This window comes from Passer montanus, unplaced genomic scaffold (assembly GCF_014805655.1).
Source record: "Passer montanus isolate IOZ18808 unplaced genomic scaffold, ASM1480565v1 scaffold14, whole genome shotgun sequence".
Taxonomy (NCBI): domain Eukaryota; kingdom Metazoa; phylum Chordata; class Aves; order Passeriformes; family Passeridae; genus Passer; species Passer montanus.
Window position 1 is genome coordinate 1,400,519 of NW_024360941.1, and position 120,911 is coordinate 1,521,429.

Consider the following 120,911-nt stretch of genomic DNA (forward strand, 5'->3'; position numbering starts at 1 on the left):
GTTGCACCCATACCCCAGGCCCGCTGCTGTCACTTCTCTGCATGGCGTGCCTGTGAAGGAAGGCATAATGGGCAACACTGAAATTTTGCCACAAGGAAAGTTCCATTATGACATGGGAAAAAAAGTCATTCCCATGGGGGTGGCAGAGGACTGGAAACAGAACATGTGATCACTCAATCCACATTGACCCTCAAGTGGACAAGGTCCAGGATCTCAATATCTACCATGGACTTAGCCCTGTGTGGAAAATGTTTTGACTAGGCAACCTCCACATATTATTTTCAGCCAAGATTTTATCTTTTTGGATGATTCTTCTGCAGTCATTAGTACTTGTTCTTCATACCAAAGTTCATTCTGGCTCTCTGGATGATAGAAGTAATGTTTTCACCACAAGATGATTAAGAAGTGTCCTTATGTTTCTCTCTGAAAATTGCCTTTATTTTCAGGCTTCTTATATTGGTGGCTACACCTGGGAAGTCACTCAGATTCCCAGAGTAGCTGGGTTCTTTTCTACTTTCCCAGGTGTGGGTTGAAGCCTCAGGCTGGAATACAAACTCTAGAGCATAAGGAATTAACAATGGTCATTAAAAGAGGTGATTTTGAACTAACGGATGTGTTCTTTACTAATGTCAATCTCCCATTTACTTCAAATTACAGTAGTAAAGATCCAAACAGTAAATATTACTTTAAGGTACTGAAGCAATAGCTGCATTTCTGGCTTCCTTGCTGGGAGTTAGTGGCTTAGGTAATTGGGTTCATTGCTATTTGGAGCATAATCAGCAAGCATTAATTCTCCATACAGCCAGCATATAAAATTTGCAAGAGCTGCATACCGTGCATGCTCAATCAGTGTAAATCATTTAGCAGCCCGCATAATGGATGTCTGGCTTTTGGACCAAAAAATCCACTTGGTAATACAGGCAAATGAGTCATGAACAAGTCTTCCAGTTATATATAAAATTACTATATCCACAAGAGACTCTGAAAGCTGAAGAGATTTTAGCTTTCCAGACAGTAAAGAGAAAGATGAAATGCTGTTACAGTGTTTTCATTTATTCTGAGTATTTTTATTCAGTACCAAGGTGGCATTTTTTTCATTTAGTAATTATTACTGGCATAGCCCAGCTTGAATTTCTTGAGAGACTGGAAAATATTCTTCTGTTCAATGAGGGTTCATGGTAGTGATGAACAGATGTAAGCAGATCTGTCTTGAAAGTAAGTTTGCAGCAGTGTTCAATAGCTGCAGACTCTTCCCTGCCTGAATCAGAAGCTGGTGCATCTCCTCTGTGCTTGAGGAGCTGTGTGCAGCTGCTGTGGGAGTCAGAGCCTCGCTAATAATTCAGCAGAGATTTCCTGAGATTAAACTATGAGTTAGAGTATGGCCCTCATTTACACCACTGACATCAGAGCAGGAGTGCATGGGCTGAGTATCAGCAGCTGCAAGGGAGGCAGATGATGAGCTTCCTCCTTGCCAGTGGATGTCATATCCCTAAACCTTTTCACTCAATGTCTTTGCCAGTCAGCAAACACTGAGCAGTGAAGCATATATTTGAACTCACTTTCTCTCCTTCCTTGAGTAATAGGAGCGGAAACATTGCCCCCTTCCATTGTATACCCTTCCTCTTGTTTTCAAAGTCACAACATTAAGGAATCAGCAGGAAAGTCAAATATCTTACTTGAAATGAGGGTTGTTTAGCCCATCTTCAGACAAAATCTATCCTCACTATCTTTTTTTCCCTGAATTTTGTTGTCTGAGAAAATTTTCTTCTCTTGACATTTTCCCATTTTCTCTCCAATGCTTGTTTGTGCACCCGTAGCACGGATGAAATAGACACATCTTTGTAAGCGTGACCTTTAGCTGGTTTGTTGCAGAGAACAAAATGCCAGGGGTCAAACTCACGGATTCTTTGAGTTTGCCTGGGTTGCCTCGTTAAGCAGAAGTTGGCCCTGTAAGTCCTAAAGAAAATGAGGTTAATTTTTGTAAGACATTTCGGTTGCAGGTGTGAGTGGTTTGCTTTTTGGTTGGTAGATTCTTTAAGGTTTTGGGGACTTTAAAGCAGAAATACTGTTTGGGGCTTTGAGTTAGCCTTGAAGATCCTGGGAAACTCTATCAGTTACATTAAAATAAGAGAAGAGGGAAGAGGTTCTCTTGGGTTTTAAAATGTATGTGTTGATACTCTGCATTTTTTTCCAGTCCAGAGTCTCCAAGTGCTCCATTATGATGGACAGCTAGCACTACCTGCTGCATCAGGAAGAGAATCCAGCTCCCAGAGAAAAATGCAGTTATGAAAATCTGTCTTTTTAATGCTGCCACAAAAGGATAAAGTACTTTGCAAAGATCTGGTCTCCCCAGACTCACAGTTCTAGCTCCAAGTGAGATAAGGGATAAGAATTGCTCATAGATGTAAAAAGGGGAGGAGGAATAAGAGAATGTGGATTAGAGATCAAAGCTGTAACATTTTGTAAATGGTAATGTGAGAACCTCCTCTGGGTCATGGATCTTTTTAGTTTGATTTGTCTTTTCTTCCTGACTAGCAGATAGGGTTCTCTGTGCATAATTCTGTTTCTCTCTCTCCTTCCCCACCTATTTTCACATGCCTAGAAACCCCTGCTGTGGATCAGGGTGGTGTGAGCTAGCTCTTATCTGCTGTACAGAATAAGGATAAAAAAGGGTCCTGCCTGAAAGGGTGATGAGTGATTTGTGTGAATCTCAGTAAACCCAGCCTGCAGTTGTTCTTCAGTGCTAATAGAAATAATTTCTCATTTACATAGACAATCTTGAGGTGACAATCAGACTCAAAGCTGCCCTCTAGAAAAAAAGTAAGGTTTGTCCCTAGGACATAATGTATACACAGCTGCTTCAAAAAGCCATCCTGGGATGGCTGATTGTGGAATCAGTTGGTACTGAGGTGTCATCAGTATCTCTGACCTGTCTTGCATTGTGGTACAGCTTCAAAGCACTGAGCAATGACAGATGGGAAAGACTTCAGGGAGCTAGTGAAATTCAGCAAAGTGCATTAAAAATGGAGGTAGGAAATTCTCTGGTAAGGCAATTAATTAGATTAACAACTAGCCATGTTTCTTTCATTCACTTTCTAGATGGGGAACAAAGAGATGACATAGACTTTTATTTCAGAAAAAGTCACTCTCCAGTGAGAGAAACAAGGTCTTCCCAAACTCTGCTGGTGACAGAAGGCAAGGAAGGGTAATAGATCAACCATCATATGGATGTTTACAGAGCTGTTAAGATTTATGTGTGGAGACTATTCAACCCTGAAGATGCAGTGTTTTCTGTAAGGAAGGAACTGACAGGTCTGTGAGAGACAACCTTTTCCATTTCTCTTCCTGTCATTGTAATCCTTCAGACCTGAGAGTGAAATGCAAATTACCCACCTGCAGTTCTTGGGTGGTACAGTACTCACTGCAATGGACTAGGCTATTTTTTCCTATGTGATTTTTTTGGTTAGAAATAACATGTCCAAGTCTGGACTGATACAGAAAAATAAAGTCACCATGTACATGACATACCATGTATATATATACAGTGTCGTGGAATATAATACAATACAGATTATATATTCTCTATTATATACATATAGAACATTTATAATATAATATACAGAGTCCTGACATAGAACATTTAAATATTTTGGTGTTGAGATATTACAGTGTTTATATTGGTTAATTTAATGTTTTGTGTCTGTGTTTGAGATTGGTGGCACTGCCAGGGACTCTGGTACTGACCTAGAATAGCCAGCATGAGCTGTCAAATATCAGGCACGACAGCCAAGGGATATTTATGACTTTCCTACTCTGAAGGCATTAAAGACCTTGAAGGAACAATTTGTGTGGAGACTTCAAGTAAAAGGTAATACAATAAAAGGCTAATTTACTTTCTATCAGCATGGGGGGGAAAGGGAAGAACAGTGTGGTATTTTTAGGATATTGGACAGAGACACAGTTGATACAGCCTCAGTGTTTTAAATTAGTCTGGTGCTGAATATGTGCCAGCTAAGTAAGGAAAATGATATTATCTGTACTGGAGAAGAAAAGTAAGCAAGTTATTATTTAAATTTTATTCAAATTTAGACTTCAGTGAATTTCTACAAAATAGTTACATACCTACTAAATCACTTTAATTCTTGACAGATAATGTTGTACCAAAGAAAATATATTGGGATTGTAATTGGGTTTGGGGGTAATATACTTTGTGGGAAACCAGATTATTAGGATAATTTTTCAACTTGACTTAACCTGTTACCCTGTGAAGTTCCTGTCATTAGACTGTGACAGGCCAGACAGCCTCACTGACTTGAAATCTTTGTTCCACCTGAAATGTACCATGCTGTTGTACCTCCCTTTGCTAAGATATCCCATGGCTATTTATTTGCAGTCCTTTCCCTCCCTCAGACAAAATCAGGCTTGTGAAGTGGAGGGAAAACTTGCTGATTTTATGCCATTATCCCAGTTTTTAATGACACATGGCCATCTTGAGACAATTTGTTATTTCTATACTGCTTTTTAAGGTCACGACTTAACGAAGGTAAGCGAATACATGAATTGAGTAGATGTTCTGACACCCAGATCAGCTTCCAGGATTCATAAATTACCAGAGGATGGGTCTAAATCTGTCTGAAAAAGTCATTGAGATTAATTGTGAAGATGAAGCACAATATGATATTACACAGTACAAGCCAAAGCAAGGCGAGGTGCAGAATTAGGCAGGGCTCTTACATCAGCAGTGAAACTGCCTTCAGTGCAAGTGAGAGCACTTGCTGAGAAAGCACCAGTATGCAAATATTTTTCTTCTTGCACACTGTTCACAGCTTCTTACTCAAGTCTTCTCTAGGACATTCATTTGAGAGAAAAAGGGTGACCCAGTTTTGGGGGGATCTTTAACATTTTAGATTGCTTGCAGGTGATGCTTCTATTCAGATCTCTAATGTCTAATGTCACACTGGCTGCACACCTTGTGCGGCTGATGGCCTGAGCTACTCTACCTACTGTCAAGCCAACTCTGTTCATATTATCCAGGAAATGGACTGCTGAATGGAGGGGGTTTTGCTCTGTGGAGAGCAGTGGGTCATATTTGGATGTTAATAACATGTTCTATTAAATGAAAAAGGCAGAAGTTGAAGAGCTAAAAATGTAGTAGAAGGCTCAGCAATGTTTTTTAGCTGCTGCAGAATTCATACAGGCAAAAAGGTCTGGCTGTATGAATCTGGGTAAGGGCCTAGAGAGATTTTGGCTTTTCTTATAGGCTGTTCTACCCTGGATTCTTTCTGTTTTAGTCTCTTTTATTTATTTTGTTTATTGACAGTTCACAAGTCTCACTTATTTTGTAATACTGAATGCAGATTGTTTGAACCAAGACCCGCAGATTGACTTATTTTATGAGGTGTCTGGTACATAAAGTAATTGACAATTAAACTGACAACTCAGAGAAGTTCTTCTGACATGAAGACATAATGCAAATGTTAATAGCTTTTCTTTCAAAAGCAGTGCTCTCTTAAAGCCATAACAGGGAATAAATGTAACTGGGGATACCTGACTAGGGAAGAATTCTGGAAGTGAGACGTGAATTCAACTTAAAAGGCTCAGTGCTATTTGTAGTAAAGGACTGGGGTACGTGACAGCTGAGCATTGCACACCTGGCCCTTCAGGGTGAAAACTTCTGCCTCTAACGCTTGTTCTTGGGCCACTGTATAACTCAGCACGTCTTTTCCCTGCATGTGTCGTTGCAACATACAAATAGGTGCCTATAGGTTGGGAATTTACAGAATGCTGTGAATGAATGATTTTTGTCTGAGCTGCTAATGCAGCTCTTTCAATGGGGTGACTGGTTGGATTGTAAACCTTTTGAAACAAATAATGTTTTCTTGTATAAGAGGCTCCAGTGTTCTTCAAGGCCCCAGAGTCCAGTTGAAGAGTAGCCCAAGAATGTGTAACCTACAACATGCAGTTTGGCTGCTTTTGTGGCAAGGTCACACATGGAATTAGGATTTGGTGGTGGAGGGGAAGAAGTAGATGAAACAGTACTTAAGGGAAACTAACTTTCTACATGTGACCTACTTTAGCTACTCATGATGTGATAAACAAGAGAAAAAAATGCATGAAGAAATATTTCTTCCTCTTTGTCTATAAATGTATATAACACACTAGATCTATTTCTGCATGCTTTTAAAAGATTCTCTGCAGCACTCGCTCCTCTGTAAGCATATAGGATTATGCATCAAGATCAAATTAATCCTTCATTTTGAAGTGCACAAGCTCAGCATTTGCCACAGCTTTGCTCTAAGAAAGGGATTCAGACATTGTGGTCTCCATCAAAGAATGGCAGATTGTTGGCAGAATCTTTTTCCATTTGTTTCTGCAAGTGAAACAGTTAATAAATCAGTCATGCATTATTACTGGATTAGCAATCACACTCCCAAATGCTACTAGCTGTTCTCACTCTTTCTCCTGAAGATTACCTTTAAATCCTATCAAGGGACAAGATTCCTTTTGCCTTCCTGGCATTAGCACTCTAGTGACCTACAGCCAAAGTCAATAATCACTAAACTAGCTCTTTGTCATGGTGGAAGAACAGACTGCCTTAACCAGATCCACTGTTTCTTAAGAATTTAGTTTCTCTTGTCAATGCCTTCACTTTTTATTTTTTCCTTTGTTTAATTTTTTTTCCACCTCAGCCAATCTGAAGCTGAACAGAAGGAAGTTTGCCACAATGAATCACTCAAGAGTCTGTTGTGGGGTCACACAGAATGGGAGAGTTTTGCAAGGCTGAAGACTGCAGAGGAGCTGAACCAAGAAAATGAGGAGAAGGTAGGTACTTAACAAATTCTTTCTTTCTGGTTAATTAAGCTTATTTACCTCTTGTCTGCAGCTGAGTGTGGTCTGTAAACCTGCCCATTCCTCTTGGTCTGAAAGCAGAGAAACAGTACTGGTCATTAATTGATGAGAGAATTAATTCATGGTCTTTGAGCTCTCCTTGTCTACATTTTCATAGGAAAGTTACTTAAAATTGCATGTTGGACATATCAAATAGTACAACACTTTTTTTGGTTTGTTTTGAGATGCTCACCAATGAAACGGCTTAACTCAGCAGTGACTCCTTATTTTGCCTACTTTGTGTTTGTTTTCATTGCATTTGTTTCATTATTAATGGGATTCATTTACAAAACCATTGGAGTATTTTATGTGCAAAAAAAAATCAAAAAGTAAAATTACACTTAAGTTACCATGTACTTCATTTTTAAGGAGCAGTTAATTTTAAAATGTTTGAAACCTGAAATATACAGATACTAAAATATTTTGAATAGTAATGAGTATTACTAGTAATGAGTTTCATTGTGTTTTACTGCATGGAGGATTCATGTTAATGTATCTGTAAAATATTTTTTCTTATAGCCTTGTAGGTTTTTTTGCTAACCTATTACTAGACATGAAGGATGGTCTGGAGATTTTAGATCTCCCTAGTATGCAGACAAAGATAACAGGATATGAACCGAAAGGTATAAGCAGCACTTAAACTCTACCTTGTACCCAGTGATGCATGATTGTGCAGGTAACTTCTTCAAGTGCCTCCCGGTAAACACGCAGCCACAGTATGTTTGCAGCACTGTACTTTCTGATATTATCAGCAAAGTTATCTTCTGGGGTGAATGGCTAGATAAAGGAGTGGGCTAGCATTCAGATCAGGGCTCACTGTGTCTGACTCTTAAGGTGTTAGACTGTTTCATTCAGAACTGTATTTCCTCAATTCACCACAATTTTAGTTCATAGTGTTTCTTTTCTAGAAAGTGCAAACAAAAATGGTGGACAAGGAAGTGTGGGGTTAATGTGAGAAAGCAAAGACCAATGCAACTGGACAAGAGAGAGCAGTTAAATGTTTGAGCATTGAATGGAAAACTAAGAGAAAGCTTTTCCAGTCAGCTCAAATATTTTTTCTATGCACAGGGAGAGCAATCATGTGGAAAACAAAATCTGGGAGGCATCTAGATTGAAAGTTGGAAAGCAAACTTTGGTTCATACCAAGAACTCTCTTAAACTAAGACCTAAATGGGCCAACTTGCTACCATTTAGTTCTCTGCCCTCACGTAATACTTCTTTGTGGACAGTCTCAGTTCACAAGACTGCATTGAAAATTCAGGTTATGGGCTCATAATTGTGCATGGAGTCTTTTGCTGGCTTTCAAACCACCTCCTCTCTTTCTACTGTTTAAGCAATATTTTTCTGGCTGCTTAAAGCTCTGCTTCATGGTGTGTTCAGTGACAGACTTGCTGCCTGTCTAGGACTGTTGGAGCTCCAGCCCAGCAGACCATGCATGTGGTCCCCACTGTTGTCATGCCAAGCATGAAACATGACACAGGAGCCAGACAACTCACATGACGTTTCTGTAACGCTGAGTACTTTCTTGCACACTCAGAACACTTACTCACTTACTATGTGAAATTTTCTTTGTTCTCTTTGGGTTTCAGCGTCCCCCCAAATAGCGTAATAAAATTTTGCTTGCTGTATAAAAAATGTGGAGAAAGTGTAGTGCAAGTGCAAATACAACTATACAGCAGCTGTTTGTGAAATGATGTCTCTGTTTTAGATGAAACATGGTTATGAAAATAGAGAGGTCCTAAGATAATTTTCGGTCTTTTAAAGCTATGAAACCCTGTAGTGTTCAGGGTCTTTTGGTAGCATACCATTACCTTACACTTTTCTTTTCAAAAAGAAAGAAATTAGATGTGCTGTGTAAACATTTGTGTCTAAACTTGATATGGTATGCAAACCTAGTCTGATGTAAGGAAAGGTCATTCAGAGAAGAGTAGACTCTGAGCTCTGTGGCCACCAGTAGAATTTATTTAGTTCCTACTTTTTTTTTTTAATCATCTTGGGCAATGTGCTTTGTCAATAAGGTCTCTCAGGACCTAGGCTACCTCTTTACAGAGGAGGCATTGTAATGATGAGTACATGCGGGACAGTGAGCTGCCTCAGTGCTGCTCTGATGGGAACCATGTAAGTACCTACAGGAGTCACCTGCTCTCCCTGCAGCAGACTATACCCTGAGGAAGGTGGCTTCATATTTGGATAGATGATGAATAATATTTCAGCTTTGTGGGTTGGTTCCCAGGCCAGCATTCAGTGGGCAGCAGGAAATCATGTGTCCACAAAGAGACAAACTTGAAATGCTGAATCATATTGCCAAGCTGGAGAAAGACACAGTGCTTCCATCTTGTGGTGTGCATTGTTTTTTCTTCATTGTCAGTACAGCCTCAGGACACTGGAATTGTGAGCCATGACTAGGTTTTAGAGGTGCTGTTGTAATACAAACAGTACTGCTACCACTAAGCAACTTCCTTTTTAATAGCGGTCTTCACAGCAAAACCCCAAACCCAAGTTAATTACAGGAGGCCAGGGAATTATTTCAATTAGACCAGGATAGTGGCCCTCTGTCCAGAAAAGCAGATTTAAGCACAACTCTGCTGGAGCAAGTTCAGTCCAGCTCATTAAGACCAAGTGTTAAGACCACATTGTCTTTTACAAACTACCTCTTTTGCTGGTTACTGTTGTCTGAAGAGCTGCTCTGCCTGTACTTGATAGCATCTCTTTCTTCTTCTCCTTCCCAGCCAATCTGAGACCAGTAGCTTTCACCTAATGGTGACTCTGCCCTCTGCACCTGTCCTGGTCTTGGAAGTCAGAATTTGTAAACCTTCTTTCATGCTCTTGAGATAATTTCCTATCTAATGTGTGCTGTTGTGCTGGTTTGGATAAACATAGGTAGAGGAAAACATACGTATGCCTGTCATTAGGGTTAATTGTTACAATTTATTTATGGTGCCTTCTAATTCTTGACATTTTGTGGGACCAATGGATATCTTATGTTCCACGAATATTTAAGCAAGCTCTATCTGAAGATGATGATTTTGCAGTTTTTCTCCTTATGATTACTGACCTCTCAATTTTGTTCTGCCAAGTGAGTCCCATTGGATTTTACACGTGCTGCTCCCTCACCTGTCTAGAAAGGAGTCTGGATACGGCTGCTATCATACTGCTATAGCAAATGACTCCTTACGGGACTGAGGTTAGGCTTTTGAAACAAATGAAATTTGTAGTCACTCAAGTTATGTCAGTCAGAATGGAAAATTTTAACTGCAGTTGTTTTAAAGATCAGTACAGGGTTAATATTGATGAAATGTTATCCCCAATTTTTTAAGTCTCCTAAGAGCAGTTTGTATCCCCAGTGGCATCTTCTTGGTCTCAAACGATTGTGAGACAGCAATTCTTGGCTTTAATTTGAGTTACAAATACCCCATTTCCTGGATGGATGCTAACTTTGAAGAAATGAGTACTGCTCAACTGTCTACAGACTGTTGACACAAGAAACAATTTACCAGTTTGACAGTGTTAGGAACTGAGGAAGATTATATAAGTCTGAGGAGGAAAAGGACTGAAAGAAAAAAGAGATGGAACAAGTTGATGGCTGCATGGAGATGAGAAGTAAGAAATATGAGTGTATTCCTTATGAAATGGGATAGATGGGATTAAAGAAACCCAAGGAAAGTAATAGTGAGGAGATATAAAATATGCTGGTATCTAGTAAATATGAGCACAGAAGCGAGAGGACTTGGGAGGAAAAGAAAGCAAAAAAGAGAATATATAATGAAAAATGCCTTGCTGAGCTGACAGAAGAATGTCCCTGGAGGAGAAGAATGCAAAACTATAAAGAATTGGGTAGTTTGACTAGCTTGAGGCAAAGCACAAGTTCTGGCAACAAGGGAAATGAAATTCTTTAGAAGAAGGAAACAGTAGATTTTCGAATAGAATAGAGCTGACATAGATTTGAAGTTAATTTCAAGTGTTATTCTATTGCAAGTTCGTTGATCAGATATTATACTAAAATATTTATATTTTATTTTCCTGGGAAGCAAAATCACTGAGAAATTTGCTGTAATTTTTTAATAGCTTTTTCTACAAAGGTCTGGTGTTTTCATTATCACTACTGGATGGTATGGTGAATGATCCAGACAACCTGACACCCAAGGATTTGTGTTTTCCTCGATATGGATATGCCTGCAACATAAAGGAAAGATGCCCCAGACAACTTGAGGCAGGCTGAATGCAGGTGCTGTTGTATGGTGGTTGAAGTGGCACAAGACTCTGTTGTGCATGTGCCTGAGTAATGTCAGAGCTGAAACCTCTGCTGTTGTCATTGTTCTTCTTTCATGTGTACATCACAGCACTCAGGTGCACAACTGTTGTGCAAATATGTCAGGATTGGACCTCAAAGATGTCAGAATAACGTCAACACTTACAGAAATGCATTAATTAATAATGAAGAACATTCAATCTTCTGTGTACTGGCTTCTGCTTTTCCACCTGCTGACATAGCTTTGTGTCTCACTTGTCCTGGTTACTGCTAGGAAGCTACATGCCAGAAGCAAACACTCCATTTTAGCAGGGCTGGCTACTGAGGGAAACCTGAGCTCCTGAAAACCTTCACTCTATTTAAATGGGCAGTCTAATTTTTGTTGGCAGGAACAAGGTTACAGTTTGATGATAACCTTATTCTCCAGCACAGTGAAGACCACAGAGAGAATGGTTTTGGAATTGGCTTCCTCTGTTTCTAGCTGAAAAATGACATTTCTTTAGATGAGGAATTGGTTTTTCAGCTAAGTTTTTTGTTGAGACCAAAATATTTCTTTTTAGGTATCTCAAACACCTTAGCATAAAAAGACCTTTTCAGAACAAGACTTGCAATATAACAATATTGTTTTAAATAAAAATGGTAGAACTCCAGTTTAGTCGTGCATAAGTATGGTAAGCAGTGTTTCAAATTTTTCAAGTAACTTTCTTAGAGTATCTTATCCTAATGCAGGAAAATAAATCCCATCAATTCAAGTTGACGGATACTGACCCCCACCTTATTACAACCTCCTTTCAGGCAGTTGTAGTGAGCAGTAAGGTTATCCTTGAGCCTCTTTTTCCCCAGACTTTCCTTTTTTTCCCCAGACTAAACAACCCCACCTCCCTCAGCTCCTCCTCATAGGATTTATTCTCTGTACCCTTCCCCAGCTCCATTGCCCTTCTCTGGACATGAAAAGCAATATAAGTAAGATGCTTTCCGTTCGTTTGCTCTCTTCCTGACAATGCAACTGCTGGCAAATTCAATGCCAAGTAGAGTATTGGAAAAAGACATGTTCAGGGAGAAGGTGTAAGATGAAATGTCCAATGGAGCATATGAAATGTTAGAGCTGAGATAATGTGTAAGAAATTACACAGACCCTCTGTAGTGGGATGGTTCTTATAATTATACATAATATATAATTGTAACAAATAAACTACTTTATCCATAGGCACTCATGGGCATCACTTTAGGTATTGAAAAACTAGTGCCAATATTCATTACCAAATAGAACTCTCTGTGATGTTATGGTTTTTGTAATTAACGGAGTTTGGTTTTTTTTTATAGAGACTGTGGAGCTGACATATTAATAGGGTATAACAAATACACAGATATTGGGAGCTATGGTGCTTTTACTATACTGGGTGTTCAGCACTGTAAGCATGGAACAAAAATCTGCATATCCCAGACAGGGCTTTTCTGTTTCTTCTTTGAATGTTTCATTGCTTGGCTAAGTTAATTGTACACAAGCACAGCATGATTTTCCCTAGCTGCTTCCTTTTGAGCTGAGGGAAAACACTTGATAAAGGACAAAAAGACTAGTTTGCAGCAGATCAGTCAAAGTAAATCCCATTTTAATTGGAAAATGTGGAGCCATTTATTCTTATTTAGTCATGTTGCCTGCCAAATATGTGCCTTCTATCTCCAGCCACTTCAGCACAAGTCTCTTTAATGTTCTTTGTGTGTATATTTAGTAATGGAAAAGTTTGTATTTATTTTTCATACTGCAGAGTTACTGAACTGCTTTTGCTTAGATTTGATACTTATCTTTTTGAAGACTAGCTGGAAATTACCACCTTGAAATGTGAGTTTCAAAGCTCCTCACAAACTGTAGAATTATCAGGAGATAAGGAGAGATGAAAGGAACTTTCAATAGAATGTTTATTCATTTTGCTTCTTACCTTTGATTATTAGTTATCTGCAAGGAGGACTCTTTCCACAGGACACTATGCTAGCATTTTGGACGTCCAGATTGTTGTCCCTGAATAGTGTTCTGTCAGTAGTTTCCAGTGGCTTGTCTTTTATTTACTGGAAACTACCTTACCTTCACTTGTGTGGCTGACTTCAAACCTTCTGTGAAACATTCGATTTAAAAATTAAATAAAATATGTTCACACTTCACTAGGGCCAACCCTTTTTGCAAATCTGTTTTGGAGTGCAGTGTCATGAGCTGCTGGATTGTGCAGGATATAAGCCTCTGCCATGGGGCTGTGGCTGTGAGAAGCAGAGCTAGGAACCTGTGCCAGTGGATATTCTGTTGAAGGAGCAATGACAAGGAGCAATGGCCTAAAAATACTGATTCTCTGTAAAATTAAAAGAATAGCATTCTTGCCATTTCTGCAGAGGGTCTTCTGGGTATTTTCTCCTATTACAATAAAGGAGATAGTCCCTTTCTTATGTAATTCTAAGTTCCAGTTTTACTGGGTGCGTGTTCTATGTACCCCGCGTGTCATGAAGGAGTTGAACAGGTTGTACTTAAATTTGGAAGAGGATGCATAAATAGATGGTGCCTAGTCTTTTAGCATCTGATTGAAAGACCTTTTAAATGTAGTAGAAGGTCATGACCAGCTTCAGTGAGCACTAAGCCAGTAACTCCTGTTCAATGATACAGTCATTGTAGGACTGAAATCCAATGGATAGAAGCGCTTTTGCAAAGGATACCGATCATCTCATGGCTCAGCCTGATTTCTTATCCCGGGTCCCTCATCAGCATGACTGCTTTCATCTTTTGGCCTAGCTTTGCAATAGCCTGAAGCATCATAAAATCTCTCAACTCTATGCTCTTTGTTACATATAAGTGTATTCTTTGACAGTCTGCCTGGAACAGACATACTTCAGCTGGCATTGAAGTCTATATAAATAGGAGTGTTTTGAGGTTCTTTTGTTGCTGTTGTTTTTATTTTGTGTAGGAGGATGGTATGTTTTGTTGATTGAAGATGTTTTAGGAATTTTAGAGACTTTTTAGTGGTGCATTTGGTGTTTGAAAGCAGCTGTATTATTTTCTCTCTAAACTTGCCAAATGGAATTTATTCCACAAACCCTTTGGCATTTTCCAGAATATGCTGCCAACCCTGACTTTTAAAATAACTGTAGCTTTCTTTCCTTATGCTCTCATCTTGTTTTCCAGGTATTTTTGGTATAGAATAAAAGCTTGAAAACATGCATAAGGTGGGTACATTTCAAAAAGAAGTTTGAGTTTTTAAAGAAAAATGGGATGAGAGACAAAGGCATATCAGAACACAGACCTGCTGGGCATTTAGGAGCAAATGTAGATCATCTCTTTCATGCTGTGGCATGTAGAGAAATCTCAGAATTCACTTTCAGCCAGTAATTGAGCATGTAAAAAGTGTTTCTGTGAAAATGAAAAATATCTCTGTCCATGCAGTGAACACTGCTATGTTGTGGATCAGTTTTCTGTGCAAAAGACTTTTATTTTGATTGTGTTGGTCTTTTCAACAGGGGTCTAATGCAGAGTTCCTATTGAAATAGAAAGGAATACTCATTTTGAGCACTTTCAAATGTCACCACAAATATTTCTACTGAGTATTGTAAATGAAAAGTCCAAAATTATTAGAAAAGACCTCTCTAATCAAACATGATATAGAGTATACAGCTGCAACTCATGAACCCTCCAACACATAACCTACAAAACTTTGTTTTTCCATTTGTCTAAATGCTTGTATTGTATTGAAAAATCTTAGGAAAGAACAGTGATGCTAAGGAAGCCAATAATGCCCTTGAAGAAGTGATGCGTGGGAAATTGTTGCCTGCTTTTCAGTCTTGTCATACATTGGAGTTAGGATTGATAACTACTCTTTTAGAGGGGCGAGTATCTGTTGTCATTGCTGAGCAAGGAACAGGAACATTCAGTCTCAGGGGATGTGCCAAACATTTCTGATGCAGTTTAGGAACATACATGTACACAGCAGGTTCTTGCTTAGTGCTGCCTGGTCCAGATGGAGTCATAAGTCATGAATCATTGATGAGGGTTGATTCATGGTCCTGGCATTCTCCCTACAGGTCTCTTGCATGCTGGGATATCTCCAGCCAGTGCTAATCAATGAGGATGACATTTTCTCCACACTAACACTGGATTGCCAGCTTCCCAGCAGGCAGAACAGCTTAGGAAAAGAAAGTCCTCCTAACTTTTTCTTGATGCTGTATGATTAATAGTGGTGGGGACTGGGCACTTTGAAAATGGCTCCAATACCCATGTCTTAATGATCATCCACACCCATCAGAGCAGAATGTTGTATTTATTGCCAGTTAACCTAAATCCCTCATAAGACAAATCAGAGGATAATATATTTACATAAGCCAAATATGGACAGCAAAGTTGGTAGGTGTATAAGCAAGCCAAAGGAATTAAAAGCAAATCTTGATATCCACCTTTACTTAAGCTCATCTTAGCGCAAGCAGTGAAAATACTTTGGTGCTTTATGGCTGGGATCTAATTCTTGGACAAAGCCCACTAGTTTGCATTTAAATGTCACTGAAACAAACCTTATATTTATGGGTTGCATGCATGTGGTAAGTGGCCAAACTTTTCTTGGAATTCTGTTCAGATTCAAGTATTCTGCCTCTTTTCCTTAATGTTTTCCTGTAATCCATCACTTTCTTTGGGGTCAGTTTAAATATTCTCATATAGGACATGTAACCATTCACCTTACTGTAGAAATGTTGATGTATTTCAGATGTTAGCTAGACAGTATTCTCCTTTCCAGATGGCATTCAGGCTGGTTCCTTCGCTGGACTATAAACAAATCATGATCCCATTGTGAGATAAGCATTCTTTCATCTGACTGATGATGCACAAACCTCAGTACATAGCTTTTCACAAAGCCATATCCTTATACCAACAGTACTTCCAGGTACAGGCATGTAAGAGAGATCAAAAGTTAGGTACATCTCCAATTCTTGAGGCTCATTGTGTCACTAACCAGCACCTTTGGTAAGACAGTAGATTTGAGATCAAGGGTTCCCAGCTCTTGAGAGATCCAGTGGCAATTTATTTTCTGAACCAGTAGATGGAAAGGATTTACTACAGTGATCAACTTTTTAGATGCTGTGTACAAACAGTGTTACTAGTTACAGAAAAACTATTTTTCACACTCTATTTATAAATACCCAGGATAAAAGTAGATTCTGTGTAATTTATGGGAGTCATGGGGGAGGGAAGGAGTGCTTTCATTGCTGCTGAGGGATATGGAATATACAAGGTGGTTTTGGATAAAAGGTGATTTTGTTGAATTATTTAGCAGTGATGCATTCCCTCCATCCAGCAGGAATAAATGCTGAGTCTGTGCCCTGGTTTTCCAGGGTGAGAGAGATAGGTACTTCAGTACTGTGGTATATGATCTCTTACAGAGGGTCTAGATCAAAGATGAAAATGAAATGTCACTGTAAAGACCCCTCACCACCATTTTGTAAGCTCAATAACGTTACGTGTGAGAACAAAAAGAGGTCTTTGAATTAGTAAATCTACTCTGTTCTTTACCACCCTATGTAATTCTACCTATGCACATGGGACTGAATATTAGTGGATCTATGCTAGTGAGAGAAGGAAATGAAAAACAGTACCTCTCTTGACTTTTTAGCCTGTATACATGTATGTACTATTTTCCAATTTCTTTGCATATGTACATAGATAAATTGATTGAGAGTTGCTTAAAAACTGTGTACAGCACAGCAAAATTGATAGGAGGTGAAAAAATTTTACCAAAAACTTGGATTTTACCCATTAATCTTTATTGTGACCTTTTTGTTTGCAATGGAAAAAAAACCCCAAACTTTTTTTACTTTCTCCTTTCCTCTTCCTAAGACCACAGCCCCTCTTCTTAAATATTAGGTATGAAAGCCCAAATCCATGGAGGCCTTTAGCAAATATCCCATTGGCTTCAGTGAAACCAAAATCTTCCCTGAATTTATAAAATGGTTAAGCACTACTAAACCACACATGCCATAATGCACACCCAAAATGCCAGTGGTTTCTTTTCAGGGACTGGCAAAAATGCTGCTGTTAGATCACAGGGTAATAAACCAGTGTTTCTGTTGTCAGATATCCAGCAGAATCATTGTTGCTATGCAGAGGAATGTTATTAAACACTCCACTCCCCAAACTGTTCTTAATGTCAAAAGGAGAGTGTACCTTTTAATATATTGCTTTGGATTTTAAATATGTTTCCTTATTTACAGTGCTTTGGAATTTACCTTTTATAAATACATGAAACGCATCTGCAATTGCCCATAAATATCAGTATTGTTTTTTAACTTTGTTTCAAAATATCCCAATTTTGTGTACGAGCACTGAGTAGGATAACCAACCTCTGAATACCTATTATGAGCATCTCCAAAGTGTTTCTGATTTGTTTCAGAAGAACTTTGTCTAGGCATAGAAATGTAAGAATCCTTGGTTCTAAGACTTTCAATAAGGATAGTTAACTGATTCAGTATGAAACCTCCTTAGGAACTGTAATAAATTTGCGTAGATCACTGTACATTTCCATAAGTGGTACTGTCTGTCACTTCTGAATTCATGTAGATATAAACTGCTCAATGATCATCAACAAGTCTGCATTTATTACCAACTTCAATCTCTACTGATCTGCCCAAGAACTGAGCACATTGTAGTCACAGGCTGGACGTGCCAAGGGAAACATGGAGATGTCATAATGAGCTGCTTCCAAGCAGTTTGCTAGGACATGTGAAATAGACATCGATGCGCCAGAGCCAACACATTTAAGACTGTTAATGTATTTTTTTCTTGGGTATACATAGATTACCCAAAATTTGGGGCCTCCTTAAGAATACGTTTGAACCAGATTGCTTTTTGTAAAGGACTTTGCTCACATACTACACTGTTCATCTTGTGTCCCCACATTTAAAGGGATCAGTATGTTTCATTCACTGGATTAAAGATTATTTCCTGCAGGGACTTAATATAGAAAGAAGGCTTCCTAAAGGTGTAGTTCTCCTTACAGTCAAAAGATGGTGGTACAATTTCTGTTCCAAGCGGCCCAGCAACACAGAGCAATAGCTGTATATCCATTGTTTGCACTTATAAGAAGGGATAGAGCAAGAAAAGAAAGGTGGGGCTCTGTAGATGAGATCCCAGCAGCCAGTTGTTTGTTGGGCATTGGTCATGACCATCACCTTCTCTGGCAGCCAGTAATCCTGAATGTGGCCAAGATGGCCAGGTTTAATTGACTCTAGTACAGCCATCAAGCCACCTGGTGCCAGAATAGACATCTGTACTGAAGGGATTATTGAAAGGCTTAGGGGGTTGAGAGAGCATTAAATGAAAGTGTCCTCATCATCTCTGATGTTTTCATAAACTCTCTGAAAGCAACAACTTATGTAATTAAAGTAGCAAGTTTAATTAGACCTAACTATTGATTAGTTCAATGTTAATCTCAAAGTGTTTTATACTGAGGTGCAGGTAGTTCATAGCAAGAAAATATTGCTTCTGTGGAAAATAGAACTAGCGTTTCCTTAATTTAAAAAGGAGAGAAGTTTCCACTAACTGCTCAAAACAGATTTAAGACAGGCTGTTTCCTGACAAATGCCTATTCTTCCCAGCATATTTAATTTTCTAGGAATACAAAGCAAATAAGATGCTCATGCTGAATAAAATGGGAGTTTGTTTTTTTCACTAATCAACAATGAAATTTCAATCTCATTTTGGCTGTAATGAATCCTGCTAGAGCAGTTGTTTGCTTGGGCAAACTGCTGATTGTAGCAGAATCTGGGAAACTAATTTCACACGAGATACATGATGTTCTTCAGCAAAGTAGGATCAGTAAGGCTCTAATATTCCTAGCACACAGATATTTAGATGCATGTGGTGCTACATCTGAGCTGCGAAAGCAGAAACATGTCTGCACGCAGCATGTGCAAAGATTGTTATGGAAAATTTATCTCCTTGAGTAATAGAGTGAGTGTTTCTGTATACACTGAAATGCTACTGTGAATCTGCTTAGAGGTAAGACTGATAATTTGAGACAAGTGCTCAAACATCAATACAAGTGCTCTGCTTTTAGGTGTGTAATATCTCTTTCAGGAATTTCAGTTCTGCCAGTGCCTGTAAAAATTGTGCTTGGTCCTAACAAGTTAAGTTCAGGCACCAGTTATTAGGTACCATATGGGGTCAGTGAAGTGCCTTCAGGCTCAACATAGAAGTAGCCAAAAGAAGACAGTGAGTACAGGAGCCTATCAAAATTTTCTTGCTTTCAGGAACTAAGGTACAGTTGAAAGCCACACATTTTCACATTTTTCTACCAAGGATTCTCCTGGTAGAAATGATGGATGAATGGATGTCACCCACACATTTTCACATTTTTCTACCAAGGACTCCCCTTTGGATGTCATTCACTGCAGCAGGACTGTATTTGGAGAAGGCAAGACAAGTAGTGGTATTTTTCAATTCTCTGGCTTCAGATTGAAGGATACAGTGAGAGCTATTGCCAAAAAAAAAGCTTGGCAGATAAGGCAGAATTCTATCTCTGGAGTGCATATGAGAGCATTATGCTGCAAAACCAAGTGTTTGTTTTCTGTTCCCTGATCTCAGGGTCAACCAGGGAACAGGAGGAAATTTGTGACTTTTAGGAGTTGAAATTTTACTTTCAGGTGCTGGGGTTATCTGAGATGTGTCTAAATAATTATCTCAATTCTCTGTATTATCTCTAGGAAATTATTGTAGAGGCAGCCTGACATTTTTGGTTCATTCCCACCAAGCTAGAGCCCATTTACCTCTAGAAATCAAGGTGCATGGAGAATGACTTCTGCAAAACCTGAAAGAGATAAAAGATACTGTTCACATACGTCCTTGCAGCTCTTTCCTCCCTCTTGCAACAATCTTTTTCTTAATTCAGTGGTTTCTGAAGCATTATAGTTATCTCTAGGAATTTATTTTTTTAGGCATGGCATAGCGTGTGGTTCCTAAATTGTAAGTAATCCGCTGAAATAGCTGATTTGGACTGGACTGCTGGAAAAGATTGCTGATGCATGTTTTGATTGAGTGCTTTTATAATTTCCATTACCCGTGGAACCCGTACATGCCCAGAAAGTTGCTCAACTCATTCTAAATTGGAGGTAAAGTCACAAAAAAGTGTAACTAGCTGGATGTGTCAGTCTCATTGGAATATAATTGTCTTGGTAGATAGTTTTGGTTGGTGTGTTTTGTTTCCTTGTATTTAATAATTACAAAGACATTCCAAGTAAGCAGTGCTGTAGGAAGTTCCCTCTGGAACTGGAGTCTGGAGACATACGTTTCAGTTCAGAACTTCTAGGGCACAAATGGTGTCAGAGCAAGTGACAAGCTGTCTCCATGCTGAGCTGATGAAGCGGGTGACCTAAAGGTAACAATTTCTTGTTCTTTTTTGGACTCCCTGGTCTGAAAGGGGTAAGTGAAGAAGTTGTGAATGCTGGTTATGGTGATAAAGTACTAAGATGGAGGGAGAATGGGGACAGTGGACAAGGCTGTTTGACTTCCCCTTTACAGGTCCACCTTCCCCTGTGTACAGCAGCACCTCAGTTTCACCTGCTGTCTCTTACTATGTCCTGCAGTAACTGTAAGCAAACCAAACAATTTTATTTAATAATAAAGGCAGGATAGACCACTTCAAACAGGACACTGCATGTACTGTGTTGAAGAGGTTCTTGCTGGATATAATGGCATGAAAACTTTTCCAGATGTGCTTAAAATCACTAATGGATGTTAAAGGCAGAACCTGCAGCACTGAAAAACAGGTCTTCCATGTGACTAAATCCATGAGACAGTTAAGAAGCCATGCTATGCCTGCTGGTTGCAGTGCTCTCTAGCCATGTAACACATTCAGCAGCACTTTTTCATTTTTCCAAAATTATGTCAATAATATAATCCAGATCTTGGCAGAGAAACATGGAAATTAATATAATTTTCTGCTGAAATTAGAAACCCTCTGTTCTACAGGAGCTTGCGGAGTTGTTTCAATTTTTTGGTTATAATGCTAGTGATTATGTATCTGAATCTCCTGTCTTTCTAGATAAAGCATTGAGGCACAGATGAGGTTATTACTTTTGATTTCAATGGGTCAAGGCCATCTGTATAAGTTTCATTTGGGCAAACTGCTGAGTCTGCAGTTCAGTCACAGCAACCTGAAGCAGTGCTACAGATTATGGACAGAGTGGCTGGAAAGCTGCCTGATGGTGAATGACCTGGAGATGCTGGACCCCAGTTGGTTGTGTTCCCAGGTGGCTTTCTTAGCCACCTAAGAAAGGTTCCGTTCAGTGGCATCCTGGCCTGGATCAGCAATAGTGTGTCCAGCAGGACCAGGGCAGTGATTGTCCCCCTTTACTCAGCACTATTGAGGCCACACCTCAAATCCTGTGTTCAGGTCTGGGCTCCTCACTACAGGAAGGACATTGAGGGGCTGGAGCAGGTCCAGAGAAGGGCAATGAGGTTGATGAAGGGTCTGGAGCACAAGTCCTGTGTGGAGCAGCTGGGGGAGCTGAGGGTGTTTAGCCTGGAGAAAAGGAGACTTAGGGGGAAATATTATCAGTCTCTGCAACTGCCTGAAAGAAGGTTGTAGAGAGGTGGGGGTTGCTTTGTTCTCTCAAGCAGCCAGTGGCAGGAAAAGAGGAAATAGCCTCAAGTTTTGCCATGAGAAGTTTGGTTGGTTATTAGAAAAACTTTCTTCACTGAAAGGGTTTAAGCATTGGAACAGACTCCCCAGGAAAGTGGTGGAGTCACTATCTCTAGAAATACTTAAAAATCAGGTAGACTTAGTGCTATTTGTTTAGTGGTCATGGTGCTATTTGGTCAAGGCTGGACTTGACACCTTGAAGACCTTTTCCAGCATTTATGATTCTATGATTTCTATACTGCTAGAATTCTAATTTCAGATGCTCAGTGACAAATTTGACTCTTCTGAGTATCATTATCATAATGCAGCCTCCTGTGCTGTAGCTGTGTCAGAACCAGTGAAGCTTCTTTCTACCTACTCTGGACCTACAAAGAAAGATTGATGGATAACATTATCATTTTGATGTTAATTGGTAACTTTTCAAGTAGGACCAATTTATTTGGTGATGCAAAAGAAAATCTGAAAGTGTTTGGAGTATTATGGATTGAAAAGGAAAATGCAGTCATACAATCTTTGTCATTAGAAACTTCCAAACCCACCATCCTGGTAGAGCAAGAAAAATCATTACATTACTAGAAGACAGTATAACTAGGAGACCATTTTAGATTCAAGACAACCTTGCCATAAGCACAGACAACTCTGATCCAGTAAATGAAGAACCATTCTCAAATATTTCTTGAAAAAAAATTTAAATTATGAGAGCTGTGGTCTTTGCATAGATAAAAAGGCAAGATATCCTGACTGGGATAGACTGTTAAATACCTGTGTTGGCCTTTTTCAGGTTTGTTGATTCTTTTTCTACATTGCTTAGCCATCTTTGCAATAGACAGGCTTTTATTTAGTTAGTCACAAGGTTTACTTGAGGTGAAGCACCTTGTTCAGAGATTGTGCTTTGTATCTTACACTGTCGTACCATGTAATTTCACAGAGTAGTCTGTTCCACTCTCCAGGCAGTTGAACATCATCTCTGCTTCTCACCCTAGGGAGTGACTAGTTCATTGGCCATGTCATGCAATCATATCACAAAAACCTTGGGGACTGTCAATGTTTAATCTGCCCTTAATGAAGCCTGCCGGATCAGCTTACACTATTTGTCACTATTTTCTGGCCTGGCTGCCAGATTCTTGGCAATGATTTGTGCTTCTAAAACAAGGAAAGAAATTATAACGCAGTTGTAAGCGTTAACTAAAATTGAAATCCATGAGAAACCCAGGCAGAAATCCACCTTTGATCTGTTTCCTGTGTGTTCTAGGCTAGATGAAATCAGTTTCGTTTTAATCCCCATAATGACTATTTCTTGGCTGAACTCGGGCAAGATCCATGCAGGAACTGAGGCCAGATGTAGGGCCTGCCTGCTCTCTGGGGTAGACTAAAGTTCAGGAACCCTCAGCCTGGAACAGTTACAATGGAGTGCAGGCTTGTGCACAGCACAAAGGCTTGTTAGTGGCCATGCACAGAGCCAGATTGTGTGTTTGTGCACTGAGCTCCCTGGCATTTCTGTTTTATGAGTCAGTATGCAGATCCCTGCCAGTTCAGGTGGCCCTGCACCCACATTTGTAGACATGGCCTTAAATACCTAATGACCGCCTTAAATACTTCAGGCAGGAATGTCAGCCTTCAAAACCTGCCACGTAACCCAGGTGTCTGGAGATGCTAAGCAGCAGCTGGGCATCTCCATCATACTCAGGCACAGAAGACACTGTGCCTGTCCTCTCTGAAGCAGTTAGTCTGACAGAGCTCAGAAAGCACCTGTTGAACCCCAGCAAAACAGCTTCTGCCGTCGGGGGCACAGAAACCTGATTCTACGCCTAATGAACGGCCAATTACCGAGGCAGAGATTGGACTTTCAAGGTTAGTGCCTTAAACAACAGCGTGACTGCAGGCTGTGCAGTGGTCTTTGTTCCCTCCCGCATTCCCTTTGCTATTTGCTAATAGCAAGACTGCAGCTTCAGGAGGAATCCAAAGTTACAATAATGTAAAAACATACAATTAAATAAGGGAATATTGGCTATGCTTTTATCTGGCTGCTAAGAGATTTGAGCCCAAATCTGTCATCTCTTGGGTACAGTAACTGGCTCTCATCTCTTCCCCAGTCAGCTTTTTTTTAAGAAAGGGAACTTTAGAGAATGAGTATGTATGAATCCCAGTTGGAGATGGGCATTTTCCTGCAGTCCAGATGAGGATACCAAGTTCATAATGACAATTTAATATCTTACCATTCACAGTAGCTAAGTTAGACAGCTCTGTGCTAATGTGCTGGCTTTTGTGGGTGTCATTCCTGTGGATTGCTTAAGCACAGAAATCTTGGCAGGAGGATGTGCAGACTGCAAGGCACCTTGTGGTTAGGAGCTGACACCCCTGCCTGTGCCTCTTTGTGAATCTGTCTCTTTCTTTATTTACAATACAATCCTACAAGGATTTCTTTTCTTCATCCAAAGCATGTCAATTTAAGTAGATGGGGAGTGGGACTTTTTCACTATGATGGGATCATGAGAGAGAAGAGACTGTAGTATGAAAAGCAATGCAAATCTGATGAGCAGTCAGTGCCCTAGAAATATAAGTAGCCTGTCTGTGTAAAAGCCTGGTATGGAGTTAACTGTGGTGGTGTGATAACAAGAGATTGCCTTTGGAATGAGTGATGTAATATTGTACAAAGGATTTCTATTGACATTTCTTTCTCTGACCAAAGTAAAATATAATATTGTGTTGTTAATGTATTTTTTCATAGACCTGATGTAATGGCATGGGAAAAGATGTGGAAAACATAATAAATACTGATGGAATGGGTGAAAGACATTTAAAATAACATTTTAAATAACCACTGAAAGTCTGCCTTTCTCAGCTGTAAGGTAGACTGTAGAGCTGCTATCATGTTCCATGAGGTGTGCCAAACAATGTGCAGATCATAACAGCTCAATTACATTTTCTTTCTGAATCTATTTGCTGAGAGGCCATTTTTGTAGATCTTAGGCTGTTAAGAGAAGCTGGAACTCCTAGAGTGAACTAACTCCCTGCTGGAAGGAAACTAACAGCAAGTTCGCAGGTTACAGCTGCATCTTTGTGCGCCTGAGTCCTGCTATGAATGCAGATCTTTCTTTTTGTTAGTCTAACTGCCTCCTCAGCAGTATCTCAGCCAGGTCCCTTACAGCATGATTAGAGTGTGAGCTAAGAAGTGTAAGTGCTCTATGTTAATTTACTGGAAGCACACTGGCACTAGTGAAATGTCCACTTCTGAGCTGTGTGCCCTGTCCTTTGCCTGAGGAAGCCACAGGTGTCCACAAGTTGGATACTCACAGACCATCTACGTAGATAAAGGAGAGGACTCCATGCTGCTTCCACACTGGAAGTTGGGTAGATGTTGCTTAGCTGAGTCAAGAAGTCATGTGATCATGTTGGCATGATCATGTGTGTGTTTTTCTGTGTTGGAAGACTTGGCACAGCTATAAAAAATAGTTGAGCCATCTCATTCTATATCAGATGGTTCCTGCTTTTTAGAAAATAAGCTATTAGGTTCATTGCCTTACCTTGTTGTAATATTCATTTCTCAATTTGTCCCTGTTGCTGTCTTTGTGCAATGTATTCTTTGAAGTTCAAGGTTTTACATAGCAAAATGTCAGAACTACATGAGTTTAAGTGACAGCTTAGCTCTTTCTAATCTGCTTAAGGAATCTTTTCATTTTATTGCTTTTTTTTGAATATATTGACTTTCCTAGAGCCACTAAATATATGTTTCACTAGACATTGTCTAGTTATTCTTTAATTTTTTTATATAAGATTAATTCAGAAATTAATGTAGATGTTTTGTTGAAAATATTTTCCAATTTTTTTTTTTTAATTTTAAAAAGGAAAAGATTGATTATAATGCTTTGTGGTTGTATGTCCTGTGGATAGAACATGAGAGCCCTGGGGTTTAAAAGTGAAATGCCAGAGAGGCCTGACTCCTGTGTAATGTTTGTCTAGGAATGTGATACTTGATAAATCATAAAATTTTCAGTCATGTAAGTTTTAGACTGTATCCTGCTGATGCTGAACTTCCTCAAACCCAATTGAAGTTAACACAATGCATCAAATCTTCATTTTTCAGTGTAAAGGAGAGAGAATGTTTAATGCTTTCACATCTTCATGCAACCCTTGAGTTTCACAGGCAAAAATGTGTGTTTGTGTGCACAGCCTCTGGTAAAATACTGCTCTGTATGATTGTCAGAGTAAAATACTGCTCTGTGTGATTGTCAGAGTAAATCTCCTGTATAGGTCAGTTTGGGTGTTCAATGCAATTTATGGAGCAGTTTTCTCCTTTAATTTGAAAGGAGGGACTTTTGCATATTGCAGTGAAACCTCTTTGAGGGATTTTGTATTACAAGATGTGTGATTACTTGTGGTACCAGCAAGTTTTGTTGTGAAACCCTGGTCTAGAACACCTGTTTGCAGAAACCACATCCCAAACAACACATCACCTTCAGGCAGTATGAGTCTCTTTTGTAAAAGTATGTCCACCACACAAGAAAGATAAAGGCTGTGAGCTTTGAAGCAATGCTTCATGCCTGCTTTGTCTCACCTGGAGAGCTCCCTTTGCACTGCAGAATGTAGGAGGACCTTGCTTAAGTTTTGGTGAAATGTTCTGTAGGCCAGGTGCTCTCTCTTGGTCATCTTCTGAATAGGAGAGGAGAAAAATCAGTCTTCTGTGTATATTAATGTGGTTCATGCTAATAACAGTTGCTAGGTTGACAGGTCAGGAGAGATATCAATCCACTGAGTCACAATACAGATACTGCTGAGGTAGGATTCTAGCCAAGTTTCCCCAACAGTATTGTTCAAACTGAAATCACCAATTTTGTGTCAAGTTGAACAGGTAGCTTTGCTTTCTTAACCATTTGATTTGTATAACCAGGATAAGGGTTATCTGTAAGAGTTGCTGCAGGTAGGGGAGGGATGGGAGACATCTACCTACCTGTTTCACCAGGGTCACAAAACATTCATGGCATTCCCAACCAGGCAGGTCTTCAGTTGCTGGCTTAGAAGGCTCACCCTGCCCAGCCCCATTGCTGGGGCCCTAACATCCCCCTGTCCCTGATGTCATCTGACAGATCTGCCCTGCCCTCCCCACCAGGGCTGTGTGTCTCTGAGCTGAGAGGAAAGTCATATAAACAGCAGTGTGCCTTCTCTCTTTCTGCTCTTCCGCACACTACGCCTCACTGACTCACACAGCTTCTTTCAGGCACTTCCTCGAGTTTTGACGTAGCATGGTTTCATAGTGTAGGGTAAGTGACTTTGAAGCTGATATTTCAGTTTTGAGTGGGGTAGATGTAAGCAGTATTTGGGCTTACATCATTAAATGAGGTCCTGGTTGCTGGAAGAATAAACATAAAGAGAAAATTTTGACTCTGCAAGATGCAGTATTGATTGCTGCAGTGAGCCATGATGTCAAGTATATGCTTCCCTTCCTTCTTGCTTCCCACAAGTGCTAAATAATAGACCTTGTTTACTGGCATTTGCAAATTATTTTGCCTTTGTGAATGATGCAGTGACATGCCCCCTATACTCTCATTTAATTTGTAACACCATTTGGATTTTTTTATCCTATATTTCTAATGTAATTTTTAAATAACTGTATTTATTGCCCCCAGACAAATCAGCTCTAATTTTATAATGAGAATTTCAGGGTTAGATTATTTTTAAAAAGAATCTAGGCCATATACATTATGTAAGGTTACTATAGTAACAGTTTCTCCAAGGGGAAAACCGACTGTCCGTAGTTTCCACAGAAACCACTCCCTGCTGAGAAGGTGCCTCCAAGGGAAGTGCAAGGAATATAAATGAGAGAGAGAAAAAGACGCGCACAGATGTCATATGACCTCTGCGGCATCCCTGCACTGTTGCAGATTCAGCCGAGCGTTTCTGGGTTTGTTTTCAGTTTGTTGTTTTTGACTGCATGAGTGGCACCTTCTCTTGTCATGTAAAGTCTGGCTGCCTTTCCCTCGCGTGGAACTGGTTTTACAGCTGGAGGTACGGCGATGCTCCACCTTGGCAGTGAACTGACCACAGCAGATACTAAAGTCCAGTGCTCTAGGAACCACTGTGCGTGGGAGAATTTAAATGGTAAAAGGGAATTTCCCCTCTTTTTTATTAACTTTTTTTATGTCTGAAAGAAGTCAGCAAAGACAAACAGGTATGGAAATACTTCCTTCCAGAGAGAAACAGGAGAGAAGGGAAGCTCAACTAATTTGTCAGTTAATGCTTCTATTCTTTTGGGGTACAAGTATACACTACTAGGAAAAATGTATTCTGAATAGAATAAAAACCCCTCAAGTCCTAGGATTTGTTAACTGATCAAAAAAAAAAAGGTGAAATGTCTTTAATGTACTTTAATATCACTGAGTCAAGTATGGATTAACATTTATGAAATCTTTTTGCTCTTATTTTTTTCATGAACAGCATTGATTTATTTTATTTTCAAGGGCAATAAAACTGTGACATTCATTCAAGGCTTAGTGCAACCATAACTACAGATTAACGCACTGGCTACTTCATCCTGTCATCTCTCTGCTGCTTTCTGGGGAAAGCAGGCTGACATGGTTATTAAATCTGGCAGCTGTGTTGTATGCACATGGGAAGCAAGTAGAGCACAGCATATAGAAAATGAGTAGCTTTCAGATAGCAGCCTTCATTTCACTGCTGCAAGACTTGAAAGGCAGCCTAAAAAGCTCTTTCACTTCTTTGTAATCACCAGTCGCTGGATCAGTGCGCAAATATCACAAATACAGTTGCAAATGTAAGTATTCCTTGCCTGTGTGGTGCTTTCAGATTGCTAATTAAGGTTTCTACCTTAGTCTTCTGCTTGAAAAAGCAGAGAGATGAAAGCTGAAAACATCCTGACAGGGGAAGCTTCTCTGCAGTATTGTTCTGGCTTTCAGTGGAAGAGCTGCTGAGGGAAAGGGATGCTTGAAAGCTTTCCAGAACAAATAGTTTGCAGTTGCGTTTGTTGATTTTGGGGATGTCTGCTTGCCATTTTTTCTGTGAGGGGAGAAGTCCGGCAAATGCAGGAGGTACTTATAGAGAGATGGTTTTCTGCTTAGATTAGATTTACAGCAAGAAAGATACTTCAGCAGTAATAGATGGTTTGTGAGCACATAGAAGAAAAATTTTCCATGGTATTTTTCACCTGGAATCTTTTTTAAAAAATCCATAAATGCAGACCCGAACTTCTCATTAAGGAACTGAACAGTACCTTATTTTCAGAAGCACAAACAAATAGTCATCATAAGGGGCACCAGTAAGTCTGCATCTGACCTGATAAGAACAATGAACATAGCACGGTGAGCAATGCATGTTTTTCACCCATCTCATTCTGTCTGTACATGAAACGATTTTTATCTGCTACAGTGGCATCAAGACAGGATAGTAAGGTGGTTGGGAAGCAGTAGGGCTGAAGGTTTCTCAGTGTTGTGGTGATATTGTAAGGAAGAAAATTGATACTTGTCAGTGTATTTTTGGTCTCATAGCACTGAAGAACCAGCTTGTTGGTTTTTATTCTCCTTTCTAATTCAAAGCTTTTGTATTGCCATTGTCCTATTGAGTTTATGCCTAATGAATTCTTACGGTGCTGTGAATGAAATCTGCATCTTGAAAACAGCCTGTGATCAGTACCAAACATAAATGCCAGATAACCACACAAGAAATGCAGGCTGTAGCCAGTTTGTTTCAATTGCTATGTCATGTTGCTTGCTTTATTTACAGGTTTTATTTCCTGGGAGCCAGTGGTACTGTCAGCTTTTCATGAGCCATGTGAAAATGTCACTTGCACAGTTAACAGGTGACTGCCATTAAGTGACTAGGGAGAGAATATGTTTGTAGCTTGCTGCAATAGAGGACTAAACATATTCATGGTATAACCCATACTGATGCTATAACCCAGGTATTTGGTGACTGTTGTGTTTATAAGCTGCTTTTGAAATATTTCAGCCTCATCTTACAGGTGTATATGTATAAATGCCTGTCTTCACTGTAGCAAGTAAAAGCTGATTTTGAAGCTTCCTTCATCTTGTCTCCTTTTTCCACTCATAGACATAAATTCACAGCTTCTCTGAAACCTAGCTGTGAAAATGGTCATTTTTGATGACAGCTGCGGAGCTAAGCTTCCCAGGCCTCAGTGGCAGCCAGCCAGCTGCTGAGACAAGTGGTGACCTTTCAGGACAATGTCTCTCACAAAAATGTCAAAATATTAAAGTGGCAGGCATCAAATGCCATGTGCGTGAGGAAGGGTAGTCATCTGGCAGGCTTTCAGCTGAAGACAGTTAATCCACTGCTTGTTTGGATTATACATTGAAAGCCCCTGCCTAAGTCTCTCAAATATAGAGAAATTATTCATATGTATCCTGAATAATTTCAGAAATTCTTTTGAGAAAATTTGGTACATGGATGGAAAATTTCGGAGGTGTTTTATTTAAAATCTGCTTAGACAACTTCCTGGCAGATATCCCAAAAAGGTTTTGGCCTTAATTTTGCTCTTTACATAATATACCAGTTTTCCTCCCAAATCTCTTATCCACAATGTAAATGGATCCTGATGAAGCTTAAGCAAAGTTCACTGATGTGCACAGGATGCTGAAATTGTGATAGCATGTGCACTGACTTCTTAGGCATATGCTCACTGAATATTAAACAATCCCCTGCAGTTCTTGGTGCTGCAGCCCTGAGCTGAAATCTCATTAGTTGTTACATGCATGGATGCTTTGTAACTTTCTCTGAAGGCACTGAGGTGTGACCATTCCCGTGCTCGCTGGTGTGTCAGATTCTCAGATACCTTTACCCCTGGTAACAGATCAGTGACACTGATAGGTTACCTCGCTGGGTTCAGCCCAGCTCCCCTATTTCTGGGAGGTGTGAACTGCCTGATGCTTTCCCTTGGCCTGTAGGAAAGGCAGGCAGTGTGCATGGCTGATCAGGGAGCAAACCTGTTCACCTTGTGGCTGACCTCTCTTGGAGAGTAGGAAAGGGAACACCAGTAACTGCATCAGACCAGTCTTGTCCAGCCGGTTTGCAACTGGCCACAGTTCAAGAGAATTTTCAATATTCTCCTTGCAAAGCACAGGGTGAGATGCCATCATAGATAACCCCTGCAAAGCATTAAATATTTAGATTTAATAGTGCCAAATCCATTGCTACTTACAAAGATGCCAAAAAGGAAAATAGTTTTTTCCAGTATTTATTTTCTATTTTCCTTCCCTTTCAAGGTAGGAGTTCTGTGTCACTCCAAGTTTTTCTCTCTTACTACAAGCAAGCAGCTTTTTCTAATTTTGCTTTACTATTCTTCCCTTCTACTCCTAGAGGAAGTGTCTCCTCCCTGCTCTGCTCTTTAAAACTGGGAACACTGCATTCCATTATCATCTTTTCTCTACTGTAGTTATAGGAAAGGGTATGTATCCATGTTGGTCTTTTCTTTCCAGTTAGTATTCTGTGATCACTCCTCCTTTCTCCTAATTCCCTACAAGAAGAATTCTGAGGCAAATGAACTAGGTGAGGAAAAATTCCCATAAACATCTTACGGTAATTAATCCCTCCTCCTTCCCTCCCTTTCTCCTTTCGCTTAAATTTTTATCTGCTTTCACACAAATATTTCTGTTACTTAAGAATTACTAAGATGTAAACGTCTGTTAGGAAGAACAACATTATGCTTATCCAGTTGAGGAATAAAAAGGTAACTGAGGCGTCAGTTAATGTAACTTAACATAACTCCGATACCTAGGCTGAGTTTTGGATTTTGATTTTCAAATTACAAACTACATGTAGGCCCAATCTATTTAATCATCTGATAATGTTAAAGAAAAAAATAAATAGGGATGCTGCTATTTTGTGTAAGCTTTGCTTGAAGAAAAAAATCTGAGAAAAGTAACTGCAGAAGCAGTAATTTCATTTAAATCAAATTATACAGGACTTGGTTGCTTCCTGAGAACTGTGCAGTGTCAGATTGATTCAGTGCAGTTCATTAAACATCTGTCAGTATACCTCATATGAAATTCTGACTTGCATCAATGGCGTTATTATTTTATTCTGCATTTATATTATTACTCTTTGCTATTTCTGCAGCATCTAGGAATACCTTTTTTGTTACTGAGCTAGGTATTGTATACTGAAATTTGCTTAGACATGGGCTTGAAATTGCATGTAATTAAAATTAGGGAATGACATACTGTGACCTTATTTTAAAGCTGTCATACTGGTTCACTTAAAGTATCTCCCTTAGGCTGTTAGTGTTTAGGTATTAAGTTAATGAATTATATTAATTGAAATTAACTCAACTGACCAAAACATGACTATAATTACAAAATATTTCTGGACCACCAACAAAGATTTCCCTTAAAATTGGTAAGACACTATTGCCAATTATTTAGTTAATAAGATTCATTATAAACTTAATTACTAAGGTAATAATATTCATTATTAAGTTTAATGAAGTATGTTTACTTTTGATTATTTACAAAATCTAAATTTCAATGTTGATTAATCACATGAAATAGCAGCAGCATGACACATGACCATCACACACTAATTGACTCATGGACGATGTACTGTGATTTGAGTGAACAGTGAGGATCACAGTATGAGTGGGATGAGAGTCTCACAGATGAGAATCTTCATCTGCATTTTCTATACGACCAACTTTCCCCATCACTCTGCTCCTTATCCATCTTACAAATAGATTTCAGGAGCAGTCACACATCTGTTAACATGACCTTTTCTACTACCTTTTGTTTGAATGATACGGTGTAAGGTACACAGTAGTTTTTATACTCTTAAACTTGGACTAAACTGCCATCTAAAATCAGTTAGGATAACTCTCTAGTTTACAAAGTCCCATTATAATGCACTATTCCATGCTGAAGGTATTTTATGTGTTCAATTTGTACACTCTTCAGATCATCTTTCACAAAGCAAGGCTGTAGCATGTGAATACAAGCTATAACTTGTATTCACATGCTACTGAGTGGGTTACATTAACTGAGCAATGTAACCAACACATCTGAGCCAAGAGGCATATTTATTCTTTCTGGAAATGTATATCACACAAACCACTATGATTTCTAAGAATCATTTTTATTTTGAGGTTTGATAAACCTAGTTGTATATGCAGGAATAAAAAATCTGAAGGATCCCAGAGGGCCAAATCACAGTTGAAAAGATATTGTACCTTGAATTTCCTAGGATTTTTAAATTTCACTTTGAAATTATAATGTGTGATATCTCTTTTTGCATTGACACTGCAACTTGTCTCACTTTAGTGACATATTAAAAATGAAATTTAAATTTATTCTGACAGTGTCACTGTCAGAAATAAAGCCATTGAAAGGATCTGCACAATTGCAAGCTAACAAACAGGGCTTGTACTCCTCAACTGACTTTTTTTTTCCATACAGGAAATGATGAATAAAAGTCTAAAATATTATTTGCAAGCATGCGATTAATCATAAATCCAGCTTGATCTGGATGGATAAAACAGTAGTATATCAATCTGGTTAGCTAGCACTTTGAAAGGATTTTGCAGAACTCATTAGGTCAGGAATATTAAGATGGGTGCCTCTTTTCTTATGAGACAATAATGTGATTCCCTAAGGGATCAGCGGGAAGGTCAAAGACAAAACAGTTTATCCCCAGGAATGGTATGGATTACTGTTAAGAACATTCTGAAATCCTCTTCCATCATTCATTTATTTCAAAGCATTCCTAAAAGTAATGACCTAATTTTAAAGACAGTAAATCAGAAATAACCAAATCACTAAAGCTTGTTTGTCTTTTAGAAATATGGATTGTCTTAATTGAAAGGCTTCAGTACTTTTGAGTCTACTTTACCTATCTAGGGGAGCAATCAAAAAAAATTAAAAATCTTTTCTATTCTGTTTCCCCCCACTCTTCAATTCAGTGGGAATTCACTCACACAAGGGCCCTTTTTAAGAAAGTAGAGAGTTTGCAGACTGATCTTGAGCTACCTCTGTTGAATACCTTGTAATGAACCAGCTTCTGTTGTTCACTGAAATAAGTGATTTCTGCAGAATGCAGAGAAGTAGATCCTGCTGGATGTCATGGCTAGGTTTCTGAAAGAGGAAGCTGACATCAGCTCCCTTGACATTCTGAGTGTTGCCCTACTGACATACCTGAAATCCATAGGTTGCCATAGCTTTGTTACAGTATGTGTGGCCCTCAGATTTTTAATTAGTAGTAATTGCTATGAAAAAGTCAGGGTAATTGCTATGTAAAAGTAAAGCAATGAGGCTGAAAATTGATTAAAGAATTAGATAACTAACACCCAAATTATTTTAGTATGTTTGGAGTTCCCAGGACAATATACTTCCTAATCCTGGGCCAGGACATAGCCATCCTAAAATTGAATGCAACTCATACTGCATATTCCCGTGGCAAAATTTTACCCCAAATGGGCTTCCAGCCATCACTGTCCCTACTAGGTGGAATGGCCAAAGTACTCTTTTTCTCTATAAAATTAATAGTGTATGCTTTAAAATGAGAAATGGAGAATTTGTTCAGCTTTTGTTTTCAAGAACATGTTGGGAGTTAACATAGTGAAGCTTGTAACATAGATGCCATTGTATAATGCTTATAATGAATAACATCTATGACATCAGACGTCTTCTAGGAATCAATAATTATTGATGGGAAAATAAATAATTATTTTCACTGTAATTATCAGAAGACACGTGATCATTTGCTTTGGTTCTGACCTTGATTGTTCATGCACTGAAATAATAATTGCAGTTGATTGCTTCTTTTCCAGAAATGTTCATAGGTTGTTCAGCATCAGAGAGTGTAGGTAGGGGAGGACCACAATGTAAAACACTTGTGTTTCTTGGGAAGTTTGGTGGGGAAACAAAAGGCCTCACCATTGGCTTACAGTAATGCTTTTTAAAAATGGTTCTCTGCTTAAAATGTTTTCTGAAAGGTTTTTCTTTGCTTTATTCTTGAAGATGTGAGGGCATATAGACACATCTGAATGCAAGTGCTATGAAGAACAGAAAGCAAAAAACTCTTTTTTTTATGTTCCTTGATCCTCAGCCAGCTAACCCTAGGAGAAACCAGAGCTAATGTAATGATTTATGGAGCTGGGAAAAAATAGCTTAGATCCTTGAGCAGCAGAGACCCCACACTACTGTGACCCTGTCATATGGAAGGCATTTTCCTGTAAATATTCATCCCCTCTGTCACTGAGGAAAGTTTGAGTGTTGTCAGTGCAACAAGTGGTACAACATCACTATGTCAGCTGTGCTTCTGGTGAACTGTCTAAATAAAGCTGTTAATAGAGTGCCTTTATAAAGAGATCCCTTGAACTGATTGTTTTTATCAGGTGTGGGGATTAAAAGTAGGTATTGGGCTGCCTATCACACTGGCAGTGCCATTCTCTAGGTCAGTGGATTGCTGTCTCTTCACATGATTCTTTGTCAGTGGATAGGTGTACATACCATAGTCCATAGCACTTTGTTTATCTACTGATTCAGAACAGATGCTCAAATCACACAACTTCCATGAAGGAGGAATTGACAAAGAGTGCAGCTGGGGTGAGGATGGTACAAGAAACTCCATCCATCATTCTCCGAAAGGCACAGTGAATGGCTTAATTGTTGCTGCTGACAATTGTTAGCCATTTTATTTGCTATAGCCAAAGTATGATCCCACTAAGAGCCAGCTTGGGGAAATACAGTGACAGAGCAGTCTCTTTGTTCTGTTCACTTGGCATCATTCACTGAATAGATCCCACTGGTTTTATCTGGACCAAGACCTTCTACTGTTGCTCACCTGCAAAGCACACTGCTTGACCACAGTGAGGTCTTGAGCTGGCTAGCATAGCTGTAATTAGGAAGGAACAGTGAGGAAATAGTACAGTATGCAATAAAACCAGCAGTATTTCATACTGGGGTGTTTTGTAAGACAGTATGTTTTCTAAGAGAGCTGCCCATGGGAATACTTCTCCTCATACCAGAGTTCCCTTCAGTGCCTTGTGAATTTGGTCTTTCATTGAACTGGATTGGATGTGTGTGGTTTAATATCTTTCTCTGTTACAAGGTTTGTATTTAAGGGGTGCTACACAAGCACTAGGAAAGGACAGAAAGCAGGCTGCCTGTATCACCAAAAAATTCATCTCCAAGTGGGTATGCACTGGGTCACAGTGAGGTTAATGTGCATATTCATGTGATGTTAAAAAAATTGTCTGGATTAAAGCCTCTCCCTATTGTTTATTATCTAGGCTCCTACTGAAAAGCTGAGGATTTACAATAGGTCTCAAATAAAGACACCTGAATTTTTGTCACGCCAAGCAATCTTCTTTTTCTTAATCTTGTTCTCAGAAACAACTCAATTGTTTTGCCTGATTTTTTTTTAATGAGGCAAACATCTAGCATGAAAAATTTCATGCTAGCCAGTAAAGCTGTCAGGCTTAACAGCTGAAATAGGGACACTTAATGAAGAAATATAAAATAACCATGCTTATAGATTATAGTATTAAAATGCACAATCAACAAAAAATTCTGCTTTGGGCAAACATCATGGTATTCAGTACCTCTGTGTGTCAAGGAAGTTCCTGAGTATAGCTGTAACAAGATTTCTTAGAAAAACACCCCAAATGGTGATTTATTCTGTTGAGGTTGATATTAAATACCTCTGTGGGTTCTTCCCCTTCTCAAAAGTGACATTGGAACTTATTGTGGAGTCTGAAATTACTATAGTTGAGGAAAGAAGTGAAAGGAAGAAAGATTGGACCATCTTCAGTTTCATTTTTTGAAATGCTACTGAGAAGGTTTAACTTTTTCCCTCATTCACAAATTAAACAGATTTTTGCTTTTTAGAATGCGTGTGACCTGTGTTGTAGACACCAGTTTTCTTGAATCCTCTGGAATATCAAGGGGTTTTAGATGTCATCATATCTGTGGATGCCAGTGGGATGAATTCAAGATAAGATTCCTTTCTGGCTGACTTGTCGTTTTTTATGTCTTTGACCTGACCTTAAAATGACCAAGAAATATAGCTTTAAAATAACTGCATGAATCTGAGCAATTGCTGAATTTTAGCAATTACATTGCAATAATCATTGCCTCCTTCTGTGAGGTCTCTCTCAAGCTTGAGCTTGAGTCGGAAAGCAAGCAAGAGCAAACAGCAATCCTTTCAATGCAAGAAGCCTCCTTTAAATGTGCCACACTGCCGACCTTGACAGGCAGGCAGAAAAGAACAAGTGAATGCACACAAAGTTTCAAGGCCTGCTGTTCATCCACACCCTGGGTACTGTGCAGTATTACCTCACATAGATCTTGTTCCTTGCATGCAAACTAGAATCACAGTGTGTGAGCTGTAATTTAATCCATGTTGTAGCCCGGGTCAACACAAAGGCCCTGGTGGAGCATCGTGTTGCAATTGGGCAGGTCTGGCTGTTTTAACAGAATCAGGGGATCTTTGCTCAAGGAATAAGGCAGAATAGAGCAATAAGAAGAATGAATGCTGGAAGAAGTGACCCTTTTTTTCATAAAAACCACTGTTAAATTGGAAAAAAAACCCAGACTGACATGGAACTGGTTTATATTACTATAAAAATACCATAGTGATGCTAGATGCAGGTTATAGAGATTATAATTTAATTTCATGCTACATATCTTCAGGAAACCCTTACTAATTTGGGTAGCATTGGCATTGCTTTTGCATATACATTTTTATTTACTTGCTTGAGCTAGAATATATAATATCTCCAAGCTCCTTTGCTGGCTAGGTAATATTTCAAAAGACTTTAAGTTTCTTCTCCCCAGTTAACATTTGCAAGTAACATATCTAGATTTTTTTGTTTTCAATTTTAAAAAAAAGTATTTTGGTTGATTTTATACTCACATTGTATGCTCATAATAATAAATAATTAAATTATATGTCCTTTATACTTTCATATTAATTACAAGTATATTCTTACATAGATTTCTCCCTGTAATTTACAGTTGCTATATAAACATACAATCTCATATAAATACTTTCTTATGGAGAATCTATTTTAAATATGTTTAGAACTCATAAGAAAATATGTATTTCTGAAGAGTTTTAGAATTCCATTAATTCCATTTCTTTTCAAATCAGTGAGCAGATGTTGATCAGAACTCCCTCCTTTCAGTATGCATTAATTTTGTAAGTTTGCTTGAATTTTGTAGACCATACAGAAATTTTGTGGTAGGGGCTATCACTCCGAAGTGAGCCATTTGTGTATGGACTTCTTTGTTGTTGTTCTTACCTTTAATTAGAATTCTTGTATGCTCAGTCTGCTGATGTTGTCTGTTATCCATTCTTGCCCAGGTTCTTATATGTGTGACTGACTGAAGAATTATTCTAGGATTATTTGACCCCCAGTTCCATTTTCTTAGGCTGCTGTAAAATGACATAATTAAATGCAGACATGGGTGTGGTTTCGTTCTTGTTACATGACAAGTTTATCCTTTTTGCTACTTGGATCAAGGGGACTTTTATATTTTAATTGAGTTCTCCTGCATGGCTGAGGTTTGTAGTATCTTATAATATTAAGGTCATCTTTTTCTCTCCTGCTGCTCAGAATACCTTTATAAGAGAGCTTTGCTTAAGAACTAGTATGTCCCTGGTGTTTGTAGGGGGTAGGTAGTCTCAAGGAACTTGACTTGAAAGCACCTGGAATTCATTAAAATTCCTCTTATTAGCCTGTTATATGAGGATACTGAAAACTTGGACTGTTGTGTTTGCTTGCAGGCTTACACAAGACATACCACCATCTCTTTGGATTTCTGTGTCCAAATGAATGATTCTGACCTTTGTTGTGCCTCTGCAGTTTCAAGCAGTTAAATTATTTCGGTGTTTCTGTGTGCTTGGTAACTGATGCACTTTGTCTAGGCTTGCTGGCTAGGAAGGGGATGTAGAAGTAAGTTGGGTATAGCAGATTTTTGGTATCCCACTCACTCTTATTCAGCAAGAAAGCATAAAATGCAGCAGTAGTGTCATTCAAGGAGAGATAAACTCCTGATCCACACTGAGAGAGGGGAGGGACAAGTCACATCTGCACCCCTGGGCACAGACCACTCTGGCCATTATTCAGGGGGTGTGTATGTGTGAAGGGAGTTAATTCCTTTTAGTTCCTGAATAAATCCATGGCTGACCTCATTGATGTGACAGTGAAATCAGCAGGAGTTCTCATATGCTTGACAGAAAGGCATGTATTAAAGTGCTTTCTTTGAACCAAGGTCACTGCATCGCTAATCTGAGCATTTTTCCTGTGATGGGCAAATCCCTCTTGGTCTCTGAGCATCCTTTGCTCTAGTTGATGCAGGAATTTGGTTCTGTGCCAAGGAAACAAGTGGAATATTTACTGCTGAGTTCACAATGAATAGGGTTTCTTATGGGAGCAAGAACCACAGCTATCTTGAAGGCAGTCTTCTAATTAATGCTGTCTGTTTGTTGTATAAGAGCTAGGTCTTAGCAAAGGAGTTCTTTTGGATATTTCCCTTGGGTTCTTCTGTCGGAGTAAGAACATAGCCCACAGAGGGGCAAGAAACTGGAGAGGTGATATTTTCCTTGTGACAAAGGCCATATATAATAAAGAATTTGTCAGTTCCAAAGATACCACTGGAAATGTTTATACTGTTACATAGAAAAGCATTCCTTGGAGACAACTCATCTTGTAATTTGAAATTAGGATGGATGTGTGTGCTGCTGGGGCTGTTGCTCTTTTTTGGCTCTTTGTCAGCATACCTGACCCTCTGAACGTGAATCTGCTCCAAAGCCAAAGCATCTGTCCTTCTGAAAAATTGTTTTGGACTCTAAACCTAATCAGAGATAAGGGGTGTTTCAGCATGTTTTGCAAAACCCTTCTAGAAGGGCATGAATCGCCCCATAACAACAGTGAAATTTAAATGTTGAGTCTAGATTAATTCACAGAATTTAACTGAGAAATGCCTGCAGTGTAGTATAGCAAGGCTTAAAGTAGCTTATAGCCAGCTTGGATATAGAAGCCAGTTATGGCAGCCAAGACAGGCTAATTTGCTTTGCTTCTTGACTGAGTTTTCTCCTGCTTTACCAGCACATACATTAGACAGATATTTCAGAGGTAGCTTTGATACTTTTTGCTACCTTGCTGTCACAGTTCTGTCTAGAAAAACCTTAAGGCTCAAAAACTCTGACTACCAAATTGTGAGATGAGAAGTGAGGCCATTGGTCTGCAAATAAGGTAGAGCACAACTGAATGGGGAATGAAGGGCATGTGCAAAGAGTAGTTTGTACTTGAAAGTCCTCCTCTGATCTCTGTGGCAATTGAGGCCTGTGAAACTTCTCTCACCAGGAAATGGGACACAAAGAAGCTAGGGAAAAAACTTGCTTCAATGGACTTTAAACTTGTAGGTTTACTGTGCTCTACAGTGCCAAAGTTAATCTTTACCCACAGTGCTTGCATTTTTGGACGTACATCTCCTTTTATTAGTGTATTTATGTTGTGTTTGGAATGAGTGACCTTTGAGGTGGTAAGAAATTTTAAAAAAACGCTTATCTTGCCAAAGTAGTTATCCTGTTTATTTGCTTTCAGAGAAAATACTTCTTAAGTCAGTAGTGAAAATAAAAAGTTTGTATGTCTGAAATGTCTTCAGTGAGAGCTTCAAAGAACTGTAAATGTATCCACACAGAACTTCTGTGAAATAGGTAAGACATAATATTACCACATTACAAAGGGATATAAAAAATGAAATCACTAGTGCAGATCTAACTAGAACACCAGTGACAGTCATGAAAGCTGTTGATGTAAATCAGCTGTATAACTCTCGTTTCTTTCCACACAGCTCCTAATGCTGTAATTGTATTTTTACAATTTATAATTGTATTTTTAGTTACAGTTACAATTTGATAATACTCTGCTGCTTTTCCACTCCTGTGAAGCACAGAAGCAGGTCTCTTGGTTCAGTGTGGTGTTATTTACACTATTAAGTTGCAGCGGGTATCTCTGTTTGATCTGATCCTTGGTGTAGCATTACTGACAGGGTTGAAGGAACGATTCTGTCTTGAAGACGGGCAAATTCTGGATGAAAAGCTGGCACATTAGCAGGAGATTCCAGCAATCGTTCAGCAGCACAGGAAGGAGTAGTTGTAAGCCTGACCTTTCTGTGTAGGGAGCCACGAAAAGAGGCGCTGACAGCAGTTGTTTCGCTTAAGCTGTTTGGAGCATAGGGATAGATGCTGTAGTCTATGTGGCCTCCAGGGGTTAGACACATCCCCAGAGTCTCTTCTGGCATTGCTACACCTCAGGAGGCACCACCAAAGGGTTAAATAGTTCCACAGTGTGTCACTTGCTCTAATTAGGAAGTGGTCCAAGAGCTCAAAGTTCAAAATGCACATGGTCTGAGCTGGGACTAAACCCAAGTTCCCACTGACTGCAGTCTCATATGTTAGTGTGGTGCATCTGCACAGGTTCTCTTCCCCTTCCCATTTCTGCCATTTGCTTTCCCTTTTAACAGCAAAGAGACATTTCAGCTACATAGTTTCACTTCTTTTGTCACTATCTGAAGTCTTCCATTGCTTGAGCTGGTGTGCTTTCTGGGAATAACTTGTAACCCCCTTTATAACTAAAGCAGGCCAGTAAAACATGACAAAAACCTCACTCCACTCCATTCTGCAGCAGCTGTGGCTTCTGCTGGAGAACCAGGGCAGGTCTCCTCCCAGCAGCAATGTAGACACAAACTGGACAGCCTGAGCCTCAGGGGGCCTGAGGTTCCTTGTTGGCCCCAAAGGGAGATACAAAGAACAGGCAAAATAGCATCCAGCTGAGCTTGTTTTGAGAAGAAAGGGCAGAGTGAGGGTGGGCTGAGGCCACAAAATAGTAAAAAAACCCCAGTTTTGGAAAGCAAACAATAAATAATAGAAGCCAGATGCATGGATGGTAATATGAAAGGGACAGAGTCAAAATGGCACCCATGGAGCCTGCAGCTGAGGGAGTGGGCAAAGTTCTGCTGAATCATATCATAGAATATGCTGAGCTGGAAGGGACTCGTCAGCTTTTGGGATCTTGTGTTTAAGAATGGCATGGGTTTGGGGGTCATGGTTTTAAGTTTCACCCCAGGATAGATGGTAGCTTCTTGGGGGGATGACAGCCATCTTTTGCATATGAAAAAAAAAAAAAGGTGGGGATTCTGGTCTCCACCTTTTTCCCTCTCTATCTTCAGCCACATGTTTACTGTTTCCCTCCACTGGTGCTTCAGGTACTTAACATGGCAGGGGTATTGAGTCAGATCATTAACCTGTCTGAAAGACGTATCCAGCAAGACAAATTTGGGCTATGAGCTTTCACACTGCTCCTGCAACACGTGAGAGAGACACAGGCCTGTGCACCTGGGAATGGCAGTAAAGAGAGAGGGATAACCTTTTGGATAAAAATAAGTTATTAAATCATCTTGGCCATCACTATTAGCTGGTGCCTGGGTTAGTATTGTTGGCAGTGCTGGTAACACTCTTCCTATGTTATGCCAGGCTTAAGGACAAAGAGGCAGCTTCATCCTTTGCATAATGCTGTGATTGGAGTCGTAGGAGTTGTACCCATGGTGACTTTGTCTAAAGTGTGCCTTTTCAACAAAGTCCACTAAATCAGCTCATTCTTGCTCTTTCTTTTGTTTCTTTATTTGTGGCTACACTGAATTAGCATCTTAAATAAATTTCCATGGGAATCAGAGATGCAATAGCTAGCTTGCTTTCTCTTGTGCATCTACAAACAGTCTTTTCATAACAGTCTTTTCACAATTTCATGTACAGTATTTGGGCACTTGATCCATATCCATCAAGGGCTTTTCATGCCTATCCTGTTCCATAAAAAAAAAAAAATATCTAACAGCGTAAGGTGCATGACATGCAGTATATAGTTGATGGTACAAGATTTGTAGCACATATATTTTATATACACTGGTGAAACATCTCTCTTTCTGGAGTGACTTTTTACCTATTCTCCTACTCTCACTCTGATACATTATTTCTATGTTTTGTGACATGTAGATTGTAGAAGAGAAAGAAAAATAGGCAATTGGATTTGATGAAGCCGGGCATTCTCTGCATAGAAGAGAAGATAAGAAAAGAGAGCTTTGTAAGGAAGAGAGAAAGCTGAAAAGCTTTGTGATTAAGAGGGATGTGGGAGTAGATCGGTAAGAAAGAAGAAATTCTGAAAAGGCCTTGAAGCTCAGGACATGAAAGCATGGCTTTCATGGAGGTGCAGGCAATGTGGCTGTGGTATGGAACAAAAGATTACCTCAGTTGCTGAATTTTTTGTGGAAAGCAAAGCAGGTGCATTGGCAATAAGGTCCAGGCTCAATAATCAAAATAACTAAAGTAATCATTTACTGTGATCACATGGTGGACCTGGGCAGCGATTTACAGGTTGAAAATACTGGAAAAGAGCTCAGGTAAAATAATGATGTTGGTGTGGATAGCACAGACTGAGTAAGAAATCCTGGCAAAAGTAGAGGCAATATATGTTATGTCCCTGGGTGGCAGCTGATGGAGCTGTGCAATTGCATCAGAATCTGAGATGTCATTGAAGAACATGTCTAGTAGGTCTCACTGTGAAGAAAATCTTGCAAACGTGACCCAAGCACATTGTGATGCTGCACTTCGTGCCAGAACTCTCGTGCAGCCTGTCAGCAGAAGCCCGAGAGCTTCGCTACGCCAGCCCGTCTGAACGAGGTGCTAACTCCAGCATCTGCTTCTGCAGCAGTTCAGCTCCTTTATCAAAGCAGAGAGGGAGAGAAACGACTTGTGCCAAGACTACACGGAATGTAGTGTGATTGCACTGCTTTAATTTGACCCCAGAAAAAAGATATTAAAATTAAAAGTTGTCAGGGCATTTAATACAATAATCACGCCTAAAACACAGGGTGAAATGTGGGACTGGAGAAAAGCATAGAGCTGAAAAATACAAATGGATGCTCATAAATCACTGATATAAAGTGGTACAGGAGCCCGCACAAGCAAATAGTAAAAGCTGGGTAGAATATAACAAGAAGTAAGGTGCCTTTGGGAGTGCGAGAGAGGGAGGAGTAGATGCTGAGAGAAGAAATAATCAGAAAGGTCAGAGAAAAAACAGTGAAAGCCAAAAAGATGGCATAGTTTTTAAGGAGGATAGCAAAAAAGAGCTCAAACAGCCTGAGGCTTGAAGCACAAAACATTATATTTATGCAGGGAGTTATTGTAAAACACTTGATGAGACAGATTTTGGTGGCAGACAGGCCTCACAGCCAAACTAGAGGCATAAGAAAGTAGGACAGGGCTGGGATGAAATGGGATCAGCAGCTCTAAGCAGGGTATTCAATTAACTAGGAACAATTCAATTCAAACAACAAAGGGAGAGAGGAACCTGGGCAGACAGGTGGGAACATAGATGACTCAGGCAAGATCAGAAGGAGCTTATATTTCAGGGAGTATTTACTCCATGCAATACCTCTTTTGTCTCTGTGTTAAGATCAGTAAACTGACTCTGTGCTACATTGCCTTTCTTGAATGATGGGCGGACAGACAAGGAGGGCACAGTGTGGTGCTGAAGAGAAGGGAGACTTAACACCTCCCCTTTTGACAGCAATAATTTGCTAGATCAATTTGGTTTTCTCACGGAACCTTACTGTAAGGTGCCTCTGTTGTGACTGTGCTCTTTCCAGGAGATCAGGACCCAAAGAACAAGTAGTTAAGATGGAGGTGAAGAGAAGCAATCATAGGAGGATCAATAAAGGTTGAGGGTCAGGTCAAGGAGGTCAGGGTAAAACATTTGTGACAGAGAAGTGAGAAATGGCACTGTCAGCAAATAAAGCAGATAAAGCATGTTAGGAAGGATGAGAATAAGAAAAAGGATGGAGAGAATTAAAATTAGAGACTTTGCAAGTGAAACTTCTATACAGTGAATACGAACTAAATTTAATTTAGAGGTCTTTTGTTTGCTTGTATGTTCATTGACCTAAAAGAAACTGTGCCTTGTAGATGCATGTGGGCTCCCTAGAAGTGTTTGTATTACTACACAGCAAATATGTGCTTTTCCTGAAGTGATCTATTAGTTTTTGTTTTTCCTTCCACCTTAAGCATATTAATGCCTAGCAGTAAACCGTCAAGCCTTAGCCCTTCCCAGCCAGCCCCTCTTGTTCCCCTGCTTAAGAATGAAACTCAATATCTTGAACACCCAGAATGCGAAGAAGGAGCTAATCATTGGCTCGCATTGTGGCTGGCAGGGCAGGCCCGCCTCTTTGGCTTGTGCTGACAAGCTGTTTATGTTTGTGCACGGCCACCCTTTAACTCAGCCGCCCGATGCCCGCAATGGGACCAACTGTCTGAATGCTGCACGGAGCTAAATCTTCTCATCAGAGGCACAGGGAACTTCAGCCTCCGATTCTCCCGCCCGGGCTCTATGGAACATTAGTAAGTAGCCTTCTGTCTTGTTGTGGCTTTTCTCGTAAGACTAAGGGCATGTTTTAGCAAGGCAGGTAGGTGCTGTCATTCAGAGGCAGCTATTAAAGCATTTTCCTCTGTGTGAAGTAAAAGAGCAGCTACTTTGTATGCAGTGTCATGACTGCAAGGACCACACGATTTCAATCTCAAATGAGACCTTCCTGGAAGACAAAAGGGAAGAAGTTAATAAGGATACAACCCATTTAAACTTGCAAAGTTGTTGAGGTTTGTATATATATATACACAGATGCACACACACACATATATGTATATATACACAACTGAATTTAATCTGCATGTGGTTCTTATTTTTAGATGCATTTGCAGTATTTGATCATCCAGTCTCATTTTAAACAGCAGCAATTTTTGCAAAGTCAGTGTGGTTTGGAAAAGTGTGAAATGGCTGGAAATGACATACTGTAAAAAGAATGCTCCCCAAAACGTTGATAGGTGCTGTTATGTTTGAAGATATATACCTAGCAGTAGAAAAAGAAAGTCATGGTCAGAGATTTCAGTCCTCTTTGTTTACTGGGAATGGTTATTGGGAACTGTTCACAGCTTCACAGAGCAAAAGATTGTAGAAATTGAATGTGCATGACTTCTTCCATCTTTAGTATGCCCTTTCTGATTTTCAGAAATTGAACTCAAATATTGCCTGTTTGGGCAGTATTCTTCAATTTACACCTGCACTGCATATATTTATGAACTTTTTAGACTTTCTCTTTTACCATTTACACCTGCAAAGAAAGTCTTATCATCCATGTCAGAGCTGGCCACCATGCAGAATCTCAGAACTAGTCTGCTCCTGAAGTTTGGGCAAGTCTGTGTGTAGGTTTCATGTGGTAACTGGGGCTCAGGCTGTGAGTTCAAGATACCTGAGGGGGAGAAAGGTGCCTGTCACTGTAAATAAGCATGTTCATTATTCCTCTATTTAAAATCACAGGAAAGTAAGTTGCAATCAGATTTTCATTTGCCTTGACTCATGCCAAAAAAAAAAAAGAAAAGCAAATCCAAAGCAAGGCCTGATGCCATGTTCCTTTCAGCTTGTTTAGCTTGCCCGCTGTGGATGTACCCAATAGGGGAACACCCTGGTGGTTGTGCCTTTGTCTCTGCTGTGCTGCTTGTGTTTTGGGGCTGTGCACAGCTTCCATAGACAGCCCTGGTGCAGCCTGGAAACTTTTGGCTCAACAACCCCACTCACCTATAGGATCTTAATGACTGCATCATTCAATGAGCTGTGGATTGCAGAGTGCCAGTCAAGCAATATTATGTTTAGAAAGCAGTGGCTAAGAGACAGCTGGGCAGAAACTTTCTAATAACATGGATCAAATTATAGGCATCTGTTGTATTTAGTACATTTTATGTGGGTCTTGATGCTGATGGTTGTTCAGCTCTGAGTCTGAGCCTTTTCTACAGCAGTACAGTGCATGTGTGGTAGTGTATGAATTAAAATAATTACTGCAATAAGCTGCTTCTGTGCCAGGCTGTGAATGCAAGCCAGAGTGTTTCAGTCAGTTGCACTAAGCATCAGATAGATACTAAGCCTTGATTAGTAAAGATGGTTTTTGTCTATAGATTAAGAAAGCAGGATCTCAGTACTTAAATGAAAGCCATGAGGTACACCATGTACCTAGGACTGTTGCTGTGCCCTTGCACAGCAGTGTGAGGAGTAATCAATAGTTAGGAGTAATCAATGTGCTCACCACATTGTCTGTCTCTTGACTAAAGAAAGAAATCCCTTGTGCATCACGAGCTCAGCACAACATGGCTGGCTCTGAAGGGGCAGACTGTGCCTGTTTGATTTGCATTGGGGTAAACAGGCAGAAAATTAAAATTGATTTTTTTTTTCCTCCCAGAGAGATAATTTTGAAGATGTATTTACAGGGCTTGCTAAAACAAGGTGCTGAATCAACATCCTTCATAAAAGAACTGCTCAGAACTGAATAAGCTATAATTGCACTTTTTGATTCTGAGCTGGTAAGCAGTTTGTGAAAACAAAGTTATTTACTAATACTCATTAACAAAGCTTTCAGATGGCCTGGCAAGCAGAGAAGCATATCATGCTCAATCTACAAAAGGAGATAAAATCTGCAAGGAAGCTGGAAATAGAACTGCTTACTGTGGCTCATTTTCTTTCTCTGGTTCTGTTGGTGCATTTGCCAGCAATTTCCTGTGGCTGAGTATTTGGTCTGCAGAAACACTTGTAATACAGTTCTTGTACAATTGTTCAGAACTTAATGAAAGGTGTTCATTTGGGGTTGACTTCTTACCAATATTTCCCAAATATATTCATGGTAACCAGATTATTAGATCCACTGTATTTCCCCTACACTGCCCTTGGGAATGTCAGACCAGCTCCCAGAATGGATCAATATCTTGGGAAGGAACAACTCTCTAAATTACTAAGGGTTTTGTGTTATTGGAGCTCTAATTCATGAGATTGGGCATTTGAATTTTTAGTGAAAGCAGAAGGCTTTAAGGGTATTTTTGCCTCAGGGTTTATTATTAGCAGGTGCTTCGCTGATATGCATGCTTGATACACATCAGTTAAGGTTATGATAAGGGGCAGCCTGTGATTGAAATATTGTATGTGTCCCCCTCCCATCAGTTGTTTGAGTCTGACCAGGAAACTGAACTGTCAGGTAACAGGTCTGAGGGTCTGAAAGAGGCAATGGCAGCCTTCTGTCAGGTTTGCATAGATTTCCTTGTAAAATCACTCACTATCAGAAGTCAGGTCTCCATAGGGATGAAGGCTGAAGTTTGCTTCCTCAGCCTCCCTGGGTAAGTTGTCTTCTCTCTTAAATCGGAGCCCTCTGACTAATATCCTCAGTTTTTACCTATGCCTATGAAAGCTTTTAAAATCTTTCATTGTGGTTTTTTTTTTTCCCCTCCCCAGATCCCTTTTCCTAGATATCAGATGCAAAGTGGAACATACTGGTTGGTTCTGAAAAAATGAAAAATGCTAAGCATGCAGCCTTTTCTATTACAAAAGCAGCAGGGCTGTAGTACCCAGATCTCACTCATACGCTCAGATCAGGGCGTCTTCCTCTAATGTGTGCATTTTATTCTGGTGGTGTTACTTGGAAAAGGTACTGCTTCCAGGAAAGAAAGGGATTGCTAGACAGGTGATATGTGCAAAACTCACCCCAGGAGAATAGAGGAAGTCTCTCAACCAGGTATTTGCTGCAGGACTCCTTCTGTAAGGTGGCCTACCTTAAATTTAATGGAAAACTTGGGTCAAGACAGAGAAAACAGGGATTACTTCCTACCTTTCTTGCCTGTGACAGAGAGTGAATGGCAGTGGCTAAGTAGTCTTTAGGTCTGTGCAGCCTTTAAAATCATCAGTATCTAACACTTTCCACTGGTTCCTTTGACTCATCTCCCTCCTGTCTGACATATCTGGCCTCTGTGCTAGCCAGCAATGCTGAAACAACCTTCAGTGGCATTCCAGCACTTGCACTGGCTGTGCTCTGCTCTCATGCTTGGAGGATGTTTCCTTGGACTCCATTGGCAAGCCCTAAACTTTCTTCTTACTGGAATTACTGGCTTACAGAACAGGCTCTCTGCATTGCTGCTTTCTTTGACAGTGTGTAAAAGGCACAGTTGTGCAAACTACCTTCTTTCAGGGTATGTGCAGGACTGGTATTTAATTGCAGCCTCCAGATGGCTCATTTCTCTCTCTAGCTCACCTCTCTCTAGCCCAGAAAGAAAATTGTATCCCAGTATGTGCCCAAGCAGGCAGGAAATATTATAGATGTCATGGTTTCTTCTACCATGAAGAAGCTTTGAAATATTTCAGTTTCCTTCTTTTTGCCTGAGTAGTTGTCCAAAGGTCTAATAAAGCAGCGATTTTACCTTGTAGCATAAAATGTCGCTAATTAAGAGGGTAGCTTGCTGTGTTCTTCTTCATTGCTGCCGTTTAAGGAAATTATCATGGCTGTCATCAGCCTTTTCCTCTTGTCATGGCTCATTCACAGCATGTGAAACTGAGAAGCATTTTATCCGTTAAAATTCAAGGAGTGCACTGCGGTTTCTCTCACAAAATGAAATCATACTGTGGCTTGTTTTCTTCTTGACATATTTCTTTTTATGCAGCATCTTCAGTTGACACTTTACCTAATGCTCCCTAATGTAATCCCTTAATTTACTGTCAAAAGTTAACATTTTTTATACTAATATCCTGGCATGGAATTCTGCAGATCTTATTCTGGCAAAACTCTTGCTGAAGGCGATAGAGATGCTGGTTACTTAAGGACTGAAATGGGACTGTGAGAATTACAGTCTTTTCCCATATGTGTGGTTTAATTTCTGCTTTTGACTGGGATGTTTAACTTTAGTATGATACCTTTGGCCTTCTTTTCAATTAGTTTTCGAATGTGTAAGAGCAAGTTGATAAGTATTTGATGAGGTTAATGTCAATTCCAACATTGCAGTGACTGAACTTTCAGCACTTTTCAGACATTGCCTTCTTGAGACCATCTGTCTAAAGAAATGTCTCCTCCTCTCCGTTTTCCCACTCTTTCACTTTGAAATCTATGCTTAACACTCATATACGCTTTGGGATCCAGAGCTACAGCAAAACATTTCCTTGGATCATACTGGCTATGGAAAATGTTACACTGTCACATTCCAATACATAGATGGAAAAATGTGAGCCAGGGCTGATATGGCTGCAAAAGAGGGGTTGCAAGAGTGCAAAGAGGTGTTCATGTGGATGGAGCAGGGACAGCATCTTTTATATGCATGCAGGTATGTAGAGAAGGATAGTTTCAGTAGAGAAAGCCTTGTTCCCTACCTGGCCCAAAGCTCTGCTCAGCTTCAAGCCTGTCAGCTTGAATTTCACTCTGGCTTGTAGTGTCTTCCGGCCTCAGGCCCCTCATCCTTAGTCCAAGTCTCCAGCTGATGCTTGTGTTGGGAGGGCATGTAGCTTTTCCCTGTCATCTGCGCCTCTTGCCTCACTCGCACACTTCACAGGCTCTTCATATTTCTGCCACAACTCTTTTCCTATCCTAGAGGCACCTTTTTTTCCCTGGCCTCCCATGTCCCATCCTCCCGAACCTCAGTGTTCTGTGCCATTTAAAATGCTTATTCTCCCTGCCTCTCAGTCCTTAAGAGCTTCCCCAGAGCTCTTTGCTCCTGCTGTATTCTCTCCCTTCTCTCTGTCTTCCTCACTACAGCCCAGTGTTTGCTGTCTCAGAGACAGGGGGCTCTTTGTTCTCCCCTGGAGTCTCAGGTTCTTCAGTGCAAAGGTCTCAACATACTTTCTTTTTCCTCTTTATTGTACTTGAAGGCAGGAAAGTAGGACAGGTCCAGGGTGAACCAGGCACATACTAGTTTTTGTGTGCTGTAAAGGGGGATAGCTGCAGGCAAGGTCAGAGAAAGACTAAGCCAAGAAATAAATAAGCATGGTAATTTTTATTTTTTTTTTAGAAAATAGCCTTTTCTATTTTTCTTGGCAAACAAAGTGTCCAGTATTCAACAAATATCTTGTGAACCAACTTCAGGCCCAGAGCTGCTTTTGAACTGTTTGCTGTGATTCTTCATGTGCTCATTTCTTTGTGTTACCAGTCACATGGTAACATTTCTGATTCTTGGATGAATGATGTTTTCAAACAAAACGAGGGATTTGGACACATTACTTTTGGTTCAGAACTTCTCATGAATGCAGACATATGAAAGTGTTTTACATCAGTGTTTCCTGGATACTTGTTTTTGAAAGGAAGCTTACATGAATGGAAGTTTGTGAAAAACAGTAATACTGAGATGATACAATTTTACAGGAGCCAGGGCTCATGGTTAATTTCTCAGAGTAGCAAACTATGATTCAGAGCAGTGCAAATAGAAACACGAGCCAGGCACAAACTGAGTGTCTGCCCATATTTAAGGGACGTGATTGCCACAAAAGTGTGACTAAAGACCTTGAAGTAGGACTACAGTCAGGAAGAGAGTGGGGCTTACCTGCTGTTATATGGTATATTTTTATAAGAAGCTTAAGCATTTGGTTGCAGTTGCCTCTCTTCCCCTGCTCCAGTCCATAGTGTCTGCAGCACTCAGTGGATACCTATGAGCTAATTCACCTCTCTCAGGTTGCAGAAAATATATACATTTTTTTTCACAGGGCAGTTTTCTGTCAGGCAATGAACTGTATCTGTTCACTGGGAGTTCAAGTGCCTCAGTGTGAGGTGAGAAGTGTGGGAGTGCACTCAGAGGTGAACAGGGGCCTTTGAAAACAGTCTTTTGAAAGTTATATTTGTCTTTTGAAATTACATTCTTCTAATGTTTGACCTTCCCTGATGAAAATCAATGGGGCATATGCATTGCATAGTTGCTTAAAGAATATGAAGTGTCCAGCCATTAACTCCTGTTCTGCAGACTTTCACGTTGGAAAAAGGAATCATCATTTCATCTCACTAAGAAGGGAAAGGTCTGTGTATGTCTCCATCACCAATGTGCTCAGAATGAGCTCATGTGCTCCAGACAAGCTCAGATCCCTGCAGTCACACATGTGAGATAGGAAAAGTGGCTTAGTTATGCTTGTTCTCCCTTTTTTTTTCCCTGGGGACAGTCAGGGGCTACTGCAGGCAGTAGTGAAAACAGAAGCAGCCATGGGGCTTCTCCAATGATGACATCAAGGTTATAATGCATTGTGGTTTTGTCTGGGTTGCATTTTTTCTTTCTGTGGAAGAGAAGTGATTCATTATAAAGCAAAACACATACATCATGAAAAAAATACCAAAAGCACTGAAACAGCCCCATTCTCATCTAAGAGTTGGAGCAGGCAGCAAAGGATTATCACATGAGATCTCTTTGGAAGATCAGCTAACAATTATGTGTCTTTCTGGAGGGGGACAGGCTTTTGCTGAACTCAAGTCACTGGAGTGCTGTGATAAAATATGTGAGGCCAGACCTCCTGAATACAAGTTTAGCATTTGAACCCAAACCCAAGGCAGCTGTTCCATGTGCGGGCTTTAAAATGCTGCTGATAAAATGATTCATAATGTCACAGTTAATTTGTCTTTTTAAAACAAGTTATTGTCAGTGCCAAAATCTACATTGTTTTATTTCATTAACTGAACTGAAGCTTCACCTTGAACTCTTCCAGGGGTAGTTTTGTCTCAGATTATCAGACCTGTGGTTTTTCAGTGGGTACAAAGCCTGCCAGCATCAGAAGACTCATCTAGAACTTCATTGGTGACTGACTAGGAATCTGCATAAACATACTTCAAGTCCTACAGCAAATGATCTAGTGTTAAAACCAAAGGTGAACATATACCTGTGGTGAGACCCAGGCTTGTTAGTCTACCATCCTGAGTTTCTATCATTTAGGTAATTTCACAGATTCAGATTAAATGGAAGGTGCATCCTCAACCAAACCAATACCTTTCACTTGGCATTTTCTCACTAAGCTGCAAAAAACTAGTTGAAAACCAGATTGGTCACAACTGTACCTTTGCAATGCAGTGCTTCTGATACAACCACACTAGATGGGAGCAGAGTTCAGACCAAGAGAGATACATATTCTGCCATCTCCTGTGCATCACAACCTGTCTGCCACTGACTGAAGAGGGACACTTTTCCTTTGCTTTAAGGAACATGTAATGGTGTTTGAAAAAACCTTTCAAGCATCTACATATAAAGATACATAAGCAGCATAATCAGTATCTGAACTGCATCCTATTCCAGTCTTGTCCTACTAATATTGCTGACATAGTTCGTCTTGGTAAAAAATGAATATGGAAAATAACAGGGTATTATCTGAACTGCATCCTATTCCAGTCTTGTCCTACTAATATTGCTGATGTAGTTATCTTGGTGAAAAATTAATATGGAAAATAACAGGGTAGTTTTGTAGCTGGCATTTGATTGAAGCTGCCATTTTTCTGAGAAGACAAATTACACCTAGAAAGTTGTTTTTCCTATCTGATCTATTCTTTGTTGCAGTCTTTCCTATATGATCAAAGTGATTAATATCTTCCATCTCTATTTCTCTAGAAAGCCAAGATCTCTGTGCTCAATAGGAACATGGTACTTGACTGCCCCAAAATTCACGGAGATAAAGAGTGAGAATGTGAGCATCAAACGATGGCTTAGATCCAGGTAACGGTGAGGGGACACACAGCTGGCCTCCCTGGAGGCAAGAGCCATCTATGGACAGTAGGATGCTGGTACCTCATAGGGATGAGATACAACAATACAAAAAAAAAAAAAGTTAGTGAGTAAGAATGGTCCCTAGAGCCTGGAAAATGAAGGGTAATTTAAAATTGATCTACTGTTTTTGAATCTTGAATTTTCTTGAGGTTTTTTTGAGGAATTGGTATTTGTGAAAGACACCTTTGATGTAAATGGACTGGTTTTTTGTGAGAACACCTGAGAGATCAGGTGTTTTTGAAGACCACCTGTGAGATCAGTGTGAATTAATACATTTACTCCTTTGGGAGAAAAAACATTCAGTCAGCAAAAGCATTACAAACTGAAAGTGGTTATTTCCACTTATTCTTCTCTCTATTACAAAAAAAAAATAAATTCTTATTTCAAAAATAACGCAAAAGCATTACAAACTGAAAGTGGTTATTTCCATTTATTCTTCTCTCTATTACCAAAAAAAAAAAATTCTTATTTCAAAAATAATAGTCATTCAGCTTGTCCTTGTACAGTGGGGAGAGACCTGTGTGCCCAGAAAACCACACAAGGCCCATAAAATAATTTCTGTACCCAAACCTGTAAGTCTGCTCTTACAAGGATCAGGTTCTTTAGTATCGTGAAAAATATCAGTAAGGATATGAGGTAGTCAGTTCACCCCACTTATTTATTACTAAGTGGGAGAATAACTGTTACCAAACCCTGGTTATTGGTGTTTCAAAAAATACTATTTTTTTTTCTTCAGCTGGGGAGAATAACTCAACTGTTACCAAACCCTGGTTATTGGTGTTTCAAAAAATATTATTTTTTGCTTCAGCTGACATCTGTGCATTTCATGTGTTTTGCTGTTTACTACCTTGACAGGAGAACAGAAGAAAGGAAAAATGCTAGAATGTAGGCAAAGTTGTCCAAGTTTGGTAGCAGGTGACCCATAGGGCACATGGAATCTGTTCTCATAGACCTCTTGTTTGTGTGGGGTGCCCTGGTGTCTAATAATACAGCTGAGTTCATGTGTAGCCTCTTACATTGGATCTCTGGGTTGTATTTCACTCATCTGGACAGCTGCCTTTTTTTCACAAAAGCTGTAGGAATATAATACCTTTGGGATGTCTACCTGATGTGACTGAAATTATTAAATGGGTTATACAACTACTGGAAGGAATTGTGACAGCACAGGCAAAACTAAACACAAAAAATTAATTCATCATTTCCTGCTTTGCTTCTACTGATTAGAGAGCCTTGTTTTGGGTTTGGTGTTGGTTTTGTTGTTGTTTGCTTGTTTGTTTTGGGGACTTTTTTAATAATTCAACTGCTTTTGGCTTTGACAGTCCAGTTGTGTCAGTCCTGGATCCAGGTACAAATGAGCAGACAATCAGCACAATCCTTTTTGTGCCAAGATGAAAAACTGAGCAAGTGACAAGGCTCAGGACTTTTAGTCAGTGTTTACAATGGTGTTTTTATTTTGTTAATGACTCACTGTACTGATTCACCGATGCTTTAGTGAAAGCTGCCTTGTTCAGAGTCTCATTGTTCAAACAGAGTAAATTATTCCCAGTAGAAAAACTTGAAAAAAGTCCTCTGCTAAAACTAACAACTAAATAAAACTTGTTATATTAAAGAACATACAGATGACAACTTTAATTTTAAGCAATGGCAAAACTTTTTTATCCACCTTTTTTTTTTTCTTGGAAAAAGAATCTTATTCTGTCCTGACACAAAAGCCATGAAATAGCCAAAAATATAGATGACTCCTTGAGCCTTTGGTACTTGAATGTAATCAAGGCACTAGACCTTTAAATAGATGAAACTAGGGGCTGAAGGTGACTTGGGAGCTTTGAGTGATGACTTTCATGGGGTGCATATTAAAACTTTGCTTCTGCTACTTTTGGTAGAATGTTCATTCTGGTAATGAATGGCTTGAACCACCCTGGAAGTTCCCTATTCAGCAACTGTGCACTGGCTCTGAGTTGCCTCAGTAGGAAAAAAAAAAAAAACAGCAAACCCAAACCAAAACTTAGCAACACGTTAGATTTGCTTCCCACTTGGAAGCATTTAGAGGATGTAAGGGATCAGCATTCACGTCCCTGTTTATAAAAGCCAGGTTGTTGCAAATGACTTGCTAAAGTGTTGACGGTTCCATGCAATGCGCTGGATTTCCCTGCCCCTTTCCAGAGAGGCTGTTTGTGCTGGGAGCGAGGGAGGGCTGCAGGGTCGCTTTGTTTCCACAGCGGGGAGTGCGGGGACCCGGCTGCCCCTTTCCGGAGTGGTGGGTGGTGCTGGGGCTGCCGGGGGAGCGGTCAGGCATCTGCGGACGGGAGAACATCCCGGCGTGGGGCCAGCTGTTTATTTTCAAAGCCTTTGTACCTCAGGTTACTTGTAAGGCCGATGCTTGGGGAGTTCTGCTAAAACTGCGCCGTGTACGTTCCCTGGTTTGCCTGTAATTTGCAGTTTATGAAAACCAGATGGATGACTGAGCGCTCTGCAAGTTAGGGTAGGAATGGGATCTTCTGACATAAGAGCAGCTTTTACAGAAAACATTGAGTTAAGAAGATTCAGGCTCAAGCTAGATTGCTCCTTCCCTCCCCCCCACTTTTGTCTATTTTTACTGGATCATTGGTATGTGTCCAAGGAAAGTCGGCCATATCATTCGGAAATACAAGGGGATAAACTTTTGACTGTCGGATCTCTTCAGGCTGAGGGACTCCAGAGTAAATGAACTGGGAGAGAGAGAATTAAAAGGAGAGATTTCTTTAGGTGAACTTTTTTGGTTGTCTGCTCTGCCGAGAGCAGTGTAAAATAACGAAGAAACCGCAGCAGTCCTGTCCCACTGTCTTTCTAAATAATGTAAGTGACCCTTTCACACTCATCTCTAAATGTTCGTGTGCTGTTTCTGCTTTCGAGTATTTTGTGAGAGCAGTGGTTTTATAGCCAGAGCTCTTGCCAGGAGCTCTGCTGTGTGAGTGAATTGTTTTTGTCTTTCTTTTTCTTTTCTAAGTCAGGGTGGTAGCGGGGAAGCCGAGCAGTTTGACACCGCCTTTCTTTGACAGTCGTGTTAGCTCGGCTTTAGGTGGCTGTCGAAACCTTTAAGCCTTTTCAGTGTTTGTGCAGAAATTTGTTTGTAGCTGGCAAAAGACAATAGCAAATGTTTTGATTGAACTGTGTATGTCAGGCTTGCCGTAAGAGCAGGCGTTTCAAAGGGGGCTGTGTGATGCTATGTAAAGAAGACAGGATGTGACAAGGGAAAACAAATGTTTCCTGCTCTTTAATATTTAAAAGAAATAATTGAAACAGAGCCAAGGAGTTTGCCTAGGAAAGAAATAGTGATGTTTATTCAAAGCAAAATAATGACTCTGTAAATCTGAGAGGACAATGCCAAGGTCTAATTAGGAGAGGCAGTTTACTTTTTACAGTGGTTCATTTTTTGAAGCTGGAAGTTGGCATTAATGTTGCCATATTCTGTTGTGCTTTTGTGAAGTGTAACTTGAGCCATTATCTGATTCATAGCTTTCCATAGGTTAGTGAGGCAGGTTGATTACTCTCCTTTTAGTTCATTTTGGTCTTTTCAAAATGTAGTCTAGACAGACTGTCAAGCAGATTGATAGGTTTAAGTAAAAACAAAGGGTATAATTATAGATAATATACAAGGTATAATACTATTAATAAAACAGGAAATAGACCAAGAAAATAATTCTGAACTCAAACATTTATCAGGCCAAAGCAATGACATAGATGTTCATTTACAGGGGAACAAATGAGAAAATTGTTGTGAAAGTAAAATGACTAAATGATATTTCTTAGATAATGATGTAGCTTAAGAAAAGTTGCTTTCTGTTCTAGCCTCGTATTTTTTGGTTTTGTGGGCAAGGAATTTATTATCTAGATAATAGTCTATGGCCAACTATTAGGAACTAATAATGATAAGTTTTTTTCCTCAAAATTCCACATTGCTGCTTGTGTGAAAACCAATGACATTGACTAACAATATTAATGAGAGGTTCTAGACAATGAGAATATTTTTAATAAACTTCCATATATAAACTCTAGGTCTTGAAAAGCATATTAAAAGGTTTATTTTGTTAAAATCTGTATAAACTTGTTTATTTTCAAGTTAGTACCATAATTTTCTGGATGATATCTAAAGCACAGTTATAGAGAGAAGGTACTGGAAAGCTGCTGTACCTGGTCTTGGGACAGCATCATCCTGCTCACAAACACAGGCAGCAGAAAGAGGAGGTTGTTCTCTGTTTCCAGAGAGTTTGGGGGAGGAATCAGTCTGTTACCTGCTGACAAAATGAAATAAGGCTTCTGTGCTTTGGCCCTCATCCAGAACTGCTTACCATAAACTAAAAGTTTCCTCAAACATCTCAGCAAAGCATTTGACAAACCTGAGTGGTGAAGACACTCCCATCTGGACCTACAGTGCCCACAATTTGTTATGAAGAACAGGTTTGTGTTTTCTTTGTGGAGGGTTCATTTCAGTTCTTTAGATTTATCCTTTTCCATGAGAAATGGCTTTGATAGACCTTTGATAATTATGTCTTTCTTCAGGGAGAAGGCTAAACACAGGTTTGTTTCAAGGAGCTTCTCTAACGCTGCTTGAGGGCCAGATGGAAACTTTAATTGGGTTTTATGACAGAACCAATTCTAGATTTGATTATAGGGTTTCTGGGAAGAGGGAAGGATCAAAATTATGCAAACAATTATTTCAGGGAAATATATTTTGATTTCTTTATGTAATTTGTAAAGGGAGACAGTGAATTCATCCTTCTAGACACAGAATAAAAATTAGAAGTATGTATACATTTAAGGCTTTGGAGGACTGGTGGGGGTATGTGTGTCTTAAAAGTTCACCTTTTTTTGTGGCATGGATATTTGATGAAATCTTGTGTTTGAGGCTAGATTTGAGACAAGCAGTGTCTATGGTCTGGTGGCGTGTGCAAGTGCTGTCTGAATTCTGCTATGTCCAGCAGCATGCACAAGGTTTGGAACATCAGACTTTACCTGGATAAAGATGATAATTCTGCTGGGGGATTTCCCTAGCCCATGATACTATCCTTTCTCAGGCAGTCCTGGTTTTAGCTTGAAGCTCATGTTGTTTACTGGAAAATCCCATGTAATTGCTGCTTGAAGCCATCATGAAAGCATGCTGGGCCTGTCTTTGCCTGATAATGGAATTTTATTAATTCATAACAAAACTAGAATTTGGAATGCTTATATAAACACAGCGATGCTCCTGATTCCTTTGAGGAAAACTGAGGAATTAAATTAACTGGAAAGGTACTGGGTGTTCTAATCCAGAGAACAAAGTGCTGTACCTTACTATACTGAAGCTAAAATTTAATCATCTGCATAAAGTATTAAACATACACAGTTTTGCAGAAACATGTAATACTGTGTCTAGACACATGAACTATTTTCATAAAAACAGAGGCACAATGCATAGTAGGTTAGGATAAATCCTTGAGTCACATGTAAAAGCATTTGATTTGATCTGCTTGCAAGCATATTGTCTCATCAGAATTAAATGTTTCTGAGGATACAAGTGTAGCTAGTTGAACTATTTTTAAATATATATCAGCAAGCATATGTTACTGCAAATAATAAGTTCAGTTTATAAAGAATGTTCCTTAATACAATGGCATTATATAAGAGAATAATACATTAGATTTAATTAGTTATTTTATGGACAATGCAGTATTCTGTATTATAAAATGCCACTAATTCCAAAGCCCTAAAAATTTTCTCCTGGAATTCTGCCTATCCATATTTTGCAGGATAACATATATGAACTTGCCTTTTTCAGTTGTTGAAGAAATCCAGTGACTGCCAGATTGCAATCCACTATTGCAAATGCCACACTTGGCTGACACCTTCAACCAAAATTATAATTATCTATAATTATATGCTATTTCCAGAGACTGCAGGTTGTTTTTATGTTTTCTGTAATGTTTCCTGGTAAAAAACAACAGTGGGGAGAGCGAACCATGTGAAATGGATGGCATGAACAGTTAATAAAACTAGACTGAACCCAAAAATCAGTATTTGTTGAAAGAAATCAAAATAGGAAAGGAAATAATGACTATTTAGAGGTTTTAAAAATACTGAAGGCAAAAAATCTTAGCAGTTACATAAATGCACTTCACCTCTCTATATCTCCATTTTTTATAAGTTACTTTTCAAGGCATGCTCTCTCTGTTAGAGTTGGACTTGCTCTTCTATTTGTTATGCGACATGAATGGATTGCAGGCAGTCCCTTGGTGTACTGTTAGATTTGTATTAATATATTTCCTTTACATTTGTCTGTAAAGGAAAGAGCTGCTTGACTGCAAACACTTAACAAATGAAATTTGGAAGAATTCCTGTTTGTGCCCAGGATTGTTTTTCTTCCTTTTTGTTTTTGGTCAACTGAAAAAAAGAATGCCTTCCACTGAAAAAAGTTCAGGCTGACTGTTGGAGAAATGAAAATGGCATTTCATGTCAAACTTTCTGAATGCTTTTTTTTCTATCAAGACCAAGTTTTATTTCTGTGATTTAAATAGATAAATATTTATTGTATAAATTGTAATGTTAAAGGCATTTGCCTTTGATTTCTACCACAGACTGTCTAAACATTTTCTGTCCACAATCTGTAGACATATTGTCATATGTGCCATATATGTCACTCTTTCTAATAATTGGGGTGTATGATTATATTTGAATTGGGCATCACTTATTTTGAAAGGTGATTTTAGCTGGAAGTCAGTAATGTAGCTTGATCAGAAATAACAGTTTATAGCTGGAATACCATACAGTGAAACAAATGACGTAATGTTCTGTGTAGGGACAGCCAAGAATCCAGTCAGCTGAGAAGTCTGCTGGCAACCAGGCAGCCTTCCTACTTGCTAGCTGGACTTCAGGGCAAAAACTCAGAGGCAAATCCCATTCAAAAGGAAGAAATGAAATTGGAGATGCAGATGAAATATAGTTCTGGAGGTACTGAACAGGTAGAAGTAGCAGGTGGATGTTGGCTGGCTCTATCCATCTGGCCACTGTCTAGTTGTAGTAGGGTTAAAAGAGGCACAGCTAAATTAAGAGGAGACTAATCATAGACACGTGAAAAATGTTAGCAGCATGTATTCTGCCGCTTCTTACATTACATGGTGAACCTGCTAACAGAAGCATCAAAAGAACTCATGCTGAAATGGCTGTGATGGCTTATTGCTAAATATTAAATCTAGGTGGTAATAACATAAGAATATGCCCTGCCACTAGGAGAAGAGAAATTACTTAAAAATTTACTGAAATCATGTGTGTACTTAATATTTCCCTGGAAGACTCCAAACAACTCTGTTTTTTTATTGGCAGTACTTTTGCTCATGTGTAAAAGTATTATTCGTTCTGTCTCACTTTAAAACCATCAGAATATTACCAATTTTGGATGCATTGCAGGAGTAGTTAATTATGTGGATGGTGATTTTCAATCCTTATGCCAAGGTGGATGCTCTTTGTGAAAGAGACAGAAGGATTGAAGTAGATGCAATTACATTTGATCAGATTTTAAATGCTTGAGATGAATGTTCAGCAATTTGCTTGCTCCTAATCCAGTATGGATTTATTTGTCTAAGTGTTATTAGTCTGCCTAAACATGTGTATGATCAGTTTATTTATGGGTGACTTTCTGTTCTTTTGTCATGGAAGACTGTTTGTTTTGTACTGCCATGAGCTTCTGTTCTTGATTTTATTTCTTGTAGTTCTGGAAACAAAGACTGACAATCCCACTTGTTTTTTTTTAAATGGGGTTTGAATGCTAGTTTTGAGGATACTCCTTCAGTGAATGTGTAATTTGGAAATTTGTCATGCCTGGACTGATGGCTTAAAAAAAGCTTTTGTCCCTGTGAGGGTTTGTACTGTGCCTGCCTCCTCCTACATCAAAGTTCAGCAGAACTTGGTTATTTGTGGGCTTGAAGGTGTGTGATATCTACCAGTGTGTTTTGTGAAGTGCTCAGGAGTTGATTTAGCAAGGAAAGAACAGTGTCCATATTATTTTGAACTGTATAACTCTGAATAGTATGAAAACATTAAAGTACGAAATGTTCCTGCACCTTTTGCACTTGAAACAATTACTTACAGAACAAAAACAGGTTGCACTCAAAAGATAGTGCTGAACTTGAAAATGTTCTCGAAAAGATCCCAACAGTTACGGGTTTTGTGTGCCTCTGAATGCATTAATCCCTGTAGTGGTCCTAGGAGAGACAGTATGTGTCCCATATTTAGCCCCAACCATATTTGGCCCATGATCTGTACTATTAGAGAACTTGCAGATCCTGTGAGAAATGGGACTTCCAAAAGAGCAGGTGTCAGCAGTTTCAATGATGTCCTTGGGGCCCCCTGGTTCTTCTGTGGACAGCTGTAAGTTGCAAATACTGTAAATCCCTCTACTTAAAAATTCCTCACTAAAATGACCACCCGGAATGAAAATGCAGGACTGAGGAACAAGCCATTTACATTGTACATAAACTCATGAAGAGGAAAAGCTGCCATGTTTCTCTGCATTTGCACAGTTTTTTGATTTGGTTTTGCTTTTTCTGTTCATTTCCCAGTAAGGAAACAGTATTCATGGAATTCCCTTCTACAACTTTCCCTCCTGTAATCCCTCTATTGGTGGAAGTGTTAATGTAAACCTTCAGGGATTAACTCCCACAAAATAAGCCTCTTCTGGTGCTGGCTTGTTTTGTTTCTAGGTTGTTTAGGTTTTAGGTGGTTTTTGGTTTGTTTTTTTTTGGGGGGGGCTGTTTTTTTGGTTGGTTGGTTTTGGGTTTATTTTATTTTATTTTGAAAGCAGATTTAATTTGATATCTAGAACTCAAGTAATTACACTGTGCTGAAGTTAGGAAACATATGGCGTACACATCAGGTAGAGCCACAGATTATTTCATAGCATCTGAAGGTGTTTTTTTCTCCTGAGTGTTGCTCTGACACAATACTACAATATGGGTTAATCAAAGTGCTTTTAAGTATTACTGAACCCTCTTCAAAGAACTGGTTCTTCTCTTATTATGTAATCCTTAGTCTGCTCTGAGTAGTTTTGGGAGTAGCTCAGAAAACATAAGAAAGATAAAATGAAGTGTTGCACCATGTAGATTTGATTCTGTTTATCAAATAAGCAGTGATAACTTTTTGTCTTGCATCTAAACAGCTGGAAATAAATTTTGATTGTAAAATACAGACATGTTCTGAGATACTTAGTTCCTAATTAAAGACAAAGAATTTTTTATAAGTTTACAAAAGCAATCCTTTACTTAAAATCTCTCAGTGGAGGTAAGTGCAACCCTTTATTACACAGAAAAGGAAGATATTAAATATTGGAGGATTGTTCTGTGAGAATTGCACTATACGTTTTGTGTAGGCAGAGAACCCCCTCATCCCTTAACTTCCTCATTCTAATTAGGTTTTACCATTCCATCCTATAAAACTTGGTAAAAACTAGAAAAGAAAAAAAAAGTAGTTCCATTTCCTCTGTTGGCACAGTTTAAAATTTTTGTTTGTCTTATCAGAAGCTGACACAGTCTTGAATACAGTTAATTGTAAAAGCAGGAAGATTTCTTCCCATATTTAACTTTTGGGGTGGGTTTTTATCTGTGCTCCTGAATGGTGGCCTGAAGGGACCTCTGTTGATGAAGGTGGGCAACTTTTAAATGAGAAGAGCCAGGACAGTGATCAAGGCATCATTTCCCCAAGCTCTATGACATTGCTTAATACATTAATAATACAGAGTACCTATGCAGAGAAACTAGAAAAAGGAAATATCACTGGAAGTCTCTTTTTTTTTCTTAAGGATGAAGTAAATTTGAAAAGGTAAGAGGAAGAGGGGAAAGAAGTGCTAGGTTATTATTGTATTCACTATAAAAGGTTCTCTGCTTGGGGTGATGCTTAGTCATTCACCATTGTTGGGAGTCTTGTTTGTGTGACATGAAATGGGTGTACCTGCTAAAGGTACTCTGTGGCCCTGAGTGGCATTCTTCATGCAACAGTAGTGTAATTAGGCAGATGTCTGAGGGATTCATTTCACCTGACATCCCTAAATGGCCCAGCTTTGCAAAGTGACAGAGGCAGCCCTATAAATCCATTCATGGCCATTAACTATGCCTAAAGGGATTGGCTACTATCTTGGCTCCTGTGATGTCTGCTCTGAGTAATTGGAAGGTTTTTCTGGGTCAAATCAAAAGTAAATCTAGCCTAGCCTTATAATTTGGATGGTTGCTGACAGATGCCTACAGAAGAGCACAAGAATGGATCAGAGATGTGGTACTCTTCAGAATGATCTTCTGTATTCAATGATTTGTGCTTCCAGTTCTGCTCCTGTTGGAGGTGGTGTCTTTAATAAATTTATTCACCAGGAATTTGTCACACTCTCCTGGAATGTCTGTAAAATATTAACAACTGTAGCATCCAACTGTAGGACAATGGGTTTCACAGCTCACAGGGTGAAGAATTATTCAGCACATTATTTGTATCTGCAAAAGAGGCTTCTCCTCTGTCACCAATAAAAAGGAAGAGTAAGAAGCCATAGATAGAAATAGTGAAGAAGTAATACATTGTGAATGAAATTTAACTCAAGTGGACTTTACCTTCCAAAACCCTAATGACTACTGTTTCATCAACCTTCTGAAAGCATTTAAGTTATTTGAAATACATCCTAAGAGCTGCTCACTGCAGAATCTGAGTTAGAGAAGTTCAGTACCTGAAGTAGGGCTGTCTCCACGTACTGTTTGGAACTGGTTTTCCACTAGGATTTCTCAATTGCTTGTAACATCAGTGCTTACATCTCATTACTCTGCATACGCCTCTCATGGGTTTTATCACTTAAACTTTTAATCTGTTTCAGTAACAACATGGTGCATCTTGTCACAGTTATCACAAGGACTATTTCTAAAATCTCAGGCAGTTTTGTATCCACTCAGAATTTGTAAAGGAAAGAGGATGCTAAGATCTGCTCCTATTCCTGACTGCAAGAGTTTCATGCTATATAAGCCACTGTCTTGCACCTCTTTCTTTACAAAGATAGTCCTTATCTAAATTGATGGCTGGCTATGCAAACTTATTTCATAGTGTAGAAAGTATTTAGTGTCACAGATACAGTTACTTAGCAACAGTCTAACTGTGTTTGGCCTTAAGATACTGGCTACCTAAGTTTGCAAGGGAACTTGTGCGCTGTGTAGCAGGTGCCTATCACAGGAGGATTCTGGTACTTGAAAAAGATCTCCAGGTGCTATCACAATCCAAGTGATAATGTAGTTGATTTAAGACAATATTTTTCTTATCTCTCCTGATGCCAGATTTTTTTTCAAAGTACCTTTTTTTTTTAACAGACAGATGCATTCACATGGTTATTATAGTATAGTTTCTTCTACTATCTCCTAATTTGCTTTTCATGTACACAAAAATGTACTGGTTTTCCTGTAACATAAAATGGATGCATTTTCATGTAGAAATGAATGTCCTGTATATCTCAGTTCAGCTTAAGAGAGTCTTAAAGTTGTACATATGAGTCTTAAAATTGTACATATGAGTGGTTGTGCTTTATTCCTCTTTCAATAGCTGTTGCTTCCTAATTTGTGATGCCAGTTGAAAAGACTGACATTCATGCAGGAGTGTATGTACAAAGTCTCCTGAGAATGTCATTTTTGCAGAAATCTCATCTACATCAGAGCTGAGCACTTGCTTATGACCAGCCTGGCAATGTCCCATAAGGGCCTTTGGGCATCTGGCCTGAGCCTGCAAGAGATGTCTAAGAGGAAACTTAGGAGAGTTGTTTTTGGAAATGAAGGGTAAAGGTAGACAGCTTTGAGTCATGTATAAAACCTTGTACCTCAGGGAGAAGGCTTGAGGAAAACCTGGGCTGAGCCAGAGTGGCCGCTTGGTGGGAGTGTCTGGGGATCCTGCCCACACAGGGGTTTGATGGACTTTGCAGGCAGATAATGCATGTTACTGTGGCTGTGGTAAAACTCTGCCGTGGAAGCACTTGCTGGGAACTGATGCATTCCTGCAGGCAAAGCACAAGGTGCAGGGAGCACTTAATCCCTGCTGTAGAAAGGTTTCAGCTATTTCCAATAACAACAGTTCTTTAAATAGGAGTGCTGGCATGCAATCAGCAAATGAGTGTCCTTGCTGAGGACTGGAAGGACATATTTACTGGGTGAAGTTCAGCCATTGGGTGTTTCCAAGTTTTGAACTGCTGGAGCTGACTGCTGGAAAGTCAAATAGAGTGTCCCTGTGAGTGTGGAGGTGGAGGACACAGCATCACAGCTGGCACGCTCGAGCTCTGAGCACTTTGAGCTCCCACCGAGAGCTGTAGATGGCTTTTTGCTATGCTTGTTTGGTCTGTTCAGCTCCTGTGCCCACAACCATTGTTAAAACCCACAGAGCTCCTTTTGCCAAGGTTGTCATGACATTGTTTCTCACTACTGCTGGTGCTGCCAGACTACCTGCTGCACATAGCTATGTGTTTACCTACTTGCTGTGAAAGTTCAGCATTGCACTTTTGCCAACATAAAGAGCCTGCCTGGGTAAACTTCTCCCTGCCACTTAATGCTTGAGCTTTTCTCTGAACCAAAGGACGATATACATGTTTAGACTTATTGCTCTGTTTTTGAAAGATATTTTGGTTCAGAAGACGACTTGGCAGATACAGAAGTTAACATCACTGCAGGGCTGTGGACAAGAAAATGAGGTGGGTACTGTTCAACAGCTAAGGTGAATATGGAGGTGCAGCATTTTGTATTTAAACAATATAAATGTTACAGTGGATGTGAACCCACTTTCAGGCTGCTCATGTGCTGGAGAGGGGCTCTTTTTTCTCCCTCCTTCTTAGTCCTTATCCCAATATGTGATTTTGTGCTAAGATGATGGTAATTCCTTCCCTTTCTGCCTCCATTTTTGCTTTTTTTTATTACTTAGATTCTATCTGCTGTTTCTTGCTGTGAGACACCTGAGGTGGTTTGCATTTTTTTACCTCCATGCTTGTGTTTCATCTGTTATATTTGATGGGATGTGGGAGTTTTGAAGGCTGCAAGAAAAACATTCTAAAGGGTTGGCACTCAAGTTAATTTTGTGGAGAAGTTACGTGGCTTGTAATGATTGCTGAGTGCTGCCTTCTTCCTTGCTGATTTGAACTTCATGCTAGTTCACCAAAATCCTACTGAACTAAATGGAAACAACAGAGTAACTTTTTGGTAGTCATCAGAGAATATGTGACTAAACTCCAGCACATGAAGTTTATTATCTCCCCTATAGTAAGAGCTGCAGTGGACATGCAGCTATCCAGTGGGGCAGATCCAGTCTCAGGAGGGAGTGGAGGGGATGATCTCTACAATTTTCACCACACAGCTCAGTACCAAAAGCACTGAGCATTTTCTGCTTGCATTTATTTTTTTTTCCCCCTGTTGCTCAGCAACTCTGAAGAAAATGCCTAGGGCATTTTTCAGCATATCTTATATCTAACAGTACGTAGAAAAGACCAGGGGCCTCTTTCCAAATAGATTCCTGATCAGCCTCCTTCTTTTTGCTCTATTGCCTGCTTTCCTGCTCCTGGAAGTGTTAACAGTGATTAGTTTGGAGTCCTCATGGAGCGCTTTTATTTCAAGTAACATTTCACAGCAGATGTTTATGCAAGCAGCAGTGTTTTGATGTGCAGTTTTAATTATTTGTCAGTTCAGCTTAGTTTTATTTGAGCCTGTGTACCTATAAAGGCTGCACAGAGACCTGTCAGTGTTCACAAAATAGGTAGACCTAGAGAGTCAAAAATGTGCAACTGTAGGGGTGATAGTAACAATACTACTGGTAGTCAGGGTTTTTTCAAGAGATGCTCTTACTGCTTTGGATGGCAAGTATACCATTTAAAATTCTTTTATTTATGACTGTGCAACATCTAGTCCCTGAAATAATTACTTTGACATACCTTACTACAGATTTTCTAGGAGCTCACCTGAGAACATGACATTTTATTAAACATGGAAAGGGCCCTAAATTACAATTCTGATGCTGTAATTTAACCTGGTGCTTTTATCCTCTTCTTTCCCTTGGTGTGTCCTTTCCATTAATTTGCTATCCCTTCTCTTTGAAATCTCATTTTTGAGAATTTGGGATATTTGGTTGAGGATTCATGGATGCCCATTCATGCATTGTCTTCTCATGTGCAGCAAATTTAGTGTGTTCCAGCTGTTTTGGAATTTATTGTGCAAGGCCCTGACTGAAAAAGAGGTCCTGAAAATCTCAGTCAGACAAATAACCTCTCAAGTTGGTGATAACTGTGTGATCACACAAGCTCTAACCTGCCAGACTTGTTCCTTGGTGTGCAGGGCAGTCACCAGTAGGTCCCCTCTCCATCCCAAGACAGGACAGCTGGGAGATGGGGTCACTGGGGATAGAAGCAGGACTATTCACCTCCAAAGGGGGTAGAGAGGGATTACTGCAGAGGCACAAGTTGTGGGGATGAGGAGAGAGAAGAAGGGTGGGTATTAGATGCCAGCCATAACCTTCCCTCTACAAACCGGAGTATAAAGCATTAGTATGTTGATGTCTTAAGAGGTCCACCCATGTTCCAGGGTCTCACCCTTTTTCAAGCTTTGATTACAGGCTGGGGAAAGGAGGAAGAAAAAAGAATAAATCATTAAACATGTAACACTATTAAGGCTTTAATTTGTAGCAGTGGCTTCTATTCCTGTTATTCCTGTGTCTTCAGCAGCTGAAAACTATTGAAAAAAATTTAATTTATGACATCTGCATCTGACAGTGATACTGAAGGTCAGCCCATTGCTGTGCAGAAGGAATGCCAGGATACAGAGCTTGTTTCTGATGGCTGCAGTGCCGCCTCAATGGCAGATACCCAGTATACCGTGGAGGGGAGAAAAGCAGTTTGTGTCTGGTGCTGCCTGACTTGCAACTTCAGTGCTGGAGAGAGGCAGGAAATGCAGTCCTGCCAGAAAGGCTCAGGCTGGCTGAGCAGGGAGGCCAGGCTGTCCCTGCCATGCTGCAGTTGTGCTGCAAAAGCCACAACCTTGCCAAGCTAAACCAGGCATAAGCAGAAAGTAGAAGGGAATAGAAGAAGGTGGCAAAGTCATAGGAGGATGGGTGCTGGGCTGCTGGGAAAGTTTCCAGCAGCACAGCATTACATCCCAGGCAAAACTTTCAAGTTGTTTGCCTCCCAGGCTATGACAAATCCCTTGTGTTGGATCACAAGCTTTGGGAAAAAGCATTTGCTCTGCTGGATCATAAGATGAGGGAGTGACCATGGCTCACGGCTGTGGTTGGTGGGGAGGAACCAGGACCTAGCAGAGCTCCTTTTGGGGCAGACATGCCCTCTGGCTACAAACCCACAGAGGGAGAAAGCTGTTGCAGTTCTCAGAGGGCGTGAGCTACCGCCTGGGCTATTGGAGGATGTGGAGTGAGGGCTGGAAGTTGCACTGGCTCTCTGGAAGCTGCTGGGTCTGCATGGGTTCACAACTGCAGCAGTGGAAGGTAAAGGCCACTGGCTCATAAGGAAGGCTTAGACCCCTTGATTCCTGGTTGTGTGCATGACTCCACAATGACAAAGCTTGGCTGTTTCACCCCACTTGATCTACTGGCACCAGGGTCAAATTAGGGATGTGTGGAGCTGTGTGATGGCTGTAACAGCCCATCACATCTTGTATTTGTGTTCCTGAACTAATCCTCCTTTCCAGCATGTTGGCTTTGGGTAATTGATTTCTGGTCTCTCACATCTCTTACTTTTCAGTCAGCCTTAATTGCCAGGACTATATTAGCTGGTCATTTAGTTTGAACTAACCCAATATTTTTTTTCTGCTGACATTAAAATTTCTTCTGTACTGCAGGGTGAGCTAGACTACTCTCCCTTTAGTCACTTTATAGTATAGGCTGCAGTGCAGACCATTAGTCTTAACTTGGAGTGTTTGGATGACTTATTTAATATTATCAATATCTACCTATGAGCTAAGTTAACTCTGAGGTTTTTTGATAGCTTACTAATTATGGCCTCCTTAAGAATATGAATTCAGTTTGTGTTTGGAACAGGGAAAACAAAAAGTTATTCAGAACCCAAGACATTTACAGGGGATTTACAACAGAAGCTAGATCATTCTTCCATGGCACTACAAAGATGGCATATACTATGTATTCTCTTCTTCAGAACTTTCTTCAGTAGTCAGCAATGACACAGATAAGTCAACAGCAACAAGGAAATGCAGCAATTTTCTGAGGAAAAGTAGCCTATTCTTTTTAAAATAAAACCAGAAAAACAACAAACAAAACAAAGCATATAATGAACACCCCCACCCCCATCTCCCAGCACAAAAGACATACACATACAATAAACCTATTTGAATGAGTCTGGTTGTAACTGCTATGGGGGTAAAGTGCAAGATTCACTCAATTTCCTCCTCGCTAAGGAGAAGAAACCCACATATCAACACGTAACAAGAAAAATCTCAGGGAAATGCTATGCCTGTTGTCTCAATTTCCTTGCCACACTAGCACGTTTTTGTTCTGTTGAAGAAGCAGGATAATTTGTGGAGTATCAGCTCATTGTCAGCAGGCAACTTCTCAGAGTTAATTGTAAGAGAACAGCAATTTGAAGGAATCTCTCCATTGGAGGTGTATTTCCCTATCAGAGTGGCTGCAGCTGTGGCTCCAGCAGTCTCCTTTGGCCATGAGGTACGTTATGGATCATTTCTGAGGGGTATGTAGTCCTTTCTACTGACCATAAATGGAAATAGTAATTTGAGTGATACTGGTAATTCTGTTTTAGGGTATGTAAATACAGTGTTAGAAATGAACAAGCAACTAAATGATGTCTGCATGCTTCTGTCTGACAGTCTTCCACTTCAGTTCTGGGGGTGCCACTCCTGAATTTTATCACTTGACTTTTGTTAGAAATGTCTTGTTCCACTGGCAGAAATAAAAAGGCCTTGGATCTTCTTGCTGTGGGAGTGAAATCTTTTGATCTTTGCAATAGGGATTCCCCAGACATTTTAAAAATAAAACCTAAAAACCTCTCCGAATCAAAGATAAAAAAGTTTTGTGACTCCAAAAACATGCCTGAAATCTCTGGCCTTCTTTTAAATTGTGAATCCTGCTGTATAGACGCCTGCTGCTCTTGAATGGTGGAGCTGAAATGAAACGTACCTTGTGCTCTCTCTTTGATTGAGTTCAGCACATGTTAAGGGAGCTAGAGGGGCAGTATTTTGGCACAGGCACCCCAAACCCTAATACATGCACACACGCTGCCTGATGTTTCATTTCAGGTTATAAACTGGATTACAAAATGCCTTCACCCTGTGGGCATATTGTCCAGGGAAACCAGGCTGGATCTGCCCGATGCATAAAATGATCTGGCTAATGATCACCAAGTTGAAAGTAAAGGCTGTGTGCAGAATTTTATTTTCAACAGGAATTTAGATTACATTTCAGTCACACTAAATGTAAAATGATTATTAATACTGCTTAACTCATCAATTCAAGAATGGAATAAATAGTGTTATCTGGAAACCGTGCTTAAAGAGCTTGGGACAACATTTTAAACTTCTAAAATAGCTATATCTGTCCTAATTAAGTCAGGGTGGCAAAGAGAGTATTGAAGCCCCACGTGTTTTCTTATTGATGCAAATGGTGCTTTGTGTTCTTTTATTTGTGGGAAGCTTTGTTAGCCTCAGTTAGCTGAAATACTTGCATATGATTTGTTTTTTTCAAAAGAAAAGATACACTGTATTTAGAGATGCAAATACTACCTTGTCTGCAAAACCCACCAGCTGTTATGCTGGAAGACAAAGCTAATTCTATGTTGCTTTACTTCAGTGGTGTCTGTGTATTCACAAGCAGCTTTTTAACAACCTTCTCTGCATAGCTGAAAATGGCAGGCACCAAATTTTTATATTTCTTTGGTAACAGCCTAGTAAAATCAGAGTTGATCTGTGAATTAAAAAAAACCAAACATGTAAGCAAGTAAATAGATTCATTATGATAATATACCTCTGCATTAATGTTTATAGAAAAGTTGAATAGTCTGTTAGCCTTGATTCTCAAATTCCTTGAATATGAGTTTACTACCTGCTGTCTCGAATATTTGACTTGAGACTGAGTCAGGTCAAATCTATGGCTCTGTAGCAGAAGAAGCTGCTGCTGGTTTGTGTGTCAGTAGCACAGTTTTCCAGAGAGGCTCTTTGCTTCTGCTTTAAACATCTGGAGAGAGACAAAGAGCGTTTGTGGGATCTTTTGTTGCTTCTTAAAGTTGGAGTAGGGAAGAATTACGTTCCAAGAAATACCCAGAATCCTGGAAAAATCCGAGTGGAATCATTAAGTGTTAAACTTTATCTTCTTTATAAACGAAAGTGCTTTCACATTATCTCTGGCAGCTGTCCTGGTGATGTTATGTAATATTTACTCTCTCCTTCGGAGTTAAATCCTTTTTCCGATTTGTGAGTAGTATTTGCATATGTATTTCTTAGCTGCATTGACATGCCAGATGCACAGTGGTAGCTGTCTCCGCCTGCTAATCCTGTAATAACATTCGGGTGACCAAATTCAATGGCCGTGCGCGGAGCCTCGGAACAGCTGATTGCTGAGTAGGGAGGAAAAAAAAAGAACCCAGCGAATCTGGTTGCAGCTCTCTGCTGCATCCCCATCCCACAATCCCTTGCACCATTTGCTGCAGTCTTTCTACACAGGCTGAGTGAGAAAAAGATGTGCTAAATAAAGATTGATTGGTTTGAATCCTGAAGGGGTCTCCCACTTGTAAATGACCCAGGGAGGAAAAAAAAAATTCATGACGACTTCACTGGGCCTCCTCTTATTCTTCCATTTTTCTTCCCACCTGTCCTCTTCATGGAATGGAGCGTCATTCCTTAGAGCACAGAATCTCTCGTGCATCTAATAATGATTGTGCTGTGATAGGGATTCCTTAGCAGTTTTATGCGTGAGGCTTGAAATATTAGCAGATGATGTTTTGTTCGTTTGGATTACTGCGGAACTGCAGCTCCGTCCCTGCAAGGATTTTATCCTCAGCACTGCACTGATTAAGCTATTTTTCTACAAAGATGGGTAGGTCTGAAATGCTCAAGTTTGCTCAGTATTGTTCCTGGTGGCTGCTGCTGGGTTGCTCCTGTTTTGGCCCCTGATTGTTATTTCATTTCTGCATGCTGTAAGAATGAAGAGGGTTGCTGTGTTTTAAACAAGGCACTAAGCTGATTGCAAGAGTGGGAGAGAAAGGAATGCAAATTTAGCTTATCAAGCCTTTTACACAAGTGGACTGTGTGATGGTTCTGATTATTAATTTGCTCAGTGTGTTCTGTATTGGCTAATCTGGGGGCTGCTGCTAGAAATGGCTTGAATCTGTTCTTTATTCCTACAGACTGTAGACAGGTGATCTATCTGTTTTAAGGACTTTAAAGCCTCTCCCAGTCCTTGAAGCAACATTATTGAGGTTCCCCACCCTTTCTTATGGCTCTGGAGGCCTAACTGTTCCTTTGGAAACGTTGCCATTGGAAACCTATTCATTCATAGTACATGAATAGACCCTCTAGGTTGTGAATACCATTGATAAGAAGAAGATGAATAAGCTGCAAGCAATTTGTTCTCCTCAGGCTGTACTTTCAGGCTAGTTGCAGCTCTGGCTGGGTGGATTTTAGAGACAGCAGTGTATCGTAACACAGAATTCTGCTCTTTTAGGAATAAAATCCTGTGAAGTGAAGTTACTTGATTCCCCAATGTCTTTTCTCTGCTGGGAAACTAATAGAGAATTTTCAGGAGTTCCAGAGCTCATTTGAGGATACCTATAGAAAGGCTGCATTTTTCTACTATGTCTCTGTCTCTCTTTACCTGAAACAACTCTTCTGGAACTGTTATTTGCTATACCGAACGTGAGATACCTATAGAAAGGCTGCATTTTTCTACTATGTCTCTGTCTCTATTTACCTTACCAGAAACAACTCTTCTGGAACTGTTATTTACTATACCGAACGTGATTTTTTTTTCTTTTCCTCCTTTTCCAGTGCTATAGGAAGTTCCTTTCATATGGGTGGGGCCGCACCCTGGCTTTCCCGAAGGCATGCATGCATAGCGGGGCAAAGCTTTCCACTAGCTCAGAGAGCCATTGTTTTCTCCTTTCTTTGCGGTCTAGTGTATTTTAAATGAAAATCGTATCTCCAAGCAGAAGGAAAAAGAGTAATGCTGTTTCTGGGGTGGCTGGGAAGATATCGATCCTTGAGCCTCAGAAGGGCGACAAAGGGAGTACATTTCAGAACCCTTTACTGCACTTGGCTTAGCGAACCTGAATTTGGTTTTGAGTGTGTGTATGTGTGTGTATGTGACAGATAAATGGGGGCTTATGTCTTGTTTGGTACAAGGTTTCCTAATCCTTTAGCTTTGCATGTTTAAATTACGAAGTGTGACTACATGGAGAAGTGATAGTGTTGTTTTCGAAGCTCATGCTTTAGCTGCTCTATTTTGATTGTAAGACATAATAAACCTCTGAAAAGCACTCTGACAGTTTTTGAGCTCAGAAGATGCTGCTAAAAAACCCCCACATTTTTCTTGTAAAAGTAGTATTACTTTGCAAAATCTCCCACTGCTAATACATTTAAAACTTATGCTACTGCAACCATAGCAGTAAATCAGAAAAACTGTCTGGTGAAATTCAAAAACATTGTTTAAAATCTCCAGATTTTTTTCAAATAGTCTTTGATTGTACAGTTGCTTTCTTTGATTAAATGAGCAAAATCATCCTTCTCATAGCTACATCACGTTCATCAAAATTACATCAAAGGAGTTGCCTTAGAGGGGCTGCAGAATCCTGCAAATCCCATACTCAAAATACTTTTATAAAGGGACCATTTGTGTAAGAAGTTGTACCAGGTGGTGGCCAAAGCTTGAAATGTACAGATGAAATTCTATTTCCAGGTGCATGTTTTAAATCTGATTTATGTGAATACAGGGGATAAATGACAGTCATGGCCTGCTGCCTTTCAGACAAAATATAGAATATTGAAAGCACTTATTTCTGAATCATTAATGATTTCTTTTGTTGACAAAGCTTAAAGCATGAACATTTGAAAAATAAAGTAGCTGGCATGAGATTTGTGTATGAAATGCTAAGAATTACTTGATTTTTGTGGTGACATTGGGGGAATGTGAAAAACTAAGATGAAAAACAGGTTAAATCAATATTGATTTTTTTTCAGCCAGCAGCAGATTTTCTTGTGTAAGCACTGTTTGCTGCTGTAGCTTTACTTGATAAGGGAAAGATGAAATACAGAAAATACTTGGTTGCTAGAGGACTTTCTTCTGTTAAATGACAGGCAGCATTCACTGGAGACCTATTCTTTCATATCTTAAGTACAGCTTTTTCCAGTAGTTTGTGTTCAGTCTATAACAAAAAGAAATTATACTGTTGGTGTGTCCAATTTGGAAACCATGCTTTTGATAAGAAATCCTCCTGCTTCCGATTATCTTCCCTGTTTTATTTGGGTTCCTGCCCCTGACGTTTGGAGAGGGAGAGTGGGAGGCAAACACAGCTGTGTAAGTGGTGAAATGAATTTTCCTTTTAAAACACTGGTGCTCCTTTTGATGCTGATGTTCTGCATGTTATGCTGCCAAATGTATGAATACATTAATGAATATTTGATTGTCTGGTCTTTCTACTCCGTTTTGTAAAAGCCAGATATTTTGGTTCCACTTATAAATCCACCTTTAACTCAAGCTTTTTAGAAGCAACGTGGTTTGCTAATTGATCTCCTAAGGTTAATTCGGTGTGATTTTGGCATTTAAATAGGAAAAAATAATTTGTGTTTACGTAATACATTTTATCTTACTATGAGGAAAGAAATTTTTATAAATATTCAAAAAGATGAAAAAGACATGCAAATATTATCAATCCTGAAATCAAGCATTTTTGGGTCATGAACAAACAGGGTATTTTATGAATATTAGAGCAATTTTTATAATTGCAGTTTCCCCTTCCTTGGAAAAAAAGAAAGCAAAAGAGCCTGCCATAAGTGTTTTCCATTGAATTGAATGTCAGTTACTGCTGTTGGGTATTTGAAGTGTGAATAACTTTATGCTGCTGTATTTGCTGACACCGAGGCGATGCCCCAGGAACTTGTTATCAGGGAAGCCAGCACAGCTGACTTATGATCCATAATCACTGTCATTATCCTAGAAATAGCTCCTTGCTCACTGCAGTAAGTAAAACATACCGGGCTGGCTAAGTACCCAGCTCAGGAAGAGCAGCATGGGTTCATCTCTGACAGACTAGCGTGCCGTTCATTCAAGCACAGGAAGACCTCGTATAACACTAACAATAAAATGCTACACAGGTCATGCAAAGCATTCTGGAATTGCATGACCTTTGAGCATGATCAGCAGAGGGCTTGTTGTTTCTGTCTTGGAAAGCCTGAACTGCCCTCAAGCTAGATCTCAAATTGTCTGAAATGGGTGAGTAAAAAGGGGTAGAAAATGTTTAGGAAGAAGTTAGACCCCTCAGGAGTGTACCTGCAGAGCAGAAGCCCAGCTGGGCTTGCTGCTGAGAGAGAAGAGGAGCCCAGTTCCTCTGTGGGTGTGGGAGGTCTGGCAGAACTCAGTGCTGCGACAGTCGCGCCTGCGCCTGCTGGCACTTCAGCCTGCTAGAAATGCTGATGGACAGGAGTTCCTGCTGGGCCACCCTGCCAGGGACTCTGCTTGCCAGGTTTTCCTAAACTATTTTAGCAGACAGTTTACTTTTTCCTATAGTTGCTTCCATCCTTTTCCTCCTGTCTTCTCTTTTCACATTTTATTCTATTATTGGCTATAATCTGTATCTCCAGCTGAAAAGAACCTACATTTTTCTCTCCCTATGCCTTGTTCCAGGACAGGAGGCCTTCCAAGCCTGCTGCCATCCCTTTAACCTGCGATTTTAATTCTAACAGTTAGTAGACTTTTTTCTTAGCCTTTTATTTCATGCTTTGTATGCCAGATTATGAAGAATCCTCAGTCCTAGAAACATGATTCTTACTACTAGTTTTGCCTAGAATGACATTTTTATTGCGTTTATTATTTGGATGTGCTTCATGTATCCTTCACCCTGCTGTTGCTGATTCTCTGTGTCTATCAGTTGCCTCTTCTTTGCTCTGTTTCTTTTATCATGAGGATTTTCATTGTGCCTACCTCATCCCTACTGGTGATGCAGAATTTGAGCATTCTCTTCCTAGGGGCTGGCTGGTTCTAGAGCTTCCTTCTTGGGGGCTTCCTGAAGTCAAAATCTATGATATTTTTGGCAATACCAGCACCAACAAGGGAAAAAAACTTGTTAGGTGAACCATTTTCAAACTCTGTCTGTGATGCAGCCATTTGACTGGCTGGTGCAGTTCCAGTTTGAGCACTTTGCCAGCGGTACTGTAGATGTAAGAAATCCGATGTTTGTTAGCACTGGCTGAATCTATTGGCGCAAGAATGTTTTTATCATGGGTTTTCTTTAAAGCCAGACAGTCCCGAAACTCTTCCAGTCCAGAGGCAGCATGCCTTTCCAGAATGCTCAGGCAGAGGTGTTGTAGATGTTGCTGACTGTTTCCCTGGCTGTCATCAGTGATAAACCATTTTAGAAGTTTAATTCTTTCTTGTTTTGGTTTTATATGGAAGTATGAATTCCTGCATAAGGATAAAACATGAGTGGATTAGTCAATGATTTTGTTATTTCATGAAGTTTATAAGCTGTTTTTCTTCTTTTCTTCTTTTCCCCACCCTGCTCCAGCAGTGTGCAGGGTAGAAGGGAACAGGACCCATATGTCAGTGGTCTAGGATGGCCAGTGAAGGCTCCAACATCCCAAGTCCTGTGGTCCGTCAGATTGACAAGCAGTTTCTGATTTGCAGCATATGCCTGGACCGTTACAAGAACCCCAAAGTACTTCCCTGCCTGCACACTTTCTGTGAGAGGTAAGTCCTTTCCCCATGCTCATAACTCAGGATGTGTGTTGTGCTGCAAGCACAGGACAAGGCATCCTTTAGTGGAACTGGACTTTTCCCTTTACTTGTAAATTTACTTGTAAATGTTAGGGCATGATAAAGTCTGGGAAGGCTGGAGAGGCAGGGATGTAGAAAAATACATTCGTGGCAGGCAGGAAGAAGAGACAGCATATTTGGAATACATTCCCTTTATGCAAGAGTAAACAAAAAGTAAATCCAATTAAACTAATGAATATGGTTACTACAGTGTGAAAGGTGATGATAGCCAGAATTTGGACCTCAAGTTAATGGTCTCAAATTTATTCTGATTATCATGTAATTAGAAACAACAACAAAAAAATCTTTGTTGATTTACTAACCTAATAAGTAATTATACCATCCTTTTAATGTCCAAGAGTTACACATGATATATACATTATTAATGACCTGAGATTAAATGTCTTAATTATTCTGCCATTTGGTTGACTGAAGCGGGAAAACTCTCTGGAAAAGATGTGATAAACCAACCTGCCTTTTACTGTATTTGGCGGAATGAACTGAATATGCATAATGATACTTTAATGTTGCATTATCTGTTAAATTGTGGAGAAAATACAGCACCTGCAGAAAAGTCAGCTGAAGAATTCATGGTTAGAGTTCTTAATCTGATGATGAGATGCAACTCTGGATTGTATATTGAATGGCAATAGATATTTATAAATGGTATGTGGTGTGAAGAATTATTAATTATTTAATTTAGGAGATTTCCACCTCTTAGCAAGAATTGTGGTGTGAATCTCTAATTTTGCACAGGGTGAAAGAAAAATTGTGGATCTCTGCGTGTGTCAGATGAACTGGTCTTTTGTAGAACAGTAGAAAATCCCAGCATTAAAAAAGGCAGAGCTGAAACTCTTACTGAAGTCAGTGAGACAAGATTTTCACTATCCTGTGTTAAGTTTCCTGACTTCTGTTCATGTGTAAAACTTAAGGTTAGCTTCCGGTTTTCATTTGAATCCTCTTAGCCTGGTTATGGATCTGGTTATGGAGAGAAGCTGGAAGAACTCTTCCAGTGAAGTGTTGATGTGCAAAGCCTAAGCTCTCCTTTCATGGAGCCTTACTGGGGGGTCAAGGAGGAGGACTGCCAGGGGAAGATGAAAAGTGCTGCAACCAAAACCCTTGTGAAAAGGTGTGGAGCTGTGTGAGGTCACACTTTCTCAACTGGCATCCCATGAGGAATATGGTGTAGCACTGCTCCCCTTAAAAACTGCTTTCTGCAAAGTTTCTTCTGCTTACAGGACCATACTGAATATAGGATATTCCATGCAACAGTATGTTGCATGCCCAGCCAGGTGTGAACTTCATTTCCAAGGCCAGAAGTGGCCTAGTCTCACCTAGGCCAGCCTGCCTCATATTGTGCATATTGTTGATTGCTGAACTTTTGTGTCAGGTTTATACTCTGTGAAATTTATTGTTTCTGGAAAACACCAACACCACCCTCCCAATCAAACACAAACAAAAATTTCCTCCAAAACTCCCCTTAACACTCCCCCTAACTGTGATAACCTAGCAGGTAGTTCTCCATGATGTAAAGAAAGCTCTGTTGCTTTTGGGTAGCTGCCAAATAACTTTCCAAATTGAAATAGATGAAAAAAATTCCCTTGGTTTTATTTGGACCATGTTTTACCTCTGAAACATTAAACCCACAAATACAAGGTATTAAAGGAGATTCTGTTGGAAAGACAAGGGTCAGCACCAGTTAGTCAATTAAAGGCACAGGCTCAAATACTTGATGCAACTTCATGTCTGTCAGACTTTATCAGATAAATTCAAAATTTTTACTGCATAAAATATCCTGTGAACAGGATGCAGTAGGTGTCTGAAAGCATGATCCCAAGAAAAGGCATGTAATTCTTTTAATGATGTCTGCTTATTGAGCCTTATTTTTTTCATGTGGCAGAGTAAAAAAAGGTTTAAAAGAAAAAATATTCCTCATAACCACTTTTGCTTCAGAAGCCTGTTTGATGTACTTTTATAAGTAGAGGTAGTACTATTTCAAACTAGCTCTTTAACTGATGAAAGGCGTTTTTTCCTCTCTTTGATGATACTTTTCCTTTCTTTCTCCTTCCACCTTCCTTCCCCATAGGTGTTTACAGAATTACATTCCAGCCCATAGCTTAACCCTTTCTTGCCCCGTGTGCCGCCAGACCTCCATTCTGCCAGAGAAAGGGGTTTCTGCACTCCAGAACAACTTCTTCATCACCAACCTGATGGATGTCCTGCAGCGAACGCCAGACAACAGCATTGAGGAGTCTTCCATCTTGGAGACTGTCACTGCTGTTGCTGCAGGCAAACCACTCTCCTGCCCCAATCACGATGGAAATGTGAGTGAGACGGCCTCCTGTGCTATGTGCAGGGATTGATATGTGCTGACTTGTCTGGGTTTCATGGATGTCTTTTCGAAAGAGAAAGCAGGGGAAGTGGAATCACACTATTTCTTTGATTTTATAATATATCAACAAAAGACAAGTGATTCTTCAAATTAACTCAAATGCTTTTAGTGGAGCATCTTGAAGTAGTCAGGATGTTATTTTATCTTACCAGTCATCTGAGATGATGACGTCTTTTGGCACATTTGGTCAGAATTATTGTCCTGCAAGTACTGAATCCTTGTGCCTTTACTTCTTTGGGTTAGGCTTCCTTAACCCTTGTACTTGTAGCATCAACTGTTGCTGTGGGTACCTGTGTGTTTGCTGGCAATATGTGACAAGGGACCTTATGAGTTTTACTGACCTGCACACTGGGGCAGTACTAAAAGGTATATGAACATATTGACATAGAGCCAAATAAAGGTGAGTCCTAGCTTGGGGTGCTTTGAATCAGTATGGGCTAGAAACAGAGAGCTTCTGTTTATCTGCAGTGTTTTGTGGATCTCTCATATCAGTTCTTGGAGGCTGCTTTGGTTTTTCTGTGCACCTACTCTTTTTACCTAGCATGTCCTCACACACATCCTCAAATCATATCAGTATATTCATTGGCAAGTACCCCAATTGAGTTAATAATCACAGATTACTGCAAGAACAGCTCTAACTCTGCTTACTTCACAATTTTCAGTGTTAACCTGTGTAACTTCATGATAGGCATATGAGCTCCTGACTCACAGCTAAGCTTATGCAAACATATAAGTAGAGACTGCAAAACTCAGCAATGCTGTATTGTAAACTGAATGTTGTGCTTCCATGCAAGTCAAGAAACACATGTCAGTAGTTTAAGACAACTTTCTGGAGACTGTTTTATTTGATACTCAGTGTAGACACATTGGTTGTGTAGGAGTAACTCAGCTGATAGGTATTGATTACTGTAATAGAGGAATAGCTCAGTTCCTTCTCTCTTGGAATTAGGTGGACTTGTAGAACTGATGTTGGACTCTCTGATTAATGAATAACTGTAACTTTTCTTAATGTGTACTATACTTATGTGTGTGTAGTGGTTACTGATTAATGCATTCCTAGTTTTTGTTTGCATTTTATTTTCTCTCTTTAAAATGAATCATAGTTGTTTTCTGACATAGCCGTTCTGATAAAGCCATTTGATTGAGAAATGCAGAAGAAGGTCAGAATTAAGGTGTTATTTGTTTTGTATTTTAAATCATCAACTGATTATTCTTTGTGTGTGTTTTAAAAAACCCGTCTTGTCTACAATCAAAAACATACCTCTTTGAGAACTCCTTTATAGGGAAAGGTGCATTTGTAAGTCCTCTAAACCAACTTGGCTTGCCTAGAAACATAGCATGCCATTTAGGAGATCGAGCTGTGTGTGATGGGAACATCCTCTCACTTCAGTAAGTATCTGGGAGGACTGGGGATAGCCTGAGGGTGACTCCAATTTAAAGCTTTGTGAAGCTAAGAAATTAAAAGCTAAGTGCACACAGTAGTCCTTGTGATGGGAGGAGCTGAGGTAAGATTCGGGGAGAGCTGCTTGATGCTGTCCTGGTGGGTCTGGCTGCAAGGGTGCACAGGGCAAGGGGCTGGGCACCTTAGGCCTCGCTGAGGAGATGGGATTATGCTGGCTTCATAGGTTCAGGACACAAGAGCACTGTGTGGCAAGTAGGTTAGATATTAGGAAATATGTAAAACATCTTCATCCAGAATGTCTTCCCTGAAATGTGATTCCCAGGGCAGTGGTCACAGCACCAAGCCTGCCAGAGTTCAAGAAGCATTTGGACAATGCTTTTCGATATACGGTGTGACTCTTGGGGTGGTCATTGGCAGGGCCAATGGGTGGACTTCACTGATCCTTGTAGGTCCCTTCCAGCTCAGGGTATTCTGTGATTCTATGTGCCTGGCTACTAGTAACTTTACTGGGAGCTTCAGGAAGTGATAAAGGATTGAGCTGGCAGCTGGGGGAGAATGCCTTTACAGAACCAGCAGTCATTCTGCACTAAATCCACCCTCCGTTAATTTTTACATGTTGCTTCAGGTAGGGTCAGACGCATTGTATTTTTACTATTTGCATCAAATATATTTATTTTAAATATTACCAGGGTTTATTTCATATTAGCTTGGAAATAAGTTTCTGATTAAACAAGTTTTTTCGATCATTTCAGCCATCCTGGACTTAAACCGCTCTGACTAAAATGAGATGGAAACTGATGAAGAAATACTTTCTCATTTGCTTGTCTGTCTGCTTGTATGTTAGCCTTCCTCAGGCCATGTAGATTAGATACTTTCCCTTCCCAGCTGGTCCCCTATTCCCATCACTCATATTTTCCATATGTGTGAATGTTTACTTTATTCCTTCTGTGCACATCCTCCCATCCTCTGTTGCGGCATCTTTGTTTTGTGTGTCCTTATGAAAAATGAAACTTAGCTTGTAGTATCTTTATACAGAAGATACCTGTGCCTGAGCTACAAAAAAATGCTTTCTCATTTTGACCCAGTGTGGAGCACAAGTGTGTGTTCTTGTTAAATCAGGGTAATAGGGCACATACGGAACTTTTGAACTTACTAGAAAATTCTTATCTTCTACCTACACATTAAAATAAGATTGGTTTTATTCTCAGCTGTGAAACACCTGCAGCTCTTGTGTATAAAAGCATTCTGGATTTGAAACATTGATCTACAATCATTTAGGGGCAGGTACAAAAGCCAGGGCAGGGAAGGCTATGAAATTCTAACTCTATGTGTGTAATGAGTGGTGTAGCCTCTGAAGTGTCTATATTTGAGTTTTGTTTGAATTTAAACTGAAAACCAGCTCAGAGTGGAGGTAGAAGGTGGGACAATGTACTTTCTGCCTCTAGAGTGTAATGAGAGGATACACAATATTAAACACTTACAGCAAGAGAGAATGCCTTATTTCTGACAAACTTTTTCTCAAAAGATATAGCATAGCTTGGCAACTTGGCAGGCATAAGATCTTGCTTACAAAAACACATCCTGAACTGTGGAGCTGTTGCTTACTGCCTGTATGCTTCTCTTAGAAAAATAAAAAAAATCACCTGTCCTTGATAATCTGATTGACTTTCTTCATATCTTACCTTTTAAACCTTTGTTTTTTCCCCTCACCTCTGTACTTCCCATTATGTCACTTACTCATGTATCCCATTAAAGTATAATTTGTGAGTAAGGCAAAAGCTGTGACTAGGGAGGGAGAAAAACCCACATTCTAAATTTTTATCAGGTAGCTCAGAGTTGGCCTCAGGTAATTCAAGCTTGCATTCTTCAGAAAGCCAAAGCATACAAAGCTAAGGTGCACTGTAGCCCTGGGACAGAGGAATTAAGTACGTGTGTGTGATATGAGGAAGGCGGGTGGCAGACAGCTGACTCATCCTTTTTCTACAGACTGCTCTTTTAATTCAAACAAATAGAAAGCAGAGGATTTTTGAACAATATGATTTTTCAAATTTGATTTTCGAGAAGAAGGGCTTGTGATTGGTGAGAGCTTTTTACTCAAGACCTGAACTTTGAAGGGCTTGAATTAGTGTGTCTTGGCCTTGTGAAATCTAATTCAAAAGTACTTGCATCCTTGATTATCCAGTTTTAAAAGTTTCTTTAAATGTAGTTGAATTACAATAGTGAAGATGCACACAGATCTCTAGTTACATCACTGTGCTGAAATATGCTGGTCTGGTTTAAGGTGGGAATTACTTTATTTCAGAACCAATGGGTATTAATTCACATTTCATTACAGCTGATGGGAAGGTTCTTGTTGAATTTGGTGGAAATACAGCTGAAGCCAGTGCTGGGTGCTGGTGCTACAGTATGTCCTGGGTGCTACAGTATGTCCTGCCCAATAACTCTCTTCTATTTGGAAAGTAGAGGCAAATGTAATTTTCTGAGATGTTTTGTAAGGCAAACCTGTCACAATGAAAAGTTTTCTGTGAGTGTCACAAAATGTGATGCCCATATTGCGTATGGAAGGGAGAGATGAAAAGCCATTAATACTTGTCTGTCTGTAGTTAGAAATCAGTCTTGCCTGATTAAGAGATGCTAGAAAAAAAATCTTAGGAAATCAGCATATCTAGACAGTTAAAGCCTGAATTGTATTATTAGGTTTTCCTTCTCCTTCATCTGCGTGCAATACAAAAATTATAGTGGGAAATTAAAGCTGCTTCTCTCAAAACATTTTGAATTTGAATCAAAGACAACTATTTCTATATAGAGATACACATTAGGTCTTTGTGATGTGTTTGCTATTATCATTCGAGCTTCTGTGTTTCCCTGATGCTTGAATTAAGAGGAAGAAAGTTGTTTAGGCTGAACAACCTTTATGCCAATGAGATGCTTCCTTTCTTATATATGTGGCTGCAAATATAATGATGTTTATTATGGGGTGTTCAGTAGAAAACAGAAATACTAAATTATTCTAATCACTGCATCCAAAGATTTAAATACCAAATAAATAAAGGGCTTGTTGAAATATCTTGAACCTAAGCATTAAATTATTAAGAGGCAGAAAGAGGAATTTTGGACACTCATGCAAAAGAAATTAATTAATTTATTTGGCCATATAAGAATATTTCAGAGTTTCCTATTAAAATATTCTTCCTTTTGATTGCTTCTGATTGCAGACTTTTGAAGCCTTTGAAAAGGACTTAAATCCTAAACTCTTTTTAACTGATTTCCTCTATGCACTGTAAGAATGCATCACATCACAGTGCCTACCAAAGTAACTGTCAGGCCTGGGAGGATCTACTACAATGAGACTGCTGAATTCACAGTGACTGGAGTAGTGTTTGTAGGGGTTGACATTGTTTTGAAAGTCCACTTTTTTTTTCCTGTTGCTGATGTATTTGATGTTACACAAGTTATTTGGATCGACTTTTAAATTTTCTCAGCTTACGTGAGTGGCTGACAAATTACTAAACCCTCACAAGATATGTGAATCCCATATCTTGTGAATTGAGATAAGCGGGAAGAATAGGAATAAGATGGAAAGAAGCTTATCAGAGGAAAATCGCTGTTAATGCTAATGGCCATGTGCAAATCATGATCATTGCTTCCCCCTCCTTAATTCTCAAGATGCCTTGGAGAAGCCAGCTGTTTTGCACGGTGCTGTTACAAATCCCTCTGCTCACCTGAAAACAGCTGGTTCTACACAACCGTCTCATCAACCAACAGCTCCAGCACAACCATCTTTGTGCAAGATGTCTGAGTGCCAGAAGCATCAGCTGAATTATTCAAGACTCTGATGCTATGCTCTGAATGCAAAAGAGCTGCCAATGTCTTGCTTTGAAGCATATACTACAAACTTCCTTACATCCTTTTTAATAAGCCTAAAACACTTTGTGCCCAAGGACTCACTAGCTGTAAAAGAAAGTCTCATGCTGAATTTGCATATAGATGCATTATTTTGACCAACATGTGATTTTGGGCACAGGACTTCTCTGTTTCTTTCCCTTTATGAATATATTCAGAATTTGAGTTATCTATTACATGTAAAGATCTATTTTTATCTCTAAAGAGCATCTTGCTGGGTACTTAACAGGTGGAAACAATCTCCTCCTCTTTCAAGTGTAGATCAGCACTCCAATTACAATCTCAGATATGAGGTTTTGATGGTTTCAAGCGATTAGTAATGGGACATGGAGACTTTTCTCTGCAGCATGTTGATTCATTTAGGGTGATTTCCTCTAGCAAATAAATTTGCTGTTTGGTGATTCCCATTGAGTTTGTGTTTCAAGGGTGGCCCTGTTACGGAAAACAGCCCAAGTTTACACTTTCCTTAGCAGGGTTTAGGTTAGTTAGATTGGGTTATTGAGGGGAGTTGAATGCCTGGTTTTTTGAGTTGTTTTGTGGAGTACATAAGAGAAACACCAAAACTTACTATTACACAATATAAAGATGACGTTAGGACCAGCAATGATGCCCAGTGGTGTTCACAGGCTGCTGTTCTGACACTTTATGATAGAATAAAATGCTTTTAAATTAGCATCTTGATATAAAATATGTAAGAATAACAACTGTCTTTTAGGCAGTAAATTATTGGTGCATAAGAAAACAGAAGCTTTGTCTCAGAGCTTGACTAATAAAAGAGTTCAAGACTCAGTAAGATGTGCTTTGAGTTATGCTACTGCTGCCACGTTTGAGTGCAGAGTTGTGCACTTTTCCAGGTGATGGAGTTTTACTGCCAGTCCTGTGAGACAGCCATGTGCCGGGAGTGCACCGAGGGAGAGCACGCAGAGCATCCCACGGTACCACTCAAGGATGTGGTGGAGCAACACAAGGCTTCCCTCCAAGTCCAATTGGATGCTGTCAACAAAAGGTATGGAGACTCCACTGACTGTTTTCCATGTTCAGTTTTATCACTGGCTTCCTGTGCTGAGCAGGGTAGATGTTTTAATGTGCTGGTTCCATGGGTATTTACCTAGGAAACAGGGATAGTGAGGCTAGCATAAGAACAAAAAATCCATTGACTGGGGTGAACTGAGGGGTTAGCAAAAAGAGCAGGAGATTCCTATCCGTCTTTCACAAAACAGAGGTCATTAGAAATGCAGGTGTCATACAAAGAAGGGGCATAAAATGCTAAGGAGAAAACTACTGTCCAGTCATGAATTTAATGACAGCTAAATAAATAATGCTGGTTGTTTAAAAGACTGGTACAAACACAACAGTGGCAAAATGGCTTAAAAAAAGGAGAAAAAGTTGGAAAAATCTAGTTATATCTTCTCAAGTAGATATACAGCATAAAGGACAGAGGATCCAAGGCCTCATTGTTGGCAACGCTTAAAGTCTAATGGATTTGCACAGGGGAGGACTGTGGCTTAGCCTTATTTTATCAGACCAGACCCACTGTGTGGTTATAAAAGGAATGAACTTACTTCTGGGAAATGACCAAATTTAAAGACAGCCTGCTGATGAGAGGGTTTAATCAAAAGATACCAGGGCAAGGGCCAATGTTTAACAACTTGAAACAGCAATCTTTGTAATTTAATTCCTCCCTCAGGCTTCCAGAGATTGACTCAGCACTTCATTTTATATCTGAAATCATACACCAGTTAACCAACCAAAAGGCTAGCATCGTAGATGACATTCATTCCACTTTTGATGAACTCCAGAAGACTTTAAATGTGCGAAAGAGCGTGCTGCTCATGGAGCTGGAAGTGAATTATGGCCTTAAACACAAAGTAAGATGCACGTTTTGTTTCAATGAAAATCTGTTAATTTAATCAGCGAGATTTGACAAATTATGCAGGGTCCCAGTTTGACAAATCATGTCTGAGATGCAGAGAACTTTGTTTTCCTGAACTCAGGTGCTGCAGAGCCTCGCTTGTGGGTGACCAGCCTCATAAGATAAGCAGGAAGATACAGGCCAAACAATTTATCCTGAAGAACTGAGAGAGGCTGCCTGATTTGCTTTAAAGAAGTGTTTTCCTTTCCAGTGCTTGGTAACCTATTTCATGTTGGATGTCACCTGTTGGAATACAAGAAGATTGGAGGGACATCTCACTTTCTTAGGGGAACGAGGAGAGTAACAGATTGTAGAGCTGTATTCATTCTTTTACTTCCTATCTGGATGATTGATTCTAGGGGTTTTCCCCCTATACTGTAGACCAAACTTCAGAGGAAGAAAACAGAAACCTTTATTTTTACAAAGCAAAGCCTGTAGCCTGGTGGGTAGAGATTTTGTTGAGGATTATTATGTCTGAATCAGGATAATTAAAGAATTTAGTCCTTATTTTCCTGCGCATCAGTTCTCTGCTTTATAAAGAAAGATTTCTCCATGAAAGTTGCCTTTAAAAGAAAATACCATCAATAACTGGAGTTTTGAGAGTGCCATTACTGAGCAGCTTGAGCATCTCCAGCATCTCCAGATGTCTGAAATGGAGGAAGGCTGCATTCCTGGATGTAGAAGAGGCTTGAAAATATCATTAGAAAGGTGCTGAACTGCTGAGCCGGTGGAAATGGAGGAATTCTAACATATGCACAAGATGCATACTTGTAGGAACATAGGGAGCCCAAAACCATTGGGGCACAGAATTTAGTCATCTCCAGAGCTAAGCAGCAGCTTACAGAAGTTTGAGCATCAATAATGTTGACTTAGATCCCAGGTTCATCTAAATGTATTCATGATGTCACAATGTATTCAAGATGTCACATTTACTTCCATAGCAAGCAAATATATTCTGTATGTGTTCAAAATCTACACAAAATAGAATATTTTGCTAAATTATCTTATTGTTGTTCAAAGAGATTTAAAATAATTTATTAACTGTCAGCATTAGAGAATCAAATTTTTATGAAGTCATACATAAGCAGTAAAAGAGGCATCTACCCTCTGCATTGTATAAAAAAACCCCAACTGAAATTGTATTTTACTTATGAATGCCTAGTAGTCATGCAAAATACAATCATTCTGATCATATATTTTTAAAAAATGAAAAAATGAAACGGCTACACTTTACAAAGAAAAAGTTGGCAGTTTGTTGTCCAGTGGACTGAGTGTAAGATGTAAAATACTCGATGTACATTTTAAATATTATTTATGTTAGGATTTAATATTTTTGATTTTTGTAATGAAAGAAAACTGCCTTAAGAAAATATTTATTTTAAAACATAGCTGCAAATTGTCTTTATTTTAGTTTGTGACCTGTTAGCTGAAGCATATGGGGTTTTGTCATCCTGGGACCTTATTGGATATGCTCTTTCTTTAACTACTTTGAATAAAGACCAAACAGATTAGAAATGCCTTGTATTGCATTCTGAGATATTTCTATGTGCCTAGATGCAGATGACTTGAAATTTCAGTGTAGTCTTGAAATTTCTTCATTCTGTTTTAATTGCAAAAGATTTTGTGTTGTTATCACTTTCCCATATCAGTAACACAAGAACCTGGATTTTGTCCAGTGGATGAAAAGCTTAAAGCTTTGGGAAATTCAGAAAAAAACGCCTTTATGAGAATTCAGTGTCATTAATAGTATGTCTCATCAAGGGAAGAGTATTTTATAGCAATAAATACATCCAGTCTTTAAGTTTACTTTGCATCAGTTGAAATGTTTCAAAAATATTTACTTTACCTGTGATGGTCAACAAAATAACTTCTCTAATCCACAGTCATGTCTGGGCCATAGATTTTCTATGTAGGAAAAACATACCAACTGTATGAGTGGGTAGCTTTGTTTGGGAATTTTATCAGTGGAAATTGTGGGGGCAGCTGCAATGTTTTCTTGACTGTCAGGAATTTCTCTCCTAGGTTGTTATAATTCAGGGATCCTTTTTCCAGTTCATTGCAAAATTGTCTGGGTTTTTTTTTGTTTTTTTTTTAAAGCCCTGTTCCCAGCCCACACCTAGCAATTTTGTGGTCAATACTGTTTTAAGGATTTTAGACTGAGGGCCAGAACTGACCCTATAATAGAAGCTCTTTCATAGTCTTAAATATTGAGTGGCTACTTGCTGCCCACCAACATTTCTGACTACTCAATCCAACCCTTTCCACTACCCACAACCCATTCTGTGTATTTTGCTTTCCTGCCTGCTGAAAGTGAGGAATCAGTTTACTGTCTGCTAGGGAGATTATTCCTTTCTTCATGTATTTAGTTCAGGAATCCCACTTTTCCTCAGGATGGATGTGCATCCAGGTCTTGAGGCCTTCCTGTCCATCTCCGTAGAGCAGTAATCCCCATATTCCCTTGGCTCTGAAGAAACACTATCAAGAAGTTTCTTGCAGCCTCTCATATTAATGGACTTCATGACTCCAAAATACCTCTGATTCTGTGAGCATAACTCAGTTCCAGTAACTGTCTCGTTAACTGGGACTGCAGAGAATTAGATGGGGCAGGATTCAAATTTCTACATTTGTTGCCGGGTTTTTGCTCAAAAAATACCAAAACTGAAGAACAACAGCAACAAAAACCCAAAACAAAACAGAGAAAAACCAAAACAAAACCAAAAAACCCAAAACAAAACAAGACAAGATAGGTAGGGCAATAATTCAATCCAGTGTGACATTGGGTCTGTAAAGTCTTGAATCCCAAAACCAGGGTATGTTTTTGTATTGCAGCATTGTATTCCAAATACAGGTTGGTAGTCAGTGTACTACTTCTTCTAAAATGAAGGTTTAAATTAAACTCTATTATAAGACATTATAAATTTGGTGCCTACAAAGACCTTTAGATTGCTACACCTTCCTGGAATAGCTCTTGTAACATGATGCTAATCTGGTGTTTGTAATGCACACAGGTCCTCCAGACACAGCTGGATACCTTACTAGAAGGACAGGAAAGCATTAAAAGCTGCAGCAACTTTACGGCCCAAGCCCTCAACCATGGCACTGAAACTGAAGTGCTGCTGGTGAAGAAGCAGATGAGTGACAAGCTGAATGAACTGGCCGAGAGGGACTTCCCGCTGCAGCCCCGAGAAAACGACCAGTTGGATTTTATAGTGGAAACAGAAGGCCTGAAGAAGTCCATTCACAACCTGGGGACTATTTTAACCACCAACGCTGTTGCCTCTGAAACAGTTGCCACCGGAGAGGGACTGAGGCAGACTGTGATCGGACAGCCCATGTCTGTTACCATCACAACCAAGGACAAAGATGGGGAGCTCTGTAAATCTGGGAATGCTTACCTCACTGCTGAACTGAGCACGCCCGATGGGAGTGTAGCGGACGGAGAAATACTTGACAACAAAAACGGCACTTATGAATTTTTGTATACTGTTCAGAAAGAAGGGGACTTCACTTTGTCACTGAGACTTTATGATCAACATATCAAGGGCAGCCCGTTCAAACTTAAAGTGGTAAGGTCAGCAGATGTGTCTCCTACCACTGAAGGGGTTAAGAGACGTGTTAAATCTCCAGGCAGTGGTCATGTGAAGCAGAAAGCTGTGAAAAGACCTGCGAGCATGTACAGCACTGGCAAAAGAAAAGAGAATCCCATTGAAGATGATTTGATCTTCAGAATAGGTAGGTGACTTGGCTGCCTGTTGATATACTTAAAAATAGTTCAGGGAAACTGAATGAAAAAGTTTAGTTATTGTAAAGCTAAAGCTCTAAGTAGAGCAACCTGATAGTACTATTAGGCCTCTTGACTTTTGTTTATATGTACATTTTGGAAGTACACACTTCAAAAATAGTTTGCAGCAAATATTAAATTGGGATTTCACTTGATAAATGCATGCATTTGATTTGACGTGTTAAAATTGTTAATATTCATATTACAAAGCTTTTGGTATGGAGTAAAGTAATTTCAGCTTCTGTATCCCTTGCTTCCAGTGAGCATTGGTGGCTCGACTACCAAATAGTGGTATGGTTTTGTTGGTAGTGGTGCTGTTAGGTGTTTTTTTTTAAATTACTTTCTCTAACACACCCTAAACTCTAGAAATCTTGAATGTTTTCCCAGAAGTACAGAGCCTTTTAGTTCTGTTGTGATGCAACCACAATCATGTGCTTTGAGTTCTATCTTCCCCCCTTCTTCACCACTCAAAACAGGAAGATGTATTTCATTAGAACAAGAGCTATGCATGTCTTAGAGCTTTTGCTCCATGAAATCTCTTGGAGCATCCACATTTGGGGCATATGGATCACTATTTTATAGAAAAAGTACAGCTGAGAGTTATATTTTGTGTTCAGTTTTCAGCCACTCATTTCACAGAATGACTCTACATAGAGCTGTTCCTCTGGGTTTCTGTGGGCTTATGCATGCATTGTCTGAAAGGTCACAGCTGTAACGCTCTATCTAGGGTTTTACACTCTTCCAAAATTTGCAAAATTATTGAGACAGATTAAACTTCTGACCTTTTCACAAGGATTGCTTTCATGGAGTTAACTTACTTCCAGTTTCATCTCACTTCAAAAAGTTATGGTCTGGTTCATTTGTTGATGAGGTAATGTAAAGCTTATCACTGTTCTCCTACAGTACTCTGTATCTCTGTTTTGAACCCATTGTTGAATTCCTCCAACGGCTCTGGCCAAATCTGGCTCAGGATTTTAAACCGGGCAAGATAAATCTTCTATTTGGCCTGCCAAAAGCTTGTACAGCTGTGTTGGAGAATCACACTGTAATATTCCTCTGGGCATCCAAGTCTGTGGAGTGTGCTGTTGTATGTATGCTGATGTATGGGCTTTTATGCACAAGTAAATTGATCAGCTGCTGGCAGGGGATTGTTCTCCTGCTCGTATTAACAAGAGATAGCTTTAATACAACATTAGTGCATTTTGTTCATGGGGACGTGTGCATTGTATCTTCTGCCAATGCTGTGTTATTTGTGGCTTTTAAAATGGCATGTGGTTCTCTTCAGACAGTCCAAGGTCAAATTATTGATTACATATTCATACATTCGTGTAATTCATTATTTACAAGAGCAGAGTATTTTCTGCATCTTCCTTTTCTCTCAATAATTTATATCCTGAACTAATTATTCTTTTCAAACAAGTGTAATCTCTAAGAGTGTGTCCATGCAGATCTGCATAGCATGTCTTAAGACTATACAAATGCAAACAAGAATGTTCTTATGATATCTAGAAAATAATTGTTGCCCAGTGGTTTTGCTACCCCTACTTCCTACTGGTAGGAAGCACTGAAGTGAGAGGGAAGTCTTTCTTTCTTTCATTACCCTGCTTTTGTGCCTTAGACCCAGGCTGAGTGGAGGTAAGAGGTGTTCACAGTGTCAGCCGCTTCCACCTTCCCTGGTAAGTCTCTTCCATGAAGTAAAGAGGCATGGTTGGCATCAGCTGCTCTGTCGAGGACCCCATCTTGTGTTCTAGCTCTGCCATGTTGTGCTGTGTGCTTTAGTATTTTTTCCCTTCTGGCACTTTTCATGACTGGGTTCTTTGACACCATTTAGCAGTAGTGGTGCTATTTCCCATTTTAACTGCTTTTTTATCTTCATTTATTTATATTTGGAATTGACATCAGATACAGCCAGATGGAGAGTTGGCCCTCTCCAGAAAGTTCAATTTTCCTTTTCCTCAGACTGTTTAGTTGTCTGTTCAGTCATGTAACTGAGCATCTAAGTTTAGCTTGTACATTAATGTGTAAAAAAATTGCCTTTAACAGAACTTCTCTCAGCCTCCTTACTAGGTGTGAATGTCATCTTCTGGTCTGTTATAAATGCTGAAAGCAAATAGAAGCCTTACTGTGAATTTATTCCACATTTTAAAAAAATCACAAACAAGGTCTGTAATCATAGCTTTAGTGCAGTTTGAAAAGCAGGCTTATAGGGAGCAAAGGGATTCTTGATCGGGTGTTTCATAGAATCACAAAAAATAAGATCGGAAGGGACCACACTGGGTCATCTAGTCCAGCCTTCCTGCTGTAGAAATAGGAATGCCTAGTAATGGGAACACAGACTTTCCTTTTCCCATTTAATAGCTCCAATCCCTCTGATGCTCATTGTGAGCTCTATGGGGTTGTGATGGTCAGTGTGGAATTTTGCCAGGCCTGCACTGCATTGCATTGCTGTCATACCTGTATTGGACAGGGAGGGAAGAACTCTCGATATCACATTGCTGGCAAAGCCCCCAGTTCTGATGTGCTGACAACTGAGACCTGGCCTGGATTTGGCTCTTGTTATTTGAGGTTTGGCTGCTGTGGCAGCAAAGAACTTCTGATTTGCTCTTACCCCTTTGTGTTTGTGCACACCTATCTGTGGTGACAGGGGCTGTGCTGCACGAGCAGGGCTTGGAGGTGGTCTTGGCCAAGCTTTTAGGGGCAGATGCTGTGTAAAGCAAATTAACACAAAACACTCCATCTTCACTACCAACAGTGTGTGGGCATATCTGCCAGAGTTCCTACTGAATTCATTCCTTTTTGAAGGTAACAAACAGTGTGCCTTCAACCAACAGACTGACTGATTTTAGAACTTAAGGTTATTTGGGAACTTGGATTAGAAAGACCGACATTCATTGTACAGTGAACACATAGGGTTAACAATTCAGTGCAGTTTTACTACAGAGACTTTTGTGTTTTAGCTGCATCTGTTATGAGAGGGGGCATCACAGCCTCATAATGTGTAACATTTGACTAAATATATTTCGGTACTCTGAGTAAAAAGAGAAAGAAAGCTGGGAAATAAGAAAACTCCTTGATGCCTGTCTGCAGTATGTATGTAGATCTTTCCATGCTGCTTAGTTTTACCTCTTTTTTTTTTTTCCTGCACCACATAGGAAAGAGTCCAAGAAGAATTATTTGAAGTGCTGTAGGCAGGAAAGAAATGGTACCTTCAAAACAGGTTATCGCCACTCACAACCTCTTAAGTCTTCCCAATAATCTGTAATATTTCTGCAGTTTGATTCTATTTCTGCAGTCTCAATCTATTCCCTTCCTGCTGGAGGCATTGACATGTTTTTCTTTGTGTTTTAGGAAGCTGAGGAATCTAGGTTAGCAAGCGGGGGGGGTGGGTTATTATTCACATTAGTAAAACTTGGAAAGCAAAAAACTCTCCTTCTCCTACTGTGAGCATCAGAAATGTACAAGTTTGTTCAGATTCCCAGGACTTAAAGAGCAGATTCTTATTACAGTTGCATGATGTTATTTTTAACATCTGTCATTGTTAATGGGCTTTTAGATTATTTTTTGTTTCTTCTTAGATGTTATACTAAGTCTCACTAACTCTTTAGAGTTGGTGAGACTTAGTATAACATCTGTTGCTCAAGAGTAAAAGATTGAAATTATGAAGCATTTTATGTGTGCTAGAATCATCTTGAGCAGAAAATGCACACTTTGTTGAGAGCTAAATTAATTGGTTTGTTCAGGCTATGCTCAGTAATACCAAAAGGAATTAGGGAGACCTAAAACAAATCTGATCATTACCTGTATACAAAAATGGTATAAAAGGAGATCACAGATCTACTTGCAAATTACTCAGTTCAGTCTTCTCCTTTTGAAATCCTTCCTGTTTTTTCCCAAAGGAATTAGGGAGACCTAAAACAAATCTGATCATTACCTGTATACAAAAATTGTATAAAAGGAGATATTCCATAGATCACAGATCTACTTGCAAATAACTCAGTTCAGTCTTCTCCTTTTGAAATCTTTCCTGTTTTCTCCCAGTCCCCAGCAGCTTGCAGTAAAATCTCTGTCTTTTCCTCCTGTGTGCCCTACAGTACTGCAGGGAGATAAAGCTGGGCAACAATGGGCACAAAAGATGCAGGCTTTGATCTGTTAACCAGGCTGCTTGGGGAACTCTGGAATGAGGCTCCAACTGTTCCAGCCCTGTGCAATTGAAATGTTGGTGCCTCCCTAGGCTAAGGAGAGATGGGTGACTGCCCATGATGCAGAGAAACATGAAATGCCTTGATACAGAGGGGTAGTATCTTGCTGTAAAAGATTTGCTGAAGACTCTCTCTTAAGCAGGTATGTTCATAAGGAAGGAATTTCTGCTTACAGAGGGGAGCTATCATCCTTTGGTATTGCAGAGTCAGTAGCAAAAGCCTGCTTTTCCAGAGGCTGACGTGCTTTCCTACAGGCTTTCCTCTCATCATCTGAATTGCCTGTGCTTGGCTTCAGATCTCTGCTGGCATAGTGAATTATTCAAAACAGAAAGTTCAAAGTTATCTGATTTCCTCTTGAACATACATTAGGAAGTAAGTGTTCTTCTGCAGAGGAATTTCTGCCATTGCAGAGGGGACTGTCTAAGGGCCTGTATGCAGATTAGGAGCTAGGTCCTAGGTATAATAGCTGCAAAGTGCTAGTTACAAGGACATTGCATGGAGCTGAACTTCATCTACACACTGTGCTAATATATTGCTATTTCTTAAACTTACTATGGAACTTGACTGTGACATTCCTGGGTAATTTCTTCCGTTTTTCCTTTGATGTATGTTTACAAGGTTCCACTGAAGAACACTCTGAGTAACTTTTTATGGAGGTGTCTCTTGTCTTTAAAAACAAAATTCCTTGACTTTCAAGAACATTTTTCTAAAGCTAAAGAGCATACATTCCATAAAGTTTGTGTTAGTTAGTTCCAGATGCTCTAGCTTATGCCTCCTCTTTTCTAACAAATGTTTTCCCTTTACTCTCAGTAGTAAAAGGAATGTTACTCTTTTTTCATCCATTCTCTTTGGCAAAGAAGCAAGAAGGAAACTTATCATTAGCATATGGTGGAAAAAAATTGCTGCATGCATCCCTCAGGCACTGCTTATTAAAAGAATAAACAGAAATGGCTCAAGTATGGGTAATGTAATTGGTATGTAACTCACTATTCCCTGAATATGTACTCTTCCCTTATAGTACAAAAACTGGGAAGCATTTGCCTTGTTTAGAGGATGAAGTGGATGGAGTTGAAGAAAATAAGTCTTGAAACAAAGGGACATTCCTGCAGCACTGAGTGCAGAGAAATTAAACGTTCCTTGTTAGCCAGTGACAGGAAATATGCATCCCACAGCCATCACCACAGAAAAAAGGGTTGTTACAAGCATTCACATCCCTGATGAAAGCTAAACACAAATTAGAGCTGATATATATGTCTTATATTAGGCATCACAGTCAGAACAGTTTGAATCACTGAACTCCAGAATATTTTGGACTGACTAAAATGAAATACAAGTTTTTCAGATAAAACTATATATTGGAACCAGTTAATGCCACATACACAGCCAATGAATGCTTGTAAAAATATTTCAACAGGAAAACCAGCATTGCATCCATGTCTTGGGAGGGACAGCTTATAGAGTTGGTGGTTGTTTGGTGGGCTTTTTTCTGTTTAGTTTCAGGATTCTTTCATTTATTATGAATAACCTTGGAGTCCAAGACCATAACTGGGGTATTTTCTAAGGACCACTGAGCCTCCTTTACAAACAAATTAGGAATTTGGATCCTGTTCCTGTGTTCCAGGTGTAATTTGGACCAGCCACTTTGGAGTTGATCTTTCAAAGACACTATTTTGTTCTGTGATGCCCTTTAGAATGTCTCAGAACAAACATCTAAGTAATAGGCCACCTAAACTTAATGAGCTTTTGTGAAAAATTGACATTTTACAACTCCTTATCACCTTAAACCACTGGGTAAAGGACTTACAGTTCTATGTAACTCACAAGTGTGTTTATCCTGGGTTAAAATGAGACTTGTGTGTGTGTGGACACTGCTTTATTAGAACAATCCAATGTCTCTCCAGAAGCATTCAGTCTCCAGGTGTTGGTCTTCATTAGCCCGCAAGTCCCATTTGTTCAAAGCTAGTTCTTCATCTGAATTTTCCTGCTAAGGGAATTTTTGAAGCCTATGACTGCAAACCATATAGGAAGAAATAGGAAACTTCACTGTCTTGAAATGGCTCCATCCAAAATGATATGTTCTATCCCATCTTTGTGATTTCACTGAGGAGACTTAGCTAAAACCATGTCATCTGTCCAGGTTCTTATCTTAGCCGCTTTCTGTATGTTCCCATGAACTCCCCCTTGATGTAGAATAAAAATCTGCAGTTTAAAAAAGTCCACTGCTTATGTAAAAACCTGTTACTGCTTCCCTCATGCAAGAGGCAATTTGTGGGCACTGATTTAGGAAGGCTGAACCGGCAATTAATGTTGATGGGGGCTTGGGTGACATGCTGAAGAGTGAGAACAATCCCTTAAACAATCCTGTCTTGTCACTAAGATTGTATATTTGTTACTGAGAGGGTTCTTTGAAGTTGTAGCAGTGAGAAGAACTCTTCAAAATAGAAATCCTTTGATCAGAAATGTAATAATTGCATGTGCTGGCATTTGGGTCCTAACTGATTAGTCCTGTCTAACCTGATTTCTTATGTGCTTTGTGTTCAATTTTAGGCACCAAAGGAAGAAACAAAGGGGAATTTACAAATCTTCAAGGTGTAGCTGCATCTACAAATGGAAAAATATTAATAGCAGACAGTAACAACCAGTGTGTGCAGGTATGAGAATATGCCACTTTCAGTGTTTTTCTCCTTACCCCCACACTTCTCCCTTTTTTGTAGTTTCAGAAAGACACATGTAGAAAATACAAGGGAAGTTGAATTTATCATCCATTAATTTTCCATCTTCTTGACCTGCACCTATCTTCTTCACATCTATACTACATCCAGTATATCAGAGTTTATTTCCCTTCCTTATGATGTTTGGCAATGAATGAAAAAACAAGTTGTACAATAATCTGGAAAAATGCCCTTCTGTAAATATAATTCTACATTGTAAATTTTATCACTCTCATGTTTTCAAATGTAAATCTAGAGTACAGTGACACAAATATAATTTTTTAGGAAGTACAAATAGAAAAAAAAAACCATATCCTTTTCGAGTGGCGTGGATTTTAGTCTATTTAACTGACTTCTCTTTCTGATATAATAATCAAACCTTTTCTGTGGTAGCACCCTGGCTACCACATAATTTCTTGGCTTCTGTAAAGAAATGTGAAAATCAAGCTATATTTTTTCTTTTGCTTGCTATGTATCCATTTTATCATTAACAATTTGTCCTCAGTCTCCATGCTGCCCATGTGGTAGCAATGAACACCGCAGCAGCAGCGTGTCGCTTGTTCTTGTATGGGAGAACCAGCAAGCCATATGCCGTGAGAACTCATTTCCAGGCTTTTTCAAAGACACAGAATCAAGTATTCATCAGCATCCTTGTGCTTTGTAATATGCAGCCTCTTCAGAGGAACTTCACTGTCTAGTTACCTGGCCTGGGGACACAACCAGTGGACATATTCGTATGTTTTCTACAGACTTCGTCTTTGACTGTGGCCAAGTCACTCAGTGCCTCAGTTTCCTCATTTCTAGTAAGGGAATAATACCATTCCCTCCTTCCTGAGAGAGATATTGTGAAGCTAATTCATTAATGATAGTGAAGTACTTTCAGAAAAAAACAGTGCAATGAGATTTTCTTATTTTTTGAAATTAGGGTCATCTAAAATTAGGTATATCACTTCCAAATATGGACTGTGTAAAAGTGATTCATGTTGCCAGCTCTCTTTCTGACTATAGTGTTGATTAGTGACTTGCTAAAATGTTAGCTCCAATAAACAGGTGATGGTCATGCATGGATATAATTTTAAAATCCCTGTTTTCTATTGCAGATATTTTCCAATGATGGTCAGTTCAAAAGCCGTTTTGGCATACGAGGAAGGTCTCCTGGCCAGCTGCAGCGGCCAACAGGAGTGGCTGTGCATCCCAGTGGTGATATCATTATTGCAGACTATGATAACAAATGGGTTAGCATATTCTCATCAGATGGAAAATTTAAGGTACGAGGTACTATGTGAACTCTCCTGAGCTTTCTCTGTCTTACAAAGGAATGCAAAGTAACATTATTCTTCAAGAAACTACATAGTTTGGCTGTAGCTTAGCCTAAATTCCATTGTTGTGATGTGGAAACCCCTGACCCAGCCACATGGTACATATAATTAATAGGAGGAGATCACAGCAGTAATGCTAATATTACACCAAACAGAGACAACATGTTCCATACTGGGTACTTAGATGCCTTTCTATAACTTATGCTTGAGGATAGCAAGTGCCAGCAAGGCTAGTTGGACTAGCTCAACAACCTTCACATCATTAGTACTCTGATTGTACAGAAGGGTGTGTGCAGATATATGTATGCACACAGACAAACACAAAATCTTACGAGAAGTACATGAAGCTCTTCAGTGGCATATGGAGGAGAAAAAGAAGGTAGCAGACTGATGGTGACTTTCTCTTTTATTCTATACTTCTCAGCAAATATAGTGTATAATTTATGTATGTTCCTGTTGGTAATAAAGGCAAGGAGGGGTAACCCAGGGTGTTGTTTCAGTGCTACAACATAGACAGGAGTGTTCTAGCTGGTGTGTTGTGCACTGAAAAAAACTGAAAGACAGTAATGATGTTGTACGTTTCAGAAATCAGAAATTCTAAGGAAAGCAACCTCATATTTTCATAGCAACTCTGATCCCTTTAATGGGAATAAAATAGGACAGCAGCACTACATTGATGATTTCCAACCTGCAACATTTATTTCACTTGGGTTCAGGTGCAGTTCTAGGGAGAATTAAATGTTTCCTCCATTTGGTGCTGTTCTCTGAATGCATGATACCCAGTCTGGTGATGCACATTAGAGAGAGCCACCTCTGGCAGAGGTTAGCTGTACTCACTGGTCATAGGGATAACAGACCTGCAGGGAAATTTCCACCAATAGTTATTTAGTTCTGGAGTCCTGCATTGGGCAGATATGGCCTGTTTGGCTAATCTTCTGGCAGCCTAATGGCCAGAAAGCTCAGGTTCTGAGCTGCTCATGTGTGCAGCAAGAAATGGCCTTTCTCTGCATAGTCTTTGCAAAGTGACAAATGCAAATAGGCAATTGTACTTGCATAGTCCTCTGTGACCTCCATCTGAGAAACCAGTGTGTACACTTCTAGAAGTATCCAGATCATGTATAGACTTCAAGCAAAAGTAAAACAATACTAAAATGTAATGCAAGTATTAAAAAAAAATACAAATTATTTGCATTTGCAGAGAGGATGTGATTTTAGTTGTCAAGTAATTTTGAAAATGTACAGCTACACAGGAAAACCTTGGTTTTGGCTGAAGTTCTTAAATGAAAACACCAAAACAAACCCAAAGAAATATGTAATTTAGTTAAGAATCCAAATATTTTGATTATCCTAGGTGTATTTTAAAGAATTATTAACATCCTTAATGTGAACTGGACACAGAACATGGAGGGCTTGTTTTCCTGCTTTCTTAAAATATGCTGTAAATCCAGCATTTTGGATGGTGCCAGCTCTGGAGGAAAAAGCTCTGGAGAAGCCAGGATGCTATGTGTGATATACTACCAGCAGGGAGACAGGTATTGGAAAAAATAAATTATTAATGTAGTTCCTCTGATGTGAAGCCTAGATTTGTTTTCAGTCAATGTTTTCATTGGATTGCAAAAAAATGCAAAAGCTGTGTGATGTTGGCAGTGTTTGTGTGGCTAATACAAATTAATGCATCAGACTTCATAGCTCTTGGGACTAGAATGATTAATTGAGAGATGAAACATCAATGGTATAAAATGCTATTTTTAGATTGAACGCAGTAAGCCGTATTTATGAGAGGGAAAAAAAAAAGTAGAAGTATTTTGTTTATACAGAGGGCAGGCATATGCATATAAGTGCAGGAGCTGGGTGGAGGGCAGGTGGCAGAGCATGTGCATGGGGACAGCAGGAGTGAGGCAGTGGGAACACTGGGATGGAGACTTGGATGGGCACTGGGCACAGGGCCACACTGAGGAGCTGTAGTGGGCGTAGGGGGTCCTGTATTGGTGCAGCACTGGTTCAGGGGATCCTGTACTGCACAGTGTAGCTGGAGAGCTGTGCTGGGGAGGAGAGATGCATGTGAGCACAGGGCCTGGGGAACTGTGGGGGACACACACAGGGTTGGGAGATCATTTCTACCAAGGGTGAGGCTGTGGTATGGGGACAGTCAGTGCCATGAAAGGAAGGGGCTTGCATTGGGCATGATGGTGTAGGACTGGGAGTTGGACTCGATGATCCTTGTGGATCCCCTCCAGCTCAGAGTATTATTCTGTGATGGGGTTAAATAAAATATATTGGAAGCACAGAACATAGATGTAACAGATCTAGCCTGTGGGAATCTGAGCAAAACCTTGCAATTTTTTGTGTGTTGGCAGTGGTAATTCTTACAGGGGCCTTGTCAGATTAAATTGGGCAGCACTTGCTAAAATAACAGAGAGAGAAAGGGATAATGGCATTTGCCTTCAAAGGACTGTGCCTGCAAGTCATTGTGTAAGACCTCTGATGCAGGTGGCCTGCTACTTGTTAACTCAGCAATATCAGGGGGCCGTTTTGAGCTTAATCTAACTATTTTTGATGTTGTCCCCTCCCTTCTGTATTTACTTATACTCACTCTCCCTTAGCGGAATTTTAATAGTCATGTGAGCCATAGGGCACATTTCCCTGGAGCCAGGCCCAGGCATGTCCCTGATTACAGCACTGGACTGACTCCCTTGGCAACTTCCACTGCCAGGCAGAAAAGTGTCACCTTCCTCAGTTCTGGCAGCAACAGTGACAGAGCTCTGTTTTCTCAAGGCTGTAAAACTTACATAAATACAGAGGCGGGCAAACTCCAATCTAAGGTTGCACCAAATCATGAGCTTCTTCACATGAAAGGCTGTACTATCCTGGATATGATAAAGACTCAGATTGGGTCTTAGGATCTGGGGCTTCTGTTTCTGGCTGTGTCACAGATCTCATGGGTGACTAGTTACCTGACATTTCACTTCCCAGTGCTTTATTTTCTTAATCTGTAAAAGGCAGATAACAGTGCTGACTTCCTCTGTCAAGTACTCTGTCATTGCTAAGAAAGCTGTTGCACTAGGCTAAGGAGAGAGGGCATGGTGAAGCAGCTGTATCAGCTCCTCACCAGGTGGTGTTCAAACCCAGTGAAGGAACTGGACAACAGAGCCAAGAGAATGATTCCTGTTCCTCTGAGGATTGTTTTCTTTCTAGTCTTGAAGGGCTGCATATAAGATGGCAAGCTTGTTATCAGCCAAACAGGGCTCTGCAAGTCAAGTCAAGATCAAGTTTAGATAAGTGGGAAAAGATTAAAGGAAACATTTTATATGGCAGACTTCTTCCTTGTCTCACTAGTAGAATTAAGGAAAGAGCTGTCTGAAGCTAACCAGCACGTACCGATGGGAATAGGTGGTATGGTTTAATGGTCACAGTTGAATTTTGATAGTCAGATGAATGATAAATCCACTTACTGTGTGATATTGCAGTGTGACAAAGCTGTATCTCCTTATTAGATAAGTTCTCAAACAGGAAGAGATGGTTTGTTGAAAGTTTTTAATTAATCCCTGACAATCTTGAACCTTTCAGACAGAAACAAGAATAGTAAAGGTAAACTTAGCCCTAACATGCTTACTTGTACAGTGGAAAAGTCTTCATAAATTTTTATGTAGGCTAACAGATTTATTTATTTATTTATTTATTTGTTTGATTAATTATTTTACCTCTAGGAATATCCCATGGCAGAATATTTTCTAACCTGGTAGGGTGACTTCATAAACACATGTTTGAAAACCAGTCTAAATTCCTAAGAGCCTATAAAATAAGGGACATAATGTCCCTGACTGAATTAAATTAAACACATTATTTGTATTAAGGGTTTACATGATTCATTTTACTGTATTCATTTCTAATGGAAAAAAAGCCTGAAAATACTTCCATTCATACACTTAATGGGAGTGACTGGGTTTCATAATGTTCTGTTCTAAATAATCAAACCTATAATTCTAAGAAAATTTCTGAAATAAAAATACACAAAGAATATGTTCAGCCAGATCCAGTAATGTGTCATCAGCATATTTTGATCTAAACTGGGAACAGATTTTTAGTAAAAAGCATTGCAGACTCTAGCTGGGCATGCTTTATTGCTGCTTGCAAATTATATTTTAAACCTGGCCCCAAGAATAGTGATTTTTATTACTCTTCTCAGCACTGAGTGCCCATTAATGTAGTATGTGATTTATTTGTTATATTTTTCCATATGTGTTTATATGGGCAGGAAGACACTGTACTCATGAGTCTGAGTCATTTTCTGTAGAAATCCTGGAAAGATGATAAGGAGGTGGTGCAATGCTCAAGCTGACAACCGCATGGGCATCCCAAAGGAAAGAGGGGAATATGATTTAATCACCCCAAAGGAAATGCATCTACAGATTTGCATTTGATTTATGGGTTTGCTGCTTTGTTGTTATGCAAACTGAATACATTTTGTAGGTCTGCTGATGTCTTTCCCCTGATGAACACAAAATAATTTTTAATCATTTTTCCTGGGTATATTTTAGCATGGTTCAATTAAGAAGATTTTGCCTGAATATTTTGCAGTCTATAACAGTATATGTACACGAACATAAAACTGACACAAGATCGTTGCATGTTGGCTAAGCATGGTCTTGAAGCTGCAAGATTTGTTCCCTGGAATTTTCTTTACTGGAGACTGAAAAAGATTGTGTAGTGGCTTAGTAGCAGCCATGCTCGGGGAACCCAGGTGGCTTTATTTTAGGATCATTCCTATTTTTTACCTGCAAACCCAGCTACGAGAATGTACCATGCAATAGGAGCATGGGACTTACTAAGGGTAGGAGAGCTCCTTCTGTTTGCTTTGAAAACATCAGGGACATGAGAAAAATTAGTTAGGCAATGGATTTTCTCAATGCCTTGTCATCTGTCCCACTGGTATTCACCAGTTGCAGGAGGGAGGGGAGAGAGGCAGAGAAGCCAGAAGTAGATGTGATAGTTGTGAACACGGTTTAGTGGTAAATATGGCAGTGTTAGGTTAATGCTTGGACTCAATTCTAGAGGTCTTTTCCAACCAAAATTATTCAGTGACTCCCAGCATTGCTTGTTCTCGGGGGTGATCTGTCTCACCCTGCAAAGGCAGTGAGGTGAAAGATAGCCTTGTTTCATAAATAAGATCAATATCATAGTATATATTTCATTTAAATTCCAATGCAAACAGAAATGTATGTTCTTCACCAAGACACGAACCTCAGTTTGCAGGATCTCTCACAAATTACTACAGGATCTGAAAGTTCTGGAATCCATAATTTCAACACACCCTCTTTGGTGGATTGTCTGTCCAGTACAGACTTTTGAAGCTAGCCTGAACAAGTGCTTTCAAATCTGTCCATCAATTAAAAAAAGGCCAAAACCAGGATGCAAATTGCTCCACTCCAACACAAACAATTGGATATTTACAACCTTTTTCAACTGAAAGGCCAAAACCCAACTGATTTTATGTAGATTAAAACAGTTTCTAGAATCTCAGCCTAAAAAAGAGCTGAATGGTGAAAAATGTGGAATGGATTGTGAGGTGATCCTCACAGTCTTCTTGGGTAGAGAAGAATGGGTACAGAATCTTGGGTAGAGTCTTCTTGGGTATATGCCCAAGTAGCTCATGGATTCTTTGAAGGCTTGGTCTCAATTTCTGCTTGCTCTGTTGCTTAGATACTCTTTTAAGAATCCCTTCTTTTTAAACCTACTAAAGCATTCTTCTGGCATTTTTGGATTTGACAGTTCTCTAGTCTTTCCAAATAATTTACTGTTATGAGATCCATCTCATCTCCACAAAACGTTTTTCCGGTGAAATTTTGTATACAGTTCCCCTCCTGTTGCTGATTATGCTGGCAGATGGTTTTGGTAGTCACAAGGCCTATTTAAAATTATGGAAATAATTTTATTTACCTAAGACAGGAACAAGCTTTGATTTGTTTAGTGTTTCAAAGATTGCTTCATTTGCTGTTTGGCAACATGATCCTCTCCCCTTTGCAGTTTTCAGCTGACACTTCATGTGTCTGAGCAGCAAGTGAAGCAATCTCATGTAGAATCTGGTGGGAGATAGAGGGGTTAGCCTGAGCTTTAGCTCTGCTGAAATTCTTTCTGAGAGGACTCAGAATGTGCTGGTGTCTTACTAACCCAAGAAAGGCAACAGAGAACATCATAGCCTACATCCCACCCAGCCCTGATGCTTCCAGAACTCTGACTTCTTTGATGCAGACAGTGATAAAGATATGTCCCTGTCCATCAAGGTGGTTGCTGGACTCAGGAACAGCACACAATAGAAGACAAAAGTCCTTTCTGCTTGTCTGCCTGTCCTGCTGGTACCCTAATGCTGGATACACAGACATTTATGACAGGTTTATCAAGTCACACAATTCTGATGACTGTATTTCTTATGAGTTGTATATTTGGACTCAGTTGCTGAGGTGGCAGATTTTTCAGTCTAGAAAAGACATACAGAAAGCAGACTTTATTTTCAGCTGGAGAAAAAAATTATGAAGTACATGGTAAGAACTGATAAAAACTATTGCTTCCAACTTTTGATGAAAAAAATGCTTCTCCATTCTGCTCTGTGCCCGTAATACAATCTTTAAACTGTACGAACTAATTTCTATCATGCCAACATATTTTCCTGGTTTGTGTTTTCCCTTTTAGGCCAAAATTGGGTCTGGAAAGCTCATGGGCCCTAAAGGTGTTTCGGTAGATCGTAATGGACACATCATTGTAGTGGACAATAAAGCATGCTGTGTCTTCATCTTCCAGCCAAATGGGAAAATAGTCACCAGGTTTGGAAGTCGAGGAAATGGTGACAAGCAGTTTGCAGGTACACTTGATGGTAATATGTAAATCCCCTTTTCTTGCCTCTTCTGCTCACATTTGCATGATGTTTGAGCATGTTGAAGGTGCTGTATTCCTACTCCTTTATCCTCCAGCAGAGAGGTTCTGCTAGACATACAGCTCCTATTTGCTTGATTGGTCAGGCAGACTGCAACATCTGCTCTGCAAATGTAACTGTAATCAGATTGTTTCATCTACCTCCCTACGCCTGGAAACATTTCAGATCAGTGACCCAAGAAAGACTGGGCTTAGCTAGCATTTTATAAGTGCTTTGTAATTGCCACACTAAGCTGTTCACCACAACCAGCTCAGATGCTGTGCTTTGTGTTCCAATCATCAGCCACACAAACCCCAGTGCCCAAGTGGTATCTCCTAGAAAATGAGTGCAATGGGGTAGTGTTGAGATTGAGATCAGGAAGGCAGAGTTACGGAACGGCCAGTGTAAGCTTGGGGAAATTGCCATTTATACTCAACTGACTGCTTGCACATGCTGTCCTTCAAGTAGAACATGCATTTAAGTGTAAAAAACAGAACAGCCCCACTGATATATTTTAAGTTAATAGCTGTTCTTTCAAAATTTGAAACAAAGATGCCAGATTAGGTATGGAGGTCATTTTACAGATGTTGGGTCGTTTTTAGTATGTAATTTTATTGGTCTGATGTTTTACTGGTTCACAGTGAAAGAGAGGAATAGCATCAATGTGTTTTTATCCTGAGATCTCTTGCAATGTGTTATGGCATAATATATACCGTTTGTGAGAGCTTGGGCTCTAACACAGCTAAAATTTCTGGGTATCTCAATTTCTTCTCATTTGAAAATTTGCAAAAACACCTCCTGAAAATAAGTAGGCAAATACTTCCTAACAGTGCATTTGAGAAATATATCACCTGTTCTTGCTGATAGGCTACAGAAAACAGCTAAATTGTCAATACTTGAATGTTTTCAATATAAAATTTTTCACTTTTTTATAGTTTATATGCTGTGAAAACGGAAACTGAGTTTTGTTCTGTTTAATAACTCAAAATAGCACCAAGAGTTTTAATTTGGGTACTTGCCTATTTTCAAGCTACCATTTGTTTTTTACTCAAATTTGCACACATATTTCAATATGTGTGCAAATATTTATATTTCAAATATACAAAGTAAAGTAGAAAATGCCCTTTTTTCCCCCTGACAGTGGTCTTCTAAGTAACTTTTTTATTTATCCTAAAACTTGTTAGCTTAAATGCTTGTAAGATGTGAGCACACAGAGCGTAAAATATTTCAATTAAGAATTTACAGGAAGATTTTTGATAACAATTTTCAGTGTATACAAACTTCATGCTTAAGCACTACATGTTTTGTCTTGTTAATAAGCCTGTAAATCTCTGCATAGTCATATGTATACAAGAGAGGGAGAAATCAACAATGCTTATTGGTAACAATAGCTGACAACTGGGTGAAAAAGAAATTATTTGTGTTTACAAAAAACATGCTGAGCTTTTAAAAAAAACCATGAAGTAAAATTACTTTTAATTTACAATTGGGATTCCCACTTGGGCTACTATTGTTCAGAAGCCAAACATAATATGCTGGCAGGCTGATTTTTTTTTCTTTTTTAATTCAATCATACTTTTTATTTTAATGGTATTACTCTTTTTTTTCCCTTCTTCTTTTTCTGCATTGCAGGTCCTCATTTTGCAGCTGTAAACAGCAACAATGAAATTATCATTACAGATTTTCATAACCATTCTGTCAAGGTACAGTCAATGGCAACTTGGAAAGTTGCCACTTTAATTTTATTATGATACTTTCTTGGGGAAAACAATGTATTGTTAAAACCAAAGAGATGACACTGCATATAGGGAGTGTGAAATAGCTCTGCTATGGGGACAGGACTTTCAGAGAAATTTGCATGCAGTGCATTGCTTAATAAAGATACAGTCCATTGCCTTTGGTGTCACTATAATGGTGTCTAATACAATTGCTTGAACATAAATAATTTCAACTTATTTTTAGTAGCCCTCTGCCAAACCTGTTATTGACTCTATATTCTGTCTTCTTTTAAAAGTCTGGCTTTTGAATTTCCCAGTAAAAGCTTTCCATATTTTTAGTTGTAAAATTATAACAAAGTAAAGATACATGACAGTCTTTAAATTCCACACCTATAGGCTTTAAGATTACTGGACCCATTTTACAACCTGATTCTCTTAAAACCCATGTAACTATTGGTTTTCATTCAGTGCCTCCTGCACTGGGCAGAACTGGCCACTAGTCCTTACACCCATGGGAAGTCCTGACTCTCAGCCTGTTAAAGTCATGGTATGACAGGAAGTTTATTTATTTGTCCCAGTAATAAACCAAACCAAGGAAACATGCTGAGATGTGTTGGCAAATGTCTGTGAAGCAGATACAGGCCACTTCAGAAATGCCTCAGCTGCGTGTGTTTGTTCTCAGGCATTCCCTTTCCTACACTTCCTGCACATGCTCTTGTGCCCTTCCTCTGCAGGAGAGAGCAGCAGGGCGACAGAGGCAGGATGCTGTTCTGCCTGGGCTCTCAGGACATGTGTGTCAGTCCCACACACCAACAAAATTAAATCCCTGCCATTTCACCTAATGCCTATTTTGACTGAACACGCAGATGAACCAACCCTCAGTCTAGTTCTTCACTGTTCCTAATTGAAAAAATACATTTTATATATTTACCTGAAATAGGAAGTTGCTGCCTGAACATAGACACCTTTTTGTCCTGGGCAGTGCTGAATCACCTAGGTCTGGAACAGCAACCTTGCTTGCACATCCTTTTCGAATTTTTGAGGAAGTAGCAGCTCGTGGTTTGGATTACAACACACAAACCAAGACTGCTGCAGGAGCCCTAAAGCAGCAGGAGGCACATAACTCCATAAATTACCTCTCCACAAGCAAGGTTTGCCTGGTAACAAGAATGCCTGGAGCGGCTTAACAGCAAGGGGCAAACTGAAATGAAAAAAAGCAAGTGAAGAAATGTAAGAAGTGTGGCATCCTAGAGGGTTTGTAATTATTACATGTCTAATGAGAACAAAGTGTCCCATCTGTCTCTGGTGTGACTTAATGGGATACAAATGTTACTTGTTACAATTTGGTACTAACCAGAAAAGATTCTTATTTCTGTAGTGTTCTCCAAATTGGTACATATAACTGTTGACACTCTGGAGAGTTTATAATCTGAGAGCAGAGAGTACATCTTATTTTAAATAACAAATTAGTTTATAAATAACAAAATAAATTAATTTCAGTTTTATGAGTCCCAAAGCTGCTTCCTGCCACCAATGTCTTCAATTAAACAAGCTCACTCAGCAATGTTTTTCTCCCGCCCCCATTAACCTTCAAGGATGTTCCTTCCCTCAGGCATCTTTTATTGAAAATCCTGTGCAGTGTAGGCTTCTCTCTCATTTGGTCACTTCAGCCCAGGAGAGAGCAATATATCTTTGTCTATTTTTTTCATTAGTTGGCTTTTTTTATTATTATTTTCTTTAATCATCTGAGGCACTAACTTGGTACTTCATTAATTTCCTTCCCCAAATGTTTTTTTTCTCTGTTCACTGTGGGTGTTCGAGAACACAGTAATTCCCTGACATCTTCCACCTTATCAGCACTTCAATGTACACTTGGCACTTTTCAGGTCTTTTCATTTTCTTATGCAAGCCACAGTCAGTCCCTAAGAACACTGCTGGAGCTTGTGCTCTAGCTAGGCCTGGATCCAAGATAGATTAAAATATTTTAGAGTACTATGTAAATGACACATTTTGCACCTTGTTTGGTCCCATTGGTGCTTCCAGGTCACTGACAGAATAGTCATTGATCAGCTCCATCCTTCTGCTGTCTAAACCTGTTACCATCACAGAGAATTCAGTTGCTGACCTGTCTACAGAGAGCAGCATGCCATGATTTGCAATGTGTGTTAGATGATGGAAGCAGAGAAGAGAGCATCTGCTCCATTGTGTTCCAGTTCCAAAGAAACAAAGCACCCAGTGCTGCATCTGCATTCAGCTTTTTTCAGTTCAAGATGCATAAGCTGCAGAAGAATTCTGGGGCACTTTGCCTCCATGTCTGAGATGAATCAGATCTTTAGTGAGAAGGGAAACACTGTATGGTGTAATAGAGTGAAGGGAGAGATGGACACCTTTTCTCCCATCTTGTGTGTGTGTGTGTGTGTGTGTGTGTGTGTGTGTGTTCCTGGGAACTCTTCAATTCCTCCTTTAACTAGCAGGTGAACTGGTACTACTAGATTACTAATACTTGATACCATGCCATATTTATGTTGTTGTTTTAACCCATACAGGTCTTTAACCAGGAGGGAGAGTTCATGCTGAAGTTTGGATCAAATGGAGAAGGAAATGGGCAATTTAATGCACCAACTGGAGTAGCAGTAGATTCTAATGGAAATATTATTGTAGCAGATTGGGGAAACAGCCGAATACAGGTAGAAATTTCTATATTTCAAGGGTGCTTGATTAAAAATACAAATGGGTTGCCACCTCTGGCCTTCAGACTGCCCAAGAAACACCATCAGCATTAGAAGTGATGTGGTTTCTCACACCATCCTTTATATGCCTCATTGTCCACTATCAGGTCTGGTGGTGTCAGATTGTCAGCTTTTCAGTGTGGCTGCTGGCAGCTCTGATGGCCACTGTGACCAAGAATTTTGGGGCCAAGTAGTTTTCCAAAAGTTACTTGATGACTTATGAGCCTTCCAAGCATTGCTGAGATTATAGTAATTGGTAATCACCATAACAGAAGATCAGAGACATAGTGGAAAATATGAAAAATCAAATGACCTGAGGTGAATGCAGCAGATTTTTATCATCTTTTTTAAATGTTGAGAAATTATTCTGCTTTCAAGTTATGAGAGTTGCACTCTTTTTGTCTTTTAAGTGCTAATCACAAGGTCTTGTTTGCCAAAGAATACCTAATAAATATGTGTATGTATTATTTCCACTGAATATAAAACTGAGGGAGCTGCTTATGAGTTGTTCTCACGAAGCACTCTCAACAGGGTAAACAAATTCCTGGTTTTCTCTGTGTGGGAACCTAAGAATCGGGCTAGCCACAACAATGACATTTGTTAGGAAAACAAGGTGTTGATAGAGTTCCCAATTAAGTTTGATTTATTGTAGTTGACTATTTTTAGAACAAGAACAGCCGAAGTTCTTATTTTTTATTATTATTGTTTTGTTTTGTGTTAATTCCTGCCAATGACCCTGGTGGGTGTAATTAGTTCTTTTTAATAAGAACATACATTTGTATATAAACTTGCATATTATGAGATAACAGAATAGACTTTGCCCTTGTTTATTCTATTGTATGTCCACTGTTTCAGAAATGAGAAGTATAACAGTACAAGTTATATGAGCAGACTTGTGTCCGCTACTTTCCTTTTTTATTCATACCATTAATTCTGTGCTTTCTCACCCTCAAAGGTTTTTGATGGAAGTGGATCATTTTTATCCTACATTAACACCTCTGCTGACCCCCTTTATGGTCCCCAAGGTCTGGCTCTTACTTCAGATGGCCACGTTGTAGTTGCAGACTCTGGAAATCACTGCTTCAAGGTCTATCGATACTTACAGTAGCAATGAGCTCTGGAACTGGATAATCACCCACCCTTAAGAAAAGACTCGTCCTAGAGATCCAGTGCAGGATATCTCCTACTCTGTGTTCATTTTTAATAACAAAGGAGTCTCTTATGGACTTCTTGTGATTATTTCCAAACTTACCTTGTTTACATAGGACTTGCACCTCTTATGTTTCTCACTGAACTTTTTGTTGTAAGTGTTAATAAAAAAATCCTCTGTAACTGAATTCATAAAGACATTGTGACATTAAACACAAACTGCATCCTATGAAACTGGAATTAACTAATACGGCAAAAATGAGAAAAGTTTGGGAAAAGTCCCCAAAGCTTTTTGATGACTGCGAAGGATAGCTCCTGCTCAGAGCTTCCAAATTTAAAGAAGTATCATTCTTACATGTTATTTAACCCAGGGGTGACCCTGGGAATCTTCTAGATCTCATTATCATGGTAGGTATTACACTTTTAACATTCTTCAGTCTTACTGTGTATAACAAGTAGGTCCTTTTAGTATAAGGTTAAGTCTCACAAAATCCGTCTAGCTCTAACTGTCAACACAGCTCAGTGTTTAGCACTATGAGAATCAATGCAAATTCCCTACTCATGTGGAATTAATGAAGGATTGTTTCGTGCGGCTGTTTTTCACTCTTCCTCTTGCTCAATGTGCAGGAAGGACTTTGCAGAGACCTGACATTTCTAAAGCTCTGGAAAAACTTAATTGTAGCGATACATTAGTGGGAGTGGAATTTCTGTATAACCACAGACCTTCTGACACCAAACTAGTTCATTAGGATCAGGGTTATTACAATGTCAAGTCAATTAACCTCATGTGTGCCACTCTTTCGTACGTGTTCATTGCCATGTTTCCTTACGGCAACTCATTGTATTAACCTCTAAAATAAGATGCAGCTTCACACAGGACAGAAAGCCAGAGAAGTACCCTGTGGAGGACCTACGTTATACAACCAAAGGAACTGTGGTAAACAGAGGTTGTATAGGAAAGCCAAGGGTTACCAAAGCTATTTGTTTTTATGCGAGAAAAAATACGTTACGAATAAAAATGAATTTGAACCAATTCCTGAAGTCCTTCATCAAAGGGAATTTTGTTAGAGGACAAAACAAGGACTGTGAGATTTGTTCCAATTTGTTTGTATGTATGTATGTATGTATGACTGATTTACATAAAAATAAAAAAAAAAGTAAACGTGGGTTATTTCAGCAAACTGGAACGTATGTATGGTATTTGACAATGGCAGTACCGCAAAAAATGACCTTTCTTCCTCTGCCAGATCTCTCTACTGTGTTCTTTGTTGAAGTATTAATTTAACTGGAAATGCTTACAGGCATGGTTCTGTTTCAAATGTTTGGTTTGTTGGGGGTTTTTAAAGTATGACCTTGTCCTTTCTAAAGTAGCATTGGCTTTATTCTTATTTCTATATCCAGTGGTCAAAGGTTGAATTGCTACTGTAGCCTGATATAGATAGAATGGTGCTCCTGTTTAAGTGTTGCTTGAGGAGCAGTGAGCTTGCTGCCAATGCCTACAACAGCCTGGGAAGTGCTGTCTTTCTTTTCTCATTTTTAGGGCCTTGAAATGAAAGGGCATTGGGTCAGAAACAAGGGAGTATTTTCAGCATGTTTGCAAAATAGAAAGAAATCTTTGATAAAATTTTTTGTTATAAGTATTTGTCTTATTTCTAAAACATAAGGTGGTTGTTTCGATTAATTCAGAAAAACTAATGGTTTTTTTGTAAAGTTGCATTTGACTTGTAAAAATGCAGATCCCAAGGTTCTTAAATGGGGGTTGTCTGGTTTTTAATTACTGTTTTCTAAAGATATTTCCTCTTCTTTCCTTTGTTTGTTTTTTGCACATAGAACCAATTTAAAATTTCTCGTGCAAATATAAGTTTCCTTATTTCTTCATTGGAATAAATATTTTGTGCATGAAGCTTAAGGACTGTATAACGAAGCTAAGAAACTGGTGGTAACATTTATGAATATTAAAACTCAAGTTTGTTATTACTAAGAGAACAAAATACCCTCTGCTTGAACTGAGTTTGTCCTAAAATTCAGTCATTACAAATAAACTGTCCTATCAAAATTTAACAAAGCTGTAGATCAAATTTTCATTCTAAGTGTCCTTATAACACTTTCTGACATTGGAAGACCCTTAAATGGCACAACAATGAAGAAAAGGCATTTGAACTGCATTTACTAATAAAGAGGGTTTGCACAGATTGAGATAAACATTTTAAAAAATGTGCTGTGGCTGTCAGTTGCTGTATTTAGTTCCAAATATGGATTTTTAGAATACAATTTTACTAAGCTTGCATGTTTACCTCTCAGAAAACAATGTCAAATCCTCTATTGTCAGATACTTTGAGAAGCATGAAAATCAGATAGATCCTAACCCATATATCAAAAAATATACTTAAGACTGTGCTATTTAATGTATACACTTTTCTTCAAAAGCTTTTCAGTCCTTTGGTATAGCATTGTTTAGCAGGATTTTAGGTAACATTTGTGAACCCAGTGCATCCTGATGAAATAAGTGAATTCTGCACACAACCCTCCTCACAACTCAGCTCAAAGCTATTAGGAGTTTTGTGGATTTTTTTAAAAAATTGAGTAGTCTTTTGGGTTTTCAGACATTATCAGCAGAGCAGCACCTAAAGAATGTCACGAATTTGAAGTTATTTCTGATAGCAAATGCTGTCAACTTCAAATTTAGTGGCATAGGACATTCCCTTCCAAGGTCTGACCTTATCTGCCTGGCACCAGGAAACTGAGAAACACATTTCTTTCATGGTGCTTCTGAAGCCAACTTCACTAAAATGCTTGGCTTACAAACCTTACAAGAGCAACCAAAGCAGAAATTCTGCACTTAAAAGCTGGCAGACTTCTTTTCTCATCCAATTAAGGGAAGGTCAGAATTGCACTATGTGATTTGCTGAGTTGTTAGCATTTATTAAAGGCTTTATAGGCATGCTGCTGCCAGATTTCAGGTACAACCAAATGTCCCCTTGACTTCCCTGGAATGCTAATTGACTAGCAGCACAGCATGAATGGTGGAACTATGTGCTTCATTTAACTAATCTTCAACTCAAAAGTAATCTCAAAAGGTTATTAGATCTTGTGTCATATGGAGCATTTTAGGACAAACTAGCCAACTGTATTTTCATTGTTCAGTGAATAGAATAAAAAGATCTGCTCAGATAAATCCAATATAAACAATAGGAGAGTTTTACATAGGCTAAACCAGCACCAGTGTGTTGAAAAAGAAAGGAAAATGGTTTAGGCAAGCAATTGCCTCATGAGGATGGAGTGCTATTTATTAGTAAATGCTCATCTGTTCTGTGAAGCTAGAGGGCTTTTGATTTGATGTCAATATTTTTTATAATAAGGATCTAGTGTTGCCATAATGAGAACTATAAGTGCCCAGTATGTTGTGTTTGTTATAAAGAAATGACTTTCAGTTGTGGGAGACAGCTCGTTATGAAATCATGGTGTAAAGTCAAACTTTTCTTCAAGAATTCAAGCAGTGATTATCTGACCTGTTTCTGGAAGTGTACAAAATACCTTTTTTACTATGGAGTGGGAAGGTTCCTAACAGGTCATTTTATTTCTGACGAATGTACAGCACTTCAGTCGATGTTTGTGAGCAACACAGCCTTAACCCTGACACTTTTTCTTTGGCTTTATGACATGGGAATGTTCCCTAAATTGAGTAGTGTATGGCAGCAGCCCCTGATAGAAATCTCTACCAGTTGACATGCTGCAGCTTTCCAGTTCTAGGAGTGTTTCCAGTTCTTTTTTTTTCATGTTTTTAAAAAAGCTTTTGTACATTCCATCTTTGTAAGTTAATATATGTTTTGTGTATATGTAAGCCTTGCACTCTCTTGACACTCATAATGAAATACTCTTCTCACTTGTTCTTTTGTTGTCGATGATGATGTTTTTGTTTGCTTTTTTTTAAATCCCTATGAAGCTAAATACCGACTTTTTCTCCTTAAGGTCAAGGATAAAAGATACACATCAAAGTGTTTGTGTGTGTGTGTGTGTGTGTGTGTGTGCGCGCGTGCGTGTGTGTGTGCGTAGTTTTAGCTTCCTGTGTGCCATGGTATTCATAATGCTTTAGCTGACAAAAAAAATTACTCTGTCTTGGAAATATAGGAAAACCGAAGTCAAATGTGTACCTTTACCACGCACAAAAATTTCAAATAATAAAAATAAAGCTTGTTTCCTCTGTTATTTTCATGGTTGAGGATTTATTTTTTGTACTCACTTGTCCCTAAAAGTAAACCCATAATGCAGGAAGACAAGTAATTTTTTCCAGTTTTCTTCCCTGACACCACAAGCTAAGGAAACTGATTTTTTTCATGGGTATTAAATTTTTATGTTGACTCAGAGGAAAGACAGACTTGAACTGTTCTTGGGAAGAAGGTGCAGAGTTGAAGCTTCCTTGTTCCTCTCTTCCTTCTTCAGTCCAGGAATCAAAATTAAGATTTTCATTGATGGCAGTAAGATTAAGAGCTGTAAGCTTTTCTGCTTGCATCACAGGTACACAATAGCTTTTTAGCTGAGATGTGATATAATCTTTCAATGGTCTGCTGCAGAAAACCAAATTAAATTACTGTGGAGAACAGAAAATTTGCCTTAGGAGTTCAGTCTGACTCTGTTCCTGTAAGAACAAATTTCCAGCTTGTATTAACTTCAATTTCACATAATACCTATGTGTTGTTGGTCACGGGTGAACTCTCCAAACTGGAATAATTTGAGAATTCAGTGTGACTGGGAACTTGCTCATGAAGTAAGACACAATCTTCAGATGCATCATTTGGCCTGCATGCAACCTCAAAGGAGGGGACTAGCAGGGTCAGTGAAACCCGCAGTGATGAGTGTTTGCTCAGTGGCAGGGCAGTCAGAAATGAGGCAGCTGAAACAGTGAGCAGCTGTCCATTTTTGTGGGTCTTTCTCCCAAAGCCTCTAGAGGAATATGTGTTTTATTCTTTCTTGCAAGTCATAGGGAGTGTCAGCAGCCATGTTTCAAGGCCTCATTTTTCTCCTAAAGACAAACTTAGTACAAGGTAATGGATCAGTTTTGGTTTTCTGTCATGGTTAGCAAATAGACTCTTGGTGCTGAATGTACTTGTCTATCCGCCCCGAAGCTCAGATAATTACAAAAGGCTTTGTCTACCAGCTAAAAGAACATCACATCTTAAAGCTGAGCAGTGTTGGATTGACATTCAGAGTTGCAGAGCACTTGTTCCTTCCCATGTAAAAAATTATCACGAAGAATAGAAGCAATAGCACAGGATATCCTGAAACCACTGGGCTTAGTAGGTAAGATGCTTGTTACATTGCAAATCTTTTCTTATTGACAGGCTAGAAATGTTTTCTGTTCCCTGGATTACTACAGCAGATGCTCTTCACCACTGAGCAAAATCAGACAGGCCGAACACTAATACTGGGAACAATTTTGTTTACCAGAAAATATCTGCAGTAAATGGCCGACTTCCTCTGACCCTCTTGTGGTACTTATTAAAATACCTAAATGAGGCAGCAGAATCTTTTAAGTGTTCTGTAAATAGGACTAGAGAACCCAGTCTCACCAATGAGTAACAATGTCAGGGAGAATAGGGCCTAAGTAACTAAAGGTGCAGGCACTTTGGGCAGCTACCCTTAGCCAGGCTTTCTCCCTTTAGAGTGGTACCCCTTAACATACCATTGCATGTTCAAAAACATTTCCTTGCTCCTTAGGCTGACGTTCTCTCTCACATCCAGCTGTGCTGCTCTGCAATTAACTCTCCCTACAGTTTTACTGACTGTTCATGTTCATGTGAATGCTCCCTAATTGGCACCAGACTGAACTATCTCAGTGGAGTGGAACAGTCAATGCCATTTCTGTGGACAGATGTTCTCCCTAGGCAGGCCCCAGCTGTGCTGGTGCAGGAGATACCCAGCACTTGCTGCTCATTGCTACATGCAGTTGAAGGCTGCTGCCCTCAGATTTGTTTTGAGCTAGGCATATGAATACTTTGTTCCTCTAGACAAATGCCTCATGATCAAAATCCTAGTGTTTGTTTGGGCTACTCACCTCGAGGAAACCATAATGCTCACTTCTGCCTAGCAAAGCTGTGGAAGCAGTAAGTTTGGGGGGAGGGCAGATAGCATTTCTCATCAAGGGTTTTTCACTAAAGGGTTAAATGTTTGTAGGGAGAACATCTGCTTACAGCCCAAAAGCTCATTCAAGGAAGAAATGAGGCAGCAGATGCTGCAGACTGGCCTCTATGGGATACTCATGGATCATATTGCTTCCTGATGTGTGGCCACGGCCCATGACACGCTGCTTGGATCCCACAGAAGTTGGTATCACCCCCCAGGGGTGAACATCTCCTTGTCCTCCATGCTCTACTGCTGTCAGTCATACAGGTGCTGTAGGAGGCAGCCACAGGACTCAAAAGGCTTGCTCTTACCCTTCTAGAAATAAACTGATCTGCTATTGGAAAGGAATGAGAAGGAGGTGACTTTACAAACAAACTGGGCCTGATGGTAGATAAGGCCAGATACAGCGAGGTGAAAGAAGCAATGGGGGAAACTATAAATTCCATAGGAATTCCACTAATTGATACAGACTGTTACTCACTCAAGACTCTGCTAAATCTCTGGATTTAGAGAAAAAGAACAGAGACACAAAGGAAAAGACAAATGGGGGGGTTATACATTACAAAGAGTCTTCGGTGTTTTGGGGAGTCTGTACCTTTCAAGTACCTCAGCCAGTGGGGAAAGAGAGTGGGAAACACAGCTGGGAAATTAGGATAAAAAGGAGGCTGTGTCCTCTAAAAATTTGAGAGAACCCATGCGAAATGCCCCATGACCTCTCCCTTTATTGGAATTAAGTTATAGGACTCCTCTGTCTCATCTTTTTGGTCATAAACCTCCAGTGTTTGTGGATTAATTTTCCTGACATATTCGACTTGAGCTCTTCCCCTCTGAAAAAATAGCTCATGTAATTAAGACTGTGCTTTGGCACATATGTATGAAAGGAACAAAATTAAACTAGGACAATTTTCATTCTCTACTGGCTAAGCTTTCTGCCATCGTCGCTTTATTGTCCTTTCAAAACAGAATTTCTGATTGTAATTCAGCTACCATCAATTGTAAGAGTAAAATTAAGGAGAGTAGAAATTTCATCTCATCCAAGCATAATTACACTGACAAAGCACTGTGTTTTCTCTAACTCAGGAACAGTGGAAAACTATTTTCACCGGTGCTTAAAGATCTCAGTCAGACTCCTAGAATAGAAAATGTAGCCCAAATTGTTAAAACTTAAGAAAATTACAGGAAAATGAGAACAATATTCTAAGAGAAAGAGTTGTAAGTCTCCATTACACTGTATTTCCATCCATTGTCTTGTTTTGAGAATCATAACAAAAGACTAGCAGTTTTGTGAAATATCACCTTTAGACATTCTGAAGACCATTAAAAATGCCAGGCCTTCATGTATTTTAGGAGTAATTTATTCCACTTCTTGCAGTAATGGAAAACCACCCCTCAAATGCCAAAGCATGAGATACACCCTTTTGTTTGGGACCTCTTTCACCCAGCGGTCTTTCAACTAATTAGTTTTGATCAGGTGCTGCAAAATGTGGGAGGTGTTAGGGAACCTCTTATTACAGAGCAAATTGAACCCAGTGATGTGGCTGTGGAGAGGAAAGCTCACATCTTTACAACAAATTTGCTGGGTGAAGGTATGGGGTTAACATCTTTGAAATGGGTCTTAATGTCTGTACTAACTTTGGGCAGCAGGTTTGTTGCAGATCCCAGACAGCTCGGCTCCTGAAACAAACAAGTGGGTCTGCACAAACTGGAGTGTCTGAGCTTTGGGGTAAAACAGTAGGTACAGAGGGGATATGCGGTAGGTGGTTTGGGAAGACTGTACCTTCCTATTACCTCAGCCAGTGGGGAAAGGAAGAGGGCAACTTGCAGCTGGGAGTTTATGATAAAAGAATGATGAGCCCTCTGAAACCTCCAGAGAGAAAATCCCACGGGCGTGTGCCCCAGTGGACTCTCTCCCTTTATTTGAAGATTTGCAGGACACCTCCGTCTCCTTTTTGGACCAAACCTCTGGTGTTTGTGGATTTTCCTGACACTGTGAAAGGGCCTCAGGGCTGCCAGGACATTTGGGGCAGCTGAGCCTGGCTGTCCCCATGATACCTTGTGAGGCTACCTAGAACAGAGGCTAGACAGTGTTAAGGAATAAAGTAGGTATTTATTAAAAAGCCTTCAAAGGATACACCTTGGGCAGTACAAGAGTCCAGCCGTGCCTCCACCCAAGATGGACACCAAGTCATGAGATTTCACACTTTTATAAGTTTTGGTCCATTTACATATTGGGGTTCATTGCCCAATTACAGATTCAGGTTATGAAGTCCCATCCTCACAGGCTGCCCTCCTCAATTTGCTGCTGTTTGTACCTTTTGGGTCTGAAGCTGCAACGGTGTCTTTGGTTCTCAGGCTGGAAAAGGATTGTTTTGTCTGACTAAACTGTGAGGAGAACTTGCAAACACTTGATATGAAGTTCAGAGTTATCTACTAATGCAGTGCAGAATCTGGAAAATATGAAAGCTAAAGCTTAAGGCATCACCCAAGTGTCATGGGCAGTGAAAACCTGCTGAGTCACTTGCCCCAATATCGCTCACAGACGTGTTTTGGAGGTGGATGGGCTCTCTGGGTTGCTGTGATCAACCTCTGAAACAAGGAATGCATTCCAGCTGTGGTTCCAGGTGTCTGTTCCAGCCGTGTGCTGGCTCTGTCTGGGGGTGACACCTGGGTGTTTTCTGCCGGTCTTCACAAATAATGGGCAGACGGGAGCACTGCTGCCTCATGAGTACTGAACAGAAGACGTGAGGTACTTGACCCAAGCCCACATCAAGAGTGAATGCCCCTCTGCAAACCCTTCCTTCCTCTCCTCTTCCTCTACTGCAGGCAGCGTGTTCAGCTCTGACACCCACCCTGCCACTCATGTGTCGCTCGGAGAAAACCTACGCTGCAATGGGGACTTTGCAAATGCTGCAGCAGCCATTTGCTTGGCAGCAGCAGAAAAAACAGCACAGCTCGGTTTTGTTTTAGGCTGTGAAGGAGCAGGAAGGGGCCCAGACCCCTGGACTGTAGTGGTGAGGGTGACAGGAGGAAAAGAACTGTCACAGGGAGCGTGGGGACATTGTCACCTCAAGGGCTGGCCAAAGGAAATAAAAGGCAGTGAGACAGAATACGAGCCCTCAACAGCAGGTGAGGGGGTGTACCAACAGATTTCATCCTGAGTTAGCAAGCAGAAAATGTGATGCACATGAGAAAGAACAAAAAGCTTTGTATTAAAAATGTCTTAACTAATCTGCATTTCATTTTTAGTAATACTGTGGCGTGCACAATGACAAATGGGATCATTGGCTACACGGAAA

At 39.6% G+C, this 120,911-nt stretch overlaps 1 protein-coding gene across 25 annotated transcripts; it reads left to right on the top strand.

Annotated features, from left to right (window-relative positions):
* Positions 1 to 3,781: 3,781 nt before the first annotated feature.
* On the top strand, positions 3,782 to 115,701 carry TRIM2 (tripartite motif containing 2). Of its 25 annotated transcripts, none has more exons than XM_039699967.1 (13): positions 3,782 to 3,868; positions 6,690 to 6,822; positions 77,126 to 77,307; positions 79,460 to 79,697; positions 85,925 to 86,076; positions 86,758 to 86,938; positions 89,991 to 90,714; positions 97,510 to 97,613; positions 98,774 to 98,941; positions 105,680 to 105,860; positions 107,532 to 107,602; positions 110,164 to 110,304; positions 111,302 to 115,701. In XM_039699967.1, exons 3-13 carry the CDS (start codon positions 77,174 to 77,176, stop codon positions 111,452 to 111,454), a joined length of 2,247 nt encoding a protein of 748 aa, XP_039555901.1. In that variant the 5' UTR covers positions 3,782 to 3,868; positions 6,690 to 6,822; positions 77,126 to 77,173; the 3' UTR covers positions 111,455 to 115,701. The 25 variants fall into 25 exon arrangements, with proteins under 25 accessions (XP_039555901.1, XP_039555914.1, XP_039555911.1 ...); XM_039699963.1 differs by lacking the exons at positions 3,782 to 3,868; positions 6,690 to 6,822 and adding exons at positions 27,738 to 27,798; positions 76,246 to 76,303; XM_039699959.1 differs by lacking the exons at positions 3,782 to 3,868; positions 6,690 to 6,822 and adding exons at positions 27,815 to 27,891; positions 76,246 to 76,303.
* The last annotated feature ends 5,210 nt before the right edge of the window (positions 115,702 to 120,911 follow it).

Excerpts from the sequence above, each read along its gene's own strand:
- TRIM2 (XM_039699967.1), top strand. The coding sequence starts at position 77,174 with ATGGCCAGTGAAGGCTCCAACATCCCAAGTCCTGTGGTCCGTCAGATT. Across the intron at positions 77,308-79,459 it reads CTGCACACTTTCTGTGAGAG|GTGTTTACAGAATTACATTC; the intron begins GTAAGTCCTTTC and ends CCTTCCCCATAG. Across the intron at positions 97,614-98,773 it reads GTAACAACCAGTGTGTGCAG|ATATTTTCCAATGATGGTCA; the intron begins GTATGAGAATAT and ends TTTCTATTGCAG.